The 133,482-nt window shown below is 36.2% G+C and overlaps 6 protein-coding genes across 27 annotated transcripts; 2 read left to right on the forward strand and 4 right to left on the reverse strand.

The window, feature by feature from the left end:
• Positions 1 to 16: 16 nt before the first annotated feature.
• LOC18441863 (transcription factor MYB20) lies at positions 17 to 1,434 on the forward strand. Its single transcript, XM_006852088.4, has 3 exons — positions 17 to 180; positions 503 to 632; positions 777 to 1,434. Exons 1-3 carry the CDS (start codon positions 48 to 50, stop codon positions 1,282 to 1,284), a joined length of 771 nt encoding a protein of 256 aa, XP_006852150.2. The 5' UTR covers positions 17 to 47; the 3' UTR covers positions 1,285 to 1,434.
• Positions 1,435 to 6,689: 5,255 nt separating this feature from the next.
• On the reverse strand, positions 6,690 to 16,221 carry LOC18441862 (multidrug resistance protein). Of its 2 annotated transcripts, none has more exons than XR_016057093.1 (6): positions 15,755 to 16,221; positions 15,279 to 15,416; positions 9,957 to 10,068; positions 9,794 to 9,841; positions 7,659 to 7,801; positions 6,690 to 6,985 (listed from the first exon to the last, which is right to left on the reverse strand). XR_016057093.1 is itself a non-coding variant. In XM_006852087.4 (6 exons), the coding sequence occupies exons 1-6, from the start codon at positions 16,049 to 16,051 to the stop codon at positions 6,973 to 6,975; spliced, it is 726 nt and encodes a 241-aa protein (XP_006852149.2). In that variant the 5' UTR covers positions 16,052 to 16,221; the 3' UTR covers positions 6,690 to 6,972. The 2 variants fall into 2 exon arrangements, 1 of the variants encoding a protein (XP_006852149.2); XM_006852087.4 differs by having other exon boundaries at positions 9,957 to 10,043.
• Positions 16,222 to 21,800: 5,579 nt separating this feature from the next.
• Positions 21,801 to 25,589, reverse strand: LOC18441861 (glycosyltransferase family 92 protein RCOM_0530710). Its single transcript, XM_020671915.2, has 2 exons — positions 25,324 to 25,589; positions 21,801 to 24,316 (listed from the first exon to the last, which is right to left on the reverse strand). Exons 1-2 carry the CDS (start codon positions 25,541 to 25,543, stop codon positions 22,449 to 22,451), a joined length of 2,088 nt encoding a protein of 695 aa, XP_020527574.2. The 5' UTR covers positions 25,544 to 25,589; the 3' UTR covers positions 21,801 to 22,448.
• A 4,238-nt stretch (positions 25,590 to 29,827) lies between these two features.
• CDC48C (cell division cycle 48C) lies at positions 29,828 to 43,803 on the reverse strand. Of its 3 annotated transcripts, none has more exons than XM_011627845.3 (11): positions 43,395 to 43,803; positions 38,543 to 39,596; positions 37,320 to 37,930; positions 35,642 to 35,794; positions 35,430 to 35,546; positions 35,159 to 35,263; positions 34,629 to 34,694; positions 32,271 to 32,335; positions 31,968 to 32,169; positions 30,503 to 30,646; positions 29,828 to 30,302 (listed from the first exon to the last, which is right to left on the reverse strand). In XM_011627845.3, the coding sequence occupies exons 2-11, from the start codon at positions 39,567 to 39,569 to the stop codon at positions 30,183 to 30,185; spliced, it is 2,610 nt and encodes an 869-aa protein (XP_011626147.2). In that variant the 5' UTR covers positions 39,570 to 39,596; positions 43,395 to 43,803; the 3' UTR covers positions 29,828 to 30,182. The 3 variants fall into 3 exon arrangements, with proteins under 3 accessions (XP_011626147.2, XP_020527658.2, XP_020527659.2); XM_020671999.2 differs by having other exon boundaries at positions 43,399 to 43,798; XM_020672000.2 differs by lacking the exon at positions 43,395 to 43,803 and adding an exon at positions 39,944 to 40,033.
• Positions 43,804 to 51,286: 7,483 nt separating this feature from the next.
• Positions 51,287 to 75,043, reverse strand: AUG6 (HAUS augmin-like complex subunit). Of its 2 annotated transcripts, XM_011627844.3 has the most exons (13): positions 74,293 to 75,043; positions 73,888 to 73,944; positions 73,666 to 73,760; positions 71,831 to 71,981; positions 68,384 to 68,509; positions 68,087 to 68,246; positions 60,790 to 60,850; positions 60,393 to 60,711; positions 56,808 to 56,933; positions 56,194 to 56,352; positions 55,304 to 55,550; positions 54,249 to 54,614; positions 51,287 to 51,554 (listed from the first exon to the last, which is right to left on the reverse strand). In XM_011627844.3, exons 1-13 carry the CDS (start codon positions 74,482 to 74,484, stop codon positions 51,514 to 51,516), a joined length of 2,100 nt encoding a protein of 699 aa, XP_011626146.1. In that variant the 5' UTR covers positions 74,485 to 75,043; the 3' UTR covers positions 51,287 to 51,513. The 2 variants fall into 2 exon arrangements, 1 of the variants encoding a protein (XP_011626146.1); XR_016057095.1 differs by lacking the exon at positions 55,304 to 55,550.
• An 8,371-nt stretch (positions 75,044 to 83,414) lies between these two features.
• Positions 83,415 to 118,529, forward strand: LOC18441855 (Zincin-like metalloproteases family protein). Of its 18 annotated transcripts, none has more exons than XM_011627916.3 (20): positions 83,415 to 83,717; positions 88,284 to 88,405; positions 93,560 to 93,723; positions 94,371 to 94,461; positions 95,631 to 95,810; positions 98,669 to 98,749; positions 101,616 to 101,696; positions 102,570 to 102,662; positions 103,419 to 103,499; positions 103,585 to 103,747; positions 103,942 to 104,062; positions 104,294 to 104,366; positions 108,103 to 108,210; positions 110,966 to 111,063; positions 111,149 to 111,194; positions 116,375 to 116,471; positions 116,592 to 116,665; positions 116,752 to 116,856; positions 116,964 to 117,044; positions 118,111 to 118,529. In XM_011627916.3, exons 1-20 carry the CDS (start codon positions 83,609 to 83,611, stop codon positions 118,219 to 118,221), a joined length of 2,079 nt encoding a protein of 692 aa, XP_011626218.1. In that variant the 5' UTR covers positions 83,415 to 83,608; the 3' UTR covers positions 118,222 to 118,529. The 18 variants fall into 18 exon arrangements, 9 of the variants coding, with proteins under 9 accessions (XP_011626218.1, XP_020527746.1, XP_020527747.1 ...); XR_016057100.1 differs by having other exon boundaries at positions 83,417 to 83,717; positions 98,669 to 98,771; positions 101,620 to 101,696; positions 103,942 to 104,105; XR_016057101.1 differs by having other exon boundaries at positions 83,417 to 83,717; positions 98,669 to 98,771; positions 101,620 to 101,696; positions 103,942 to 104,105; positions 116,762 to 116,856.
• Positions 118,530 to 133,482: the final 14,953 nt, after the last annotated feature.

Here is a 133,482-nt window from a genome sequence, read left to right on the forward strand (position 1 = left end):
GCATCTCTCTCTCTCTCTCTACAAAAAGTGAAGAAGGTGGTGGGGCAATGGGGAGGCAACCCTGCTGTGACAAAGTAGGATTGAAGAGGGGGCCATGGAATGCAGAGGAAGACAAGAAGCTCATGAACTTCATCCTTAACAATGGCCAAAACTGCTGGAGACTCGTTCCCAAGCTAGCCGGTAATCTATATCTCCTCTGTAAATCACCTTTTCTCTCTCTAAACGACCCATTTCTCTCACTAAATTCTTGTAAATGATTCTTCTCTCTATATCTCCCTCTTTCAAATCATTCACACAACTTCATTCCCGGACACCTCTCTCTCTCTCTCTCTCTCTTAACTGATGCTAATATTTGTAATAACTCAATCTCCAGCCAATATTTTCTCTCTCTAACTTATATCCATTTGTATACATTCCCCTGTGAATTCATACAAAAAATTTCACACCTCTCTCTCTCTCTACCTGATTCCCTGTTTCTCACTCCTCCTTGCCTCAACTGCAGGACTACTAAGATGTGGAAAGAGTTGCAGGCTGAGATGGACCAACTATCTACGCCCTGACCTAAAGAGAGGCGCGCTCTCCGAATTCGAAGAGAACAAAATCATCGAACTCCACTCACGGCTCGGAAACAGGTCAGCGGCTGCATGTTCTTCTCTGTTTCTTCTTCTTTTTCCCCTGTTTCAACTCTCTATCACAAATTCTAGAAAAATTTCACACTGCTGTTCATAGTTCATATCCAATTTCTGAAAAAACGAGGAAACTCCGGAAATTTCCAGGTGGTCGAGGATCGCTTCGCAATTACCAGGAAGAACCGATAATGAGATAAAGAACCATTGGAACACAAGAATAAAGAAGAAATTAAAGCTCCTCGGATTAGACCCTGATACCCATAAACCCAATGAGACTGGTTGTACGAAAATCGAAGAAGAAACACATAAAGAGGAGGAGAAAATTCAATCCAAGAGTGAAGCTTCTCTGTCTAAAGTTGATGATACAGCGAGCTTTTCGCCAAGCTATGGAGGTTTATGGGAAAGCTGGGGAGTTGAAGAATTAATGGACCCTGTTTTGATAGAACCAGAGGGTTTGGTGGTGAACCAGGAAGAAAGCCATGGCCAAAGCTTAGAGCAAGGTTCTAGTGCTTCTAATAGTTGCATAAGTTCAGCTACATTGGAGGAAGATATGAAGCGTTTTTGGGGTGAGGAATGCTTTTTAGGAGAGAGACTGGGATCCTTCTATGAGTTTGAAGAACAGCAACATTGTCTTGATAGATTTTTCTTCTCCTAACTCTCCCTCTCTCTCTCTCTAAAACTATTTTTCAGAGTGTTAAAAGTAAATTAACCTCAAAACTATGAGTGAACATCTTTGCTCAGACAAATTGTGTTCTATATTGTATTCTTTTTCTTTTCTTTTTTTCAATTAATTCTTATTTGGTTACTACGTATTGACTGTAATTCAATGTTTATCTTCATCATCATCAGACTCTTAACCCAACTATTTGGAAACAGATATCATCGTCATCCTCACAATCTTTTTCCAACCAATTGGGGTGGCTAAAATAGACATAAATCTGTCAAAACTCTGGCTGAAATAGACATAAATCTGTCAAAACTCTCGCGTTTTGCACAAAATCTACATCAAATCAATTGTCGTGGTGATCATCGTCCTAGTGGAAAATCACTTGCTCTGGTATTATAAAATCTAAAAAAGAAGCCCTCATACCAGCACATCAGGACATAAATGAAACAGATATGGCAAAAGTTTTATTAGCTGCCAACCTGACTCAACCCTCCCCTCCTTCTTCTTAATGGGCTTGGGACTGAAAATGACAGAATTATCCTCCTTCAACGTATGCCATTTATATCATTTTAAAGAACAATATGAACAAAGTTCATCAGAGAGACCACAAAGGAATTTACTCATTTTTCATCCAACAAGGTAACAAAGGCTAGACACTATTGAAAAGAGAAGTTAATCCATCAAAAATGAAGAGTTCAGCATAAATAGGTTACATTAGAAATGTAGGCCTCTTGGGTTCTCTCCACACATTGGGCACCTTCAGTTATTTTTAGGGAAAAGAATAGATGGACATTCAGACAATGAGTACTTTATACAGTATTAGGGTTTTGGGGATTTAGGTGTTTATTTTTGGTACTTTTCACAGTACTAGGGTTTCGGGGATTTAAGTGTTTATTTTGGGATTGTATATCATGAGACTATTTATCTTTGTTACGCGATGTCATAATTATTCTTAATCATTGGATATCAATTTGGATGACTTGAAATGTTTTATGAAGTTCAAAAAAGTTTTTTTGAACTTTGAGTTTAATATGTGAAACTCTTCTAACCATCTTATTTGAAATTTGATGGACAAGAGTAATAAGGAGCACCTCGTAAGGAAAAGTAAGTGGTTTCTTTATAACTTTCCTCTTATTTTGGCCTTTTTTAACATGGGAAAGTTTATATAGAGCCGAGGCTCTAAACAATCAAATTAGACCCCCACCTCAAACAAAAAAGTTATTTTGATGCCCAAATATTCTTAAATAGATCATCTCAACATCAAGATGCATAGGCATGAGAAAAAAATGGATTTCAAGTTTTAAAAATAGTGCATCTTATAACGCATTTTTTAACCGTCAATTTTCAAGATTTTCAAATTTTCATAAATCTATACTATTTTAGAGACTTTAAATTTTATAATTAGAAATGAAAATATATTTTAAGACTATCACAAAGGTTTTCAATATTGAAACCTCTTTTCTCAATACTATTTAAATGTGGGCTCTACTTTGATTGTTTAGAGCCTCGTCTCTATTGAAACTGCACCCTTTTAACATAGGGCCTATTTGAAAATTTAAAACTAATTTCTCGGAGAATCTTCCTTGGAAATGAGACTCTTGATTTCCAATCATTGGTGTTCAAATTAGGGGAGAAATCAACCTATGCCCCCAATTTTCACCTCGTCTCCTAAATCTAAATAGGCGGAAAATGTACGTGTGCAGACATTGATCGTCCATTTCTAGACATTAAATCTGATCGATCATGTAGCGAACCATTTCTCCTATTCCCCTCCCACAAATATAGGGGTTTATTTTCTCTCTTTCTCTTCTTTTTCTTCTTCTTCTTCTTCTTCTTCTTCTTCTTCTTCTTCTTCTTTTTTTTTTTTTTTTTTAACCATTTCTCCCATTCCCCTCCCTTGGGTTTATTTTCCCTTTCTTTTCTTTTTTTTTTTTTTTTTTTTTTTTTAACTTAGTGATAAGGAAAATGATGCATGCATCTTTCCATCTACAAAATAAAGAAAACAATTGTATGTTATAAAAATATTCATTTATGGTATAAAGAAGTTATAATCATTCATAGCTGTTAGATGTGAAATCCGACGACTTAAAATATCTTACATAATTTCAAAAAATTTATTCTAGACTTTATTCTCGATCTATATCACACCCACAACCCCTGATTTCATATCAATAGTCGATAAGGATTCCTTATACCAAAAATAAAATATATACATTTATAATAAGAAATGAGGCGTGCGCACCCATGGTCTTCATCCATTTGAGATGCAATGCAATGGGACATTGAGTGTGGGAAGGTGAGTTCCCCCTGGCATGCGTCTTGCTTGTCACAGTGAAGCATTGCATATGCCATTTTTGGCTTTTTCCTTTCTTTCTTTGTATATACCATTTTTGGCTTTTGTTTTTTTCTTTTAATAGAAGTTTGAGAAAAAAAAAATTTAAGATAATGCATTTATGCAAATGCCCCCCTCTCTCACTCAAAATATTTATTTTATTTTAGTTCTCTCTATCCCGCTTATTGTCTTAAGGAAAATGTTTTGATATGGCTGCAACTTTATCAAAATAAGTAAAACCTCACCATAAAACTTACAAAAATTTGCTGATTTAGTGTTGGAAAAACATTTAAATCAATCATTTCAGCCTTGACTAGTATTGTTGTGGAAAAAAAATGGGATTTCAAACGCAAAAAATAATTTATATTGTAACACATTATCTAGACCGTCCATTTGCCCTAAAAAATTAGTGTTCACAGATGGACAAGGTCCGTACTATTTTTTGAGCTTCAAATTTCATTATCAGTGCTGAAAATTAATGTTAGAGCCATCATAGAGATTTGCACTGCCCAAAATGCTTTTCAAATGAGGATTCGAAGTGAGGCTTTACTTTGTTTTCATAAATCCTATAAGACCCTCCCCCATTTATGTATATAGGACCCCAAAGGATCACTACTAAAGTTGGTACGGATCTCTAGAAAAGTTATCACAACGGTGTAAAAGTTGACTGTTTTATAGATCCGTGCCAAATTTAATAGTGATCCTTTGGGAACGTACATACATGGGTGAAAGAAAGTCCTATATATATATATATATATATATATATATATATATATATATATATATATATATATATATGAGAAATGATCTTATAGAACCCTCCCCCACACATGTATGCAGGACCCCAAAGGATCTCCATTAAATTTGACACGGATCTATAGAAAAGTCAAGTCTCACACCTATGTGATGATTTTTTTAGAGATCGGTGCCAACTTTAGTGGTGATCTTTTGAAGAAGGTCCTATAGGATCATTACTAACTATATATATATATATATATATATATATATATATATATATAAGTAATGATCCTATGAGATCCTCCTCCACCCATGTGTGTAAGACCCCAAAGGATCACCATTAAAATTGACACGGATCTCTAAAAAAATCATCACATTGACGTGAGATTTGATTTTTCTATAAATCCGTGCTAAATTTAACGGTGATCCTTTGGGGTCTTACACACATGAGTAAAGTAGGGTCCTCTAGGATCATTTCTCAATATATATAATTTTTTATGTTAAATTAAAAAGACTAGAACTCAAGACGTCATAATGTATCATCCAATCACCATATATGCCTAGCCGCCTAGAGGCATATCCTCTCTCTCTCTTAGCCGCCTAGAGGCTATTCCTCTGGCTCTCATAGCCGCCAAGAGGCTATTCCTCTCTCTCTCTCATTTGTCTTTGAGAATACAGTACAAGAAAAAAAATGAATAAGTAATGCACATACAAAAAGCAAGGACCGGCCACCATAAAAAAGAAGAGATGGTGTATATGTGTGTACCAATGAATATGCATTGCACACTCATGTAGGTGCTTCAAAAGGCTGAGAGAGAAAGGTGGGAACAGTGAGATGCATGTATGCACATTACCCACTTCAATAAATTACAAGAGAGAGTGAGAGAGTGGAGAACTATAATCATATTATATATATAGTAAATGATGTATCATAGTAATTTAAGAATCTCCTGCCTAGACTTTAGGTTGGGATAATATTGGTGACTTTGATATTGGATTCTTTAGAAGAAGCAAGAGAAACGAGGTTCAGAGTCTACGTTGAGATTGAAGACAAAAGATTTACAAACAAAGGAATGAATGTCCCTTGGGTGCAGTTCTCATGATTGAGAAAATTTTGATGCTCTCTGAAAATCTGCCGCATTATTCATCGAAGGCACCAAATCCGGTTATCAAGGCAATAGGAGTCGAACCTTATTTTATTTGTGAATGGCAATAATCATGTTAAAGAGAGAATCTGAGGCATTTTTCCCACTACTATTTTATTACACGCATGTAACTTATACCCCTTCTCTCTCCCCCCCCTCTCTCTCTCTCTCTCTCTCTCTCTCGCTGACTTTATGTACAGAAATACATATCATACCCCCTCTTTCTCTTACCTACAGACATACCATACCCCTCTCGCTCTAACTTACATACATACATACCATACTCCTCTAACTTTTTCCCTTATATAAATACCATACCCCTCTCTCTCTAACTTAAATAACTAATACCATACCTATCTCTCCCCCCCTCCTTACCACCCTCCTCTCTCCCTCAACTTCTATACAAACATAAATATCATACCCCTCTCTCTCTCTCTCTCTCTCTCTCTCTCTCTCTCTCTCTCTAACTTCTACAAATACATATCATACCCTTTTCTCTCTCTAACTTACATGCATATCATGCCCCCTCTCGCTCTCTCTCTTACATACATGCCCCTCTCCCTCCCCCTCCTTTACATACCACCCTTCTCTCTCCCTCTTAACTTCTACACAAACATACATACCATACCCTTCTCAGTCTCCTTCTCTCTAACTTAACATATATACATACATACATAACATACCCCTCTCTCTATATATATATATATCACCTCTCTCTCTATATATATCTATATATACACCTCCCTCTCTCTCTCTCTCTCTCTCTCTCTCCAATACAGCTAATCTTTCCAGCTCTGTCTCCCAATCTAGTATTATGATAATAATGAAAAATCAAACTAGCAAATATTTTAGTAGTAATGTGCCGCACATGATGGGGACCTTAGTAAATGAATCTTTCTGACGGTGGATTTGTTCTATTAATGTATGTTTGCTGGCCTTCAACCAACAACATTCTTTTGGCATGGGCTTTTAGGACAACCCAATCATATGTCCTCGCATAAGAGCATCACTATAATTCACAACTAATGAAAAAAAAAGAGGCAAATTTAGAGAGAGAGAGAGAGAGAGAGATCATTATTTTAGCAATGAGAAACATAAATAATACAAAAGGAAAGGTGATTTATGCCATATATTCTCAAAGCTTGATTGCCTTAATCAAATTCAAAAAGCTGAAATTATTGCGCTAAGAAAATCAAATGTAGATGACATTATGAACAAGAAATACAGGAAGGTTCCAAGAGCGCACCATTTTCATATTAAAAATCGACTTGCTGAAAAAGACCTACAGTATTACTCCATGAGGCTGATTAAATATACTAAGAAAGACCAAACCTGTGTTGTATCAGTTAAATACCCAACTTATAAATGAAGCCATCAAAGGAACGTTTCAAAACTTGCATGCTCGTTGACAATTGACATCAACAGGTGAGGCCAGCCCAGAAGGAAAGGAACCCATCAGCTTCAGCCCTTGACCCTACATAGATTTTCGCGTGAGAGACAAGGGATTTGCAAAGGATATAAAACTAAGGATTGAAAATTTCATTAAGTCAGCAGTAATTTTGTTGAGAAGTGAAAACCTAATCTGACCCCATTATTTTCTTTAGAACAAACTGTGCCATTACACCTTATAAAAAAAAAACAAACTGTGCCATTATGTTTCTAAGAGTTGTAATGCCTCTCACTCTCACTCTCACTCTCACTCAAGAGTTAACAGCAGCAAAATCCATGCTACCAATTTCTCACTGTACGTGGGCGCATGTGTGTGTGTGTGTCTGTGTCTGTGTGTGTGTGTGTGTGTGTGTGAGAGAGAGAGAGAGAGAGATTGGGGCAGGGGAAGGTCGCGTATAGGCTAAGAAAATATAAGTACATCTATGCAATTCCCAAAGAAGCTAGCTATCTATTTCTTTCCACCAAACATGGAATTTTTAGCAATTTCCCTAAAACCCATCTTTCTGTACTGTCACACTTCAACCATAAATGCTTTTCTCATTTTCTACATGTTTAGATGAATTTTCCTCATTGGAATTATTGTTGTATTAATAAGGGAAAAGATGATTTTCAGTTAATTTCTTAGAAAATGAGAAAAGCATTTCAGTATCCTAGGATACAAACATATTAACACAAAAAGAAGTGAAAGGAAACTCAACTCTGCTTTCTCATCGACCTCCTCAGTCAATCCCGGACCCAAGGAAGTAAGTTTCCCAAAGGATTCTTTGGCGCCACTGGTAGCATTGCCAAAGTAATCTTTCACTTTGTCGAGAACAGTTTTCAGTTCCTCTTGTGTCGGAAGCTGTACATATTCAAATTGCATCGAAGTTAATTTAATAGAAAGAACAAGATAAGGTTAATCTTGGAAAGATACGAAGAACATCAACCAACCCTCGACAAAAACTCACACAAGTTATTATTCACAGCCAACTACATAAGAATGCTGCAAAAGATACAACTTGAAAGATTAAACCAAAGGTCACAAAGGGAGATAAGAACACTGGAAAATTCTAGTCCACTCAAACTTCGTAAATCAATGACTATCAAAAGCAATTTTTACATAACCACTTCAGAAGAGAAACTCTAATATTAAAAAAGGGGGCTAGAACATCAGTGATCAGTAAATTCGCTTTCCTCTAAAACAATACAACTATCATCGTCATCATTATTAGAGTCTTTTCCCAACTATTTGGGTTTGGCTACATGAATCCTGGTATGTCATTCAGCTCTATGCCATACCTTTAGTGAGGCCATAAGTCCCCATGTTTTTTCTCACTACTTCCAACAATGTCTTTATGGACTAACCCCTTGCCCTTTTTGAGCCTTCTACTTGAACCAACTCGCACCTCATAAAAGGTGTTGTACAGAGTAGCCCCACCGAAGTCTACTTTCTCCTCAGAAAGAATACAACCATTAACAAAAAATACACCAAAGTCTTTGAATTAGACCCCAAGATTTAAAAATGGCCAAAATACACCAAGTCTAGACATTGAAACCATTACCAATAAGCTAAACTTAATTAGAAACCCAAGAGCATCCTAGAACTGCCAAACGTATTTAAGGGGCACCTGGGAAATCAATGACCATCGTGATGTCTCACATGGAAAAGTACATATGGAAGGTTAACGTGCCAAATTCTGCACCCTGAGAGAGAGAAAGAGAGAGAGAGAGAGTAGCCAAGCTTATATCTAAAGGTTTCAGATGCCAGTGAAATTCACTGTACTGCTATCTAATGGCACCACGTAACCAATCAGTGACCTAACTAAACATTCTAATGTCAAGTGAATTGATCTTAGTCCCCAACATTTGGGCTAAGATAATCCTTGATAACTTAGTCAAAACCCCTTACATTCCTAATGCTTTTAGAACTAGGTCACTGTAAATGGTTCTTGGAGTTAAGTAGGAATTACCTATGGATCATCAAGGGAGAATTTGCCTTGCTATCGCAGCATGTGGAATGGCAGTTTCACTAATCTAACCCTGAACCTCTTTTCTTCTTTTTTTGAATGTGAAACTACCCCCGAACTTCACTTGCACCAAAGTCTTGATTGAAGTTTTGTAATACATTCCCTGGGTGTTGTATAAATCCACAAAATTATGATTAACAGACAAATAAAAGTCTTCTAGAGCCAGTACAGCCCATACATAGCATGTAATCTAGAGCGAGTTGCATATCCTGGGGAGTGCAAGGCCAAAATTTAAACGTGAACAGTTGGAAACTCTTGTTTTTTTTTAAGCTGTTAACATTGTAATAAAAGGATAGAATTTACAAGAGCTGTTAACAGTTGGAAACCTTTCACTTTTTTTCCTCATTACTTAAATAGTAAGATGTTTTCTTGTCTAAATATTTAATTAACACGAAGCACATAATTTCTGGGCGACTTCAATGTTACAAATCTACATGACCAATATGCTTTATGGTCCTCTTTTCTTTTTTTACTTTTTGTCTTTTGCGTTTTTTTTTTTTTTTTTTTTTTTTTTTTTTGGGGTGGGGTGGGGGGTTGTTTTGGTTGGGTTGTTCTTTAGCAGTAGGAATCGATCTTGGGATTTGGCTTGTACTTTAGCAGTAGGAATTGATATTGGGATGTAGTGTCACAACTGTCAATAACTAACATATCAAGCCCAAGCTCAACTATGATCACTATTTAACACTACTCAATACAAAATAAAAAACAGAGAACTATTCATCAGATAATTAGTAGTACAAAATGCATGGAATATTTAGGATGAGGTGGAAAGAAACAATTATTTAAGCAATAGCTCGAGAAAAGATAAAAAGTGAATGAAGGATTACTTCAATAACATCTGAAGTAGCAAGTGCAGCTCTCAAGTTGCCATTTTCCTGCAACTCAGATTAAAAAATTAAAATAAAAGTTAGAAAAAGCTGAAGTACAAGACTTCAGAAGAATATAAGTGAGAAAAAACAAATAATGTCTGGAAGTTCAGAGAAGCTTTACAACGAGTTTGTAGCCATAACGAAACTCTGAAGCTGATCGCAACACACGATATCGCTTAAAAGCTGTCTTCTGTACCTCTTTCTCATCCTGTTCAAGTCAAGGCCACAAAAAACTTTGACCCACAAAGTCACAGATGGTTCCATGGCAAAACAAAATTCATCAACTCTTGCACGAGAAAATTGATTTTAGAATGCATTTCATCAAAATTACTCCATTGTAAAAGCACTATTGCATTATAATGATTTCCATTTTACATTCTTCTTCTTTCTTTTGTTCTTTCTTTATTAGGATGATTATAATTACACTTGATAGGAAGAATACATAGATTTTACACAATATACAAAATAAAAGACCAAATAAATTTGGCCCGGCATGAGCCTGGCCTGTTGGCAGCCTAGTCGCAATGTGGACAGCAGCCTATTATTATAATGCATAGGTGTAACCCATGTCATGAATTAATGCATGTAAGCAAAATAAGCTTAAATTCTGTGGATATCATAGCTCGGCACTCGACTTCTGAACTAGAGCAAGCAATCACAATTTGCTTTTTGTTCTTCCCAGTGACCGAATTACCACAAACAAACGTGCAATAACTGGTAGTAGATATGCAAGCAATAGGACACCCGGCCCAGTCAGTATTAGACTAGACTGCAGACTAGATGAGTACCCTCAGTCAATTAGAATGCCCCAACCACATGCTGACTTGAGATTTGCAAGACACAAGTAAGAGTATGCATATGTGAAGTTCAATGTGCATGCATAAATTGGCTCAACTAGGGAATTGTATATATGATCTCCGCCCTGGTGATCGTAAATTAGATGGGATGCCCTACAAGTGTTGATAAAGTCCAATGTCTTCCAAATGTACTCCAGAAGTGTGATCAAGTAAAAAATAGAGCCCAACTGGGTATCAATTTGCTTCACAACTATTTTTCAACCCCCAAAACACTTGAAAAATAGATTCATAATCAAGGATTTGAGAACAAAATCCCTTAAGAAAATTAGGGTCCCTAGCGAAATGTACTAACACTTGTAAGGAATGCTACAGTGATCACTACAATATCTCTATAGTGGCAGCAACAATGTTAATATTACGGTACCACAAATCTAGGATTTTGAACTGTTATAAAAATTCAAATTTTTAATTCACAACTGAAAGATTGATTCTTCACAAAGTATTAACAGATATTTTTGTACACTGGACTGATTTTGCTACAGATTCAGTCCGATTAGTGTTTCTTATTCAAGCCTAGCTCTGATACCATGTTAATAATATCAGAGAAACTTGGGCAGAATTCTCCTTGATTATAATTAGGGATTAATCCCGTGTATACAAATGGTTGGGTTGTAGAAAGTACATAAACACCCCTATACAATAATACGACAAAAGTACCATCAAACTGACTAACAAATAACATAGATTAAAATATAAGAGTAATATACATCTTAACAAAGGAAACAATCTTCCATCAGCACGAAGTAACAGACTTCAGATCAACGAATGGAAGTAGACGGAACAGAGGAAGCTACTGGTGGATCTGACATATGATTTCTAGGCTCCTAAGTCAATGACCTAAGTTGAAGATAAAGCAAGGAAGTCCTACGATTACCTAAATATTCAGGCACCTGTTGAGAAGTATAAATATTCAGTCACATGTTGAGAAGTATTAGGCATGGTGACTCCTGTCTACAATAAATGTAGGATCGCATTTAGCTTTTCTTGCATCAAACTCTGTGTTCCAGAAGTGGTAAGTTGAGCTGTACTCGAGTTCTCTTTGCCCATGGATGCAAGTGTGACGATAAGTCAAACAATAGGTTTTACAGAATGAGAATACCTGAGGTGCTTAAAGTGCAGCTTCTAGTAACCCAAAGGGCATGCACCCTGAGTAAGAAACACATCTAACTTCACAGAATATGAAAATCTTGTAAACACATGAGGAAAAAACTGCACACAAGCACATTTAGGCTTGAAGATGCCTTTCACTTTACTAACAGATCTACCACAAAACTTGTGAGATGCCACAGAACCTTAAAGAAGGTACGAGAATGCTTCTTGCACTCAAGACTCCTCCAAACCAAGTCCAAAACCCCCAACCACACTTCTAGATGTGTTTTGATTGAGACTCACACATAAAGAATCTATTGACTCAAAATAGTCCTTTCTTGACTCTCAAGGCACATGATCATTTGCCTTCTTAAGATTGGCTTGACATATCAACCTCAAATTACCTGTGACTATACATGTGTACATATGTCATTATGTCCTTGGCATACTTTATGTATGCAGTCATGTATAGTAAAGCACCTATAGGTCCCTGTGCATTTGTGCAATCATATTTATACCAATGAAACACACCAGGCCCAGTGATTTATCTTGGACTCACTTCACTCTCTGGGTTAGTGCTCCTCTCTATCTTCATTGTGCATGTAAACCCTAATCCAAATTTGCAGTTTGCGGTAGTAGCAAACAGTCTTCTTGTTGCTGTATGTATCATCTTTCTACTCCAAGTGTATAAGAGAAGAACCCAAACCCGCAAACTGGAATTTTGGTTTATGGTTTACTTGCGCAGCAGAAGATAGCGATGAGCAATAAGCCAGAGAACAATATGGGTTCAGCAAAAACCATTAGTCCTAGTTCGTTTCATTGATATAAATATGATTGCGCAAATACACAGGGACATGTAGGTGCTTGACTACAGTAATATGATTACAAACATAAAATACACCAATAACATAGTGACAAATTTGCATGTACATTATGCCCCCATCCGAGTATACTCGCTCACTCCCTCGGGAAAAAAAACTACTTGGGAGGATTTTTTCAATCTAAAATTTTGGGATCCACCAAAGAATCACCATGTGGTTATTTCAAAAAATAATTGAAATCAAATCTGAATTCTTCAAACACTTAGATTTCACCCTCCAAAAATTGGCCAGTCTCTGTTCAATCTTGAGATGTTATTTTTACAGAACATAGAGAATGAAATAAATAAATAAATTTATTTATTTAATTTTTAGGTTAGTTGCTAGGTTGAAGAGTTTATAGCCCCAAAATAAGGTTTCCCAAAAACACTCCTAGATTGGGTTGTACCCAAGGAGTAAATGGACAACATGCTCTTGAGGGGGCATAGAATCTTATGACATGACATATACAAACACGTACAGCTACACCCATCTCAAGGTTGATATGTCAAGCCAATCTTAGAAGGTCTATGAGCATTTGCTTTGAGAGTAACAAAAAGGACTAGTTACACATCCGGAATCATGCTCAGTCCTCATTCAAGACATAGCTTTGTTGACCCCATTATATGTAAGACTCAACATGATACCACCCTTTTCTATATTTGAAAACTCAACACGAACCCCAATCTTTACAATCTTTATTTAGCATGCAAACATTGGCCATGATAACATATTGCTTAAGGTCCCCCTTAGGCATGCAAGTCGGGTTGGATTGACCCGATGACCTGCTGGGTCAGCCCAACCTCAGTGTGGATCTGGACTAGATAAGTGGACCCTGTGGGTTGGGTCTTGACCCAGGTCCAGCCAGGGAAACATTCGGGTCGAGGAGGGTCGGGTCTGGGTTTGGGACTGGCCTGGACCCTGCTAGGTTGGGTCCTAATCGGTTGACTTGACCTGTTTGGACCCTAATTGGCCCCCTTTTCTCTAATGTTTCTTTGTTAGGTGCATGACTTGATCCCCTCAACCTATGTTGTAGCTTCTCTCTTTGTTTTGAAAATCCAATGCTGGTGTTCTCTACTTATTCAATTGTGTCTTATAAGCACAATTATGACAACTATCCCATGTGAGTTAACTGAAGTTTGAGGTTCCAACCCCCTCTTCCCCCTTATTAGTAGTTGGCATGCAAAGTATCGTGCTGTGTGTGTTGTTATAGTTTTGTATACAAAGTAATGCAGAACATTCTAGTAGAAAAAAATAATGCAGAACTTTGCATATGAGATATGATCAGGATTTGAATTTCAACTTAGGTTTTTTTCTTTTCTTTTCTTTTCTTTTTTTTTTTTTTTTTTGGCAACAAGTGGCACTAGGGGGACGTTCTTCCTTGATATCGAAATATTTGCAAGAACGTTACTAATGTTAAGGTGAAAATTGTTAAGTTAATTGAGCAACACAATGAAAAATGGTTGTGAGATTATAGATATAGCACCCTCAAGTGTGTTATTCTCTGCTAATACCAGAAAATATGCTATCTCACTGTTATAGAACAACAAAACAAAAAGAGCATTTTCAAGATAAATATGAAGAATGATGCTCTTCCGAATTGTATGTCAGGAGTGCAAGCTACAATCATGTCGTTTGTTGGATAATGTTGTTCTGTCATCAAGAATGTATGTTATCAAAAGCAATAGGTTATATCAAACAGTCACTTCAATCCTAACTTAAGAAATCAACAAATATTAGAGTTAAGGCTCCACGAGAAGAAATGGAAAAAAAACAAAAAGAAATTCCGAACTCAGTATGAACTTGTCGACAAGCAGTATTCTTGTTGAGGACTTCCTAAGTGAAAAACTATCTAAGACATTTTTCATTAAGACAAAATATATCATAGGTTTGAGATTTTAAGATCAGCTATTCCCATTCCCACGTTATTGATCGAGAGGAGCCATTGACTGTTCCCCTAACAAAAGAGAGGAGCAATGGACTATGTTATCCCTCTTCCAAAACAGTTGGTTCATTCTAAATCTAGTCCCTCTGGTGACGCAGTTAGAAATACTAACCTTGTTTTTGCTGAGCTTTTTTGTGTGTGTGTGTGTGTGTGTGTGTGTGTTGTTGGGGCGTTGGGGGGAGAAAACTATCTCGAAGAAAGCTTCAGACACAAGTAACCTAAATCAAATATTGTGTTTTTTACAAGTTCATAGTTCTTCTTTTCGCATATGCAAAAATCAAAACCAACACGAGATGGGCTCCTGCTCTTACTCAGCATGAAATTAAGTATAATCTAGAACTAGGAAAACTTGATACTAAACTTCAAGGTGCTTATGTAGCTGTATCTGAGATATGGAGTTTCCAAAGAAACATATTATGAGATCTAAATCAAATTCAAAAATCTTAACAATGGGTTTTTTCCTAATCCACCTGAGACTCAACAGTCAACACACAGCTAATAACTAGCATGAAATACACAACAATTCACTACAAAGCCCACTAAAAGAAGCACAAATTACACAAAGTGACTAACTTAGAGGGTTCAAAAGGATCAGATAGTAACATAACTAAAATAATAAACATAAAACGGAACCACAAAAGATTAGAACGAAAAAAAAAAAAAAATTTAGAGCGACAAACAAAAGGAGCTCTTACTCTGTAAATCACAGCAGCAAGGTTTCTAGCAAGAGTGTCTTTATATATATATTTGCCAAGGAAGTTATCTTTAGCAGCAACCATAATCTTTGCAGTGGTTCCTCCGGTAACAACACTCAATGGGTACCAGAGATAAACCTGAAAAAAAAACACATAAAACTAAATATATAAAGTAATAAATAAAAATTGGCAATTTCCCTGTAATTCAGTAAAAGATTATGCAGCATACAAATGAAAATGGACAAGAAAAAAATCTCAACACACAAAGAACTGCAAATTTAGCAACCCCACAAAATACACGCAAAACCCAAATAAAGAATTAGGAGAAAAAAAGCACATATTTGAGCACAAAAAAGATGAAAAGATTTCAAAAATAAGAAAATTGTTTCCTTTCTCTGCCATGATAGAAATAAGAGAACATGTAATCAAGTAAAGCTGGAACAGAGAGAGAAATGGGAAGAGAGAGAAATACAGACCTTTGCAGTTCTAATGAAGATGACGAACTTGGGGTTTCCATCGTCTTCAAGTTTGGGAAGAGGGGGAAGAGCGGGTCTCTGGAACTTCCTATCTTGCACTCCTCTCCTTCCTTTGGCGGTCACAACCATGAAACCGCTGTTTTCCTCTCTTCTACTCTTGTTGCTGAAACTGGTGCTACTGCAAGATGGATTTTGGCCTATGAGAGGAGTCCCTGAGAGGAAGCTGTGTTCTCGAGGTGATGCCCTCGAAGATGCATGGATTGGAAGTAGAGCGTTCATGGCCACTGCTCCGTCCATGTTAGAGAGAGAGAGAGCGAGCGGAACTGTTTTCGTTTAGTTTTATTCCCTTTTTCGTCATGCAATCTGCCCTCTGGAGTGGATAATGCCCGTGTTTTCACTGGAATAAAAATATGGTAGAGAGAGAGAGAGAGACAGAGGGAAATTTGCAAAGAAATCAAATTATTTTTGGAAAATGTTTTGATGGGCTGCGGCCAAATAAATAAAGCATCACCTTGGAACTCATGGTAAATTGTTGTTACGTGCCTGAAAACTTCATATCAATCATCTCGGCCTTACCCATACTGGTGCAAAAAAAATAATTAGGATTTGAAGTCTTAAACCTAGAGTACATTGTAAGGGTGTGTTTGTATACGGATGCATATTCAAATTTTATCATGCCATATAATTTTGATATTTTAATGATATTTTAAATATATTTTTTTATATTTTATTAGATTTTTTATTTTTTTAATATTTTTTTTTATCACATAGGACTTGTCTAATTTTTTACATTTTCTCATTTTTTTTTATAAAATTTTAAAAATACCCCAAACATGAATTCATCAATTTTCAATTTCATTTAGATGTACTTTATTTAATAATACCTTAAATATATTTTATTAATTTTTTTATTTTTTTTTAAATAAATGCACATAGGACTTACCTAATTGGGCCCAATTTACCTCTTAGTATCAAATAACCCCTTATAACCGTTACGATTCGATTTTTTCTACACTAGTTGTAACCTATTATTTAGAAAGTTCATTTCACTCTAAAGGTAAATAGTAACGAATCCACTGAATATTTTTTAGCTTCAAATTGCATACTTGGTATTGAAAATAGATTTTAAAGGCGTCGTATAAATTTCCGATGCTCAAAATGCTTTTCGGACTCAAGGGGAAACGCGTCCATTAATTATTATTATTTTTTATTATCCTCTTTTTTCTTTTTCTTTTTTTCTTTTTGTGCCATTACGGAGGTCACCATTCTTTTTTCAGGCGCGTATGACGTACCCCGGCCGGATCAAACCATGCTTCATCTCGGATTCTATGGTTCATGGGTAAGCTTCTAAGGTCTTTAAGAGTCCTATATATGGTTTACTGGAATCCGAAATCCTATATTAATCACCTCAAATTCACATCTTTGAGATATGAACATCTCAAAATAGGGATCAAATTCAAAAATATCAGAGTTGACATTTCAAAATTGGAGTTTTGAAATTTCATAATTTGAGACCCTAATGGCCATAGTTTTGAATCTTGGATGAATGGCTCTAAAGAACCCCAATTGAATGTCACATATATGCAGAACAATCAACATATGCAACAATCATAGAGTAAATTGACAGACCAGGATTGGTGTAACCAACCCCAATTAATTGAAAAAAAGCTTGGACAGTGACAATTATGATGCAACAATCATAGGCATTTGAATCGGTCAATAGGGCTTAATAGCAACCAAAACATGGGTGTGCCTCTAAATAAAGCAAAAAGCTTCGAAATAAACTTAGATTTGATCAAGAGTTGAAACCAATATTGAAGACAAATGGTTTGGGAGCCATTTTTACCAAAGGAATGCTTAACCTCAGTTAAAGAGTGGGATGTAGGGAAGAATGATTTTCAGAGCAATGAAATCCAAAATCAACTCAAAGTTGATCAAAATGATTAAAATACTTTTTGATTATACAAAGTAGATGTATTGGACACTTTAGAAGTTATTCTAAAGCACGATCTGCTTAACCATGGCCAAAGCACTCATGCCAGTTTATAAGCCATGTAATTTTGAAATTTTCACTATTAGATACAAAATCTACCATATATGGCACAGAGATAAGCTCAAATGCTCACTCACCTATTAGAAAAGAGAAAAATCTCATAGCCACTGATCTCCGCTCAAATGCTCACCCACCGATTGGAAAATAGAGAAAAAAGTCTCAAAACCACCTATCTCTATAGCTATCCAGAAACTTTACAGCAAAATTACTTTCTCTCTATCATTTAATAAATATTTTTTTCTTCACTCTTAGCCGAAGATGGTGCCGTTTTTCTTTCGCCACTACAATAGCCAGTCAATTTGGTTCCGATCAAAGAAGCAGCACTCCATTTGGCAAAAGAATTTTATTGGGTCATTCTCTTTTCTCTCAATTTTTGCTATAATTTTGTCCATATAGGATTTGTCCTTTGGTGCCTTCCACCGAGTCAAACAAGCCTTGGTGGGTCTACGCTACTTCATACGAGTAGTGTTGTTGCCTCTTCTAATTTTTTATTGCACAACCAGGGATGGCGTCACCAAAGACCTTCCCTTGAGCATTCTATCGGCTTCTTTTACGGAAACAACGACGATCGATTTAAATAAAGGGGTAAGGATTTCAAATCATAAAGAGGAAAAGCCTATAACAACCCGTCAAAATGTTATAATTGCGGAACGATGGGGCATTAAAAAAAAAAATATTTATGAAATGATAGAGAGAGAAAAATATAAAGGAATTTTGCTGTAAAGCTTTTAGACGGCTAGAAAGATGAGCAATGGTTCTGAGATTTTTTTCTGTATTTTTTAATAGGTGAGTGAGTCTTTTTTATAATAATTAGAGCTTATCTTCTTGCCAGTATGACAGGTTTGATATCCAATGGTCTAGATTTTTCTTCGCCAAATCAATAGCTGAGTCTTCTTTTTTTTTATCATTTTCTCTCCTAAATAAAAATGTTTTTGTTCAATGTGACCGTTAGAATATCATTTATGGGTGGTTAAGAGAAAGAAAGAAAATGAAATTTACTATAAAAGATAGTCAAAAGATTTGAATACAATGAGATCATTATAGCAAGTATATAATGTAATTAAATTGAATTAAATACATTTAGAAACAGAAGATAAGAGAGTGACCAAGAACACTATAGTAGTCATGGGGCTTTAGTGGTCATACTCCAACACTCCCACATGCCCAAAAGGACGAATGCACCAACGTTGTTAAGCTATAAAGTTTTGCCCATTTAAGGTTTTACCCAATGTGACATGCTTTGCAACAAGTTTTTGTTCACTAATAAGAATTAATCATTTGTAACATTCAAAATGTGCCTCTTGGGAAGAAAAGTTATATCTCTTTAAGTCCTATCATGGTCGCATGCTTGGATAACATTTCAGCAATCAATCACTTTATTAAATGGTCTGTTATCATATCATTGGAAGACAAATAACTTATTGCAATTTCTTTCTTTTCCGTTCTGTCTATCATATAGTAATAATCAACTTCTATGCGTCTGCCTTTAAAGCTCATTGCTCTATTTTTAATTAACAAAATTACAACTTGATTATCACAAAATATCTGAATTGGCTCGTCGTCTATTTCCAGCTTCAAATCTTTAATGTAGCGGCTTATCCAAACGGCAAAAGTAAAAGCTATATTACAAGAGATGTAGTCCGCTTCCATTGTGCACAGGGTAGCACATTCCTATTTTCTATTAAACCAAGAACTCCTCCAAAGATGAAAAGATCTCCAGAAGTGAATTTTCTATCATTAGGATCTGCTGCAAAGTCTTCATCGGAGAATCTTTGAATTTACAGATAACATAATTTATAATGGTTGGTTCCTTGGATATATCTTAGTATCATTTTAATTGCTTGCCAATGATTCATACCTGAGTTACTTTGAAATCTACTAACATATCATATTGTAAAACTAAGATCAAGTCTTGTACAAAGCATAACATACATAAGAGACCCAATGGCTTGTTTATATGGAATATGCTCCATTTTAGCTTTACCTGAATCATTATTTTGATATAATGATACTAAAGAGCACTTATATGAAATTTTAGGTACTTTTGACGACGTGCAATTAACCCATTTGATAATGGATCTAGCTCATAAACCACTTATAGCAATTCCCTCTTTGCAAGTTGAAATCTTCAGACAAAAAGGTTACAATTTCGAACAACATAACACGCATTATGGTAGGAAAAAAGATAGAATATTGAGCACAGAGATAATATTGTAAACCTAAAAGATATGCCTAAAATTGAGAATTTCTAGAGATTTATGGAGAAAAACAATCAAGGTATAAAAGCCAGTATAAGAACATTCTGTTCATTTTTCTTCAATAGTTGAAAATCAACCAAAAAAAAGAAAAAAAGTTGAAAATCAAAAAAGATAAGAAAGAGGTATAAAAGACCAAAGAAGATGAAAAATATATATAAGAGATGGAGTATTCAAATTTTTATTTATAGGTCACATATTTCAAAAAATAAAAATATGAAAGTTCCCAAATAACCTTAAAAGCTAGAAAAAAAAACCATTTAAGGATAATATTCTAAATAATATATTAGTGTTTTCCAATTCTTTTTGGTGGTTTGATGCCCCATGTGTTGGGGACCCAACTCCCCTCACCAATCAACTGAGTCCAAAAACACTTTTTCACACAAATATGCAGTTGTACCGGTCAGAATTTCCAGTGGCTTTTTTATTAGCTTGTTCTTTAAATTCTACCAATGGTTTAGAATACCATTAATTGGGAATTCAAATGTTTTCTCTCTCTCTCTCTCTCCAGCAGTGAGGAAGCTCATAAACAAAAGCAAATGAATCCATGGAGTCACCATCAGACCAACCAGGCATTGCTCAAGTCACAATGTACATACATGTTTCATAATTGGTGTTGTGACCTTCTAAAGCTGCTTAGGAAGGCAAGCTTGATGATGCTTTTCTTATGCTTTAAATTTACACTAACCATCTCTTCAAGCCAAGGCAAGTATAGGGTTCCTTCCTCTTGGTTGAGGTTTCAAGTCAAAGGGTTCAAGAAGGAGCCTTGAAGCTAGGTATAGATTCTCTATACTTGGGCACACAAGATGAGACAAAATCAGAGTTACTTTCTTGTACTTCAAACTTTTTGTTTTTTCCTTTTTGTAAGCTTGATGACCTTTATACTTACCTGCTGGATAATACATCAACCAAATCTATAGAGTTTAAAAGTAAAATAGAATTTAGAAGTAAAACTTTCCAACTTTTAAAAGTTGTCCTGCTCCCCATTCCCTAATAAATATAATATCTCTCTCTCCAACAACTGATCTCTCTCCTCTCTCAAACAACTAATCTCTCTCCTCTCTCAAACAACTAATCTTTCTCTCAACAAACAACTAATCTTTTTCTTAACAGTAAAATAGAGTTTAAAAGTAAAACTTTCAACTTTTAAAAGTGAGCCTACTCCCCAATTCCTAATAAATATAATCTCTCTCCAACAACTGATCTCTCTCTTCTCACAAACAACTAATCTTTCTCTCTCCAACAACTAATCTTTCTCTCAACAAACAACTAATCTCTCTCTTAACAAATGATTAATCACTCTCTCACAAACAAGTATCTCTCTCTCTGCATGATTTAATTTATCAGTTACATGCAAAACCCAAATTCAAATACAATTAGCTTGATGCTTGAAAAGGAAAGCATTCAAGAGCATAGCAAAACCTAACCCAAATTCAAACACAATTAGCTTGATGCTTGAAAAGGAAAGCATTCAAGAGCATAGCAAAACCTAATTGAACAGTAACAAGGATATCGCATGGAACAGTAATAACGTCGTATTGGGTAGGAGAGAGAGAGAGAGTGATGGGGGAGAGGTGTAACATGGAGCTGCTCAGAGAGAGAGATTATGTTACATGGAGTTCATAAGAGATTAAGCTGTATGGAACCTCTTATGGCAAGATATAAATATATATATAAAAAAAAGGGGTAAGTCAGGGGATTTGAGCCCCAACCCTTTGATGAGAATGGAATCGGTATCTTTAGTACCATAAGGATGAGGTTTTTATAAAGAATTTCTATAGATCATAACTTCACATGAGGGCTTCAAGCCCTGCTTTAACATCACTGGATAAATATTTCCTTTTAACATCTCCACAGTCTGTACAATTAATTCCTTAGAGAGAGAGATAAAGTGCGAGAAATTCTTAGAGAGAGAGAGAGGGAGAGCCACAATCTGCATAGATAGAGGGAGAGTGCCTGTTATTACAGTTAACACCAGGCTCTTCCAAAATTTGCTCCTCAATGGCCAACTTAAACTCTATATTTAAGAACTCTCTATATTTACAAGAGAAACTTAACCAAAAAATTTGATTATGAGAAAATCAGCCCGCCCCCAAATCTTCTCCAACACATATGGATGGCACACCACCAGCACCATTAGCATGAACACGAGATGATCATCACTGTCGGCTTCAAAAATTGATGGACCAGAGTAGGGGATCATACAGTCAAAATCTGTAACCCATCTCTTTCTAGTGAGAGTGATGAAGTATTAATTCAAACCTGCTCTAATACCAATTGGATACAAAAAAACCAATCCCAATTCTGATAAAACAATCACTTTTTAAACTCAACAATGGGTATCAGAGCCCCAATTAAACTCAAAATCACAATCTAAAACCCTAATTTATCTCTCTAAGAACTTTTCCTCATCCTCCTCCCAGGGCAACCTCCCTGTTCTTTGATCCCTCATCTCTCTCTTCACCCATTCTCTCAACCCTGTGTCCCTCACCTCACAAAACTTGTTTGCCCAACCCTTGGGCTCCTCCGGTGTCGTCCCCAGTCCTGGGGCCCGGTCCCTTGACCCCACCCCCTCTTTCTCCCCCCAATCCGGGACATACGTTGCCACCCTCCTGTAGAATTTCCTCTGAAAAACATCCCATGCTTGATACTTGTAATGGTTAACCACCCCCTCTCCTCTCCCCATGTCCTCAAACCTAAACGCTAACCCTAAATGGAAATGGTGCACTATATTTATCATACTCTGGTTAACTGCTCTTGGTCTGATTACCGATTTGTGTCGCTCGGGAGCTCCCAATCTACATGTGTAAGACACAGTGACGCCATGGGATGGAGCCTGGACATGGCCTGAAGGCCCGAAACTGTGGCATGGGATCCGCACCTCACCCACGTCGGGGGCCCGTGATACAAGAATAGACTGCATTGGTTTTGAGGCCTCTATGTCTGTGTTTATGTTTCGGTTTTTGGGCTTTGTGGTGTTCGGGTTTGTGGTCTTTGTGATATTAGGGTTCTTGAGGAAGAGGAACTCATCAACGTCTAAGAAGGCAAGCCATGAGCATAAGAATCGTGCTTTTAGGGCGCAGTGAGCAAATCCGGCCTCTTGGGTCTTGACCCAGGGCCAGGCTCGACGGCTCACATTATGGGCTCGGAGGGCTCGAACCACCGCATCAAGGTTGTCGTCACTGTTGTTATCGTATATGAAGAAGCGCTCAACCCCGATTCGAGTATGGTACATGACCCATTCTTTGATGAATTGGGCTTGGTTCCACATCATGGTGCACATACACACACTGTATTTGGGTTTTCTCTCTGTCAATCCTCTAACCATCTTCACTCTTTTGGCCCCCTTCTCTCCAAACTTCCTCCCCTTGTATCTGTAATCCACACCATTCTCCATCCATGAATCCTCCCTCTTCTCTGTAAAACTCTTCCCCAGCCTCTCTGTAGAACCCCACAATGAATTCAACCCATTCTCTCCACCATTTCCCGAAAAACTATCAATGCCACTAATGTGTTTTATGTTGGCAAAAGAGGGAAGAACGGTGGTAGAGTGAGTTGAAGAAACTCGAGACCTCAGAGATCGAATCTCGATTGAAACCTTAATTGATTCAAGTTTCTCTGGGTTTCTCAAAAGGCTTAAAGGTGTTTTGCATCGAATGATTTCTTGAGCAGCCGATAACACTTTGGTTCTAAGCAAGAGTTTGGGATTGCTAAAATCATAACCAAAAACACAGGTAAAACGAGAAGGATCAGAGAGCCTTTCAGGTCGAAGATTCAGGCCTTTCACAAAGACCAGAGTCGTATCCCCATCGAGGAGAGCTTCATACACAAGAGAATCCCAATTGTAGGCCTTAATAGGCCTCTCTCCCTCAAATATCCTGTCTGCTGCCCCTCCTCTCTCTACTTTCGAGATGGGTACCCTAGATAGAGAGCTATTGGAGCCTTCAGGTGGGAAAGGGCATCTGATGATATGAAAATTGAAGTCCTCTTCTTCGTCAACGGCCATTACAGGGAGCTTTAAAGGCACGGCTTCATCAGGAGAGGTGTAGATGCACTGTAATTCTGATTTATCAGGAGGATAGGGGGCCGAGAGCTTGTTGATTAAGACGAGAGATTGATCAGGTAAATGGACTATGGATTGGATCCTGATCTCTGACTTAGGCCCCAATTCTCTGAGGAAATTGTCTTTGAAGATGGCATTAAAGGTGGGCAGGGGCCTCTTTGCCACAAGAACTGGCCTGAATGATGGTGATCCTGAAGAAAAAAATCATAGGAAACCAATCTTAGAAAAACAAGAGAGAGCATGGAGATAATCTTATTTACATAGAGATTCAAAATACATGTGCAAATTCACAAGAGGAAACCAAAATTGTGAAATTTTACGTTGTACACAAGAGAGGGAGATTTTAAAAAACAAGTACAGGAAAACCAACTTGGGAATTTTCTAAATATGTCCATGAGAGAAACAGATATTCAAAAAATCCATGGAATATTCAAAAAATGTCCATGGAGAAATTTCAGAGAGAAAACCCAAGTTCAGAGGGTTATAGAATATGCCAGAGAGAGAGATTGACAAGCAGAGATTTAAATACATGTGCAAATTCACAAGAGGAAACCAAAATTGTGAAATTTTAGGATATATACTAGAGAGGGAGATTTTAAAAAACATGTACAGGAAAACCAACATGGGAATTTTCTAAATATGTCCATGAGAGAAACAGATATTCAAAAAACATGTAGAAATTTCAGACGGAAAACCCAAGTTCAGACGGTTATGGAATAAGCCAGAGAGAGAGAGATTGACAAGCAGAGATTTAGAGGGAGGGAGAGAGAGAGAGAGATTGACAAGTAGAGATTCATAGAAGGGAGAGAGATGGAGAGAGAGAGAGATTGACAAGTAGAGATTCATAGAGGGGAGAGAGATAGAGAGAGATATTGGCAGGCATATATTTATAGATAGAGAGAGAGATTGACAAGTAGAGATTCATAGGGGGGAGAGATGGAGAGAGAGAGATTGACAAGTAGAGATTCATAGAGGAGAGAGAGAGATTGACAAGTGAATATTCATGCAGGAAAACAAAAAGGACAGCTATTGTACAGGCCAATGTATATCTGTGTCAAGAGAGAGAGAGAGGGAGAGGGAGAGGGAGAGAGAAATCTGCAGTCATATTCAGGGAAGAGAAAATATACATTGAGATTCACAATTGAAACCAGTTGAGAGCTTTTTAAAATATGGTACCAGAGAGAGAGAGAGGGATTACCAATAAGGAGCCTGAAATGCGAAAAGAAGAATATGAAAACAAGGCAGAAGAAGAAGAGGAAGGTGAACTTGAAGAACTTGCTCCATGAGAGAGAGCATCGCCTCTGTCTATCCTTCATTCCTGAAGAAGAGAGAGAGGAAGAAAATGGAAAGGAAAACGCATATATCAAAGGTTTGTAATGCCTTTTAGTACCCAACTGATACAATCGATAGAACGGCATTTACATCTCTTGAGAGAGAGGAATGGCCTCTCTCTGTAATTCACCCCTGAACAAGAGAGAGAGAGAGTTTATGCGCTGTGTTGATAATAGAAAGGGCAATTTCAAAAGAGAAGAAGCCGGGACGTTTGGGGTTTGGTGAGATTTCATTTGATGCAACAGAGATTTTTTAGAGAGAGAAGGTGGCTGTTGGGTTTTTAGAGAGAGAAAATCTGTTGGGTTTTTAGAGAGAGAAAGACTGTTGGGTTTTGGCGACCGGTTATGTCGGTTTTCATGCGGTTAGGACTCTCCTCTCCCCCGTAAATGAGGCGATGAGATAGACAATTTTAATTATATTTTCATTAAAATCTTATTCGAGGAATTTAATCGCATAAATTCTTTCAAAACTTATTAAATAAGAGAAATATTTCTATGTGACCCCATATAAGTTATATGCGCCCCACTTCTTAACAGTTCAATCTGAATCAGACGCTAGGATTGTTCATACCACAATATCATATCAAACATTGTTTTATTTTTCTTTTTTTTTTACTAAACATTCTTTTTATGAAATTTTGGGATGCCCATCAAAAACTTTAAGGCGAACTTGGAAAAAATAAAAAATAAATAAATATTTATATAAAAATAAATGACCAAAATGCCCCTACAATTTTCCAAGAGTATTTTGGTAACTTTTCATCATCGAAAATATTGTTTTAATATTTTTTTCATGTACGCTCTTGTTAGATCTATGCATGCCCTAAATTTTGCTTCAAAATCATTTGCAGAATGCAAATAAAAAATAAAACACTATGAGCCTTCAAATCAATATCTGACGGTTAAATGCTAGCTTATTACATTGTGACTCAAGTCATCTCAACCATCTGCTATAATCTGATGGCTGAGACCAGAGGTTATATATTCCATATATGTAGGTGGGGTCACATAAAAAGCCCTCCCATTAAATAATTCAATGAAATTTCACTTTAGTCGCTTAACGCGTGTGCAGGGGTGGCAATGGACCAGGCTAGACCCAAGACCCGACGGGTATATCCGACCTTGGGTTCGGGTATGTGTCCAAATTTTGGACCCGAATACTATTGGGTCTATGTCTAGGTCCAACTGGAACCAAGTTGTACCTATAGTCATACGGTATATGATGGCAATCATGTGTCTTTAGGTCCGCTCTACGTGCTCATATTATCATAAATATTGACAACATTTACAGTATTATTGACCAAAAAAAAAAAAATTCATAGTCATGGTGTATATGATGATAAAAATAAATAAATAAAAACCTCACAGTCATAGAGTGGCAATGGATCTGACCAAACCTGATGGGTCTAGATCCGGCTCTCAGTCCAGCCGAACCAAACCCATACACAACCTGTTGCCACCCCTATTAGTGTGATTTCTATAAGGCTTCAACCTTACACAATCAAAATAAGGCATAGTTCCAAATCATAAAAACCCTTATAGTAACGTGAAAATCTATTTCATTATAATGGGATATTGGTCGCTTTTATTTGTACAACTTTTTAGAATGAAGAAAATAAGGGATCGTTTATAAAGTAACTATTTACCTTTCATACAATGAGGTCACAATCATTCTTGTCTCTTAGATTTTAAAATGAGCAGTTGTAAGTGTATCACTGAATAGACACAAAGTTTAAAAAAAAAAAAAATTCGGGTTTCATTCCTCACCCCAAGCCATCCAATTTGACAATTTCTCGGACTTCATAACTCACCCCTTGTATAAAAAGTAAATGGTATTTTTATAAACAATCCCATAAAACAATACACAAAAACATGCAAAAATTTACTATATAGTATTCAAATATGATGAGTTCATGTTCATTAGCTCTCTTAGGCTAAAGACTCACTTTAGGAGGATTCTCTTGATCATAATCTTCGATCCACTTGAAATCACCATATAAGTATTTTGCAAAAAAGAAAGAAAAATAAAAGAGAAATTATTCGGCGCTCTTAAATACTTTGATCTGATTGTGCAGGACGGTCTCTATTCAATCTTAGGACTTGATAATTTCCAAGCACTTTTAGATTGCATATTGTATTGTTGTTGTTTGAGAAAATTACATGTACCCCCTGCTTAAAATATCCTACACATAGCCCCGTTAAATTTTTGTACTCAAGTCCTTCGGCTTTTTCCTTTTCTTTTTTTTTTTTTTTTTTTTTTTTTGGCATCTACCTTCGAGTGGACAGGTCATGTGTGTTGCAAACCCATTACAGCATCAGGTAGGAGGTGCAAGTTAGTTCAAGTGGAATGCTCATAAAGGAAAAGGGGTAGGCCAAAAAAGACACGGTTGAAAGTAGTGAGAAAAGATATGGGACTTATGACCTCACTGAAGGTTTGGCCCTTAATGGAACAAAATGGCAAACCAAGATTCGTGTAGCCAACTCCAATTAGTAGGAAAAGGATTTGATAATGATGATGATATGTATGCCCATTTACAATTGTAAAATAAGATCACAAACATTCTCTTTAGTTGTTAGGTGTAATATGGCATCTTTGACTGTCACAACGTTGAGAAAATATTTTGGGATAATTGGCACTGTCTTAGCAAGTACCTCCTTGTACTACAAGTAAATAGTCTTATTATATATTTCCAATAAAGTAATAAGGTATATTTATGATGAATTGGTGAAAAGATTAGATTGATGCTATCAAGCCAATTGACTAAGTTGAATAAAGCCAGATTTAGATGCCATGGTCATTAACTGCGGGAATAAAATTTCTTTGGAGTTTGGATGCCGCCATTACAGGGTGGGTTCAAACTCAACTTTGATGGCAGCTCTTTTGGCAATTTAGATAGAGCTGGTATAGGTGGGGTAATAAGGGATTGGAATAGAGCAATTAATTTTACTTATGTTGGTCTAATTGGTGAGGCTACTACTAACCACCCAAAACTTCTCGTACTCTTTCATGGATTGAAACTTTTTATTAGTAGAAATATCAGAAATTGTTGCTTGATTGAAGGAGATTCTATGAATGTCATTCGGTGGTGTAATAAAGAACATAAGGTGCCATGGGAGCTTAAATCAATGTGGCTGCAGATCCTAGATATGCCGGAACCACACTGTTCCTTCCATCATGTTTTTAGGTAGGCTAATGCTTTGGCTGATTCTTTTGCTAAGAGTGGTACCTCTTTGACTTCACTTGTGATATCTGATGATGTAATTTCCCTTACGTAACGTCCACTTATCAATAATATTTGTTAACAATGGCGAAAAAAAAAAGATAAAATTTCCTTAAAGAGTTGTGCCTGAATAGGTTGCGTTCTTGCTTCGCATGTCTCTGTTCCAAGCAAAATGCCACTAATGGTAAGGTTTTGCTGATAGACTACAAAAAAAAATGTAGATACATTATAGCACCTCCACTTGAATCCGTGCTCCATCATCACCCTGATCGACAGAACCTGCACTTCTAATGGAAGCACAGCTTATCGGCTAGACCCTAGGGACTATGGTTTCTCTCCAGTTGGAGTACAGATGGTTGTTCAATAGCCCCACAATGTCCTCGTGTCAATCTTTTTGGCTTCTTGAAACTGAGTTCTTGGGGATTTTAGGCAGGTCCTACTAAAGACTTGAAGGAGCCCCTTTGCCTGAGCTCTATGACATGGGGAAGGACAAACTGCTGCTGAACCAATTGATTCAAGGGGAGCGGACCTTTTATCTTAGGAGGTAACTGACAGTTAATACATAAAGGGAAAAGTTTATATAAGGTAGATGCACAGTATGCTCCTGTCCTGGCATGGTATACACATCACAGGAAACATGATACACTCAGCTAATGCATAAAGGGCAAAGTTTATATAAGGTTGCAATCTTAAAATGTAAAATCACATATGCACCTCAAAAAAAATTTGGAAATATTGTTTTAATGTTGAAAAACGCTCTAATCAATCATCTCGGTATCGAGATGTATGTATATGAAAAAATAAAATATTTTGAGTTCCAGAAATAGTGCATCTTGCAACAAATTATCTAGACCGTCTATTTTCAAGATTTTCATATATTTATAGATCTACTTGATTTTCACCATTTTTAGAATTTAAAATTTTATAATTATATATGAAAATAGATTTTAAGATAATCGTAAGAATTTTTTACAACAAAATCATATGTTATGATAAAATTTTGAGGTGCGAGTTAATTGGATTGTTTAAGGTTGCATCCTTATAGAAACCGCACCCATACATAAAAGTTCACAATAATGAGTTAGAAAAACTAAATTACATGCGAGTATTCAATACTTAACCAAAAGGAGAGAGAGAGAATACGTGATAATTTAATCTATAAAAGCATGCCTCCTTTATGGAAGTTGCAACTGCAAACATTATTTTTCAAAGTATACAAAAATTCCATTACTCTTGGAATAAATAAATAACAAAACTTTTTGCATTACAGACAAATTATCAAAAACAAAAATGCATCAGATGCTCTCCATAGTAAGAGCCCATGACAAAACAATTGTTACATCCTCACTTAAATCTCAAAAATTAGACAACCCATGACGTTATTTAGGCTTTCCAAAAATTAAGCGAGCGGCCTCCACCCTGTTTTGGATGGGCTGACGTAGAGACTGCATGAGCTCTCTAGTGAAAATATATGACAAAATTCTTTTCTTCAACCAAGTGCGGACTCAGAGCTCGGGTTGAGTATCAATGGTGGAACCATGTTGTCCACCTATTGCTATCGAACCAGGTTTCTGATTCATTGCTTGCCCGAATATCCTAGCCAAGTTGTCGTAGTATCTTCTTTGCTGTTTTACAGAGTGTTTCTACGCATTAGCATTTATCTCTCTCTCTCTCTCTCTCTCTCTCTCTCTCTCTCTGTGACACACACACCAAGTAAAAGCAATGAATTACAAGTAACAGGAAGATCTCTCTCTCTGAAACACACACACCAACTAAAAGCCATGAATTACAATCAACAGGAAGAAGTATACTTGAGGCTGTTTACCTTCACAGATACAGATGGGACAACCTTTGACATGGCATTCTCGAAATGGGAGGCGTTGATGACCAGTGGCTTCTTCTCTCCAGTGGTCACTGCTTTTGGCAACTGCAATTTTTCTTCCAAGGCAGCCATGGCTGCTTCATTCACCTGCAGAGAGGAGAAAAGAGTAATCCAGTGTCATGAAATCTCATTTTCGAAACAATAGGAGGGCTTGAAGCATAACTCAAAGGTTAATATCAAGGTTTTAAAAATTGGTCATCCGGATCAGAACCAGCGGGTCCAGATTGGGAACCAATCAGGCCAATCCAGATCCTGCTAACTATAGGGAACCCACCGGTTAACCCATGAACCAGCCAGTTCTAGCCGCTTCTGTCATAGAACCAGTCCCACTTTGTTTTTAAATTTTCTTCAATTTTTAAAATTTTTTACTCCCTGGTTCACCAGGCCCGATCGCCGATCTAGACCGCTGATCCGGACCGGTTTTCCTGAGGGGCAATCCAAATCAACTGTGGTTTTAAACCTTGGCTTATATGGTGCCACTTCACATGTACTGATTTCACATTCGATGAATCTAGTCAAACACTTCTGGGAAAATCAACCATATATGGATATTAAAGACTTCTTTTTTTGGGTGAATGGATATTAAAGACTTAGATATACGCACAAAAGGGTGTTTAGGAAGCAGTAGCAGACAGGACACTACCACAACCGAAGCTAAGCCATCCAGTGGTTGGCATCGCTAACAAGATATAAATGAGTTTTTGTTGCCCTATAAGTCTAGAATGTTCAAGTTTTCATCATGCTTCAATCTCTTCCACTATTCCATTCCCCTATCATTCATTTATAACAAACTTACCAACCCCCTTGGCCTCCATGAGGATTCTAGTTAAAATAGATAATAAAAAGCAAAAACCAACAATCGCAAACTGAAACAATGTTGACAGTGACGATCTAAATGTAATGAGATGGGCTCAGAGGGAAGCTGCAACCCCTTGGCAATTGTTGACCATCTTTTAGATCTTTGGCTTACATGCGTCTACGCTTAAATTTTTTATTATGTAGTTATGGAAGCAAACACTGAAATGGATACTTTAGCAAATAGTTGTGCGAGTGGGGCTCTTGTACTCTTAGAGAGGGTTGTAGTTACCACTTTCACGTTTTAATAAAATGTTAATTATCAAAAAAGAAAACAATCACAATTTGAAATAGAAAGTGAACGAAACGAAATAAGGGAACTGTACTATAATCCAATGAGGTTTGGTATGAAGTACTCAAAAGAGGCATCCACCATACTTTCAGACAGTAGACATTACTATGGGGGGGAATCACCAGGATAAAAACCCTTTTAACAGTTAATTACCACCACCATCCATCAAAGGAAAAAACAATGTGCCCTTTGGAATACTGCATAACATACTTCACTAGATTATGTCATACTCTTGCATAATAGGAATCATACAAATCATACCAGTGAAGCAAGGTCGGCACCACTAAGATTATTGCAGGCCTCTCTTTGGCTGAGTGCGCCCAAATCAACATCAGTAGACAATGGCATCTTTCGAGAAACCGCTCTCAAAACCAATTCTCTCTCTTTGGCACTGGGCAATGGGACATAAAGAAGTTTGCCTAGCCTGCCTGGTCTTAGAACAGCTTTGTCCAACACTTCTGGTCTGTAAAGTGATAGCAAGAAATAAGGGAGAGAAAATCAAGTGGGAACCATAGGGACATATAAATCATGATAACAGTAAGGGCAAAATAGAAAACTAAGTACCGATTTGTCGCGCCAATGACATAAACACCTTTACGCTGATCAGCACCATCTAGCTCTATAAGAAGCTGCAATCCAGAAGAAAAGATTGAGCAAGCAAGAGCAAAGAAGTGAGAGAGAGAAAGGCAGGTAGACAGAGAGAGATGCTTAAAAACTTTGACCAAAACCCTATCTTTCTTTGTTGTCAATCGAGTGAGAGAGAGATGGAATATATATATATATATGAAAAAAATGGGATTAGCCCACTAGCTCATATGAGCCCAACGGCCCAGATTTTAGGTGTGTGTTCATCAAAAATAGGTGAATCTTCGAAAAATATCAAAAAAATATTTTACATGAAATAAATTGACCAAAATACCCCAAAAAGTTTCGGGAGGTATTTTGGTGATTTTACTTTTCATGGATAATTTTTTTTATATTTTTATTAGGTGCGCCTTGATGAGAAGATCACACACTTAAAATTTCAAGTCATTTGGATCTGTATAATATATATATATATAAGTCGTTGCGTTAGCGCATCCGTTTTCTTGCTATATATATAAATGGAAAACAATACGCAACGCCTATAGGCGAAAATGAACAGTGATTTCGCATGTGCTCATTACCGTCCAAAGTTCGTCGTGCGGTCACAGTTGCCCGATAGTATTTCAATATTCATTTTTTTTCTATAAATCGGAATGATCTGAAATTTGGAGCGTCTATTCATCAAAAATAGGAGAATCTAATAAAAATATAAATAAAATAATTTGTAAAATATAAATTGATCAAAATACCCCGAAAACTTTATGGGGATATTTTGGTCAATTTATATTTTGCGAATTATTTTTTTCATATCTTTATTAGGTGAGCCTCATTAAGATGTACACACTTTCAGATCATTTCAATTTGTAAAAAAAAATGAAAATTGAAACTAAACCAGACAACCGTGACCGTGCGATGAACTATGGATGATAATGAGCATAGGCGAAATCATTGTTCATTTTTTCCTATAAGCGTTGGGAAGAATTTTCGTGTATATATATATATATATATATATATGAAGATACTACAAAATGCCTATAGGCACAAATGAACAGTGATTCCACCTACCCTCATCACCGTCCAAAATTCATCGCAAGGTCACGATTGTCCGGTAGTGTTTCATTTTTTATTTTTTTTCAACAAATCAGAATGTTCTGAAATTTGAAACATATGTTCATCAAAAATAGGCGAATCTATGAAAAATGTCAAAAAAATATTTTACATGAAATAAATTGACCAAAATACCCCCAAAAAGTTTCAAGGGCATTTTGATCAATTGTTTTTTGGGACATTATTTTTTTATATTTTTATTAAGTGCTCCTCACTTAGATGTACACACGCTCCAGATTTCAGATCATTTCGATTTGTAAAAAAAAATGAAAAATAAAACACTACCGGACAATCGTGACCGCACGATGAACTTTGGACGGTCCATTTCCGCCTATAGGCATTGCGTAGTGTTTTCCATATATATATATATATATGGTTATTCTAGAATACACCACTAATGGTGAACTTAGAAGTTCCTACTCAAAAATGTTTTACCATATAAGGGAATAAAATGCCCTTATATGTCCAAAAATGACTTTTTAACTGTAACTAGTTCATGAATATTAAGAAGGGTAACTTTTGTCATTTCAAAATTCCTCAAAAAGCCAATTTTCCATTTAAAAGATTCCTTTCACTTTTGAATCCTCATTGAATTTGAGAAGTAATTTAAAATTATAAATATGCCCTTTTCAAAATTTTCAAACAAGCAATTCGTAAATGTAATATTTAGATAAGGCCATTTGGTGGTCAAAAATTTTGGAGTAAGAAATTAAGTTCATCAGAAGAGTGGTGAATTTAGAATAAACCATTTATGTGTATTTGCTTGATTTTTTTTTTGGGGGGGTGGGGGGCAGCGGTTGGGGATTTTTCACTGCGTTCAAGGGAGTAAGAACCCAAAATTTGGGGCAGTGCACAAAAACTAAAGAAATTAGCTCACTTGCGAACCAAATCATCCCAGCCCCCCACCCTCGCAAAACAACAGAGTGAGAGAGAGAGAGAGAGAGATGCTGTAACACGAAGGCTTCGATTGAACCAGCACCAATTACGAGAGTATAAGAGAAGAAGGACAAATAATCTGAATCTTGGATCAAACTCATACTTACAAATTAAGTGAGAGAGAGAGAGGAGGGAGGCAGGGGGAAGAGAGAGAGAGAGAGGAGGGAGGGAGGGAGGGAGGCAGGGGGAAGAGAGAGAGAGAAAGAGAGAGAGAGGGGGGGATGCATCAAAACCCAAGCTTAACAATCCAGAGAGAGAGAGATATAAGGTGAGCTTTAGGGCAAGGAAGAGTACTTGGTTTAGAAGCCGCTCCGCTGCCTGTCCTCCATCTGTTCCCCGCTTTGTAGCCAAAGCATCCACCTGGAACACAAAAGACCACCCCAAACAGCAAATTCAGGAGGCATCAAATAGAATGATCTTCATGGTATTTCAATAATATCACAAATAAACACATTTCACAAAGTCTTTGCAGCCAATCATTTAATATTTTAATTGTGTCAGTGGCATCAGGTCACATTTTAATTGTGTCAGGGGCATCAGGTCTCTGTAAAACCGACAAGAGGGATCTCTGTTTTAACTTTTTCTTGGTAAGAGAGATCTCTATTCCAAGCAGTTAAGCAGCAGTCAATGGAAATTTTGGAGAATGATTAAAGAGAAAGTATAGCATAAACCAATAATGTATGGTATGTGCTACACCAGAGGAGCATCCACACTCACGTGGATCATCTTGACGCACCAAAGATTTCCTCTTGCTTCCCTAAGACTTAGGGGCTAACATAATGAACAAAGGAAAGTAAAAATATAGGAAAGGATGAGCCATTCACCTCATCAAAAAAGAGTATGCATGGAGAGCATGCACGAGCTCGATTAAATAGGATCCGAACTGCCAATTCACTCTCACCTACGTATTTGCTTAATAGCTCAGGACCCTGTGCAAAGATGACAACATCACCCGAGAAAAACTTATCACAAATAAATCCAACCACAAGACATTACAACATTTCATTAATATAGTAGATGACATTGGCCAATTATAACCAAATAGAATTATTATATAGGCCAACAAATTAAAACAAAAAGAAAAAGCAAAAGAACCTTGATATGTATGAAATTTGCTCCTGCTTCATTTGCAACAGCCTTAGCAATCAGAGTTTTACCACATCCCGGTGGTCCATACAACAAAAAACCAGTCTCTAAATTCATTCCAAGCTCCTGAAGCAAAAGGCATAACTCAGAATGGCCTAATAAAAATGTAAGTATCACAAAGGGTCCTAATTGAGCATGTAACCTCTAGAACAGTAACACACCTCATAGTCCTCAGGATTCTTTATTCGATTGACAATATAACGATCAAATTCATTTCTTAAGGAACTCAGACCTCCAACATCTTCCCATCTAACATCAGGTATCGAAGAGAATCCTTCTCTTCTAGTTGAAGGTTGTACCTTCTTTGTTGCTTCCTGGACAAACAAATAACAAGAATTAACTTCTACATAAAAGCTACTAAAAACTTAATTGACCACCAATCATGTTAAATAGGAGATAGGAATGTCTGACCCCAAAAATATCAAAAACATCTGATACAAAACACAAACATGGAATGCATTACGAAAAAGTGTATCGGATCATGTAAACATGGAGGGAACATGAGGCCTCACACCATGTACCGATAAAAAATACCAGATCCCAGATTCCCTTTTCAATTGTCTTGCCTATGCTACAACTCAACAATAGCATAAATTTTGATTTCTCCAACACTATAAATTCACTCCCACCGCAACACTCTCACAGAAATCCATCACACCCTGGAAATGTTGGTGAAAATCAGACCAGATACAACTACTAAAAAAGGGAATAAGAAAAAGATCGACCTGAAGGATCCAACCATTTGCACTGTAAACTGGCCCAACAGGTCAAGTTTTTAAAAACAACAGGTCCACTTCAATAAAGACATTTTAATTTTGAAAAAAAAGCGCTAAAACCAGGTTAACCTGGTTTGACCAGGTTGAATTCGTCAGATCAGTGGGTGAACCAACTAGTACAACAGGCAAATCCGTCATTACACTTCTACGTTTTCTTATTAATTTTCATGTTAAATAAGCTTGGACCAGACGTTAAATAGATTGCACAGGAACAGCCCTTCCAATTTTACTTTTGGTTTCTTTTTTTTTTTTGGTAACATTAGCTGGATGTCTCATATTCCCTTCTCCTTCCCTGACCAAAAGATTGGTTCTTTACCTAAAATTCTTTCATCCCCCCAAATCCCTATTATCATCTTTCAGATGTTATATTATAGCTCATCTTAAAAGACTATAACCAAAAGCTACAAACTTTCTTCCTTTTATCTCACGTTTGCCAATGCCCAGTACCACTCCTACCACACTGGGGTATACCCCATCTCCCTTCTCTATTTATCCACTAACCCAAATCCCACTTCTACTGGATATGATGTCCACTTTAAATATGGTAAAAAGCATGCTAAAGAAATTCAACTAAAGTATAAAGTACAATCATAATGCTCTTAAACAGAGTCCAAATTAGTAAATAAAAATTTAGCATAAAAAATGTGCAGGTAAATGTATCCTTGAAGTTAATTAAAAGAAAGTAGAACAGTGCCACCAACGCTTTTTAATTTATTGTACGAGTATGTGGTCCTCCAAAGCCTCACAAATTTGTTCTCTACATATACACGCAATGTTGTTTAAGCAAAATTAAGTTTTTTAGATAACATCAGAAGACTAAAATCCATTAACATGGTACATACACAAACCTCCAAGTAAAATTACGACAAACAAAAAAGTTCAATATGGAGGAGAGTATCAACGATTGGCTAGTTATGAAGCATAAAAGATGGAGGGCATAAAAAAAAAGAGCTAGTAAACTATTATAGTTTCAGTATCATTGGTAACATGACCTTCAAGAAAACACTAGATATAGTTTTAAAGGAAACAAAATAAGCAAAACTGGAGTGGTCCCCAAGATTACCTCAAAATCGGCCATCGTTATACTGAGCTTTTCCATTTCCTCCGGAGAAAATGGAAATTGAGCTTCTTTATTTCCTCTATCATCCAAAACAGATCGGATCATGGGCATCTTATCAGGTAGAATTCTTGCCATCGCTAGGTTACCTGCTTCATTCTTTAGAGCCTCCAAATCAGCACCTACGTACCCAGGTGTCAATCTAGCTATTTTTTGGAAGTCAAATGAGCCCTCCAGCCTTAAATTTTGAGTAATTAAAGAGAGAATTTCCATTCGAGCATTCTCATCAGGGATCCCCAAAAAAATCTCCCTATCAAATCTACCGGGTCTCCTTAGGGCAGGGTCCACAGCATCAGGTCGATTTGTAGCTCCAATCACAAGAACATTGCCAACTTTGTCTTCTGATTCTTCCAAATCAGAATATTTCTCAACAAAACCAGTTACTTGGTGTGATTGATCCATGCAAGTCAGCAATTGAGTGACAATTCGCCTCTCCATCTCTCTCTGCAAATTCTCTCTTTTGGAACCAATAGCATCTATCTCATCAATAAATATGATTGAGGGAGCAGTTATGCGTGCCTTTGTGAATAGGTTACGGATATTCTCTTCAGAAGCACCTAAAACCATTTAAAATAAGTAATGAATACAAGCTACAATGTGAAGGGAAGTATACCACAATCCCCTCCCCTTTTTTCTCTCTTTCTCTCTAAAAAGGGAAAATATCATTCAAGGGTCAAAGCCCTTCACAAAATCATTAAAGAGGTCAAAGCATCCCAATTAACATAAAAGGGTTTACTTTTTCATTTTCATTTCACTCAAGTACCTCCTCAAAAAAAATCCTAAAAATTGCCCCAATGGCCCCAATTCAGGATTGGGAACTCTGAAAAGGCAGAGGCCTTTCAATAATGGGACCCGCCCAAAACAAGCAGGGGTACTCCCATCATTTAGTAGGGCCTCTTAGGTGGGTCAAACTACTGAAACCCCAGCTTTGTGCAGGGTCTCAACACTAAAAAGGGTAGTTCAAGCATGTTCAAGGATATATTTTTAATGAGGTACCTAAGTGAAATGAAATTAAAAAATAAAAATGTTAATCCAGATGTTTTCACGCCATTAATGATGCTTTAAGGGGTTTTGACCCCCTAAATGCCCATATACAAAACGAAGCATAATTGTCCAAGATCTTAAAAACTCCAAGAGCAAAGAAGCAAAACAAGAAGTGAACAAGGAACCTGAGACGCCAGAAACCACTTCAGTGGCAGAAATCTTGTATAGAGGAACCCCTGTTTCATTAGCAATAGCATGAGCTAGCTTGGTCTTACCACACCCAGGAGGGCCATGCAAAAGGATACCAGCCACTGGCCTCACACCCAACCATGTAAGCAACTGAGGATAGAATAAGGGAACAACCACCTCTGCCAACAATTTATCCAATACTTCTTTCATGCCACCAAGATCCTTAAAGGTGGGACCATCTCTCCTTGAACGAAGGCTACCATTGGTGGGCAATGCACCCCTTGATTGATTTACAGCACCTGCATAATTGTGTTTTTCTTCCATTTCTTTTAATGCACAATCTTCAATACCATCACTATTGACCTTACTCCCTCCACTCTCTATCAACTCCAACTCCAAATTTTTCACAACCGTTGCTTCATTTTCTGAATCCATTGATCCTGATGAAACGACCATTCTTTCCCTTTCTGAACCCATTGAACCCAACGAAACAACCACCGCTTCGCTTATCGAACCCATCGATGCCGATGAAACAAGCATTTTTTCTCTAGCAATAGCAGAGGCATTAGATGCGCCATAATTCGACCTCATCATAGACTTCATCAAATCAGAGGAGGGTTCCATATCATATCCCTCCTCAGAGCTCGAAACTTCGCCGTCTTCTTCATCACTATCCTCTTCTTCTTCATCTGAACCTCCAATTCCTTTCCATTTAGCCGCACTATGATGCAAATGCTTCTTTTCCAAGTGAAGCAAACGCTCTTCTTCACGATCCACCTTCTTGAGTCGCTTGGAAGGAGGCAATCGGTCAAGCCTCGTTTCAATGATTTGGAGAGCTTTTATGACAGACTCTGTAAAGGGCCCAAGCTTTTGGCGTTTAAATTTCGGGTTGGTGGAACGAAGGTGATGGACCATTGAATCGACATCACATGGATCATTATTTTTGTTATTGACATAAAGCTCCACATGTGGAAGTAGGTCTTGTACATAGGTCGGTGGATGGCCTCTCGACTTCTTCCCCATCTCTAACACACTATTACCAGTAGACCACTACATGGCATAACAATTGAGAAAGAAAGTTACAATCAACCAAGAGTTGAATAACAAAATTTAATTTTTAATTTCCTCCATATTTCTAAACCATTACCAGTATTAAGAAAATGCTAAAGATGATGTTAAAATTTTTTTTTTTTTTGAAACTGTAGACGATGTTAAAAATTAGTCTAAAAAAATCTAGAGACGATGGTAAAACTTAGGACAGTAAAATCTACTAAAAACTAAAGAGCAAGCTCTCTTTTCAGACCATTACTAGTTACAAAGAAAACACTAAAAAAGATGGTAAAGTTAGGATTTTACTAAACTACTAAGCTCGAAGAAGAATTACAGAGCAAATTTACTTTTCAATGGACTGCGCTGAATTTGGCTTGCCCACCCAATGCACTGAAAGTTGAAATGTATACCATAGATGAACCGATGTTTGAGCCCTTATTCATAAGAATCAAATTAGGGTCCCACCATCTATTAACACAAATGCCAAACACATCCCCACTACTAATCCACCAAAAGAAAACTCTAAATAAGATGATGAATTTAGTGTCTAGTCAGAATTACAGGGGGCAAACAAAAACTTGAATCAACTATTGTAAATTATGGTTGCCCCTCAATGGCTGGAAATTTGAACTCATACATAAAAATTACCCAAAATTTAAAACCTTCAAATACAAGAACAACTAGGGTCATATCACAGTTATGTCTAAATTTGGGTCCTAAAATCCATATAACACATTTTCACTTATTACATGCAGATTTCTTTTAGAGTGAAAATTCAACCACTGAAAGGTTGCACAACATTAACAACCAAATCAGTAAAAAGGTTTGTTTTTAATTTTTACTAGAACAAACAAAAAAGTTTTTTATAACAGTCAGGTAACAATTCTCCAGAACATATGAGCTGTAGAATGATTGGGGTTCTTTAAATTTGGGGAAAACCCCAGAATTTTCCACAAACACTCAAAAGAAACATAAACTCTTACATTTATAAAAATTACAGTTTCTTTTTAAGTGAAAAATTATAGTTCAGAAAATTACGTTTAAAAGATTATAGTTTTTAAAGCACATATAGAGAGATTTCATACAACCAGTTGTTGCAAGACCTTTTCCAGCAAAACAAACAATATCCCAACAAATTAATGGACAACTAACAAAACCTTCAAAAATTAAAAAGAACAAAAAAAATATAAATCCACAACTTTCAACCCCAATATTTTGGGCAAGCTTTAAGATTTAGCCTGTTCATGATTCTCGCTGTAGAAAGGCCTGGTAGAGAAAACTATTCAAGTCCATCTGATTATTGTTTCAGTAATCATAACTTTGTAGCTATAATTATTCCAGAATTCAAAAACAGATTCTTAATAATCTGAAACAGGTGATTGCCACTCCCACTATATGTGTGTAGATTAGCAACTTAATGCACATCGTGACAAATCTATTGGTCTAGGAACCACAACTAACGTTCCAAAATCTGAAAATCTAACTACTAGTTGCATGTGCTGAAGGTATTCAATTCACTGAATTTTGCATAATTTTTTCAATATGTTTGATGATATGATGATTCCATTTGAGTAACACTCCGAATCTTTAACCAATGCAGGCCCTTAAAAACCATTGAGCTACAAGGCATTATGATTCTGACAAAGTGCCACCTGTGCCCCCATCTCTTTCAAATGTTCAAGTTAACCCCACCATGAGTCGGGGGTCTCTTGCCAACCCAAGAGACCCCTGACTCTTTGATTGCAATAATAGCCAAGATTAGCACATATCCAAATTGATATGGATCCCAACCACTCATGACCTAGTTGTAGGACCCACCTTTTCCTCATTCCAAGTCATCGACATGGCTCATCAAGCATCTCAAAATACTTAAAAGTCACACATCCTCAACACTTCAGCTCTGGCACATACTCTCCAGGAAAACTCTAGGCACTATCATAGCCAGTTCTCTAAAACACAATCTAATCACCAAACCTATTTCCAAGTCTTGTGTAGACCATGATCACAAGCAAATACCCTAACCGAGCCACAAATAGAACCTCTTAAATCCAGCATGATTCCCAAATACAAGTAAAGAACCCCTTAACCCCAACAATGCACACAGAACCATCATCCAGATAAACACAGAAAAGGTTGAGGGCCATGACTTCAGTTCTAGAAACTGCCAAGCCATAGGACAACCCATAAAGGAAGTAGGAACAAGTTCTTGTGAGTTTTGTCATATCATTAAGGTAGTTCTTCAAGCAAAGACTGTGGTTCCAAGCAAAAAATTTGATTTAGATTCCTATATCTATTTCTGTTCATCAAACATCTGAGACGAATCAAGCCAATAGATAAAGACTTCAAAGAGATAAATGACCAAAATATGCCTGGATATCTACAACGACTAAACAATTAGGCCACATATGGAACCAAAAACAATGAAATATTGAGAAAGTGACCATATGTATCCATCTATTGCATTTGATCACAAAACAGATACATATACACAAAATAGTCACAAGAGTGCAAAGTTACAGCCTACTAAGTTAAGGTGCCTCAAGCTAACATTAGAATCCCAAGGCTCAAAACTGGTCTCCACAATTCCCATCCCCAAATTAGTCTAAGCATCAAATCAGTCTCACATCCATGAAACAGATAATTGATGAGAATCACATAATATAAATGGAAGCACATTCCATGGTTGTGTGGCTTTACACAGGCACCAGCAAGCACACACCCTCCCCCCCCCCCCCCCCCCCCCCCCCCCCCAAAAAAATAAATAAATATATAAAATAAAGAATAAAACAACTAGTTAAAATTTTGAAATCCCAGACACTTATCAATCTTCATAGCTGCATAGGAGAACTACACAACAGAGCAACCTCTAGTCCAGTTCTTCAATGAATGCCGTAAAACCCAATTTCATCACAAAACTTCTCAATAAGACCAACTGACATTTTATTTACTTAAATAAAAAAACCAATAGTCATCAAGAAGAAAAATCTACGAACACTCTAAAACAATTTACAGCAGCAAGTAGCCAAACAAAATAAGACACCACACCTTACAGAGTACTGCTGGCACAATTTAATCCATGATGCTGGTTACTGTTTTTTATTTTGCTTTTTGTGTTGGGTCTCGACTTCATCTTCGGTGCCAAATTTTGGATGGATCAAAACTATCATCATCGGTGAGTGAGAGAGAGAAATAGTTTCTACATAGCTAATCACATCAAATTTTCTCAGCTCTACTGACACGTTGAATAAAATCAAATTACAAGGCTTTGCTACCATAATTCAATCCATGCATCGTTTTGTTTTTCTGGGTTGGGTCCTTGTCTTCGTCTTAGGTGCCCAATTTTGAGAGAGCAGCTTGTATTCAAACCCCACTCTGTTGTTTTACCTTTGAGTATTACATGGGCAAAACATAAATAAAGCCCAATATCCACATTGCATGAAAAACTCCGGATCGACCATAACTAAACCCTACTTTCTCATGAAAATGAGCAAGTTACAATAACATCCAATATAAAATGAAGAAGATCATGAATCACCATGCCATTCAGTTAATATATCTCAATAGAAAACATGCCATTCAGTTAAACTAGAAGATCACAGTTTTCACAGAAGAATAATTTAAAACACGGCAAAATCTTAACAACTTAAATAACACTTGGAATTTAAAGAACACCTGGAATGCAAAAAAAAAAAAAAAAAAATATGTAGATAACACTGGGAATTTGCCCCAGTATAAATCGCCATGAAAAAACAAAGACGGACGCATATCAAACCAGATGTCGCAAGAGAAAGTTCAAACCTACGCAATTTCAGCCCTTTACGAATAGAAAAACCCAGCGGTTTCTACCCGCAAAAATCGAAGAGAATGTTCCCCTCTACTTTGATGGAGGAAACGCGTGTGTCCTCTCTATTCAAACACTGATAAACAAGGTCATGCAAACCAGTTTTGGGGTGTTAGGGCTACTGAAGAGATCAATAGAGAGAGAGAGGTGGGAGCGAAAAGGGAATCCTTTTGGAAAGGATAATTCACGTTCAGTCGAAATAAAAATTTTCCAGATTCATGACCTAGGGAAAATTATATGGAAAATTATACAAATACACAGGTACTTTTGCTTTTTGTGTAATTAGAACCACTCTTCTCCGTCATATTTCAAATCTTGTTATTAACTAAGCGTTAAAGTTCAAAGTATAGAAAGTTGTGATACACCTAGAGTTACCAAAACTCCGTTTAATAGGAGAATTTTGTTAAAAAAATCGGTGTTTTTATGGAAACATTTTTAAATGGCGACTTTTTTAAAAGATCGGGAAAAATTGAGTAGTTTTTATAAAAACGTTTTGGAAAAAATTTAGTAGTTTTCATAAAAACGTTTGAATGCCGTTTTTTTTAATAATATGTTTTAAATCAGCCCACAAAATCATATCTTTTTTTTTACCTATAATTTTTTTTACCTATAATTTTTTTAAAAGATTTTTTTATTTTCCTATTTTGTGTATTGCAGCTGCTACTTTTATACTTTTGAAAAATAATATATTATTTAAAAAAAAAAACTAAAATAGAAATTTTTATCCCACTGTGTTCTTCCAAGCCATAGCTGCATATTGAATTGTTTTCCCTTTTTTAAAAAAAAAACTTAAACAAATAGATGCAGATTTTAGTTGCTACTATAGCAAAATCATTGTGTACATGAAATACTATTTATAGCAAACCATTTTGTAAAGTAAATTATTGTGTGAAGAAAATCATATACATGCAGATTTTTGTGATTATTTGTGATAATTGTTTTATAAAAATATTGTATATGGCACAAATTAGAGCTCAAAACATAGTCTTGTGATTATTTGTGATAATTGTTTTTACGAAAATACTGTTTATGGCACAAATTAGAGCTCAAAACATAGTCTTTTACTGGTAAATGAGAAGCAGACAGTGTGACTACAGGACCAAGTAATCATTATTTTGTTTTTGATTATGTGATAACAAAGTTAAACAATATAGTGTAAACCGTAAACTTACAGGAGCAAGCAATTTTTCTTATAGGATTAGGTTTGAGCAAGCCGTTTTACTTATAGGATTAGTTCCTCAAACCTAATCCTTCTGGTCTGCTTGATGTTTCCTAAGAAAATGAAAAATCCTCTTCCTTTTCTCTCTCTAAAAATCAGTTAGGCCTCCTTTCTCTCAAACAACATCCCAAATCAGAAAAACTACCTTCAAACTATCCCAAATCGTATCCCATCTTTCTTTTCTCTCTCTAAAAAACAATTCATTACGGTTTGTGAAGCCGATGATCTCTTCCTTCTTCCTTCTCTCTGTAAACCTGAATGGCTATGAGGTCAACCCTATTTTCTCCTCCTCTTTTTCTCTCTCTCTAACCCGTAAACAGTAAGATGTGGGGTGTGGTTTCTGTAAGGTTGCAACCTTAGACAATCCAAATAAGATGTACCTCCAAATTTTATAATAATATGTAATTTTAGTGTAAAATATTCTTACAATTATCTCAAAATCTATTTTCATATCTAATTGTAAAATTTTAAACTCCAAAATTTATTTAAATAAAGTAGATCTATAAACATATGAAAATCTTGAAATTGGACAGTCGAGATATTGTGTTGCAAGGTGTACCGTTTATAGGAGTCAAAATATTTTTTTCTTTCATATTCATACATCAAGAAGTTGAGATGATCAATTAGATGGTTTTTCAACATTAAAACAACCTTTTTCAATAGATTTTTTAGGTGCATCTGTAATTCTACAATTTAAGGTTGCAGCCTTATATAAACTTTTTCCCTGAGGTGTAAAACCCAAATTTCTACAAACTTCCTTTCAATTAAAGAAATTTATAAAACTTTAACCATAGTTATGGAGTGACCATGGTCACCATACCATAGTCAAATCACTTTAATGAGAAAACAAAAAACGTGTATTTTTTTTTGTGCCTACTAAGTACATGTGATTTTTAAGTATTTAATGAATAAATTTATCTAATAGTTAAAGTATTTATTGAATAAATTTTGTAGTATATTTGTTTTTGGTATGTAATAAGTTGGTTTGATGTTTCTTAAAGTATTTAATGCGTAGATTTTATGTGATCCATTTTTTTTTGGTATATACTAGTCAATTATGTATTTAATATTGAATGATTGGATGAGAGTCACGAGACATCTAAAATAATTGACTTAAATATATTAGTCTAATAAAGTTTTTAGGAAAAAGTTTATATAGAGCGAAGGCTCTAAACAATCAAATTCGAGCTTACCTCAAAAATTTCACTAGAAGAGGTTGTTTTGATGCCCAAATATCCTCAAATTGATCATCTCGATATCAAGATGCATTGACACGAGAAAAAAATAGATTTCAAGTTTTAAAAATAGTGTATTTTGTAACGTATTTTTGGACCGTTAATTTCTAAGATTTTCAAATTTTCATAGATCTCTCGATTTACACTTCTTTTGAAGCTTTAAACTATATAAATAAAGATGAAAATATATTTTAAGGCTATCAAAAAGATTTCCGGTATTGAAATCATATTTCTAGATACTATTTGAACGTAGGCTCTAATTTGATTGTTTAGAGCCTAGGCTCTATACAAACCGCACACAAGTTTTAATGGATGAGTTAGTTATTGATGGCTTTGACATAATTTTTATTTTTTAAAATTTCAAATTTTCTAATGTTATAAATTTATCATATTTTTTTACTCCGATTTTTTATATTAGTTATATTTTTATATGAAGTTATTATCTCTCTAATAATAATATTGAACTTCTCTCTGCTCTTGCTTTCTAGTTTCTTATCAGGGTTCTTCTTATTGTCTCTGTTTTGTACATTTATAGGAATAAACTGTAAATCTAGAGAGGAATCAATATAATAAAATTCTGAAATTGTGTAAATTGGGTTTGGGATTTCTCATCGATTTCTTTAAAATTTTATATTTCGAGCAATTTTTTACCATTTTCGACTGCTCTATTGAGATCAAGAATATGCAAAAAAATAAAAATAAAAATTTTAAAACATTGAAATAATATTTTTTAGAAAAAAATTATAAACGAATGATTTTTATACTTTCCCAAAATTCAAAATTGAACTTTACAAAGTTCATTTTTGTCTGTTGGTATTTACAAAATTTATTTCTAAACAACAACACACTTCGAAAATCGAATTTAACAACCTTTATATCTCCCCTAAAAGAGAAGTTTTTCAAATTGTCTATTAGTACTTTTATGCATAGACTTGCCTTGATAGTTTAAAGTTTAAACTATTTAGGATTGAGTCATTTGTTATTTGTTATATGAGTGTATTTTTTTTTATCTCCCATGTGTGTAAACATGTTTTAGCAAAAAAATATATATAAATTTAAAAATATAACTACATTAGTTGTAAAGAAATACAATCCAACTGTCACGAAAAATGTAGTATAAAATCCAAAAAGAGGTAATGTTTAAACAATAAAAATTACACCATGTGGCCACAATAGTAGACTAATAAAAATAATGCTTGAATTAATAAACCTCTTCAATCTCCTCCAATAGCCTAATATATATTTTTTAAGGGCTTCTCCTGGCTTTTTTTCGGTTTTTGAAATTGGTTTCCAAATTTGATATTTATTTGAAGTTATGTGAAAATATATTTGGAAGGTTTTTATAGCACATTAAAAGAAAAGGTGGATCACAATTAAAACATGTAATTTCGAAGTCTTACATGCTAAAACCATGCGATTTCAAGCAAATTATTTCACTATTTTATAATACTGAAAGGCATGTGATTGCATGTCCAGAGTCAAAGGCATACAAAATACATGCTATTTAAGGTTGGTCAAAACTTTTTTAATGTAATGAGAAAAAAGACGAATTTAGAATTTATTGCAACGCATTCAAACAGACATGTCTGGCAAATAAAATTATCTTCTTATATTTTAATAAACATCCAAACAGTCTACCAAGATAATAAAATAAAACAATAATGTTTCTCAATTGAAGAGAAAAAAATTTGCATTTTTTTTCAATATGAATATTTTTTCTTTGACATCCAAATTGGGCCTTAGCGATATTTTTAGATGAGGTATTTTTGCTCCGTATTTTTTACCCGATTTTTTCATCGAACTTTTTAAAATAAAAACGATTTGTTTCCGATTTTATGGTGAGCTGATTTATTGATAGTCCCCGACTTGCTAACCATGATTCAACCCAACCCTAATAAACTAAGAGCTAGGACACAAAATGCAGCCAAAGGGATGGGCTTGAACTGGCCACCATGGATTGACACCTTAGCTGGGCCTAGGCCAATGCATTTTCGGGTCGGCTTAGGATGCCACCAGCCCTACTTGTGGACTCAATGATCGGTCAATTTCTAATTATGGTGGGGCAATATAAAGACCAAAATTATGAAGATCATACATCCGGGTTGGTCCAATTGGTCAGACAACCATCTTGTGGGTTGGTCCAATTAGTCAGACAACCATATGATGCGTTGGCTAGTCTAAAAGAAAAATTAGGTTTTAACGAAAACTCGTCAAGACCAATGTTTAAGTAGTTTCCGTTATTCAAACAAACCCGTTTAGAGCAACTGGCTAAAGAAAATTGGGGCATTTTTAATATACTAGAAATTTGTAAGCTATTATTTTGTTTTTCCTTTACTTTTTTTAGAATATGAGCAACCTATTTAATCGATAGTCATACCCGTTTTATACTGAGAAAGCCGCAGATTTCAAGCCCTTTGCTGGGTTTGGACCCCTCGCAAATTCGGTGGTTGGTCCAGTTATGATAACATTGTTAGGGACCTCAAGTTATTGGGTTTGTCTAAGCAAAACTCACTCTATGTAAATTTTAGGCCCTCAAGTTTTTGAGGATGTAATCTCTTTTACCTAGCAACCAACTTCCAAAAAAAAAATGGAATTTCAATCTTTCCATATGTGTTTAAAAAGTTAACATCCTAAGATTTAATAATGACCGGACACTCTTTTTGGACCATATCTCACCATTTTCAAAACTTAAAATAAAAAGTTTATCTAAGATGTCAACCTCATACTATAAAAGGAACACCACAAGAATCCACAAGAAAATGCCGTTTCGATGCTAGAAAATCCTTATTTTGATCATCTCGATATTGAAATGTATGTATATGAAAAGAAAAAGGATTTGTAGTCCTACAAATAGTGCATCATGTAACACATTATCTGAACCGTCTACTTTCAAGATTTTTAAATATTTGTATTTATGTTGGATCTGTATCTCTTTTTGAGGGGTGTGGTTTGCATAAAGTTGAACGCACCTCTAAAATTTTCATAATCATAATTTTGATATAAGAAACTCTTAGGATGACTTGAAAATCTACTTTCATCTCTAATTATAAAATTTTAAACTTTAAAAATGCCTCAAAGCAAGTAGATCTCTAAACACATGAAAACTTGAAAATAAACGGTCCAAATAATATGTTGCAAGATGCACTACTTTGTAGACTCAAAATCTTTTTTTCTTTTCATATTCATTCATCTCGATATCAAGATGATCAATTAGAGGGTTTTCCAACATCCAAACAACCTTTTATGATGGATTTTTGAAGCGCATCTTTGATTCTACATTTTAAGGTTATAACCTTATATAAACTTTTTTTTTTTTTTAGCTTCAAATTTCATAATTACAGATAGGAATAGGCTTTCATACCATCTTAGTAGTTTCCAGCATCAAAACCACATCTTCTGGCGGGGTTTGGAGGTTTGTCCTACTTTCATTGCTTAAGGTTGACAACTTATAAATCGTACTCAAACTTAAATCCAGTTATTATTTTCTTTAAATAGTCATGGGGTGATTCTTTGGTGGATCCAAAAGCTTTAGATCATAAAAACACTCATTAGTAAGTTCTTTAGTATGAGGGACCAACATACAATATGCCCCAAAGAAGCATGGTACATGAGAGAGCTTTTGGGTTGATCCAGGCGTACTTAAACAGAATGAGCGTGAGGAGCGGTCCTCCCCCTGCATCAGCGAGTAGATTAGAAATGGATGGGGTTTCTATTAGTCAACCGATCATATGTACATATGAGTCCCTTTATAAAATCTATTTTAAAAAATATATTTTTTATCCAATTTTTTAGGGATCCATGATCTAGGCCAAGGCTATCATGAATATTAAAATAAATAAATAAATAAATAAAATATTAAATATACTTTTTCTAGGAAACTTTTATCCATAAGTATTTTGGTCCAGTATGTTGTGCATACCCAAAAAAAAAGATGTATGTTCGTAAATTAGCAGACTCTCGCGCCCGAGTCACGTAATACTTTTCCATTAGAAAATGAGAGGGAAAAAACAAAGGAAAATAAGAAATGAGAGGGATGAAAGTTAAAGGAATGAGCATTTTTTACTTCTTTATTTTATTTGTATGTGCTTCATAAAATGCCGATCTAAATTGGAATTAGAAATTGGCTGGGCTGATTCCTACCAGGTATCGAGAATTGACTTGGATCAAAGTGACTCGTCTGGTTCTGTAAAAGAATATGACCCGCATGGGTACCGGGTTACTCCATTAGATAGAATCGCCCAATTTTGACCTATTTTATTTTTTATCTATTTTTATGTTTTACAGATTCAAATTTATCATTCGAATTTTCCTGAGACAGTTTCTCACAGCAAAGAATTAGTCAGCTCTCCCCAAATCAGCCACTGAGATAGGTCCAACACAATTCTAGCCACCTAATATTGGTAATATGGGCTTTAAAACACTAGTGTATATACTGGCATGGTGAGCTTGATAGGGTGGTTTGCATTTTAAGAGCATTTGAGTAGATTTAAAACATATTAACAAGCCTTCTAATTTACTCATGACATTAACCAAGGAAGTTAAAAAGTAATTGGCTCAAAGTGTCAATATATTTTTCTATGCAAAAAGTTACCATAGGGATTAGGCTTTGTGATAAAAAGTCTCACCTCATAATTTTTAGACATTGAAAATCCTTTAAATTGATCATCTTGAGACCTCGACAGGATCTAAAAATTATAGATAATGAGCTCTAAAAATAGTGTGTTGCATCACATTATCTAGACCACCCATTTTCAAGCTGTCATAATTTTGTCTGAACTACACTATTTTGGAAGCTTCAATTTCATAATCAGGAAGGAACATCATAAGGGTTTCATGAACCAAAGCTGCATTTTCTAGTGAGGTTTTAAAATGCATCTTTACCTTGGTAAAACTTAGGTCTTATGAGAATGGCCTGGGGCTCTGGCGAAAGTATTTTCAATCCCTATGATGAAGTCTCTGACTCCATTCTCATCAAAAGGTAGAGGCTCAAATCCCCACTTACTTATCACTTTTTGTAGAAAAAGAGCTTGAGCTTAATTGGCTAGCGCTTGAAGATTTACAACGCTACGTCCTAAACTCAATTCCTACCAAGGGTAGGGGCCTCTCCCCATTGACTCACCCAAAAACTTACCCAAAAAAAAACATAGGTCTTACCGTATTGGTAACCCTCCTTAGGTGAGCATATCGGCTTCCATGTTGGTTTCTCTCCATTGTAACAAATAGATCCTCATCCCTGGATGCAGTAGACACTTACGATGAAAGTTTCTCCAAGGTCATATAGATCACAGTAAACTTTCATGGACTGAACATGGAATGGGTTAGGGATCCCTGGGACAAGCATAAAAAACATTTTCCACAAATAAAAAGGTTAAAAACTATCGAAAGCCAGATTCCGTTGCCAAGAACATTAACCACACCATAAGGGAGATCAATTTCTGAGAAAGATTACATGCCCCACTAAATCAAGCAACTCTCACAAGTAAAACAGATAATTAAAACATTACATTTGTTTAAGAAATGCTACACATAAGCAACACTGATTTGGCGACGCATGAGCAACACTCGCTCGGCAACAGCCTGGAAGGGATATATAACAACAAAATGGAGGCCGATGGCCTGGACTCAGCACTCCATTAGCGCAGCATCAATGTCAGATAATGGAGCTGCAAAGACATGAAAAAAAGGGGTTGGTTTTACTTAACATTATTAAGATGGGCCAAAACAAAAGCTCATATACAAAGGAGAGTTTTTCGCTTCTTGCAAATCAATCAGTAAAGACTGCATTGTGTGAGACTATGTACCCAACTGATAGGCTTCATACAGAAAATCTTAACCATATGATCCCAAGGTGGCTGGTTATAGATCATAGTGACTAGCTACATTGGCAACCTGATGAAGGTATAACATTTGTAGTTGTGTTTTTTATGTTGTTAACTGAACATTTGTAGCTGTTCATGTTGAAAATGAACAATTCAAGGTTTTATTTTTAAGACGTTTTAGTTTTTAAGGGATTCTAAAGTTTTCATTTTGTTGTTTACTTCAGAAATACTATTCACAAATACTACTTACGAGTATTGTTCACAAAGATAAAACTGCCACTATAAAATTTAAGTTTAAGTTAGGATATATAAGCCATTTTAATCATTATAAATGTCTTTGAACATTGAATTATAATATATAAGAGGTGTGTGAGCCTTGAGAGGGTTAATTCCACATAATTTATAGAAATTGAAAGAGAGAAAAGTTTAAGCTTTTAGAACCCTAGCTTAGGGTATGGAGAACAAACCCTAGGTTTCTTTGAAATATGTTTGTTTTTTACTTGTTTCTTGCTGATTTTACTATTCCCTCAAATTCTCCTACATCAAATTGATATATGGGTGAGATTCTACACTGAAAGTACTGTAGCAGTATACAAAGTTACTGTTGTAGAATCAATTTTTTGATGTCCTAGATCAACAACAAAGTGGGGGAGTTACAGTGGTGGTCTAGGGTTTGTTGATTTTGGTCAAAGTTTTGCCAAAACAACCTAGATCTTGATCATTTTAGCAATTTTTATTGATTATTTGCCTAGGGTTTGTGATTTCTGCGAACCCATGGCAGCAAAAAGTGGCCGTAGAATGGGGACTTTTGTAGATTCTCTTTGCAGTCCCATGGATAATAGAATTGAGGAACTTGAAAGGCAAGTTCAGTAGCTGATGCAGCAATTCACAAGAGGCTAAAAAATGGGCAAGACGGTAATCTTTTAGCCCAAGAGGAGCCTTTTCACTTTTGTGATCCGCGTGGGGAGTCAAATGTTGATAGCGATAGAAAACCTAGATGTAGGGAACATTACTCTAGGGTTTTCGATTTGAAGCATGAGATTATTGATTTTGACACAGATTGCATCGAAAATAAGCAAGTTGTTGATTGGAATTCACCTCCAATCTTCGATATATAGTCAGCTGACAACAAGATCTCTTAGGAGATCCGATCTATGATAAGGATCAAGATGATGATAAAGTTATTTTGGAAGAGGGTGAAGAATATGGAGAGAAGGTAGCAGAAGGACTAATCCAATTCATGGCCTTTGAAACTCTCATTACTATTGAAGAGTTAAAGAATTCAAGAAATTTGAGGCATTGGAATCATAATAGTGTAATAAAAGCATGGTCGATTCTTAATATGAAATACATGTTAAGAAAACCTCTAAACACCAGAAAATTGGGTTTGTAGTTTCCTACATGATTTTTAATAGGAGTTAAAGGATAGTCATATTTGATAAATTTGCATTGATTCTTCAATATACATATCAAGATCTATTTCTTGAGGAATTATCTTTACCACGAATAATATTTGAGCCAACAAAGAAAAAGAAGGTTGAAGAAGGTGTTTTTTATGCTGACTTCGTCTTAACACACTTCAAAACTCGATGATGCATTTTCTCCAACAAAGGGAGAATGATGAAGGGCAAAATAGTATTTATTTTTAATTTCTATTCAATTTTAAAGGACGTATATTTTGATTGTATTTTTTAAATTTTTTGGTTTTTTAGGGATTCTAGGGTTTTTACTTTTCTTATTAACTTCACAAAAACTATTCACAACTACTATTCATGGGTATTGTTCACAGTGGTAAAACTGTCGTTACAAAATTTAATTTTAAGTTAGGATACATGGGCTACTTTAATCATTATATGGACATGTAACGTCTTTGAACATTGAATTATAATACATAAGAGGTGTGTGAGGCCTTGAGATGGTCAATTCCGCCTGATTTTTAGAAATTGAAAGACAAAAAGGTTAGGCTTTTGGAACCCTAGTTTAGGGTAAGGAGAAGAAACCCTAGATTTCTTTAAATTATGCTTGTGTTTGGCTCGTTTTTACTATTCCCTCAATTTTTCCTGCATCACGATACCAAATACCCCACACACAGTGTGGATATGTGATACACAGGATCATAATGGGTTCTTTCTTAAACACTATCTACGCTTATTACGCAATACATCATTTAATTCTACAAAGCTAGTGGCAGAAATCAATTTCTAGAATTTATTGGGCTAGGTGATTTTTGGGGATTTCCAAAGTATTAGCTTTTCAGAAAATTCAGAATGAAAAATTTACAATGATAGTAAAGACACAATTATGCATGTAATAAGTTGTTTTCTATGTTTTTAGTAACATTTCCTCAATACACAAATTTTGTGTGTGCGCGCATGTGCGTGTGTTTTTATGGAAAATTATGAGACCTCTGCAAATGGTGCTACTGCTTCTGCAGTTTACAAGAAATGTAAATATTTGTAATTTGTACAGCAAAAACAAAAGATCAAGATACCACTTCTCAAAAAAAACAAAAAAGACCAAATGCTAAACATCACATACCTAGTAAGTCCTCGAAAGCATCTGGCAAGAAGGATGTATCAGTCAGCAGAGGAGGCGAGAAGGGAACATCATTATCCTCCAGAAAAGTTGGGTTTTTCCTAAAATCCATCTCAAGGTCAAGAGAATTCTTCTTAAGAAAGGAAGTATCCTCTGGAGACTCAAACAATTTTTGTTTGCTTCTGTTTCTCACTGCTATATGCTCTAGACCTCCATGAGAAAATCCATTCCCTGTTAGAGGCACAAAATAGTGCTCTGTGCTATCATCTTTGCTAGTACCTTGCAAAGTTTCCATTTTTTCGGGTAGCTTGGGGAGAGCAGCTTCACGAACTGATCTCCTTATGGACACAATATATGAATCATCATTCTCTGCAAGAGCAGCAGATAAAATAGTAATTTGCAACTGTTTCTAATTCCAATAACACAAAGCAAATCTTTTTCCCTCAAGGTTGTATGTCATAACTTCTTATGAGAAACTAGAAAGCCATGTCAGACCATAAAGTGGACCCCAGTGATTTTTGTTTCTTATATTAAGCAGAACCCAATTGATTGATGTTTATAACAAGTAAAATCCAAGTGACTTTATTTAAAGGAAGCAAAAACCAAGTTATTTTTATCAAAAAGACTGCATTCTCTTCAAGAGCAGCAGTTAAAATAGTAATTTGCAAATGTTTCTAATTCCAATAACACAAAGCAAATCCTATTCCCTCAAGGTTGTATGTCTTAACTTGATATGTGAAACTAGAAAGCCATGTCAGACCATGAAGTGGACCCCAGTGATTTTTGTTTCTTATATTAAGTAGAACCCAATTGATTGATGTTTATAACAAGTAAAATCCAAGTGACTTTATTTACAATGAGCAAAAACCAAGTTATTTTCATAAAAAAGAGCAAACCAAGTGAGTTGCTCTATGACAAGCAGAAGCCGTGTGATTCTTTACATGCGTATGAAATAAGAAGAACCAAAGTGATGCATGGTTGACAACAACAACCTGACAGACAGAAAAACAGAAAATGGTTCTGATCTCGCAAATTTCTCATAAATTCTAGGTGCAAACCTTGGATGGAATTGTCAGCAAAGTTATCTGGCAAAGTCTGGTCAATTGTACTACACTCTGGTAGAGCTTCTAGCTTGTTTATTTGAGGAGCCATGGCATTCCGCTTCTGTGTTATTCCACTTTTTCCAAACGAATTAGGAGTTGAACTGAAAAGATGGGGGAGTTTCAAAGCAGGACTGGGAGGAACCAGCTCAAGCTGAGTAGAAAACTTCGAGTTCGTTTCAAAATCTTCATCAATGCTTTCCTCCTGTGAAGAAGTTCTACAAGATGAATAAAATGGAAATACCACTTAACTTGAAACTACAGCTCCTTCTACAATACACTTACTTGAAAATCAGCTCAAGTCACATAATTGGAATGAGAGGGTGGATGCACCAGGGTACCAACCGCATTTGTTTTGTCCTATATCTTACTTTTACTTAAAAATTAGATAATTAAAAAATAAAACTTAAGAATTCTCTTGATCCATATGAGAGAAAACCTCCTCTATCTACTTCACAAAAAAAAAACTTCCTCTATCAGGGTTCTACTTTGTAATGGAGATTTCTACTTTTGTAAAGAGAAAAAAAAAAACAGAAGAAATCTTCAGCTATTATTAAATTTAAACATAATGTAGGGACTTTATTACTCGCTGATAGATTGGCACATATACATCATAGATTTCACTGAGGTAAACCTAATCTGTTTTCACCCCCCCCCCCCCATCCTCTTCTCTGTAATGCGCACGTGTGTGCACACAAACACACAAACTCTGAGTATAAACTAATTTCTATGTTAACTAATGCCCACCAATACTCTGTGTGTGTGTCTCAAAATATCTGACTCAAGTTACAGACTCACAAACACATAAGAGAGTCAAGTTGCATAAAGAGACTGCATAGAGCCCTCACCACAGCCCTTCCATTGCTTTGGGAAGAGACAAAAGGCATGGATCTGCTCCCGTACATGGTGGCAGGGGCAGTGGACGAAATACTGTTTACTTCTTCCCTCAGCTCTGATACTGATTCCTTCATTGCTGGGATAACCTCCTTCAGTTGATTAATAAGGACCTACAAGCTCAAGTGAAATGGACACCATTACCGATCCAAATTGTTGTAAGCCTACATTAACATCTGTATATATACACAGAAAAGGGCAAGATACCCCTGATTAACCAATCAGGGGTACATTCAAAGGCAATTAATATTTTCTTTCAAATGGCGTTTTTAAAAGAAAAATAATTTGTATTTCAAATGCATCTTCAATATATGCTTCTCATTGCTTTTCCAAAAAAAAAGTAATGAAAAGGAAAGGAAAAGGTAGGCATGCACTAATTTGAGCAAGCAATAAACACAGATAAGCTATTTTAATGAAAAAAAAATTGCTTTGAAAATTTTATGATCTGTACAAAATGTGGGCAAGCTCAGGTTGACGAATATGTGTAGCATGAACTTGGAATACAGTAATATTACACGTAATAAAACTCAAGAATATTGAAGTAATATGCATACTTTAGTATGTCTACCTGTATACTTGCCAAGTGCTGGCGATGTTCAGCAAGAGTTATTTCCAAAGATTCAGCATGACCATTATTGCTGCCATCGGCTGAACACCTCAAGAGCTCTGGTCCTTCTCCATCATTAGCCTTGGCCTGTGTTTCCACAATAACTCACAAGGAGTTATTTCCAGATTCATAATTAAACATCATTCCAGTAACAATTTGAAATTGGAAAAAAGAAAAAGTTTACTTGTGTAACATTTCCACACCACAGTTACTTGGATGGGCAGTCTAAAACAGAGAAGATTACTTACCATTACCATTTGGAGAAAAGCCAGAATGCATAAAGAAAAGCAGTAGAACTTTTTCCTTATTTGAAAGCAACTAAAATTAGCCTTCCCAAGAATTAATTATCATTCCCTTTTTTTTCCCCATCATCAGTCTCTGATTCCATCTGTTAAAAAATATGTGCCAGTAAAGCTTCCGAACCCAGACCCAAAGAATCAGGGTTGGGCTTGGTTAGATGATAATGAGTGCAATATTATGTCCCACTATTGATTCCTACAGCTGATCTGCCCATGAAAATACCTCACGCTCAACCCCTTCTGACATACACTTCACACCACATGATCGAATTGCAATAAAATAAAAAATGTGGTACATAGGCTTTTCAATTTTCCTTTAAATGCAAACTCTGTTTGTAAACGTGAATTTGGGGATTTTAAAATGTTCAAAAGTCAATACTCTCTCTTTAAATAACAACCATAACAATGGAACGCTCCAAAGCATCCCACTTGACAAAACCTTCATACACAGAAAAGAACCCCCAACTCTAGACAAATCCCAATAGCAAAACCAAAATCTCCCACAGTTACAAACTAGATTCAAATTTTGTAATAGTCCTCTACAACCCCCCAACACCCCAACCCCGCCCCCTCTCTTTTTTTTCCTTCATATACATCAACTGCACTATGTCCTCTACATTGCATCATAAATGGCCTCTTGAAGAAGCTACACACACTCTTTGTTAAATTATGATGGTTTGGGCCAACCAATCTTTACTTTGGTTTGCATTTGAGTTATTCCACAAACTGCATTACTATTGGTTCCTCCCACACACCTATAAAAACCCACAATTGAGTCCCACATATAACTGTCAAGGAAAAATTTATCGATTCCACTAGGGCCACAAGTGGACCCAAGCTAATCAGATATAGCTCTTTTTAACCAACCTCTCCTCCTCGATTGACCATCACATGTACGCATACTAGCAAATCAAGGTTATCAAATGTGGATGCGTACTCAATGCTCTAGGGGTCTGAAGTGCTGTGCACCTCAATGCGGCAGTGATGCAAGCGCATTACTTTCAATGCAGTCAGTAAAATAAATAAAAAAAGTATAAAAATACAAAGAGTAAAATGAATATGTGATAGTAGGCATTCTAATTTAGTATTTGACTATAACATAGACAATATATGGACCAATCAATGAAATGTTGATTAATACGTAATTACTACTTGAAAACGGTTCTTCAGTTCAGAAACGAAATGTTCCAAATGTGTAACATAGACAATATATTTGAGTCGCTGATAAAGAGTAACATAGACATTATGTCTCTATTCTATAATACAATTAACAGTAAAATAAATTGATCCAACCCATGCATTAAAATTAAAGAACACACAAAAGAATATGTATTGCAAAGCAAAGCACCAGAAAAAAGTAAATTAGCATCTAGCACTAAGTATGTCGTAGCATATAGCCAAATAAACACTAAAGAGTTTAAAGAACTTCACAAGCACATAGCGTCCAAAGGCCAAAAGTTCATCATCATCATCAAAGCCTCATCCCAATTATTTGGGGTCGGCAAAAGGTCATGACATGAAAAATCAAAATGATACTATATCGAAACAATTGATTTCAGTTTCAAAATCAAGTCCAAATCAGGAAAAATAATTGATTTTTGAGTTTATAATCGTTGCTTCTTGACATCCTCAACAAATCTTTGCCCAAAGTCTTAAGAAAATACCATAAAATCAACTCGAAGTTTAACCAAATAATCCACCAAGTTTGTCAAATACTTCAAACACGAAAAATAAATTCAATTTTTGCTTTTTAGTTTAATCCCTTAGAACCAATTCAAATATTGGTTCTAAAAGGGGCTTTGGGGGGTTATAAACCCCCTCAGGATTATAGTTTCGCCCTACTCATGGGCATTATTTCCACCCATGAGCAGACTGAATATGTAGGCGATGTGTCGACTATGTGAGGGCATCTATCTAGCCTGCATAGGGCCGCACCCTTTGATGAGGCCATGTATGAGTTACATGCCCGCATCTGATTACTATGTGGAAAATACACAATAAATGGGAACATTGGCAAGATATATCCAAAAATCTAGTAACTAGGAAACTAATGAATACATCCTAAAGTACTTGACTGATAAGAAAATGTCGCAAACTAGGGAGAGAAACTGAGTCACGGCATCCCACATATAGATCTTCAAATGTGTAATGCCACTAGGTACTTTGGTTTTTTTGATAATTAATGCCACTTAGTGCAATAACATGAATATTAAATGAACATAAACGTTAACTATCCATATAATTTTCCTTTAAAAAAAAAAACTACTTCCATAAAACCCAAATGCCTCGTAATTCCTATCTTTCATAAAGTCAACCCAGACATAGATCCTAAACATGCAATATGTCTGCCAATGCCTTGAAGATTCAAAAATAGAAAATCCCCCATCACCTGATAATAAAGTCATCATCAAAGCCTTTTCCCAACTAATTGGGGTTGGCTACGCCTGATAATAAAGTAATATAATCAAAACACCACCGATAGAAACATTTAGTTCAGACTTTGGAGCATAAAATCAGTTCATGGTATCACAAAAATACACAAAAGTTTCTTCAAAATTTTGATTCCTGATGTTTCAAGGAGTCAGCTGCACAAAATCAATATAAATATCCCAAGTTGACTGCCCATAATTGTGTGGGACCTACCCAAGTTGATCACCCATAATTGTGCTGGAGTACCTACAATCCATCAACCCAGAATTTAAATTTATGAAGCAAAGGCCACCAAGAATTCCAAAGCAGTCCTGAATTTCTAAGTCCTTAGCCAAAATATATCACTCTCTCGCTGCAAAGTTCCAATTCTACAAGCTCCTGCATAAAAGAATCATTCCAACCGCTAATTTTTGGTTTCTCGATTTCACAATTTATTCTAGCACAGGAATTGCACACTAGAAGAAGTAATAAAGCTAACCATGACTGAATTCGCACACTACAAAATGTTATAGAACGCTTCGGGGCTTTACAATTCAATAGTACTATATTATTTACTAGAAGCAATTCTGCACAAACGAGCTCAATTTTGAAATTGAGAAGGGCATTTAGAGAAAGCAGTGATAATAATGTGTGCCAGGGAGTTGCGAATGGGGTTGGGGCCTGGGTGATTAGGAGGGCAGGAGCCTAAACATAACGTCCCACCCTCCATCCCCACTGTCAACTTGCCAAAAATAAATAAATAATATGTGTCCCGCAACCATTGGGCAAGACAAAAGCATAGTATGAAAGATTATAATAGCTAAAGAGTTTAAACTACCAGATGAAGCGACTGTTTATGAATTCGTTGTAAAGCATGTGTCCAACGCCTGAGAATCTCTGCCACATCAACAGTAGGATGAACTCTCCCACTTCTATCATCAACCCTAGGAAAGGTTTCATCATTCACTTGGAGAGTTGGCTCCAAGTTTTGTCTCGGTTTATCCCTATTTGAATTTGATGATGACTCATCTAGCTGCTCTGTACTACTTGAATGACCCAGACTGAGATCACCAAGTTGAGCAGATAGAGCATCAGCATGAGGCACATGGGAACTTTGATCCATAGCCACAAGTAATGATGTCCCAGAAATTCGGTACCTGAGTAAATAAGAACCAACATAAAATTTAGCACCTTAATATTTTCCTACGAAACTTAGAATGAAAATGGAGATTTACCTATGCTCGCGGTGTGCTATCAAGTCCTCAATGGGGCCAGAAGCAAGAACTTCATGTTGACCTGTTAAGTGAAATGCAATAAGAGACAATCCTTAAAACAAAGGCCTAGGGACTCTACCTCAAGCAGACAGAAAACAGTACAATTATGGGGTAGTCTCTGAAGAAAAACAACAAGCTTTAATGAGTTCCATACCAAATAAACTACTACCCTTCCACAAATTTCAAAGGAGCTATGTTCCAGTATCACACAAGAATACGAAAGAGAATAGGATTTTAACAGTAACATACTTAACTTGGCAGATGCCACAAAAAGGTATTTCAAAAAGAAAAAACTATCATAACCCCCGTATCTAAATATCCTACCCTGAAAAGGAGGGAATGCAGGTGAGCAGCTCTTCCCTCTCTGCATTTAGTGGGAATCAAGGAGTGGCCCCCACCTGCATGCCGCCTCTCTTTCTCTCTCTAAGCCCACTCTTCCTTCTAGGAGAGGTACAAAGGACCAGAGCAGCACATCAGTGTTATGATTAAAAGATAATTTTGGTTTTAGTAGCATAACTGAAGAAATGGATTTCTTGCAAGGAGAATTGCATTTTATTATATGAATCCAGGGATGAGCCTAGTTGCGTCTCCAAAAAAGTCAAAGTATCCTTTATTGTCATCAGTGCCTTAAATATTGCCAATTCCAAATCCGACAAGAGCGAGTTATCCGGAGGCCATTGGCCAATATGGGCCAGGGTTGACGGCCCCACCCTTTATGAGCTTAGGGAACCATTACTAAAACAGGAGGCACAACTCTCAAAGGAATACCTGAAGACCGATAGGGATGTGTAGTACAATATGAGGTCTCAATCATGCCAGATTCATGGAGTGATAAGAGGAGCAAGAGCGTAATTAATTTGATAATGACTTGTCCCTTAAGGATAATGTTTCTCAGGTCCATTAATGCTTCTAGTTATGTTCATGATCCACAGTATATCTTTTCTTTGGGTGACAAGGGTATTGCAGAGGTCGGGGAGGAGCATTCCACACAGGCTATACCAGACATGGTTGTAACGCTATAACAGACATGGTTGCAGCCAGTATGTCTATTGCTAATTTGTTACGTCAAAATTGACCTCCTATTTTTTGGACATCATTTGTGGTACACCACATAGACTTGATGCTTGCAGCTATTAGTGAAATGCTGAGAGTAAAGAGGAAACTTGGTAAAGCTTAAACCATGATTGTGTTCAATTATAACACACCCTTACCCTTAGCATGATGTGAAAGTTCACTGATAAGAGAGATAATGAGGCCCGGGGTCACAATATTTGCCACTTTCCTGACTCTACAAAGCATATGATTAAGAGAAACCAATTACGATCTATGTTTTCTTCATATGGTTAATCTAGATGCAAGTGATCCAAGTACTATGAATGGAAGAGGGAAGGTGACATTGTTTTGTCTAAGCATTTCTGGAGTGGACTTATTCTTACCCTTGGTCAAAGTACTGCATTTGGTTGAGGTGAAGCACACTATGGGCTTTATATATGATGCTGCAGAAGAAGCCGAGAATGAGATAGCTGAGGCCCTGGGGAATGATGATAGCATGTAGGCTTAATATGAAAGATTGTAGACAAAAGAGGGATAAGCAGCTCTATCATCTCTTGAATGCAGTTGGTTATTATTTGAACACAAAACTCTTTTATGCAGACTTAGATATTGAGAGGAAGGATACAATTATAAATTAGGTTTTAAAGAATTTACCTGAGAGGTTCATTCCTGAAAAAGTGAAAAGGATATCGAGGATAAGATATATCCTGAGGAGTTGACCTTATACAAGTGTCAAGTGTGCAAGGTTTTAAAAAATTCTAGGCAGTGCCTAGGCGCCCGTGGGGATACTAGGCGACCCAGCTCCTAGGCAGGCACCTAGGAGGCCGCCCAATACCTTATGCGCCCCGAAGTGTCAAGTATACACAAATGCATATATATGCTGTCAATATGGAGACACATGCGGACATATGTGCCATATATGTATATTTATGCATTTGTATATATTGTAACTAACTCTTTTATGAAAATCTATGCCCATGAATTGAAACACATTCAAACTATTGAAAAATGATTCACTTGGACCCCAAAAGCCTTCTATTAACCCCACTTAGAACCTAAAAATGATTCCAATAAGACATGATAAGGATTCGGTTGATTCTACAAACTTTTCAAAATTTCTTAATTTGAAAAATAATTACCGAAAAAATCAATTGATTTCAGAAGTTTCTAGGGTAGAGGAAGACTTTTTTTCACTTTGGAGGTGGGTTGGGCTAGAATTCCCCAAGGTCCCTTTCTTCATGGGTCAAAATGACCCAAAATGACCACCAAAAAGAGACCCTTTCTGCCATTTTTATGGCGGTTCTCCGGCCTTCTACACAGAAAGGCCTACCCAAGCCTATGTCAGGCAGCCTATGGCCTCTCAGGTGCCTGGGAAGCTTCCTAGGCCCTAGGCGGCTGATTTTTGAAACATTGCAAGTGTGCATTAAGATCGTTTGGGAAGGAAATGGTTGTAAGACAACGAACTACATCTGATCCAGGTAATGCATCTAATTTCTTTCAAAGTTCATAGTTTCATGTGCCACATGGTGTACTTGGGCGTGTCAGACCCCTTTCCTTAGTGTCATATGTGTTAAGTGGGGCATTTGCTTTCCCTTGGCAACATTTGTTCCAAGTCATAAGTGGACTTATACTAATTTTACAGAGTTAGCTATCTCACCTGAGAAGCCAATTCTTTAGACTGACAAACCTATATGAGGAAAGTAAATTTCCCTCAATCTTGACCAAGTAACAGGCAAGGCTGATTTGGAATTAGTGTAAGCTTCACACACATATGGGAAAGTGACTAAATACCATTGGTGCAATACCTTAAGCAAGATGGTGTAGGCAGATGACGTTGGCCAACTCAAGTAGAGGCTTGGTTAGCTAGACCACAAGTAGCTTGGCCTGGCAAAACATAAGTATAACGATGTGCAAGAGTGAGTTGATGGGAAGATATGTAGACCATAATAGTCATGCATGCATTCGAATTTGACTTGTGTAACTTCCCCAGGCATGGGCTTGTGTAATGGTCATAGGCATGTGAGAGTGAATTATTGCACTTGTAGAGGACTGAAAGTGCAATGAGTCATTCTAACGGCCCATGCAAGTTTGAAATGGCAAGCAAGGTCATTTCTAACCAGTGGAGTGAGCGACCAAGACTTGTAGCCCCCCCTCAAAATGAGCCATGTGGGCATGCATTGAAGGTATGGGTTGCGGGCTAGTGTAACTCTCACACCAGAGTGGTGGGTGTGAATGTGGTGCACGCCTTAATAGTTATTGTAATAATGGGTGAGTGTGGGGACAATATAAGTCCCTTGCATGGACCTTGAGAGAGATCCATAGCTATATACCAATACAAGTGTATAATGAAATAAGATCAGGACCATCAAGCCACAGGCCTTTGTCTATTACTTCTGTGCGTGACCCACACAAGCAGCACAAGTCCACTCAGGATTTGGAACAAATGCTGTTAAGGGGAATCGAAAGCACCACTTAACCCACGCACACAACGCTAAGGAAGGGGGTCTAACAAGCCTCCCCCATTTCAACACCAATGTCCTCGTCAAACACTTGTCCTACACATGGTTTCCATAACCATAATTTTCGCCCTGGACAAAGCCTCTTGCTCAGTCCTTCTCGCACTTGATCAGGTCTGATGCTGCCTCCCAGTCTATTCACGCCCTTGGCCAAGTCCACTACTAAGACCAAGTCTCTATTTATGCACACACTGCAGGTCCTCAAGATGCCACCATGTATTCATGTGGGTTCGTGGTCAAGTTTGTCGCTGCCACCACGACCAACAACGCATACGACCTCTTGATGCCCTCAACAAGAAGGGCTCACATCATCCTTACCATAGGTCAAGTGATACGTGCGATGCTCATGTCAATTAACAAATTGCCTCTTCTTTGCCCCAATTGAGCTAGGTGGATGCCCCCACGCCTCGCATCATTATTAGTCGAAGATGCCACATCTGTTGTGGAGCAAGAGGACTCTGACCATTGCCACCCCTTCTCCACTGACGGTCTCCTCATGATGACCCACCTAAATCTCATTTGACTCATTTAGGTCAGTCACCTAGGTAACTGCATTGAAGGGCTGTTTTTTCAGACAGTCCCTTGCCTGGTAGTCACCGTTGCAAATGAAACAGTCTAAGAAGGCCTTTCGAGGTGTCTCTCTATCTTAGGTCGGCCCAGTCTCAAATCTAGTCCAATTGAGGTGCATCATTATGTTGCCATTGGACCTCAAATGCCCATCCTTGTGGGTTGACTCCATTGCACCTTGAAGATCATAGTCAGTCAAGCCCTCAGCTGTCACCATAGTAGTGGGCAATTCTTGAACACCAAGCCACGACAACTTGGTATGTGCCCAACCATGCAGCCCAAACACAAAGTCAAACAACATGTCCTCCTCAGACATGGTTTCTGTATCCAGCATGAGGGATGTGAACCTCTTCATGTAATCCCTTATTGAAAGCTTTCGCAAAGCCTCACAAGCCACCTAGGTTGCATTGCCTGCCAGGAATTGATCTTTCATACCTTGTTCCAATGCCTCCCACATGCTCACCTTGGGCATTTAAGGGTCCTTGGCCACCAGAGTTTTGCATCTTCAATAAGGTACATAGTGCAAATGCCAATATGATCCTCCTCATGGGAGTGGGAATTCTCAAAGTACTACCTATCACATAAGAGTTCTCCAACACTTTGGAGTCCCTCTGGTCTTCAAACACCCTTGGCTCCAGCATCCTCACACTTTGAGAATCCAACCCGCCTGTGGTGCTGCTCAGGCCCTTTTGACAGCTGCACATTTTCTTGACAGCTCAAGAGGTTGCCCTTAAAGGATCCATGAAGGCTTTAACGTCGTCCAATAGCCCTTCCTTACAAACATCATAGGCAACACATCAGTCCTCCACTTTGGCCTCCAAAGCACTGATCCAAGACTCCAAGGTGGTGAGTATCTGGCCCAACGCACCATTCTACACCCCTTGGTTCATGATACACTCGATCTGCTCCTCTAGGTGGTTGACATGGTCCCGGATTTCAGCAGCACCGCCAATCATGGTTCCTAATTCTAACGTCAGTGCCAACCTAAATCCTAGTTAATATGTGTAGCGCCAAGCCTAAATCGTACACTACCTAAGGCTAGGTAGCCCAGACTAGCCTTCCACAAGCCACACAAGAGAGTCAAGCACATTCACAAGGGTACACAAAGATACGCAATAGAGAAAGGTTCATCACCTACTCTTATTTCACTACACACTTGCAAAAGAATAGATTCATGAATCTACCTTCCAAGGGTTTAGGCATGGGTTTATATAGCCCCACACGCTTACCCACTATTATAATGGCCATTAAAGCTTGCACCACATTCACTACCTATCACTGTGTTGTAATAGTTACATTAACCCACTCCCCACAACTTCAATGCAAGTCCATATGGCTCATTAAAGGAGGGGGACAAGCCCGAGTCAACCCACTCCGTAGGTCATAAATGACCATGCATGCCAATTCAAACTTGCATGATCCATTACAATGACTCATTACACTCCAAGTTTAGTACAAGTGTATACACCCACTCTCACATGGCATATGGCCATTACAAAAGCACATGCTTAGGGCAGTTACACAGTTCAAACTCAAATCCACGCATGACCATAACTGTCTATACACCTGCCCATCCAAGTGCATGATCAGCTTGCCTCTTGCACATCAGCACATGGTTCATACCCATGTCCCGTCAGGCCAAGCTACCCATAGTCCAGCCAACTAAGCCTCTATTTGCATTAGCCTTAGTCATCCGTCAACATCATCTTACTTAAGGTCTCACACCAAGAAACTTTAGCTACTAGCTCACATATGTGTGTGCCTAACACCAATGCCGTACCAGCCTCCGCCTCTCGCTCAGTCAATATTGAGGGGACTTAACCTCCTCTTATAGTCTTATAGGTTTGTCGGTATAAAGAAATGGCTTGCCAAGTGAGATAGCTAACTCTGCCAAAATAGCCCAAGTCTACTCAAGAATTGGGATAAATGTCACAAAGGGGAATAGAACAGCCCCCTTTGGCCCCATGGATGATGTTAAGGGAATGGGTCTAAGAAAGATTCCGATTAGTTACAAACTTATAATTTTAAACTTTAAACAGTGCAATTGCAAGCCACTGCGACATTAGTGTAGTGCTCCCAATTTACAAAAGATGGTCATTTGAATATTGAAATTGACATATAATTCATCTAGTTGTGAGCACAATTACAGTTCATTTGAGATGGAAAGTTGACAATTTGCAAAGATTAAAACATTTAATAGTACTAGTAACCAGTATATAAGTTAAACTATGATTACAACTTGTAGCTATAGTGCTATACTACTTTGAACATAAGTTTAATCAAAGCCGTAGCACATTTATTATATAGTTCAATCACTTTAATCGCATGTTTCCAGTATTCTATAACTTGAAAGCTCTAATTCTTTAAATTTAGCTCATTTTCCCACGAGTGCATGCAAAGAAACAAAGTAGGCTTGAGCAAAAAGAAACTTAAAAGATTTAGTCTTCGTCCAATATAATTAGAAGCTAAAGAAGTGCTTTAATGATCATGACAAGAGGGATCTCATTGTTGTGAAAGGCAAAGATGCTAGTGAGTGGTTGGTTTATCCCAGAGCAAAAGATGCCTTTCTCAATGAGGGACTGACCAAGGATATGGTTGAGGAGGCTTTGGGTCAGATTGTCTACTATCTCAGTACACAGCGCAGGAGGAGGAGGAAGATAGAGGAAAAGGAAGAGGATGCCGATTCAGAAGAGAATCAGAGGGGCATTATGTTGAGGATTCTGAGCCATCAACATTAGAGTCATCACCCTCCTCAACATTGCTTAGATTCTATAAAAAACACTCGAGATCAAGATTTGGATCCGAATGCACACATTGCAGCAATCCTAAGTTGAAAATTAACTTTTCATCATCTAAACTTTTATGATTCCTTATTTTTTGTTTTCCAGATTTTTTTAGCTTTCTTCTTCAACTTGGGCAGGACTCAGCAAGTCAACACAAGAATAGTGTTACGACGCACTACATGCACTCGCCAAGTCTCGAGCAATTCCTCTTTTAAAACACTGCTTTCCATCATGAAAAAGCACTACATATAGGACAGACATGGTTCATTTGTAGAGCCTGAGTCAAGACTTTGGGGAATAAGACAGAGCCAAGTGAAGAACAAATTGTTGCAACCATACCTTTACGAGAAAGTAAAGACTCCCATAATCGAGTAGCCTTAGAAACCAAATGTGGCTTCTGATCCATTGAACCCGAAACATGAAAATCCCATAACTCTTCCTCCAACTTAGCCTTATTCCTCATATCCTGAAGCTTTTCCAATTCTTGCTGCAAGTAAGCCTATATGAGAGAGAGAGAGAGAGAGGAGAGAGAGGCAATAATTAGAAGAGACAAAAAGAAGAAAACTGTAAAAAATAGCAAAGATTAATAAAATTGCTGTAAACAAATGGGCACCATCCACATATAAGACCCTATACCTCTTCAGCACAAAGACCACGAAACTCAGCTGTCATATCATGAGCCAGGCTTGACCAAGTTGCTTGTCTGTGCACAGCTGTAGTTGCATTCTTAAGAAACCGTCGTCGTTCAAGTGCTATTCTAGCCTGTTAAAAAGAGTACTCAAGTGACATACTTATAACTAAGAACTGGCATCTGTAAGCATATAAAAATTGTCGTTCGAAACAGTTACATCCAGGCAGGTCAAATAATTAATTACAAATAGTTACCTAGATCAATAAGATAAAGCAAACTGCCACTGGCCTATAACTTATCAGAGGAAAGAACAGAACACTATAATCCAATGGAATACAAAAATAATTATCCCCCTGGGTCATCAACATTTGATAAAATCGACAACATGAACTTTAGACCTAGGTTTTTATCAGTCTCATGTAATAAAATGATGAAATGTGGTGGACAGAGGGGGGACCAACAGTGATGTCATGCCCCAGTCTCTCTCCATCACAATCCATCGCTACATTGGCTGGTGATGACCATTGGATTGTAATATACTTTCACATCTACCATTATGTTAACTAAAATAAATAAGCAAAAGTTTACCCAAGTAATCTCCCAAGCTTCAACATAGTAAAGAGTTGCAATTCACTTCCAGAATACTATGATAATAGCAATAATGGATTTATAGAAGTGGATATCATGCAGATTCATCAGTTAACACAACGGCATAGTTAATAACAAATTCTGCTGCAAGCCCCGATCTTTCTTCTTCTTCTTTTCTCTTTTTCTTCTTTTTTTTTGGGGGGGGGTGGAAGGGGGGGGGGGGGTGTGGGGTAAGGACCCCATTCATTGATTCATTTTCACACCCATGTATTTCATGAAGTAACTAAAATATCATTTGTGGTTGATGCAATGAACAACTATTTTGCAAATCCGGAAAAGGCTTTTGCTTAATAAGCCACAATAAAAGATACAATGATGTTTCAGGGACTTTCACCCTTTACCTTTTTTACTCTTTTTTTATTTATATAACTAGATGAAGAAGTAGGCCAAACCGACCCAACTTATTAAAGTGACAGAGAGCTTCATTGATGAATATCTTGCAGAAGACTTCATTATAAGAAATCCGCCAATATGAAATGCTGCTGCAAGGCAAGTAGTCCATTCCAAGAACACGTCTAATATTATCAGAGACCTCTTTTCCACCAATTCCTAGGGGTGTAAATAGATGAGTCTGGGTCAGGTCCGGATAGGCCCCCGATCCAACTGTAAAGTGAGCGGACCTGGACCGGACCGGCTCTGAAAACCAGAAGACTGATTGGGTGGTTAATGGTCAATAGGTGTCAGTTTCAAACCTTCAAAAATTCCTGGAAATTCACATATACATGGTAATGGGTGTAGGAACATGGCCTGTGGTAATGGGAGTAGGGTAGGGGCTTGTGGTCCAAAATCCTTTACGCTTCCACACACACATACACACACACACACACATAGATAGAGAGAAAAAGAGAGAGACTAAAATCACATCTATATTATTTCCCATCAACACTGTTCAAATAAAATTGTTTGAACATTGGTTATCGACTCCACTGCACTAGAAGAGGTGGGTGCATGGGTGTGGCTGTGACTGTGGCTGTGGCTCTGTGTGTGTGTGTGTGAGAAAGAGAGAGAGCAAAATCCACACAAGAGATTACCCAAGAAATTCCTAATGAGAAATCACCCAAAATATCCCAAAAAAACGTTTAGAGAGAGAGAAAGAACAAACCAACATCATAAATCACCAAGAATCCTAAACAAAGCCAAAACCTCCATGTTTGATTCCCCAATCTTCCTCCAGAGTTATGTCTAGTGTCTGCTTCTTGACTAGGATTTCCGCATCTTTTGATATCAGCCATCCATTTGTCCTTCATATCAATCTCATCCTGCACAGGATTGCATCTCTCTTTGATCTCAGCCATCCATCCGTACTTCCTATCGACCTTGCAGAGCTCACCAAACCCTAACTCCAGTGCAAAGATGTGATTACTAAAGCTCTGCAAACAACATATGCTCTAAAACCTTCTCATAGAGACATCAAGGAAGGGTTTTCTGGATCTGAAGCAAATCCTTAACGCTCTCAAACCCATCACCAGAATGGGATAAAACAGAATAGTGAGGAATTCAGGAGAGAGAAAAGATGAAGGGAATGGGTTGAAGAGGTCCAGGGATCAAAGAATAAGGGATGTCAGGCCATCGCCATAGATGCAAAGAAGAAGTGGAGCAGAAGGCGATGAAGAGAGAGAGATTTAGGGTTTTTGAGATGAGTTCTCTGAGGTTAGTCTTTTTCAGAGAGAGGGGGTGTCTCGATTTGATGGTTTTTACCTTATAAAATTTCATATGTTATGAATATATATATATATATATAGAAAATGTTTCAATAACTGGGTCAGGTCGTGTTGTTTGCACGTAGACTCGAGCCCAACCCAAACCCAAGAATTAGTCAGGTCTACGCCTCTGGACCCAGACGCAACCTGTCTGGTTCAGAAGTTAGACCAACACCAGGACACGGGCCGAGCTGACGAACCGATTTACCAGGCCTAGCAATTTCCTATGTGTTTATGACTATATGCAAAACTTGTGAGGCACCAAATGATTAATGAACTTACAGCATTGCACGGATAACAACCCAATACTCAAAGATCTTATTGTTAGAATTATCAATGTAGGTAAATATATTCAAGAAAAACATGGGATCTCTTATAGTTAGCCATGTAAAACCAGAAACATCCAAGAAAAACAGTAGGTCACAGTTTTGGTCCATTAATGTTCCATGACATCCAAGTAGCTTTTCCTACATGCCAGTGACCCTTATGCCTTCCTACTCTTCAAGGATTGCACAAGCATAAAACTTTCCACAAATCTTAGGCCTTTCTGTTTGTCAAGGAGTGAACTAACATAAAGCTTGTCACAATAATTTTCCCAAGTTTTTCCAAAGGGAATTCATACTATAATGCACTATAACAACGGACAGTGGAAAACCCATAGCCACCAGATCATCATCATACATTGAGATAATGGATGTTAATCGAAAGATATTGGCACCAACTAAAATAGGACAAGGTCGCAATGGTGGGTCCCGTTCTCTCTCCATCATCATCCATCTTTTTGATTCACAGTGACGACCCAATGGACCATTTTTTTCCCCCTAGCCCATCAGATTATACCATAGTTCCCCTTATCCAATTACTCTGCACCAATTCATCATGCCAATCTATGCTAAAACAAAGGACACATGAGAGAAACTACATAAATCACTTGCATTTTGCATTCTCATACTTTGCAAAACCAGAATCACCTACACCGTACTGAAACAAAAAAGGGAAAAAAAAACTGTTGCATTTAATAGATAGATTACTGAGAAAAAGCTAGTCAAGCAAACAAGATTACACGATGAAGAAAACCGAAAGCAAATGAACTCTAAAGCTTACCTTTGTGACAGGAAGAAGAGTAGCTGCATGCATATAGGGAACATCTGTCAGAGAAGCTGGAAGTGGATTTGAAACCACATCAGCTTGAAATGTCCGCCTGTGAACCTCTCTCAAAGCATGAAAAGAGAGTTGCCACAAAAGCTCAACAAATCTACATGTGACAACAAATGCAATTAAAATCATATCAACATCCTACAAACCCATCATAATGAACAGCATTAGAAAGGAATGCATACAATGACCTAAAATCATCATCCAAAACATGTAAACCCGACTTGAACAATACAAACAATTTAAGATTTAGAAGAAAAAACGACCTAGAAGAATGATTGATCATAAGGTTCAATAATGATAACAGTTTGGCCACATCCATATGATAATCAATTAAATAATTGTGAATTTCATATAAACCGGTCTCTGGCACACCCCACAATGGAGGAAAGCAAATCCTGCGTTGCAGAGTTCATTAGAAAAAAAAAGGATCTAGATACATGCCAAAATACTAAGGTTTGTACACTTGTTAGTTCTTCCGGCACAAGACTATGACACCAGGCTCAATATCTCAATGATCATTGCTTCCCAAACTTCCATATGATACATCTACTGTCAGGAAAAGGAGAAAATTGGTACTCAAAGCTAAGCAAGCCTCCCTAAGCCCCTTAAAAAGAACCACAAAATTGGACCTCACTCTTATCTCATGTACACCGATATCAACCAACCAACACTCATTTCTAGTATTCTGTTCCTTTGTTTCTCTGCAAAAGATTGTCTTAGGGATCTCCCAAACCCTATCCTCTGCTTCATCGGCACCCTTTTCCTCCGACAGTGACTGCTGCTATTCCCCCTTCCCAAAGAGAGACTCTTTTTAGGCTTTTTCCCCTCACAATCCTCCCTCCAGTCCTATATTTCCTTGTCTTCCTTCACTAGGTCAATATGCCATGTAATTACTGCATCCAAACAGAAAACATGCATGCCCAAGTCCCCCTCCTTGACCACTTCAACAATTCCTAGTACCTACTTGACCAATTTCCGCCTCTTCAACCCCCATGGTTCCTGCCATTTCTTTTCTGTCTCTTTATTTCCTTTTATGGGGAGGTTGGGCTATAACAAGTGACCTCAAACTGTACATGTTTTGCCTTCCACAATTAGTTTGGGAGACATCATAAACCTTGAAAAATCAATTGTTTTACTTCAAAAAATAATCAAGAGTCATCAATACCATAGCAGAAGCTTAGTTAAGCGTGAGTTGTCTGTATGAAGCTTGCAAGTGACTTCTGAATCACAACCAATTAGAATCTACCACAGGCAGCAAACTACATAACCCCAACAAGGGGCCCTATCAGAGAGCAAAATTAAATAGTGTACTTCTCTAGTTTAGATATATCAAGCATGTGTAAGCTCTTATACTGTGTGATAGTCAAATATGGAAAGTTTTGACAAATTCTTCCAACGTGATAGAAGTACAATGAAATTTTAAGGTAGTTAAACATAATTAACTTGATATGGTCCAGTATTCATGGAGCAATCCACATGTTTAACCGACCATTATTCTGAATGAGCCATAGTTCAAGCTTAGGCCATATGCCAATTTCAAACAACACCCTCATCTGATAGACTAAACCGCGAGTACTGCACACTGTTTTAAGAAATCAAATAATAACATATCAATTTAATCACAGCTAGTCCTGTGTTTTTTTTTTTGTCGGGGTGTGTTTCCATAACTTATTAAAATGGTTTTATGAAAAGCAAAAGTTGTCTTGAGACTCTCAAATGACAGTTCAACGAGTAGAATATACAATCTCTCCCACTTTCTCTCGTATATGCTTCATTTATACCTTGGTCCACAACAAGTTGCGAGAGACGAGACCCGTGAATTACTCCTTGGCAATGCACCTTGAGATTCCAGCTCATGTATGATCCCTTGCACAATCTAGAAGCAGAGAGAGAGAGAGAGAGAGTTGATACATTTTTAGACCTTAAATAGTGAACAATAGAAAAAAAAAACTAGATAACAAATTACAACAAACAGGAAATATAAATGAGAGATGAACAGTCACCTTTCTAAAGTCCCGAGACTGCCCAGAATCGAAAATTGGCCAGACCTTATCGAAATCCTGGTGAAAATTTAAAAAAAATAAATAACAAAATAACTTCTCTGCAATAATTATCATTCAAAAACTGAATAAAAGCATAGACAGATAAAACCCAACATGCGAATTAAGAGTGAAAAGAGAGGGATATGGGGGCAGTAAAATTGATTGACATTTTGCAAATGGATAGAGAGAGAGATGTAAAGGGAGAGAATTTACTAAAATTGAATGGCATTTGTGAATTGGGTTGAGAGATGAAAATTAGTAAACTTAGGCAAATTGGTGGGGTGGGGGGGGGGGGAGAGAGATAGAGAGTGAAAGACTGAATTGATTGACATTTGCAAAATGGGTAGAGAGAGAAAATTGACAGACCTTTGCAGACTGGGAGGGCCCCCGAAGAGCTGAGAGGATGAAATGGAGGAGGATCTCTCCCATTCGAGGATTTGAGTGCTTGAAAAGGCCAACCTTCTTCTCTGGTAAGATGGAAGGGTCCAACCCCAAGAGCAAGCAGTTGGTGTACATTGCAGTTTCAAGTTCCCCCTCTCTCTCCTTCTCTCTCTCCATGCCTCCCCCTTCAAAGACTCCAATTGAACGAAAAGAGATGACCCAATTCGCAGATCACACTTTCTCTCTCTAAAATCCTCTCATAGCGGCCTCTCACCACATGGCTGGAGCAAGAAGAATAGGAACACCCCAATTTGCAGATCGAGCTCAGCCTCTCTCTCTCTCTAAAAGCTATTCAGTCTCGACTCTCTCTCATTCTCTCTCTAAAAGCTATACAATCTCGACTCTCTGTCTCTCTCCTGCCTCGGCCATTACTCATCTTTCAGGAGTGCAAATCAAATGACGAGGGCGCACAAATGCAACCATCTCTCTCTTTCAATCTTTCTCTCTCTCTAACCAAATGCAAGCGCACAAACGCCGTCGGTCGGGTTTGTATCTCTCTCTCTCTAGAAAAAATGGGTTATGATGAGAGCGCCCACGTCGTCACGTCTTTTTGAATTTTAAGCTCGGGTTTTAGAGAGAGAGAGAGAGAGTGAGATCCAAATGACGGCTCGCCGGCCGGCCGGCCGGCCGGACGGCCGATTCCCAAAAGCTCGAATAACTGAAAGTAGGTAGGACTGTTTTTTCCCTTTAAATTAACCGAATTATAGATGTTTTTATGAAATATGACTTTTTGTTAGTAAACGTGTGAAATTAGTTGAGCTCATTGAGGTTGAAGTAATAAGAATTGAGCAATAATAAATGGAAAATTAATTAAAGCACTTGCAAGAAAATAATATTTAATATTTTATCCGTATCTTTATTGAATGGAAAACGTTTAGAAAGTGTGAGGCTCTAAGCAATTAAATTAGGGCGCACCTCAAAATTTTCATTGGAAAGTATTATTTTGATGCTCAAATATCCTCCAATTGATCATCTTGATCTCAAGATACTTGGATATGATAAAAAAATAGATTTCAAGCTTTAGAAATAGTGCATCTTATAATGTATTTTTTGACCGTCTATTTTCAAGTTTTCATATATTTGTTTGACCTGCAATATTTTTTAAGCTTTAAATTTTATAATTAAATATAAAAATATATTTTAAGGCTATCACAAAGATTTTCAATATTGAAGCCACATTTCTATTTGAAGGTGTATATTACTTTTACTTTGATTGTTTAGAACCTTGGCTCTATGCAAATTTCACTCATAAAATAATATATAATCTTGAATTAGGATGGTTATAAAAAGGTACATTGTTAAATAATTTACCTCTTGTGGATATTTTGATTAATTTTTTGGGAAGTGGCATTTCTGCACCTTCCTTTTGTAGAAAGGATAAGTGGGGACTTGTGCACACTCCTTTTGCTATTTATAAAACCCCATTCGAACCAGCACGATGTGAAAGACATTTTAAATTGCTACAAAAGCATTTTAATGTTTGTTTTTCAAAGTTTTGCAAATGCATTTAATTGATATGCATAGATATGAAATTAACAATCTAAAATTAAAATTTAAAATACGTAACTTGCAGTATTTAAATTATATCCTTTTTAATTTTATGATGAGTGCATATACTGTGTTCCCAAGCAGAGTGTACATATGCTCCTTCAGTTAGAAAATCCATTTGGGATAATTTTAAAACAAATTTGGGAACAATCGGATAATCATTCGATAGTTATTTTAAAAAAAAAAACAATATTTAAATTTATGTGTTTTTCAATCTTTGGATTTCACATTCTCATTCGATAGTTATTTAAAACATATATATATATATATATATATATATATATTTAATTTTTTAGTTTTTCAATATTTGGATTTCACATTCCAAATATGGGACGGCCTCTATTCAATATCGAGATAGTTTTTTTTGGAACGCACGTGACTTTGAAGAGGTATGCTAGCTCAAGCACCAAACTATATCCTTCAAAAGCAGTGTGGTAATTTGTAATTAAACTAGACAATAAATAATTTAAGGGCAAGCTTTTTATGCTTCCCCTACAGCATAAAATTTATATACTTCCCTTTATCCAACCATCCATTCTGAATGGAGGGCTAAGATTGCTCCAATCACAATGTCACGTCTCTACACTATTTTATTTTTATTTGTTTTCTATGAACTATTTTGACACCAAATTTGGACGTCCAATCCTATATGAAACTCGCACTAGCGAAAAATACTAAAAAAATATTTCAATAAAATAAAATGATCAAAATACCCTTGAAAGTTTCAAAAGATATTTTGGTCATTATATTTTATCGAAATTTTATTTTTAATATTTCTTACACGTGCGCCCCAATGAGAATATGGCACATACCAAATTTCATGTCATACAATTTACATAAAAAAAAAAAACTAAAAACAAAATACTTTGAGACGTCGGATTTAAGATCAAACGGCGAGTGGCTCTCTTGATCAAAATTGGACGGTTGGATGGTAGGGGAAGTATACATCTTCTATGATGTAGGGGAAGTATAGAAACCTTTCCTATAATTTAATATGGATGGTGGATATTTATTTGCAAAGCGAGCACTTGCCATTCTCAATGTAAATGTTGAACCTTGGACTAAGTTGAACATAGACCCATTTTAGCTTCCAATTTTTTTGCTTTCATATAAAGAAATGATGTTTTGGTCCCACAGGGATAGACGATAAGACGAGAAAGAGCATACTTAGATGGCTGGCCATGTGTGGTACAGGTCCAATAGTAGAAGGCTGTAAAAAGGTAACGGGGACAAAAAGACAGTTAAAAGTAGTGAGAAAATATATGAAAATTTATGACCTCGTTGAGGATATGACTTTTAATATAGTAGAATAACGGATCAAGATTCGTATAGCCGACCCCAATTAATTAGAAAAAAGCTTTAACGATGGTAATGTTTTAGTCTCAAAAGTATTTGATAAACAAGCTCAAGGCTGAGGTGATAAGTTGTGAAGAGTTGCATTCCTTTAGAATCCCAGTTTAATATTAAAAAAGAGAGCGGGGGAAGGGGAAGGGGAAGGGGAAGGGGAAGGGGAAGGGGGGGGGGGGGGGGAAGAATTCCAAAAGCATTTGGTAAATGTCTTACCTCTAAGTGCTTTCCAGTTATTTGGATTTCAACATCAAAATACCTTATTACCAATGTACCCACCAAATTTGCCTAAAGACACAAATGTTCATAAATCCCTCCGTTGAGGGTGACTGGTCGGATTGGGCTTAAAATGCAAATCTTAGGCACCAAGGTCCACTAAGTAACGATGGCTACCCAACACCTTACAAATCCTTTTGAAAACTGAGATCACTGGTCAAGATCAATGAAAGACCTGTAACAACTAAAACAGTCCGGAAGTTTGATTAACAAACAACAATATTGCATGTTAGATAGCGTTGGAAACGGCAGGCCAGGGGGTCGGGTCCAGGCAAAGTCCTGGTTAGTAGGGGTGGCAATGGGTCGGATTCGGCCTAGCTGGATCCGGACCCAGACTCATACCCGAATGTATTCAGGTCTATGTTTGGACCCAGACCCAACCCGTCGGGTCTAAAAGTTAGACCCATACCCATAACCATCGGGTCCCGGGTCTATTTTGTCGAGTCCCCGGTCTAGTCGAGTCCATTGCCACCCTCACTATTAACTTCCTTTTTTGTAGCCGACAATGGTGAACAACAGAGAGCTAATTTTGGAGGGGTAGACGATTAGAGAGAGAGAGACAGATAGACAAACAGACATTCCAGATCCACAAAGAGAGCTATGTCTCCAAGAAACTGAGAGAGGGAGAATTACAGAGACGGAGGATCCGATGGGGTTTGGCTGTTTGGGAAACTAGGGGAAGACGAAAAGTATTGAAATGATGTTAAAGTTGGGGCTTTGGCCTTTGGGAAATTAAAAAATTAGGTCTGGGTACCTGTTGGGTCGGGTATAGCAAGACCCGTACCAAGACCCGGGACTATCCGGGTATCCTTTATTGGACCCGGACTCTACTCGTGGGTCCAAAACTTGGACCCATACCTAGACCCATGTCGATATATCCAACGGATATAGGTCGGGTACGGGTCCATTGCCATCCCTACTGGTTAGACCTAAACCCGATGTGCTCCAAGTCCAATGGACACAAAATCCAATTGGTCTAGTCAAGTCATGTTAGATCGATAGATTTGTCTAGATTGGTCATGTATTGTTCGATTCAAAATCACATACACACATACATGTGAACTCCAAAAGACAACGGTGTGTCACAATAATCAAAGAAAAATTTATTTTGGACTTTGTACCTAAACAATGACACATCTTCAACCAATCAATTTTAAATCTAACAATGAATTATGATTGTGACCTCCTTATATTAAAAGTAAATGGTCTCATTGTACTCTCTCTCTCTCTCTCTCTCTCATATATATATATATATATACCCGTCAAGATTAGATGCGGCATGATGAGAATAACACACACCTAAAATTTCAAGTGATTTGAATTTGTAAAAAAATAATTAAAATTCAAACACTATTAGACATCTGTGTTCGTCAGATCGGCTCAGATTCAATTTGGACCGTTAGGCTTATACTATTCCATGAGCTAGTGGGCTCACCTAAGCTTTTTCCATATATATATATATATGGCAATGATTTCATCCGATCGTTGTCTAGTAATATGATGCAACAACCTTAAAAAAACAACTTACGCCCATTTGTTTGATTCAAATTTTGAAATATATATTATTCTCATTCTAATGAACAATCACAAAAAAAATAAAAAAATTGAAAACACAACTTAAAAAGTATTTTTTAGCAAAAATTAACATAGGCTGTTCATTTTGGTGAGATGCTTAGATCTAGACCTAAAAAGGACTTTTTCATTTCCATTTTGTTTGGATGGCTTTATTATCATTAGATGAACAATGTTAAAAAATAAAAAAATGATTTTGAGTTTATAAAGGCTAAGATATTGAAATTTACAAAATGAATTGTCTAGATTCATTTTTGGAGGGGACTCATTTTGAACATATATACGGTTCAAATTGAGCTTTTTTTTTTTGGTGATTGATTATTGAGATGAAGAGAGTGTGTGTGCAAATTTTGAGGTCATACAAATACCACAAACATAGTTTTTTAGAAGTGCCGTTGCAATATACTATACTACAACCGTTGCATTGGATCTTTGCCTTTATATATATATATATATATATATATATATATATATATATATATATATATATATATATATATATATATATATATATATATATATATATATAAAGAGAGAGAGATGGCACGATAAACTGGATGTCAACTTTAGTTTGCTCTCTACAACCCTACTTTCCAATCTTGATCATGTGACATAGAAGGCCTGCCACAATATTTATTTTATTTGTCTTTTATATACTATTTTCATAGGAAAGGTGTGCCCATTTTTTATTATGACAAAACCTAATAAATGCAAATTGTACGATAAAAAAAATAAAATAACCAAAATAATATTTGTGATAAATGTGCATCGATAGTATAACTTAAACAACAAATCAAAATATAAAATTTACAATGGGGTTTGAATGATGCATTTATTAAATATGTGATTTTTTACCATCCTCACTGAAGGTATGACCCTTGATAGAGCAGAGTGACATATCAATATTTATATAGCCGACTTCAAATAGTTGGTAAAAGGCTACGACGGTAACGATAATCATTCATAACGAGTTGATTGATCATTGAACGAATCTATGTTTATAATTGTCACTATTAAAAGTCATAGGACACTTGCTTTTCAAAATATCATGGTGATTTTGTGAAATATATATTTTAACTAGAAAGCAATGACTTGTCAATAGAACAAAACGTCACAACACCCAAAAATAAAATAAAATATTAAGCTTTTGTTTTTATTCCAAGTGCCACCAATTTGGATCTTTAAGGTCCAAAATCGATATTAAAAGTATGAAGTGATGCAATTCTGAAAAATAAATGAATAAAAAGATTATGGCGAAAATGGTGACTTAGAATATTGAAAGTGTTGAATTAGGTTTTTTTTTTTTTTTTTTTGAGGGTTGGGGGAGAGTGAGAGAGGGGGGAGAAAAGGGATACATAAATAAAAAATAAAGCTAGGAGGTATTTTTGGTATAACAAAAAAATGGGGATATATGTGTAAATTTCTCTAATATGAACCTGTATATTTGGGAGAGTAGTAAGTATAGAAGATGTCAACCATATATTATAAACTTAAGGCACACCTTAAAAAATCATTATAAAAGGTTGTTCCTATGCTAGAAAACCTTTCAATTGATCATATCGACTTTCGAGGTGTATGGATGGATAATAAAAAAAAAAACTGTTTAATGCGGGCTGGACTTCATTTCTACACAGGCGATCAAGAAAGTGTAAAGCATCCATCTTAAAGATGGATGTAACTAGGTGTTTCATCTAGAAATAATAGAAACTAACAGTCCAAGTGCTTTCTTACTAGAATTATTATTTATAGTTTCAATTTTTTTTTTTTTCATATTCATGATCTCCATATCAGAGATTACTTGCCTCTAAGAATTAAGTCTCAAAATCCATCTCAAAAATGGATTTATTAAGATACCCACATTTCAAGCCTTACAAATAGAGCATGGTGAAAAACATTAAATATTTTAAAGTGTTTATATATCTGCATGATCAAGACCATTTTGTAGTGCATTAAATTTCATAATTATAAATAAAGCAGATTTTCAACCATTGTAGAAAAACCTGGACGTAGGTCACGTCGATACCCTGGGCGTTGAACTAGAATCTTGTGATTTTTGTGCAGCATGCACCTCTGGAACCTGATAGATTAAAAGAAAAGCATTATATTTCATGGTTAGCATAATTTAATGTTGGCTCAATCATAATAAGGACTCAATTAATATTTAGTAATTATGCAAATAGTACGGCAACATACTGAATACTAACAATATAATGTTAATCAACGTCGTAATTGGCACAATTTTGTTTCCAATGTTAATCAATGTAGTAACTGGCAAAATCTTGCTCTTTTTTCCTTTCAAGCACCTCGAATTTGTTCCGAGGTGTGTGGTGTATTGAAGCTTTAGTTCTCCACTAAGCGTTTTAGATAATTTTTGCAATTTTTTCTTCTTTTATACATTGGGAATTTCATCATGATGTCTATGAGAGGTGAACTATTTAACATTTCAGATATAATTTTTAGTTTAATTTTAAAATATTCATCAAGAAATATATGATTATGAGTTAGAATAGTTGCAAAAAGATCAAAAAATATATGATTATGAGTTAGAATAGTTGCAAAAAGATAAAATGCTGAATAATTCATCTTCACCAGATCTCAAGTGAACTCTTAAAGGGAAAAAGAGTTCTTATATCCAATTCAGTTGTTGATATAATTTCCAAGGTAAATATGAAACTTCATTGACTGCTTTATTTGAAGCTAATTCAGTTAGTTGCCTCTTAACACTTGTTAAGATGAAAGTGGACCACCTATTTAAATAACATTAGTAGTCTGCATCTCACAAATAGCAAGTACACACCATGTATCCAACTACTACTTTGTTTACTTGACCAACTAAAAACTGACAGGTCTATGAGTCTCACCTAATTTTCACAGATGCATAATGTGGATTTGCTAGGAGTGTAAATGAAAAGGCCAATGCATAAATTTAAGGCCATTGATGATGATCCAGGTTGAAAATTAAAATATCGAGAAGGGTACAAAAGTTTTCCATATTGACTAGTGAATTTCCAATGAATTTGCTATTTGCCAGTGGTTTAACCTCTTTTTTTAGGTTCAAATTTATGTTTTTTTTGAGTTATGGCATGCTCATATTTGCAATAGTTCTTGAAAAATGAGAAAATAGTTTTCTCAGGAGAATGCAATGGATGGTTGCCCTGTTTTAGGAAAGAAAAAAATATTATTGGGTCATGGTGGTAGCACCTCTACGCCTTAGTTCCCATGATGTGTTTTTCATTCTTACTAACATCAACACCTTCAAAAATCTAACTTTCAAATTATTTGAAAAAATGAGTGAGGGTATGTCTGTCCCACTGAATTACCCAAAAAACCAAAAGATAAAATTATCACCCGATTGAAGCCTTAAAGGGATTTGTTAAACTCCAAAATTTGCAGACTATCTCATCATACTGCAAACACCTACCCTTTTTTGTTTTTTCTTAGAAAATGATACAATTTTTTTTTATGGGCCAAATCTCACCACCTGGACGACTTATACTCCTCTAGTTCATAAAAACTTTGTTGTTTTTTTTTTTGAGATTTTATTTTCACGATATTCTTTGTGGAGCCAATATGCATTTGGTTGGAAGAAACACCATTAAGGCACTGAAGATCAGACCAAATATTTCCCTCAACTGCTTCATTTGGTGGATTATCTTCCAATTTTGACTTGCCACCACTTTTTGTGCGTGTTAGGTGGTTAAAGTCGTTATCGTATAACATTATTTATTACCTCTAGTAAATTTTGATGGGCTTTCCCTTGAAAGGACACATGACATGTTATTGTGGCTACGGGAGCACGCTGTATATTTATTCCCTCGAGTACAAGACTTTCACAAATTTGAAATTTTGGGATCCACTTTATATCATCAAATAAGTATTTTCAGAAAACAAAATAGATTGTCACCTCCCAATTGCTTTGACCTGGCTATCCAAAATAGATTTTATACTTTTGAGTATTTTAAAACTAAAAAATCAGTGTGAATCAATTGGATCAGTGATCCCGCCAGTTGAATTGGTGAAAGATTGGTTTCAAAAAAATAAAAAAAAATAAAAAATGGTGGGATTTAGGGTGATGCACAAGACCATCCGCTAAATCCAACCGGAGCACCTAAAACATGATTTTTACCGACATGAGCGTACACACGCAGTTCAGAAAGTGTAAATAATCCAATCTAAGAACAATAGACACTAATGATCAAAATGTTTTTTTACTAAAATTATTATTTTTAATTTTTCAAAATTTATTTATTTTGCCATATTTATGATCTTTAGATTACATGTCCTTAAAACTCAAGTCTTAAAATCTATCTCAAACATAGTTTTATCAACAGGCCCGCATTTGCGGGCTTGGCCGCATAGAAACCGGTATCGTCGCTTTATTTTTCCCGCTCGTTTTTGTTGTGTCTGTAACTCCTCACCATAAATACGCCCAGCTGACTTCACTTGAAAGCCCACTTTTCTTTTGCCCTAGTTTTCAGCTCGAGCTAAGCTCGTGACCATGGCAAAAAAGGCAGAGAGGAATAAGATAATTGCCATTACTGGAGCCTCTACCATTTTGGCAGTGGCTCTTGGTTTCTTGGTTGCCCTAAAGGGTCACAAGAGGAAACGTAAGTTTTGCTTGACACTTGGATGCATATATGTCAGGAATTGCTCTCAAATTTGTTTGCTTTGTTCACCAGTGGCTCTGTATAATCTGTAGAGGTACCTTTCATTTTATTTGATGATATTGCTTCGCTTGTTGAGTACATTTACTGTTGAAGGAGCAGAAATCAGGGCCGCAAACTCATTTTTACTGCATAATTCAAAGCAACCGAATGATATGTCATATTTGTCTTTGAAAATGTTGGATATATTTGCAGATTAATGGCCTGATTTTTAGGAAGATTGCATGGTCGTGTGAGATCAACAGTTTTTGTTGATAGATTATTTTGATCATCTATTGTTTGAGTTGTGGACACCATCCTGAGACGTGACATGCGAAATTAGGGGTCCAAACACATTATAGCTTCATACATTTGATGAAGGTGAATCCTTTTTTGTTGTCTGGCGATGAAAATGCTGAATGTATTTTTCTACCAATTGCCTGAGTATTGAATCCGAAGAAAAATCTTAGTTAATAGGGTTGCAAATGGATTTCAAATAGAGCATGGATCAAATGGGACGAACCTCCTTGATTATTCCAACCCTTGAATATCATGCTCTGGTGCGAATCAATGGATAAAGCTGGATAAAATACATAACCTAGAAACTCCCCAATGGACCCTCATCAATGCTACTGTTTTACAATGATCTCTTCTCAGAGGGGGCAGCCATTTCACTTTGCACGCGATAAAAAAAAAAATGTTCCACTGCTCATGTCTAATTGTTTTGCAAATTTATTGAAATGACTCTAATGTCTGCTCAGCAGTCTGCACATAATTTTTTAGTCCAAAACCATAGTTGGATATCATTTCTAGCTTTCTAACCTTTCCCGCATAACAATGATATGCATGTCGGGAATGATGTCATAGGCTTGACTTTGACACAGATGTGCATGTTGACACATCAGACATTCCATTGGATACTTTTGCGCCGTGTACCCAGATGTGCCTTGAAATTCTTGATTTAGAAACATGACACAACTTGTCTTGATAAGACGCGTGCCCAAAACTTACGGACACGTGTCCAACTCAGCATTTTGGATACATGTCTAAGACTAGACATGAGTGTATGTAATTTTTAGTCTATTTTATTATTATTTAATTAATAAGTAATTCCACATGCAAATCCATGTGTATGTACTTTCATATTTAATTAATTAGTCTATTTTCCATTTTTTTGTGTTCTCTGTCTTATATTTCATCTTTTTAATGGCTCGGACATGGCTCGGGCGAGTGTGAGCTTATTCATCCATCACTCAGCTTGGGCAGGTGCCAACTTTGCTGCCCAAGCCATGTTTTGAAACACTGCCTTGGACTAAAAACTGACACCATTAATGCTACACTATATAGTGTACTCAGAAACTATATCTACTACTATTTTGTAAATCTAGAAACTGAAAGTTAAAGTTTGGCAATGTTTAGGAATGCGCTAGGCAGCTGCTGGGGGGCAGGTGCCTTGGTTTCAAGGTGCCTGATAAAGATACAGACACACGTTTGTGTGCGCACGCGCATGTGCATGTGCGCGTGAGTGCGTGCGTGTTGTCGACGAAGGAATGAACAATGAAACTGTGCTAAAAACACACTCATATACAGACATTTAATGTAGAATCAAAAGATTAAAATGAATCTTGAACATTGCAAATTTGAAAAAAAAAAAGATTCTGAAACTTGAAACTAAGTTAATGTTGAATCGCATCTCACAAGTTTAAATCAGTAAATATGAGATGCAACAAATTAATAACCAAAAGGAGTAAAAGAAAATAGCACGGCCAAGTTCCATAACTCAGTGGCATATGGCTGAATATTGTGGTTCATGGCTCCACGTCCAAGACCACATACTCGAAATACTTAACTACAGCAGCAGTTAAGAACATCTCAACATTCCATAATATAGAGAAAATGATATAAATGAAATAATAAACAAAATGACATTAAGTGCATTGTCATGTTTAGTCTTTATCTTCTTTGTAATTGGCATTAACCTCAACACCTCCATTTGATTCCAAGATATTATCATTAGAGTCATCACCCTCCTTAATATAATATAATGGCCCTCTGTAGCGTCTTCTGAATTAGCCTCATTTTCCTTCCCCTCCTCCTCCTTGTCTGTGTACCAGGCATAGTAGTCGACCTAGTGGTCCTTCTAGGGTCAGAAGGTCGTCTCGAAACCCTCTCAACCGTTTCCTAGGTCAAAACTGAAGACTTCTTCTACAATTCTATTCTAGGATCAACCAACCACATACTGGCATCATATAAGTTTTTCATAACAATGGGATCCCTCTTGTCATGGATAAATTACTAAGGTTCTTTTGCTCAAGCCTATTTCCTTTTCTTTGTATACTCTTGTGAGAAAATGCATGAGCTAGACTAGAACTAGAGTAATCGTGGGATAGAGTTATATAATTAGGTAAACTCATAATTAAATCATGTGTTGCATGAACTTGTAAAGCTATAATTTAGAAGTTATAATCATAGTTTATGAATTTTCCATTTATAAGTTATAATTATAATTTATTGATTATTTATGTATGTATTTGTTATGTTATTTTCTTTTTTTCCTTTTTGGGAATCATTGAGTATTGTATAATGTAAATTAAAATTTAGTGATTCTTCATAATATGAATTATTATAATCTTTGCAATTATTGACTCTTACCATCTCAAATGTACTCCAAATGCGCTCACAACTAGATGAGCTGCATGTCAAGTTTAATACGTGGATGGCCATCTTTTGCTAGTTGGGGCCCTACTCTCATTTTGGCTCCACCATTGGCTTGCAATTACGTTGTTTAATTTAAAATTATAATTTATAAGTTTGCAAGTTGTAACTAATAAAATTGGAGCATAAACTATACAACATAAGAAACTATGCAAGTTGAAAGAAGGATTTAATCCTTTGTCTTATTGCTGTCCCAAATGATCATAATGCACACTTGTATAAGATCAACTCTTCATTGTATATCTTATCCTCGATATCCTTATCTGGAATGAGACTCATGACATTTGTTGAACTATCCATAATTTACCATTCATCTCATCATCCAATTCTGCATGAGAGAATTTTAGGTTCAAATGATAGCCAGTTGCATGCAAGGCCAATAAAGTTTCTTATACCGCTTTTCCTCTACCATCGCCCATACTGGGCTGTACATGCTCTCATCATTTCCCAATGCCTTGCTCTTTCTATTACGTCGTATATAAGGCCCACAAGTGGGCTTCACCTTACTACCTCCTATGTGCAAAACTTGGATCAAGGTTAAGAATACCTTGTATGCATACATTGCTCCCATTCCAAAAAGACTTTTACAAAAATTATCGTTTAGACATATATCCTTTTCCCTTAAGTGTTATTGGACAACTTGCTTCTAGATCAATCCTTTGAGGGGAGCATAGACTTCAATTGCTTTCTCTTATCCATTATGCTACGTTGAGTTTGGAAGGAGATGGAAAATCTTGTGAGTTGTGACCCTTGGCAATGTGTCCCTCTTCTCCTGAACTTCGTCATAATGCTAAGGGTAAGGTTGTGACTGTCACTACAGCCCTATTCCGCTTTGCGATGCTTGGTTCCCTTGCTGCCTTGTTCTTTTTTCTGGCATATCCTTTCTAATATTTGCAGAACATTCTTAATTTGGGCAAGATGCTCCCTATTACCTTTAAGGTGTTTTTGAATCTATTATTTCACAACCCCCCACCAAAAAAAAAAAAAAAGCTAATTTGTATCTTGATCATAATAATTGCAATGTACATTATTTCAACCATTTTTTTTTGAGAAAAACCATATTTCCTCTCTGGATCTCCAATCCTACGAGGACCTGAATAAGACATTGGAAGAATGACAGATTTCAAATATAGAACAATTTGACTAACCTTTGCTGCCGGGTCTTCCATCGTCAGTGTTTTGGGTAAAAATCGAGCTTTAAATCACTCGAAGTTCCTCTTGTAATCTCTCTTGACAGTTGAAAACAATCCTATCCAAAAAAACTGGATTTGAGGAGATCTCTCAAATTTCTTGGATTTTTCAATCACAAAACAGTTCCGAAAATCTAATTTTTTTTTTCTCCTCAAAAATTCCTGTAAGAAAGCTTTTGAGGGAGGTATGAAATTCCCACGCCAGCCCCCCTTGGGGGTGAAGGTGGGAAAGGCATGTTTCCCCATTGCCCAGGGGCAATTTCTAACCTAGGTCCATGGGTTGGCGAGGTGGGGGCCACCTTAGCTAATGTGCAAGGTGCCCACCTTGTTCTAGGGGAGGCACCTATGCCCTTGCCCCCCCCCCCCTTCCAACGAAGCGCTGGCTGGGTGCCGAGGTGGACCGCCGTTTGATGCACTGGAATTTTAGCTTCATCCAAAATCTGGTCACTTCTCATGCGGCCCCTTGTTTGGAGGATAGATGCTTTCTATTTTAGATATCTACGAATGACTTTGGGATTTTTGTAGATAGATGCTCTTCATCATTGAAACCAATGAAGTCATATGATTTACAATTTCACATTTATGTGCTTACATGCGTCTTTTGTGCCTCATTATGGTATTGCAGGTCTCCACGGGTTTATTCTTCAAGTCAACCTTTCTGCTTCTGAAATTCTCAAGTTAGCTGATCGCATAATTGCCAAGTCAAAACTTGTTCATGACTCAGTGGCTTCGGTGCCTCTTGACAAAGTACTTGCCAAAATCTATTAAGTGCTATATCTTAAAGTGTTGTGAGTGCTTTGGTTGTCTTCTTTTGAATATCCCAAATTATGTATTCCCTAGTCAAAATTTATTTGCTTCTAAAAGATAATTGATTTGCTTTTATAAAAATTGAGTCTACCTCTTATTTTATGAGGATGTGGTGCCTCATCGGTGCATGATGGGCTTTTGCACTCAACGAAGGTCCTTAGGAAGAGCTTGGCAGGGGCTTAAGAGATTTGGGTATATTGATGTGTTTTTCCTTTTTTTTTAACTATGTAGTTTAAAGCTTAGACTACAGGATGCAGGCCATGTAGACTGATAGGTGATATTCTTTTGTTGTTGTGAGACTGCTTAGGGGCTCTTTCAGGCTGACATGGTCATTTTAATTAGAGTGGTATCATGCGAAATGGGATCCTTCGAGTTTTAGTTGTGGTAGTCACAATCTCATTGTCGGTAGGTGAAAGTCACCTTTTTTTTTTTTTTTGACTATATAGTCTAAAGCTTAAACTACGGGATACGGGCCATATAGATTGATAGGTGATATGCTTTTGCTGTCTTGAGACTTCTTAGGGTCTCTTTCAAGCCGACATGGGTCATGTTAATTAGAGTGGTAATTGGAGGCATAACTATAGGGTCATGCGGAATGGGATCTTTAGGATTTTAATTGTTGTAGTCGGAATCTCATCGTTGGTAGGTGAAAGTCAATTTTGGGGAATGAAAAAGAGCTTGCTCTTTAATGCAATGGTATTCATGAATGTTGTCTTAGAGGTATAATTGGAGATGGTCAGAGACTTCTCTAGTTTGAGGCCTGGAACCTCAGGTTCTTGCCCCAATGGGGAGTGGAAACTTGACTTGCAAAGGTATTCTGTGGATCTCATGGGCAGCTGGTTTTGACAAAGGCAAAAGTGGTGCTTAATGGGATTCAATTCTTTTGGAGCGGAATGTTTCTGCTGTGTGGGAAACCCTTCACCTCGTTCTTATATTGAATGTTACGAAGGATGTGACAGTTAACTGTCCATGGTATATTTCATTTTTGCAGTAGCTTAGTTGTGGTTTGGTGTTTGTTTCCTGAGTAAAAGCGCATAATTTTCTTATAATACACTCCATGATTCTGGTAAATCAAGTTTATGTGTGTGTGTGTGTGTGTGTGTATATATATATATATATATATATATATATATATATGTATATTTATCTACATCGTCATTTGAGCCTTATCCCAACTAGTTGGGGTGGGCTACGTGAATCATGTTATGCCATTCCCCTCTATCAAGAGCTGTGCCCTCAGTTAGACCATAAGTTTTTTCTTTTTTTCTTTTTTGGGTAGGTTAGTGGGGATGGGGTCCCCACATGTGTAGAAATAAAACTCAAGATGACATGTTGTGGCGACCCCCCACCTGTGTAGGAATGAAACTCAAGATGACATGTTGTGGTGACCCACCACCCTGACTACCTAGCCTTAAGCCCATTCCTAGTCAGACCATAAGTCACTATATTTCTTCTCATTATTTCTATCCCTGTCTTTTTGGGCCTTCTTTTTATCCTTTTAGAGCTTTCCACTTGAACCAAATTATCCCTCCGAAGCAGAACTGTTCTAGGTTGGCGTTGTACATTAGTCAGACCACTTGAGTCTACTTTCCCTTATTTTATTGCCTATTGGTGCTACCCTTAGGTTCCTTCAGATGTATTAATTTCGAGTTCTATCCTTTCTTGTCTTGCTACTCATCTATCTCAGCATCTTTATCTTAACCACAGTCATTACATGGATATGTTGTTTCTTGACCGCACAACATTCTGTCCCAAAATGTATGACTGGTCTTATTCTATAGAACTTTTCCTTCAGTTTTATTGGTATACGACGATCCCATAGGACTCTAGAAGTGTTGGGTGAGTGTGGCTATTAAAGGCCTTATGAGTGCTTGTAAAATGAAATATATATAGTGGAACATGAACTCAGTGGGAGTGTGGTCCCTTGTGGATCATACCAAGCAAACAGTATTTGCTGATAGTAGACTGTGCTTGACGTGTTAGGTCAGTCTGGTTGGAGAAAACCCATATTACCTGGGCTTTGAGAATTGTACCGATGAGGGTTATATGGATTATCCCTTGATGAGGTCGGGGTATGCCTGTATGAGTGAGTCGAGGGACTGTGTAGCCCTTGTGTGTGATGGAGGGCTTCAAAATGTGGCCAAAGCCTCTTCATTTGTACCATCACACGACATGTATATCGATAGCTGTTTTCGAGAAAGCGTACCACTTTTCAGGGTGAAGCGTATGCATGTGCGAGAGATACCCCCTGTGCACCATCGAGCTATGGATTGTATCAGGTCAGGATGACCTTGGGTTTCGTCTCCAGGGGGACCTGAAATCCATATATTAGGACTGTGACCCCTTGCTCATTGGCTAGACTTGGGTGACCTACTAATGACCCCTTGCTTATTGGCTAGACTTTGGTGACCTACTAATGACCCCTAGCATGGACTGTGGGTCATGGGCAACGTTGGGTCAGTTTGAGAAAGCATGTGTGGTTCGTCGTTCGCGGTTGGACATGGAGTGCCCTAGTGGATATTTATTCCTGGACCATATGGATCCTTTTCCCATCAAAGTTTTTAATTTTGTTTATTTTAATAATATATGATTTTTTAGAGTTGTTATTTGAATTTTTTTGAATCTCTGGATATTTTATTTATCAAATTTAGATTTATAAAAACAAAGATATTGATTTTATAATGATTTAAATATTAAAATAATCATTTTGTGCATTTCCAAAAATATAAAAAAACATAATTGAATGGGAGGCCCAATAGGTCTTTTGGGCCCACCATTGCAACTTGGGTGGACCCCCTGTATGTGCCCAAATAGGTGGCACGCTCCACCTAGAGAAACCTACTATGTTGTAGAGATCAAGCTCTAAAGCTTGAGAGATAAGTTTGTGTTGTTTTAAGTAAGCTTGAGCTTTGAGGAAATTTTGAATAATATTTTGGTATGTATGAGAAAGCTTATGCATAAAATAAGAAAGGATAATATTATGATATATTAATTTTTTATTTTGAATTAATTGATGGGAAATGGTTTAGGAAGTGGGGGATAATGGTCTAGCACCTTTCATAGGATGTTGATGATCCATCTATGGAATGAAGAGCTCATATCTTTCACCCTACAAGTCACCCAAGGTCAATGGTGCATATTTAATCGCACATGAGTGGCAAGCCGAAGAAAACCTTAAGAAACCCTAATCTTGTTCAAGCACTATAAAAATGGATTGATCCCTACTCAAATTTCTACACCTTATCTCATACACATAGTTTTCATCTCTCTCTCCCTTAACCCACCAAAGGGGGCACGCCCCACTTAGAATATATCTCTCTCTCTCTTGAAAGTCCTAAAAGGGGGGCACGCCCCACTCTCTCTCATCTTATGATTCTCTCTCATGGTGTCTCTCATGATCTCTCATCTCTCTTTGGGGTTTAGACTATGAGGTTGTGGTAGAAAAGAGAAGCATCTCTCAAACTAGGTTGCCAAGGGGATTCACAGTGTTTGTGATCAAAAGGGTTCATGTTCCATTGGGGTGGCTTGTCCAAACTTGCTTTCCCGGTTGAGATTGAAGGTTTACCATTAGATCCCGTGCCATCGAAAGGTGGTAACTCGGTGTGGGGTGTTAGAAGCCCGGTTGAGGTAATCTCTGACACCCTCTTTTGTTTCATCCATATTTATTTATTATATTTGTTATTCTCAAACATAGGATATGTCTTTTCTTTGTTAATGAAAAGTGTGATTTTGAATGACTTCAAGTTCTTGAGATCCTATTGTATTATTTTCTTTTACTTTATTTGAAGTTGTTATATCGTAAAATGACTTCTTGTGAGTGATCTAGACCATGAAGAAAAGAAAAGAATTGAAAAAAAAAAAAAAAAAATATTATATACTCAGGCTAGATCACACGTGTCCTTCTTTCAAGAAGTACATATCCACTTCGTCCACCTCAATCTCTCCATTCTCATGTATTATCGATCCAAGATATGGAAAAGAAATTTTCTTAGGTATTTCTTAGCTTCAATCTTAATTACTTCCTCGTTTCTACTCCTATTGTTACTAAACTTATATTTCATATATTTTGTCTTAGTCTAGTTGCTATTAAAACCTTTAGATTCTGGAGCATCCCTCGAAAGTAACTTTACATTGATGCCGTCTCTAGTCTCATTAATCAGGGCTATGTCATCTATAAACAACATACACCACAGTGCCTCATCCTGTAGATACCTAGTTAGCTCGTCCATAGCCAAAGCAAGATATTGGCTCGACGTTGATCCCTGATAAAGGCATTTTGTCACTGAAAACTCACTTGTCCAGTAATTGTTCCCACACTAGTTAACGCTCCCTTGTACATATCCACACCATGTCAATATATCTTCTAGAGCCTATTTTTTTTCCCAACACCCACCAAGTTAACTCTCCAAGCACCTTAACATATGTTTTCTCTAAATCAATAAAGACCATATGGAGATCTTTTCTCTTCTTTTTAAACTTCTTAGTCAATTGCCTAAGTCGGAAAATACCTTCACCTCACCGGCATAAACCGAACTGATTTTCTAATATATAAGTGTATGTGTGTGTGTATATATAAACTGTGATCTTTCTTTTGTGGCAAAATTTGATTTACTTTATAGTTTTACCACACTAGATTGTTTTTCTAATTCATAGTTTTTATAGTTACTTTGTGGTTTGTTTTATAATGGCTGGGTTATAAGCTACATTAATTTTCGACATGGTAAAAAGGAAACTACTGCATACATGAATCACTGAGAAATTGAGCAGTATGCCTATTTGCTGTGTGCTATTTGTCAAATGAAAACGATTGGTTGTTTGTTTGATTGTTAGTAGTAAGTTACTGAGATGCTGGATTATATTCATGATTTTCATGATATTACTGGAGTTTTGTGTGTTAACATTTGTTTTAAATTATGTGGTCCCTTGAAATAATGCTTGCTTTGTTTAGTTTATGGTAAATATTACGTAAGTTTCATGTAAGTAGTAGTTCTCTCTTTTACAACATGATCTTTTGAAACTATGACACCTAAGTTGCAAATGTAATCTGTTTGGCATTTCAGAGCAGTTCTTTCTTATCGTTAGCGCCCTGTGCAGGTAAGTTATGCGAATGTGATCTCGCCATTAGCTGAACTTGAAGCAGAACAATTTCCTCTGGTGCAATCCTGTACCTTCCAGAAAATGGTATCTGCTTCAGATGATTTACGCCAAGCTAGTTCTGAAGCAGAGAGAAGAATTGATGTGCATCTTCTGATGTGCAGGTCGAGACTGTTATCTCTTCTTCATATTATCTGCTATACTCATTTTTAGCTCAATCTGGAGACTTTCCTTCATTAAAATATTTTTTAAACCTCTGTTTCTCTTTATATGGTTATGTTCATGTAATTGCTTATTACTTCATTACCATGCATGGAGGCTGCAAACTTCTCTTTTTTTTTCAGTGAATATTAAAGGAATGGCGGAAAAATCACTTTCTGACATGTATACTTGGGCTACTTTTCCGCAATTTTTTCTTTTTTAATTAATTACTTGGAGGCCATTTGGCATCTGAATTTAAGTTCTCATATTTGGAGTAGTCATCATTAAGGGTCTGCATTGGTCATGGGCTGATGAAGTTTTTGTTCTATTTCTGTTGGTACTAGTTAAAGGCGTCTGTTCACATTATTTTATCATCGTAGTCTCTTAAGGATGTTTCTCTCTGTGAATTATATCACAAATGTGAGCCATGGTTGTACACGACATGGTTGACTGTGTTTGGTATACTTTTCCGTGGCATATGTGGTCCTTCAATTATATAGTCATGTTTGATGGATTTGGTTTGTCTCACGACTTTCTTCTTCTTTTTTTTTTTTTTTTTCAGATGAGTGATTTTGATCTAAAATACCTTTTTTCATTGCAAGGTTATCAGCCAGCGAGAGGATGTATACCGTGTTATTAAGGCTTTAGCTGCTAAAGGTGAATGGATGAGCCCTGAAGCAAAGCGATATGTTCAATGCATGGTAAGAATATAACTAAGTGTTAGCTGTTTTATGGCACTTGATTGGTAATGCGGGACTAACTCTTCCTTGTTTGCAATTTTTGTCTTTTTACTACAAATGTAAGACTTTTATGTATTTTCCATATATGTGGAGAGCTTATAATAATGTTATGTTGTTTGAACTAAGTTACATACTGTTTTATTGTTGAAATTATGTTTAGAAATTGGTTCTGCGTGAGCTAATGGTGCATTTGGGAAGGGGTCAAAATCTTTTTTTTTTTTTCTCACCCCACAAAATCCATGACATTGTGTTGATGGTCAACACTCCACCATTTGGTAATTTCCTTTTTCCCCCTTTTCGATTGGTTCGGTCATGCAATGCACGATGCCACTTTATTCTTATTGTATGGAGTGCAACTGCAATTAGACGCTGTTGCTGACCCATTACCTTCCATAACCTTTCCTGCTCCAGTGCTTAAACGTACCTCATTTTGCGTAATTAATTTTGTAGATGTGTCCTCACATTCTTTGGACGGTGTACCAGCTCAGTTAGTTCTTGCGTAGATTGTTTCCTTTGACTGGCATAGTATGGGAGAGTTCTTGCTTAGCAGGAGATGCAAAAGACGTCACCTGTGCCGTATTTTCGCAAAGACATCCTTAAATATCCTCATTGAGACCTATAGCTTACAGAAACCATTGTAATTGCAATGCATGTCCTTGCTGCTTACATTCCCATAATTGGGACATTGTTCCTCCAGTACAAGTTTTATTTGGGTTTTCAATGCTGTTACAAATGCATCTTTATCCTTTATGATCATGGTAAATTTTGATCCTTTAGAGTATACCCTAGTTTGTTGAGAAGCCTAAAAACTGCATCAAATTCCACTTTGAAATTCTCTACCTTACGCCACTTGTTTATACCCATCTCAATGTTGGGCAGTTGTTCAGCCCAGTTTTTTCAAACTCAGACAAGGCCGTGGAACTGGGCAGGGACAAGGTCTGAGTCAGCTTGTCAGATTAGGCTGACTTTTAGGCAAAAAAAAAAAAGACAAGGAAAAATAAATTTGGTAACTGGTGAGACTCTTAATGAAATGTTAACATAGTTTTTGTTGTATTGGATGTTGCTTTCCTTGCTTTGAAGGGATCAACTGGCTAGGATTTGATGCAATTGTTTATCATTCTTTTATACAGATTAAGGACTTCGAGCGGAATGGTGTGAACCTTAGTTTGGGCAAGAAGGAAGAACTTGAGCGCCTGAGAACAATAATAGATGAATTAAGTGCACGGTACATAGAAAATCTAAATAGTGATAACACTTCCCTTTTTTTCAAAGAGTCCGAGCTGGTTGGGGTGCCATTGGAGTTTATTAAGGTCAGTGTTTTCCTTGTTTTTATTCTCTGTAGTGTCGTTCCGTTTTATGCATCTTTATTGATGCAGAGTATGGACTGCTTCATTGAATAAATCATCATCATCATCCAAGCTATATTTTAATTAATTGGGGTTGGCTACATGAATCCTGTTCCTCCATTCTTCTTTAATAGGTTCAGGATTCATGATAAGATGTGGTAAAATTTTATGCTGGCTGCCTACCTAATGCTACGCACTTCCTAGACCCAGGTTTGAGATGGGTTAAGGGAAAGTTTAAGGTCCTCATCCGTCTTAGACCAGCTTCATTGAATTCATATTGGAAAGAAAATTCCAATATGAATTGTAATTCCAATACACATGCATCTAATGAATAATGTCATGTATCCAATGTCGGTCTTAGTAAGAATGCTGACAATTGTCTAGTTATTCTTCTCACATGATTCTTTTCATGATATGAAACTCAAGTGTATCATTCAGCTTCATTTCGGTCAACTTTTGGAACTCCACTGGAAGTAGTGATTGGAAGAGCATTTCTATTAGCTTCTTTTGTGTGATGTTTCATTTTGCGACTTACTTACTAAGATGGCCCTTGTGTTTAAGAGAAAATAAACCTTTATAGATGGGAGTGGAATGCCAGCACACTCTTTGTGTTTTTTTTTCTTCAAATAAATATAAATCTTATTTCTTTTTCAAGAAATTGAAATTTCAATTGAATGGAAGGTTTGGGGGTATTTGTCCTTTATGGCTATTGTTTCTAGATTTGTGTGTTTTTTAATTCAGAAGCCAACTTGTCATCTGGACCCTTAGATCAATCTTTTAAGCTTTCTTTTTTTTGTTTTGTTTTTGTTTTTTTGGGTAATTCAGTGGGGAAGATAGGCCCCTACCCGTTTTCTCAAAGAGATTAGGAAGTAGCTGTTTCGAAAGTATTAGTGGGATGGTGTTAGTGGTGGAACTAGAAACCACAACGTGGCGATCAAGGTGTGGGGTCCTGCCACCACGACCCAAGCCCCTTAGATCAATCTTTTAAGTTTTTTGATGTAGTCTTTTAAGTTTTTTGATGTAGTCAAGGTTCAGTAGATGTTGTCACGGTTGTAGCACTTGCTCCCTTAAAGTTACTGACCATTATAACAAGAAACAAAAAATTGAGAATGGGAAAATAGCAGGATGGAAATAACAGAAAAAAACTAGAATGATTTCTATAGATATTTTAGTTTAGTTTTTTTTAATATTACTATGTTATTTTTTATTGGTATCATTTTTTTAAATATTAGTGAAACATCCATGACTTATTTTTCCCTCTCATTCAAGGAAATTGAAAAAATGACAGGCATCATGTAAATGCCTAATTGATGCTTTTTAATTCTCATCTGTCACTGTTATATATTGCAACAGGTTGCCGGACTTACCATTATGACAACCATTATAGTGGTTGTAACACGTCAATTTGTAACCATGATCTTGGTTGCAGGAACCTTGCACACTTGCATGGCATTCCGACTCCTACAGTAGACACTCGTTTCGCAATTCCTAGGCAATTCCATATGGAATACCATCTATTTGTGCATTTCCTTTTTAGCTCTCGTAGATTTTATTTATGCGTTCTCTGTTCCCTGTAAGTTTATATTTTTAAATATTTGGGATTTATTGGGTGCTAAATTGATTATATTAATCTATTTAAGTAGTCAAATCTAAGGAATGCAACTTATCCTCTTTCAACAACCAGTTATGAGGTTTCCCTAGATTTTCAAATGACTATTCTACTATTTGTTTTTGGTAAATTTATCAATATACACCTAACATTTGAACTATTTAACAGTTCACTCTAGGTGTATCTTAATAACTTTCAAAACCCATTTTGTTGTGTCATTTGATGGGTAATTTGAAATTTGACCAAAAAATTGATGCGTAATTTGAAATTAGATGAAGAAGTAGCGGTAAGATGTTAAATAGTTCAAATCATAGGTGTAGTTTGATAAATTTCCTTTTATTTTTTAATTTTTGAGTTACTTTATATTTCCTTTCCAAATTGAAGTACCCTTTCAAAAAAGATTTGGGAGTGCTGCTTACTTTTTTTAATTATTTCTTGAAGCTGAGTTACCTTATATGCCCTTCACAAGTACAAAAAATGGTGATTATGTTTAAGGATGCTTGTCATCATGTTGGATCTTTCAGCCGATCTTGGGGTCCTGGGTTCTTCTTGTCTTGTTTTGGATGACTAATACCTTGGCGAATGATACTCATCAATTGATACAATTGGAAATTGTTAATATGCTTCAATTGATAGACTTGAATTACCTAATCGTAACGTTAAGGCATCTTTGTCTGTAATGTTGTTCACATATTTGATGACATTAAATAACTTTTGGAATAAGTCCATTTTCTCTTTTATCTTTATACTGAAACTTTTTGGATTATAATGTGACTTTCAAGGTGTTGCATTGTTTCTCCAATAAGTTGGTAAAAGTTTTAAAATGTTATCTCATGCCTCTCACTGAAGGACTTATTGGAGCAAAGGAGTTTGTTTTTATATCATTTGTATTGGGGTGACTGACATATTTTTTACTGAGAGCCCCGTCTAGTGGGGACTCTCGGATTTCAACCAATATGTACTCCAACTCTTTATAGCAGTACAAATGTTAACTTTTATCAAAAAAGAAAAGAAAAGATGGTGTCATTTTATTTTGTGGTTTTATTTCATTTCCCCCGTCATAGCTTTCTGCATGATGTTGGGACTTGAGATTGTTTCATTGACTAATTCCCTGTGTGATCTATTGTAGCATGTGATAGTCCTGTTCATGTAGCTCATTGGAAAAGAATATCTAGTTGATATTCAGTTGTGGAACTTATCTCATTGTTTGTAGGGCCTAAGCAAAGCAGATGATGGGAGACTAAAGGTCACTCTTAAAAGTCATCATACATTACCGGTTTTGGAATATTGTAAAGTATGGATCTCTAGATACTTTGGTTAGCATTTGCATATGTCTTATTCTATTTCTTTTTTGTGGTTTTCGTATACTTGTTATTGAACAATGTATTGTAGCTCTTTTTTGGTAATTATTGATTTAGTCACGATTCTTTAATAAAACGTAAATCATGTTTTATATCTCTGCATAAACATATTTACAAATGAAAAATATTCCATGTGAACTTGGACCTCATGAAGTTTTCCAAGAGTGAAAGATTTGATCCAAAATACTTGTCTTTCTTTGACATAGATGATGACGGCCAGTTTATACTCGCACCGTAACAAGGAACCGGCTGGTTGGACTTGTTTGGACCAAATGAACTGGCAGATGCGACCAGTTTGGACCAGTTATTCTTTTTTTTTTTTTTGTAAATATTTTCTAGACCACTCTGACAAGTGAACTGGCTAGTCTGTCTAGTTTGGACTGGGTTGGTGCCCTCATGGGTTTGATGACCAATCCGGTTTGTAGTTACAGGGATCTTCCACCTCAGGTGGGGATCTTGCTTCAGAATCACACTTTAGCATTTTGATCAACGAATCTTCATAGAATTCGGCTCTTTAAATTTAGGAATCTCGCTTCTACCTTTTAGGAATCTTGAACCAAGTTATTTGGAATCCGAATTCCATGCATCAAAACGTAGGGTTCATGGGTGCACCAAACCATGATTGATCAATATGGAATCTTGCTTCTGCTTTTTGGAAATATCGATCTTAGTTATTTGGAATCCAAGCATGAATTGCCTAGTGGACTATACTAACACTTTTAACAAGTTCGGGTTCAACGTAAACAATAAACTTTATTATTTCTTAGTGGTAGAATGATTGCAAAAATATTATGAAATGCTTGGAATTTTTTTAAACATTATTTTAAACAAGGTAAACTTCATTATTCCCTAGTGGTAAAATAATTGCAAAAAATTATGGAATACTTGGAATTTTGTAAGCATCATCTGCAATATTTGTTCTTTAAATTTTGTTATTAATTGTAACTTCTCTGTTCAATGAGGATAGGTGTTTAGAAACTCTACTTAACATCATTTTCTAAGGTCCATAATCCAAAATAAATGTCTCATTTCTTAAAAATCCATTAATGACAAAATCAAATAAATTTTCTTTCCTTATCCAATTTAGAAACTCCAATAAGCCTCATCTAGTTAGGGGCACTTGATGACAGTGATTCAAATACTTGCGGGGAGCCATGAGTGAGGACACTCATTACATGGATTCCAATACCAGGGGAACCCTTGTTTAGGGCAATCGAGGACTTCAATTCTTATACTAGGGGAATCCTGGCTGAGCATACTCAATACAACAAGTCTAAACTAAGGGATTCTTGGTTAAGGATACTCGAGAACCTCGAACCTTTTGCCTTGTGAAACTCATTCCTTGATAATTACTTGCGTAATTCCAACTGTTTGGGAGCCCAATTCCCAAAAGGTGGGAGTCTCAATTCTTGAGTGTGCATTGTAAGGACGACGCTTGCTAGCATAGGAAGATTCTAGCCTCTCATTATTTGAAGCTTCAGATTCCTAAAATGCTCTTGCTTCCAACAACTCTAGTCTGGTCTTAAAAACGTTCTTTTAACCCATTAAAGCCATTGCCGAATTGTCACCATCATCGTCAGAGCCTTTTCCCAACTAATTGGGGTCAGCTACACGAATCATGGTCTGCCATTCTGCTCTATTAAGGGCCACACACTCAGTGAGGCCATAGGTCCCCATATCTTTTCTCTCTACTTCCAACCATGTCATTTTGGGCCTACCCATTTGAACTAACTCGTACTTCCGAACATGTTCTGTACTGGGTCTATGCCACACATGGCCAGCCCTCTTAAGTCTACTCTCTCTCATCTTATCGCCTATTGGTGTCACACCTAAAATTTTCTGAATGTATTCATTTCGAATTATATACCTTCTTGTCTTGCCACTCATCCGTCTCAACATCCTCATCTCTGCTACACTCATTCTATGGGTACGCTGTTTTTTTACTGCCCAACATTTCGCCCCATAGAGCAAAGCTGGTCCCACTACCAAATTGTATTATGAAATATCATAGATAACTAATCCTTGAACCTGGGATAACATCAACCCCACCGATGCTTCGACAGATAAAGACATCGCTTGAATCATGATGGATTAAGGAATCTGTGTGTGTAGGGGTGTATATGTGTGCGCGTGGGTGTGTGGATATAGATATATAAAGATTTGGTCTGCCTATGGGTGGACCACTAGAAACCATAACTAGGGGACCCTTTGGAACCCAAATATTGGGGGTAAGCCTACTCATCCTAGCACCCACGAACACGGACTGTCGATTTCTTGGACAATAACTCTAATTCAGCTTTTTCTTAAAATGTTCATATGGTGGCGGTGTGGCAATCCACAAGATTTAGGTCAAACAAATTACCCTAGGCCACGGTCTACCATCATTTTAGACCACTCAGAATGTTTGACCACTATTCACTATATTTTCTGTCATCGAAAAAAACCATTTCTTTGGGGTTTCTACCAAAAAGTTTTTATGATCTTGTTCATGGGACGCAAGAGAGTGTGGGAACAGACTTTGTGCACAAGCTATTGTATCAGAGGCCTAAAAAATTATGTAGGGCAGTCTCTGTAACTGTGAGCCCCTGGGAGGACCAAATCTTTTTCAAAATGTATATTTCTTTGTGTGGGTATGCACATGCGTGCTCATGTGCATGCATCTGTGTATGCGTTGGGGGGCTTGGGTTGGCATGCTCAGATGAGATTTTGGGATATTATTTAGTTAGATGACTTATTCTTTCTATATTAGATGATAGTCTTATTATAGTCTATAGTTTTGAATTTTCTGCTTTGGTGAAGGTAGGAGCTACAAGAAGAACGGTGGCAATTGCTCGTGGGAAGAAATGCGGGGAGGAGAATATGCAAATTCTAGAAAAACTTGTAAGTTTCTCATTGGTGCTGTTTTGTTTGATAAATGACAAGAATATAGTTGCTCCTCCATACAACATTCCTGCATCTTTTTGAGAGAACTGAGAAATTGTTTCTCTCATACTGGTTATAGCTGTAATCTGATAGATAACCACGTAGGCATAAGGAAACTGACACTCAGCTTCCTTTGTAACTTTCTGCCACATTCGTGTAAAAAATTTACATTGTCTTTATTGCAAACTAGGCAGAAACTATAGATTCATTATATGAAGAGCTACTCTCATGAAATGAGAGTTGAGTCCTGGAAGGCCAGAACACCTAAATCAAAGTTCAATTTCCATTGCTAACCTAATGACCACTTAACCCCAGAAGAGAAAAAAAACGCACGTTGACTCTTAACCCTTGCATATGTTGATTGAAGTTAGATTTACATGATAATAGTAATCCAATATACAGTATTGGGACACTAGGTTGTACCTTGCTCTTGTATAATTGGAAGCATAGGAAACAAAAGCAAATATTAAATGACATTCGAGCTTTTTCAATGAAGTTCTAGTAACAGGAAGATAAACATTTACTGCTCCCCTGCTATACAAAGGGAGAAAGGCACAGCACCTTTTCTTTGCATGAATTCATTAAATAGATTGGGAAGTGGTGTGACAGCTAGGACTGTTAATGTGTATTGATGGCTAATACATGCGAAGTCCAGTGTCCTCCAGCAATTCCTTGCACTTAACTCATTTTGCATTAGTAGTACTACTTCAGTAATTGGGCCCTTGTTTTCTTTGTATTGAATACTTAGTTATCTGTTTCTATATCTGTTATTGTTGATTGAGTTAGATATAAATGTCGGGTGACAATTTATCACTTCTCCTTTTCTTTCAGGTTCAAACGCGAAATAAAATAGCTCGTTTACTTGGATATTCCAACTATGCTGAATATGCCCTTGAAACTAGAATGGCAAGGACATCAACAAAGGTTTCTTCTATTCATTTCTTATTATATTGAACAGTTAATATTTATGCCTTTTCTCTATTGTCTTCTACACATTTTTTTTGTGTAAATGAAATAAGGAGTACTGCAACCATGTTGAGGCATGAGGCTCATGGAGTGAGAGGCTTGTTTATGGGAGTGATAGGGCATCATGTCTTGTGTTGGAATTTACTCCTTGTTGCCCCGTAAGCGACAGACTTGTGAGTGGAATACCAATCATAATGGGAACTTGGCTTGTGTCAGTAAACAGAAGGGATAATTGGCTTGTGTCAGTCAAAGTTGAATGTCGGTTGTTGGGGGCTGTGCTTATTGAGAGGCTTTCACTTCATGAGGTGCTCTGTTATTGTAGAAAGAATTGTACAAACCGATTAACTTGAAAGGCGAACCTCTACTCCTTTAGAGTCAATTCAACTCCACAATGTCCCTGGACTCTTCTTTATGGTACCATACCAATGTCAGAAACACTCCAGACCTATACCAACTATAAGTTTTTGTTAAGGGGAAGAAAAGAGATAAGGCAAGCTTCATATAAGAATCCAGAATCTAGTTTATGCATATCAGTTATTAGTACTGCTATAATAAAGTTTAGTTAGCTTGTAGTTCCATCTTGAGATTTATCTTTCTCTCTGGTTATACAATTGGTTACCTAGTTTTTGACATTATTTGTTGTTCTTGCCTCGTGAAATCCTAATTTTCTTATGGTTATTATTGTGAATGGGAAGTTGTGTTTTCTCTTTCCAGGTCTATGAATTCCTGGAGAATATCTCTGTGAATCTGACTGAGATGGCGAATAAAGAACTTACAATGCTTAATTCACTAAAGGTTTGTGAATCTTTTCATGAAGTGATATTATGATTGAGTAATATTCTGACTGGAAGTTTAATTTCGGACTTTCTGGGGCCTTCAGAAGAAAGAAGAAGGGGAATCTCCTTTTGGACTTGAAGATATGTTGTACTACACGAGGAAAGCAGAAGAGAAAGAATTCGAAATTGACTATGGAGATGTTCAGCAATACTTTCCTGTCAACTTGGTTATATCAGGGATATTCAAAATATTCCAAGATCTGTTTGGTGAATATGATTTTACAAGTTGATTAGTGGTAGAAGCTTTTTTATTACTTTATGAATGAGAATGTTGTTATGAGACCCAAATTTAGCTTAATCCCGGCAGTGGTTTCCTTTTAATAGATTTTATTATTTAATAATCTATCTATTCTGTCCATAATATTTGTGTTTTGTAACTGGGCATTTTGTTGCATTTGCAGGTCTAAGATTCGAGGAAGTTCAAGAGGCGGAGGTTTGGCACGATGATGTTCGCTTGCTTTCTGTGTTAGATATGAGTTCCAACAAGCATATGGGTTATTTCTACCTTGACTTGTACTCCAGGTCTCCGGTGTTCAACATTAAATGTTTCAATTTTATACTCCAGGTATCGGGTTTGGGCTTGAGTAGTTAGCAGTTGACATTAGAAATGCTACATCTCAAGTTCAATTCCTCCTACTGAGCTACCACCAAAAAAGAAACTGTAGTAGTTGCCCCATCTATATCTTTTCTTTTGGAGATTTGGTTATTTGACCTACAATTCATTATCCTGAATGTAACTTTGTAATATATCAGGGAAGGAAAATATGGTCGCACTTGTGTTTTGTCTCTTCAAAATGGATGCCTATCCCTGAATGGCACACGTCAGGTTAGTGTCGATTTCCTTTCTAGCCTTCATTTTGCTTGGAAATATGTTACAAAATCTATTTCTAGTGTGGGAAATTCCAAAATTATTGTGATTTGTATCTCTTGTTAGTATTCGATTTCAAAAGTTGAGGTGAAAGGTGCAAACTTGCACATACATTAAACTTTTGTTTTTTTTTGTGCTTTCGTATTTTGTACTTTTGCATCTTGACTCTACTGTAGGCATTTACTAGTGATTTTGGTATAGCTAAGGCCTAAGGGCGATTCTAGCCATAATTTCATTGTCATTCATATTTAAAATTTGCCCATTCCCACTACCTCTGCAAGCTATGGGTTCTATTGTGTTAAAGACATTTGGAATAAAATGAATGGTGTTGATGTGACTAGCAATTAGTGAATAAGTGTGTCAAATGATGAAGTTTGGTTTACTGGCATATTGCTGGAAAGGGGTTTGACTTTTGGTAATGATAGGAACTGTTTGGTGTTGTCAAATCTCTAGTGTGCATGACTCATTGACAAACCAGAAGGCTTAATGCAAAACAATGATGAAGGTGGACTTAGAAAAAGCAAATTTGCTACTAAGAGGCTTGTCAACCTAGATGGCTATATTCACAAGGGATCTTAATAGGAGTGAATCAAATGTGTAGGTGAGTCTGGGAAAGGGAATCTCCAAATGGAAAGCCTCCTATGTCGATTGTGGACGGCAGGATTGTTGGTAGTGTGGGGAGTCTTTGGTGGGTACGGTCCTTTGACATCCCATCCTTCCATGTGATAGGAAGTGTCATTTTCTTGTAAGATGTAATATTTTATGGTGACCCTGTATGAATTTTCATGATTAGCGTCTTCTTTGCCACGAGTTTCAGACAATTCCCAAAAGAGTGACTACTTTGACTGGTTGCTCTGACCAGTTATGTTGCAAATTCCAAGTTATTGGTATCTTAACTGGTTGAACATGTCACTTGTTAAGGCTTAACATTCCCTCCCAAAAAAAAAAGAAAAATTGACATCGAGCATCAATATGGATCATGATCTCTCCTTGTGATACTTTTATAAACGGAAAAAGTTTGTATAGGGTTGCAACCTTATACTATAGAAGTAAGGTTACCTCAAAAATCCAGTAGAAAAACGTGTTCCAAAGTTGGAAAACCTTCGGATTGATCATCTCAACCTCAAGATATATGGATGTATAGAAGAAAAAGAATTTCAAGTCCTAAACTGTTACATTTTGTAACAAGTTATCTAGACTGTTTATTTTCAAGATTTTCAAGTATTTATAGATTTGTGCGTTCTACATTATTTTTGGAATTTTATATTTTCTAATTAGGGTTGAACATGGATTTTCAACCCCTCGTAAAGTTTCCAACAGTGGAACTACATCTTCGAGAAAATTTAGAGGTGCACCTTACTTGCACAGTATAAGGTGGGCACCTTATACAAACCTCACCCTTTGCAAAATGATGCCTTTTACTTTTGTGTAGCAAAGATTGTTAAAGCATGTATGCTTTGTGTGTTATATATATATATATATCTATATTTATTTATTTATTTATTTCTTTCTTTCTTTATTTATATTGAGGTTAGTTCAAACGATTTTGGGGGTTGTACTATATGTTGCTTTTCATGGGTAGTTTTGTTCCTAAATCTCATGTGACTTTTGCTCATGCTAACAACAATGAACCTGCCATTTTCAAATACACATGGAATCAAATCAAAGAGAAACCTGCTTTTCGAGTCCTATGTCATTTCTGCGTGCTACTCTTATGAGGCATAGCTCAAATATCCGGACTTGAACTCTACCTCGGTTTTCTATGGAAAATGTTTTGATAGGGCTGCAGCCCTATCAAAATAAGTAAAGCCTCGCCTCAAAAGTCACCAAAAATTGCTGTTCTTGCATCATAAAATTTCAAATCAATCATCTCGCCCTTGACCATTATGGTTGGAAAAAAACAAAGGATTTGAAGCCCTAAAAATAGTGTATATGGTAACACATTATCTAGACCGTCTATTTGGCTTTAAAAATAAGTGTTCATGGATCCGCAAGATCTTTACCATTTTTTTTGAGCTTCGAATTTCATAATCGGTGTTAGAAATTAGTTTTAGAGCCAACAAGAAGATTTCCGATGCCCATGCCCAAAGTGCTTTTTGGACGAAGATTTGAGATGAGACTTTGCTTTGTTTCATAAAGCTTGGGCTTTATAGAAACTACATTCATTATTTATTGGGTTGGGTAGAGGATTTTTAATTATTTTTATAAGATATAAAATAATTCAAAAATTGAAATTTTGAAGAAAATAAAAAGTAACAAAGTCATTATTTATATTGCACAGTAAAACCTGATACCGAAATTCTCATAAACTCAAGTTGGAATATGCATACCCCTTCACACTTAATATCCGTTTATGATTTTCATTTGTAATGTTTTGAATGACCTCTAAAAAGGTTTTTAGCTTTGCGGTTTGAGGGTTTTGAGATTGATACACCAGACCAAGGGATTTTATTTCCTCTTTTAAGGAAATGTTTCTAACTTCGTGCGATTATGCATTTATGAAGTAAAATATTCTTCACAATCAAATGAAATTTTATTCCTTGCAATTTTTTTAATCATCAACATCCAACAAAGATTGTTTTACTAAAATAAAATTACAAAGAAAATCAAAAAAATAAAACAAAGGTCAAGATTTCATGGCAACCTCTAAGCGCTCAAACATTAAATTTTGTCAACATAAGGTGTACCAGTTGCCAGGTCTCCCATAAGGTTGTGTCTAAAAGTCACATTCTTGGTTTTACAAATATTGAAGTTCTCACAAATATCCAAATTATTTCTGAACATAAGAGAGATTCGTTTGACCTGGCTGCGTTAGATAGTGTCTTGTGTCCACAGTACTGGGTCGGTCGCATTGACAGGCTCAAGGCCAAACTTAAGCAAGCTGGGGTTTACTTGAGAGCTGACCGGGTAATTGACTGAACAGTTGCCTGACTGAGTCTTAGGTTGGCCTGCCAAGTTTTTGTACTATGCCTGGAAGCATTTCATTTCAGAAATATCTAAGATCTAGAGAAATAAAAAAAAAGAAACAAGAATATCATCAGCATTCATGTCTTTCTCTATTTTTTGGTTTTCTTTTGTTTGTTTGTGTTTCTATGATTCATGTTTTTGCTCTCTCTCTCTTTGTCATAAGCAAACTTGACTTATACGTCATTGTTTTTTGGATGTCCTGGTCTTCAAAGCTATTTTGTTCACGTTATTTGTCCACTATGTTCTCAATTTTGGGTCATTTTTAGGTTGCTTTTTCTTGGAAGACGGTGCTTCAATGGGTTCACCTTGATATTATTCGAGGTTCAATGACATCAACTGCAGATTCTTGAGTTCATTACTTTTTAGTGATGATGCACGGCCATAGTGGAGCAGAGAGAACTAAGAAATATACTTCTTATCCCTTGTGCCCTTATTTTTGTACTTGCATTAGACCAAATTAAGTTTCTGTGTTTTGCATTATAGTTCTACGATATGTTGCCGTGATCTAACAACGAATCAATTTTTTTGTGTACATTCTCAGTTGTTTTATGCTTCTGTCATTTTACTGGAGAATTATTTTCCCATTTCCTTCAATCTGGGCAAACATAATGTTTCATAGCTTGTGTTTGTGGCAGTACTTGTAGCTGTGTAGAACACTATGTAATCACTTTTGCATATAAGTATTCTGATGATACTTTTCTACTCCAAATTTTTTCTCCATTTGCAGATACCAATTGCCTTAATTATTGCTCAATTTCCCAAGCAAGTTGGTAATAAAAAAGCACTTTTGAGATTCTCTCAAGTGGTGAATTTTTTTCACGAGTTCAGTCATGTGGTATGTATGTCTCTTTCTAAGATGCTTTGAAGGTGTGGAATTCTCATTCATTCCATGTTTGTAATTTATTATGATTTTCCATCACTTTGTTCTTTTGTAGTATGGTGGACACTTTCCCATGTTCCCATTGTTTTCTAGCATTGATATTGTTGTCTAGCTCCTAGATAATAGTATCTCCAGAATGTGTCTTCCTAAATGCTTTGTTGACTTCTCAATTCAGCAGTTTTCCTCCTCCTACCTCCTCGCTGATGTCTAGTTTTCTTACCCCAGAACCTTCTCTTCTCTCTCTCTATCACATTTCCCTCTCCTTATTCTCACTCGAACTTCCCCCAAATTGCCTCTTTTTTTTTTTTTTTGTTTCCTTTAAGTGGCCTCTCATTTTTGCATATACTAAAGGCATGCATGAACTGTTTTTAACTGTAAGAGCACCCGGCCCGTGTGATGCCCGAGTACACCATGCCCTAATTTGTTTTTTTATATTTTGATATTGATATATATGTCCAATCGCTTGTTTTCCTTGGACACAAATAAGTGAACTTCTCCATGAACATGCTGTAACTATAAACTCAATCACAAAGTTTGTGATCCTTGGAAGCCAAATAATCCATCATCAGAATTTGTTGCAGCAGAATTTTTTATAGCTATATATCTCATACATTTGGGAAAACCACTGCTGCGACAATCCTAGGACTTTGTCATACCTCTGAAGTTGTGGTTATAAGCTAACAACTGTGGCAACACTGCATATGAATGGCACAATTTCACATCACCCAAATGTCCGGATGCCCCTCTTGGAAATTCTGCTGATTTTATTTTTTTGATAGCTTCTTGGTAAAAGATGCACGTCAGTTATTTCTTTCACCGTTATGAGTCGGTAACCATAATTTTCTCACTGCAGCTTGACCTTAAGTTGGTGATCCATTGAGATAGGTCGACTCTTACTTTACCATCTCAACTTATCTCATTCATGCATAGGCATAGAGATGTGCACGAATTTTTATGCCAAATATTCCCTTGGCAGTGCTGTAGGCCTGTGACTTTTTGTGTATCATAGTAGTAATGATGTAGTTGTTGAGTTTACGGGGCATGCCATGGAATAAATGATTGAACTTGTGAACTTTGCTTCTCAAACTTATGGGTTTATCATTCCTGTCCTTTGGCTGCTGCATTAACATGATGCTTGCTAATCATTCCAGCCATGGGCAGACAATTCAACGGTGTTGCATCGCCATTCTATCAGGTTAAACCTAATAAATCTTGTCCTGCATAACCCCTACAAAAGTTATTGACTTAACCCATGAAAAATTGGTGTGTATAGCATAATATTGTGGGAGTAGATTGTACACTTATTCCCACTGCCAAGCTGAGAATGTTATCATATGCCTTACCAACAACTCTGATCCTTTCAAAACTGTCACATTGGTCACTTTGACCTGTTCATCTCCCTCTATGGGGTCTTGTCTCCACTCTAACACAAACTTCTATAACATTTCATTTGTGTCCAATGTGAATATTGAATCCAGCTTGTGTTGAATAATCAAGGAATTTCATGACTGCATACTTTTGTGTATGACTGACATCTGCTATAGTATCCTAGTTATATATACTTGAATCCTGTAAATTGACTGCCTAATGTGTTGAAGAATCAAGAGTGTTTCCCATGGATGACATCCCTAGCTTCCCTATCAATTCTTCAAGTGATCAAGGATTAATATCATGCTTAATAGAGTCTATGGGGAAAAACCAATTATTTTCCTAGTGAAGCAGCTGCAGTCTGTGATACTAGATGCAACAGTTGAGCCGTATAAAAGAAGAAAATGTTTGAGTTGAATCAGCTTTGGTGGACACAGTTATATCCAATATATTTGAGCATTGAAACTAGATTTTACCTTTTATTTTTCAAAGTGTAGTTTATATTCTTGGGGAATGATATTGTGTAGTTTATATTCTGGGGAATGATAGCGTGGTCCCTCCAGAGCTCCAAAAACTTGAGGTGCTGGGGAGACCTCAAAATTTCCAAACCCTCAAAATCTGTTGCTTCCAAATTTGATTTGACATGGAGCTCTTGAAAATTTCCTAGTCCCCAATATCAACTTTCCATTGAATTGGGTGTAACTTTAGGGTGAGGGTGGATTTGGAGCAGTTTTGGAGCTCCAAGTTGTTTTTCTTTTTATTTTTTCCTGTTGTTTTTCACAAAGCTGTTTTTCAATTCTAAAATAGAATAATTTGGAACTTTTTTTTGGTCTCCCTCCACCTCAAAATCAGATTCCCCCCACCTCAAAATCAGATTTTGAGGTGGGGGGAACGCTATCATTCCCTTATATTATGATCCTCTTGTAGGATGACAGAAACAGTCTCCTCGCGTCCCATTTTCTGCCTATTTTGGCCAGAACTTATGGATATCTATGGCAAACTAGTTGGGTTATTGATCGAAACAGCTTTGCCATAACTCAGATAGTCAATGAGGTAAAAAGCTTGATGGAAAATGATATTGCCATACTTTAATTTTGGGGACTACCTGGTCAGTTTAATTTTTATTGTTAACCATTTCCAGTGACCAAATGAATGGATGGTGGAAATGGGATAGGGCATATTTTTGTCCTAATAGGTGGACCAGAATTTTTCTCCTCATCATTTATGTGAGAACATATTCTTAGTAGACATGTTTGTATCTTGTTTAAATAACCTGAAGGCCTTATAGACCTTGGCAAATTATGATGAGTAACATGTTGATGTTTCATGACTGGAATTCCAGGTACATCATATTTGCAACCGTGCATCATTTGCAAAATTTTCTGGGCTCCGGGTTGAAGCAGATTTTATAGAAGTTCCTGGATTGTTACTGGAGAAATGGTTAGTCGTCTCATTTACAAGTACGATGTAAAAGGAAATTCATTTTGATGTTGTTTCTTACAGGAAAAAAAATACTTTTTTTTAGGTGTTACGAGAGCATTTGTTTGAAAATGATATCCGGTTATCACCAGGTAAAATTGTCTCCCCTATCTTCTTTCTCTTGATGTTTTTCGGAGGATGGCTTAGAGAATTTTTTGTTTTTGGTCTCTTCATCACAGCTGGAAATGTAATTGGGAGAACATTTTTATTTTATCTTTGTTGTTGCAAATTTTGTTCACAACATGACTAAGCTTTTAACAGTTGCAACTTGCAACCATTGTTTGAAAAAGCAACTTGGGAGTGGAAATTGGCCTGGAGGCAAGTCCAAGGCAACTCGCTCTAGTTTGACTTAAAGCCTAAAAAGTTTTTGAAGTTTTGGGAAAAAAATGAAAACTAAGAAATTATAGAAAAATCCCAAAAAATAAAAATATATAGAACATGTAAAATAATATGAACTTAAAATTGAATTAATAAAAAATTAATGAATTTTATTAATTAAAGTTAAAAAAGGTTGAATTTATTCAATATTTCAAAGCCGGTCCTCCACTTTGTGCATTGTGCTTATGAATGCCTTCAATCTTTGTGACAGTTTCCTAAAACACTCCAAATTGAAATTCCCATACCAGATTTGGGACTCGAGTTCGGTTCTAGTTGATCTAACTTCTTGAAAATACCAGGTGAATAGTAAATCCAAGATTAATATCTCATAAGTGTGAGATTTTTTTCCCTTTTTGTGTGAGAGACAAGTCTATGATTGGAAGAACTCAAAAAGTAGGCATAAGTAATAAAGTTCATCCAAGATCAACCAACTATTGCAAAAGAGATTACAACTTTTGGAATGTAGTAACGCTTACAAGTAAGAGTATGGAGTTAGTGGATACAAATGAGACGATGATGAGTAAACATAGCTTGTCTATAGGAAACTAAATAGAAAGATGAAAAAGCTAAAAAAATGATCAAAATGTAGAAGAAAATAAAAATGCTAAGAAAAACGCTAAAAAATAGTAACGCTAAACTTATGGCATATGAAAAAATGCATTAAGAGTGAGGATCAAAGGGTTTTGGTGAAGGATGAAAAAGTCAACAAAAGTTGGAGAATTTGTTTTAAAAAATTATTAAATGACGAACACAATGGAAACATAGCAGTAGAAGGAACGTTGACATTAATGAGGGCAAGGGTCATATATATATTTGTAAAATTAAGATATTAGAAGTGAAAGAAGCTTCGAAAAATATGAAGATAGGAAAGGCTTTAAGACCAGATGGTGTCTCGATAGAGGTTTGGAAGTGCACAGGGAAAATTGGGAATGATTGGCTGATCAAGCTGTTCAACAAGGTGTTGAGAAAAAAGATAGACCAGACAAATAGAGGAAAAGTATTGTCTACTTATTTACAAGAACAAATGAGACATATAAAATTATGTGAACTATAGGGATCTAACTTATGAGCTACACTATGAAGCTCTGGGAGAGTGATTGAGCAATGACTAAGGCTTGAAATGAGTGTATCATGAAATCAATTCAGTTTTATACGAGGAAGGTCAACAACGGAGGCTTTTTTCCCACTTAGGCAATTGATTAAGAAGTTTACGGCAAAAGGAAAAGACCTCCATATAGTCTTTACTGATCTATAGTAAGCTTATGATAGAGTACCTCAAGATTTGATTTGGTAGGTATTAGAAAAGAAATGAGTCTCTAGACACTACATTGACTTGGTGAGAGATGTGTACGATGGAGTGCTAATTAGTGTATGAACAACTAGTGGAGAGACGAGTGAGTTTTCAGTGACAATAGGTCTACATTAGGGGTCAACATTTAGCCCATACCTCTTTGTCTTATTTATGGATGACTTAACTAGGCAGCTACAAGATGAGGTATCGTGGTGCGTGTTGTTCGCTGCTGAAATGGTTTTGATCGAAGAGGCCCAAAACGACATCAACACAAAGTTAGTATTTTGGAGAGATGCTCTAGAATCTAAAGGTTTTAAAATTAAGCGAAATATGACAGGGTGTATGGAATGCAAGTTTAGTAATAATAAGAGTAGAGACAAGGAAGTAGTTAAGATTGATGGTCAAGAAATACCAAAAATCGAGGAAAATGAAGAGATTAGGGAAGATGTCGCACATAGAATTAGAGTTGGGTGGGTGAAGTGAAGATGTGTAACTGGAATTTTATGTGATCGCCGCATACCAATGAAGTTGAAGGAAAGTTCTGTAGGACAGTTGTGAGACTTGCTTTGCTCTATGGGCTAGAATGTTGAGTGGTCAAAAAATAAAATATCCATAGAATGAGTATAGTGGAGATGAGGATGTTGAGATGGATGAGTGGCAAGACAAAAAGGGATAGAATTCAAAATGAATACATTTGAAAAAATTTAAGTATGGCACCAATAGGCGATAAGATAAGAGAGAATAGACTTAGGTGGGCTAGCCATGTGTGGCGCAAACCGTATACAATACTTGTTAGGAGGTACGTTTGGAAGGTTCATAAAGGGCAAGGGGTAGGCCCACAAGGACACGGTTGGAAGTAGTGAGAAAAGATATGAGAACTCATAGACCAGGATTCCTATAGCCGATCCTAATTAGTTGGGAAAAGACTTTGACGATGATGATATTAAGGTTGTGGTTTGCGTAAGGTTTCAACCTTAAACATTCAAATTAAGGTGCACCTCCGAACTTTGTCATGAGATGCAATTTTGGTGTAAAAAATTATTATGATGATGAGAGAATCTATGATTTTCTCTTATTATAAAATTTTAAGCTCTAAAAATAGTTCAAATGAAGCAGATCTATAAGTACATGAAAATCTTGAAAATGGGCAGTCCAGAGCAGTGTTTTAAAAAACGTCGAGTCGAACCAGACTCGCCCAGTTCGACTCGGAAATCGTGAAAAGGGGACCGGATCGCCTAAAAAATCGAAAATTGTCAGGTTCTAGAGAGAACCGGACGATTCTGTACAGTGAATCGCCGATTAACTGTACGGAATCGGCGAGTCCGAACAGTGAATCGGCGAGTCCGTAGGGATTTTTTTTTTTTTTTTTTTTTTTTTTGTAATCCATGATAGATTTTTTTGTAATACTTGATCGATTGTTTTGTAATCCATGATCGAATTGTTTTTGTTTTTTTGTAATCCATGATTGAATTTTTTGGTTTTTTGTAACCCATAATAGAATTTTTTGTAATCCATGATCGAAATGTTTGTTTTCTTTTCTTGTAATCCATGATCGATTTTTTTGTTTTTTTTTGTTTTTTTTGTAACCCATGATAGAATTTTTTGTAATCCATGATCGAATGTTTTGTAATACATGATCGAAATGTTTGTTTTTTTTTTGTAATCCATGATTGAAATGTTTGTTTTTTTTTTTGTAATCCATAATTGAATTTTTTGTTTTTTGTTTTTTTTGTAACCCATGATGGAGTTTTTTGTAATCCATGATTGAATTTTTTGTAATCCATGATCGAACTGTTTTTTTCTTTTTTTGTAATCCACGATTGAATTTTTTGTTTTTTTTTGTTTGTTTTTTTTTGTAATCCATGATCGAATTTTATGTAATCCATGATCGAATTTTATGTAATCCATGATTGAATTTTTTGAAAATTTGTGATTTTTTTTTTTTAATCCATGATCGAATTTTTTTTTGTAATCCATGATAGAATTTTTTGAAAATTTGTGATTTTTTTTTTAATCCATGATCGATTTTTTTGAAAATTTGTTATTTTTTTTTTTTAAATCCATATTATTCAAAGAGAAAATGAGAGAGATGATGATTCTGAGGCCACCCTATCCCAGCCATATTATTCACATATCGAGTCCCAACAGCAACAGTGTAGGGATGAGCACGAAATACTGTAAATTAAATGCTGAATGGCGGTTCATGCAGGGAAAGAACATATCAATATTCGCATATTCATTCAAAAACATGAAAATTCTTAATGGAGTACCCTCATTTTTTATTGAATTCCTGAAAAACAATATTTATAATGAATTTTAATAATTTTTTCGAATTTTTTTTAAGCTTTATTCTGACCGATTCACCCGATTCCCGATCCGGATCGCCGATTCGTCGATCCGGATCGGTTTTTTGGAAGCCCAATCCCGGTCACCGATCCGTTTTTTAAACCATTGGTCCAAAGTGTTGCAAGATGTATTTTTAGGACTTGAAATATCTTTTTTTCTATGTATCTATACATCTAGATGTTGAGATGATCAATTAGATACTTTTCCAATACCAAAGCAACATTTTTCGATGGACTTTAGACAGTGCACCTTAATTGTACATTTTAAGGTGTCAACCTTATATAAACTTTTTCCTTTATATAATCATTGTACCATCAAATGTAAATTTGCACTAACTATTTTTGCACCATATAGAAATATTATATATATGATCTTAATCACATGAGTTTGTATTATATATATGATCTTAATCACATGAGTTGATTTCACTCCTTTTTGCGGTTACTATACGAAGGTATCAAATAGCCGACCCCAAATAGTTTGGGAAGAAGCTCTAATGTTGATGATGATACGAAGGTATCAAATTTCTCCCATGACGTCAGCATTTGGTGGAAGTCTATGAAAAATTCAATACGAGAAAAATGTCAATTGAGGACCACGGTTCTATATTTAGGTTAACAGCTCATTTTGTTTTATTAGTACTTGAATTTGGTGAGGTTTTTGTGAAAGCACCTGAGTTCCTTGATTTAAGGTGTGTCTTATAGCGACAAATTTTAAAGAAACAAGAGCCTTCACTTCCCCTCGGGCTAATTTTTTTTTTTTTTTTGGGTGAGGATGGAGACCACTTGTCAAACAAACCAAAGAGAAACTGCAACTAAAAGTGTGATCTTTTAGTGAATTGTTGGTGTCAGTGCATAAGGCTTCTTAAGGTTTTGCAGGCTTCATGGAACTATATCCCTCATCCTAACCTCTTCGTCCTTGGGTTTCCTATGTTCTAAGTTGCATTATTAAAAGATAACTGATTTGAAACCATGTTTCTTATTGGCCAAGCAATTGTTCATGCATTCATTTGCACTAACAATTCATTCATTTGCAGTAGCAATGTAATCTTATTGTTAATTCTATGTGGGGCCATTTGTATTTTTAAGTTAACATGAAGTTGTGCTGTTCAATACTACAAGCAGCACCCATTAAATTTATTATTGCACAGTGTTGTATATTTCACGATGTTCATTTATAAAATGATTTTAACCTTTTGAGTATGAGAAGACCAATGGCCAGCCATTTTATTTATTGAGTTGGACTGCAAATTTTCAGGATATCACGAAGCCACTTGTGGATGAGATGTGTAGAGCCCTAAAAAGAAAAAGGCATTCATTCTTTGGACTTAAAGTGAAGCAAGAAATTCTTCTTTGTTAGTAATTTATTGGTTTGGCTTTTCATATGCATGAATTGTGGCTCTGACAAATTGTATCTCAATGATGAGGAACTTAATACATTGGGTATGAGAAGTGCACTTTTTACTTGCTTGCAGGCCTTTTTGATCAGATTATACACTCCAATGAGAATGTTGACATGACAGAGCTTCTCAAGCATCTCCATCCGAAGGTAAACATTGTTTTGGGTCTCGATGAAACTTGTGCAATTTTACTCTGTTGTACGAATTTGGAATTTAAAATTATCTGAATTTATAGGTGTTGCTAGGAATCCCCTTGTTAGGAGAAATGAACCCAGCCTCATGTTTTCCACGTCTTGTTGTTGGTTATGATGCGACTTGCTACAGTCACCTATGGAGTGAGGTATCATCGTACTATTGTCATGTCCTCTTGTACAATATAAAGTCACATGCTCTCTTGTTACCTAATGCAAAGCATGATTAGCTAATATTTTCTTATGCCTCTTGTAGGTCATTGCTTCCGACATATTTTCTTCGAAGTTTGAAGATGATCTTTTAAATCAATATGAGGGCCTGCAGTTCAGAAACAAGGTAAACCATGCGCTCAAGCTTTCATATCTGTTGAGTCTTCGTCCTACTGTTTTCTGTCTACATATTCTTTTAGCCTGTTGGTCTCATTTCATCTACAGTTTCTGTTTTCATTTCATCTGTAGATTATGTGTTTTAATGCTTGCATTGCAATGAAATCACAAATTGCCTTTCTATCCTCAGTTATGTTCGTATATATATTTATTTTGGTCATGTTGAAGTCTTTCACCTTTGTTGCTTTATGGTGCCCAAAGAGCATCGGATCTTGAAGATATTATGCATCTCTGTGTACATGAAAGTACTACTTAGTATTGTGAGAACATCTTCACTCTCTTGAAGTTTATGTCATTGGTACTTCATAAGGATTACTGCAGAGTACTCGGGGGTTTGGTCATTTTTTTTTCTTTGGAGTGCGAATACAACTCCAAATGTTTCTCTTGGGATCAAAGGCTGTTGGTAGCTGGTGCTTCATTCTAGAATGGATTGTAGAGTTGGAGACAATGGTCATTCATAAAGCGCATACATCTAGATCTCCAGCCTGGAATGCATAATGATCCTCTCATTTCCTACACTCTATTTTCCCATTTTGAGTATTACTTGAGTATTATTCGTACACTTTATGAGTTCATGGGGCCTGGCCTATGCTATGACAGTTGAAATCACAAAACTCCATCTTGCTTTTATGTTGAGGATTGATGTCTTGTATTCTGAAGAAATAGATAGGTATGTTGCCGAACCACGTATATCTTTGTGTTGTGGTTGGTTGTCTTTTTTTTTTGTGTTTGTTTCTTCTTTCTTGTTTTTGTGGATTGCTTTTTGTTTCCACATTTTAGTAGTTACTCGATGTTCTCCTTGTAGGGTGGAGACACCTTTGACTATATTTTCCAGGCTAAAATATAAATGTAGTTACTCAATGTTCTTCTCCTTGTATGGTGGGGACCCCTGGACTATATAAAAAACTTTTGTGTTATTGTGATGACAATCCGTATCTGTATTCCTTCCCCCCCGAAAAAGGGAAAAAATCTCACCTCAAAAAAAAAAATCCCAACCTCTCGCTTTCTTTTTGCAGATATTGGCTCTAGGAGGTGCCAAGGATGCCAAGGAAATTTTGTTGGGCTACCTGGGTAGAGAACCTTCCGTCCAAGCATATATTGATAGTAGACGAAAAAATAGTTTGTGATTCAAGGTCCAAAAAATGCCTGCTGAGTTAATTATTTTACAGCAATACAGTGAAAACAGGCAAGCAAACACCGTAAGTCAGCATCTAGCTTTTCCAACCATGAGAATGCAAATATGTTATATAATGATCCCCTTTTGTGTTGTTATTTATTTATGTAATCTCAATTTTATACCATGTATAGGTTGGAGTGCATAAGCTGAATCCAACTAGTGTTTTATAAATCAGTCCACTCTTTAATTTATGGATCGTGCCCCCTTGTGCATTTGTTCACTATTCAATTGTGGACTTCGGGTGCTTTCTTTTGACCATAATTGGGGCTTCTAATTTGTTGAAGTGTGGATATTTCTTTTGACTTCAATTGCTAAATTGTTGCAGCTGAGAGCGAGAGGGTGTGTGAGAGTATGATAATTTACACAATAAATATATAATCATGAATATTTTGAGTGTCATATAGGATTGAAAATCGACCGATCCAACTCAGAAGGGCCTTAGATTGCTTGAACCTAGGCAGGCATCTGATTTTGGACGGTCCTGAATTGGAGCATTGTCCAAATTCATTACAGTGAAACTGATTCACCAATGGGACTTGGGGGCGGCAGTGGGTGGGTCAGGCTGGGTCGATTCCCTGTCAACCCCGACCTAGACCCTACCCAGGCACTTGATAAAATGGACCAGGACCTTGGTTAGGTCTAAGTGATTTGTTTATCCTAATTGGGTGGGGTTGGCAGATTGACCCTACCCAATTGCCATCCTTAACGGGACTCTGGCAAATTTGTAGTCTCGGGTGATTCTCTTTTATATTTCAATCTGACTTCTAATTTTTAAACATTGGCTTCGCTAACCGACAGAAATGACCAACTTAGATTTATTTATTCGTGTTCCCATTTTGAACTTTTGTAGCCTCCATATCCTTGTTGCATGTCCCTATTTATATTTTCTAAAATAAACAGCTTCAATTCCTTCAAATTATTTATTTAAAGTTGGGATCTAGGTTGGCACATTGATGTTAGTAATTCACCCAATTTCTAAGAGAAAATTATGTTTGTACCCCATTAATTAGGGATTGAATACAATGAGGTAATTTATGTTTGGTATAAGGATGTCGCAATTACTTATAACTATCTGATATGAAATCTGATAGTTTAGGCTTGTCATAAAGTTCGAAATATTTTTTTTTCTAACTTTGAGCTTGGTTAATATAATAAATGTAGTCATTCAATTTCACATTCAATGGTCAATATTAATTGACTACTTTGTATGAAAGATAAATAGTCTCATTGTATACTTTCCCATTAATTAACTGTTATTAATTTATTATAAGTAGGGATTCATGAAAGCCATAGGGATAAACCAAAACTTTTCTTATAACTATTAACCTAACACAACCCTCCTTTCTTATCCTTGGGGACCTGCAATGACAGATTTTATATAGTTATGTCTAAAATATATAATTAATCCTATATTTATCTTGATTTTGGATTTACAAAATTCAAAGTTATAATTAATCTTATGGTCAATTATTTTATAATTAAAGACAGTTAATTATATATGAATTTTGGATCAATCATATGCTTTTGGATATACAAAAAAGGGTTGGTATTTTGTCCAAATATTGTGGATGCTTAAAAGGTGGTTCAAGTTGAACTAGCCTCGTCAAAAGGCTAAAATTGAATTTTATTTTTTATTAAAAAATATATTAATATGAAATTTGGGCTATGGCTTCTATTTTTTATTAGTAGAAATGAATAAAAATAGTAAAAATATTTGAAATGATAAATATTTATCAAAATAAATTTAAGTTTATTTTAGTCTTTTTTATTTAAAAATATTTGAAATGAGAAATATTTATCAAAATAAATTTAAGTGTATTTTAGTCTTTTTTATTTAAAATTATTTAAAAATATTTTTAATTATGTTTAGGTATTTATATTTATAAAAATATATTTGCACCGCAAAATTCAAATGAATATCTTATTTAAATAAAAAAAAATGTGAGCCTAATTTTTGGCCATAGGATTTGGTTGTCAACATCTGTTATCAGGTGAGTCTTCATATGAAAGGACAAGCTGATATGCCCTTGTGAAATCTCAACCATTAAAAATGTTCTTGTGTACCCTTCTACCCACACATCATGATGTGTACGGGATAGTTTCTTAATAAAAATATGAAAAAAAATTTAAGAATATTTTTTTAAAAAAAATTCAATTAGTGTGTTTTTAATATTTTTATGAATATGTTGTGTTTTTTGCCCATATTTTAAAAATATCACATATTTAAACGGTTAAAAAAAGGGTGTGGTTTATGTAACGTTGCAACTTTAAACAATCCAATTAAGGCACTTTTCCAAATTTTATCATAACATATAATTTTGGTGTAAAAAGTTGTTAGGATTATCTAAAAATCTAATTTCATATCTAATTATAAAATTTTAAACTCCAAAAATGGTTAAAATTAAGTAGATTTATAAACACACGAAAATCTTGAAGATGGACGGTCTAGATAATGTGGTGCAAGATGCATTATTTTTAGGACTTAAAGTCTTTTTTCCTTTTTTTTCCATATTTGTACATCTCAATCGAGATGATCAATTAGAGGGTTTTTTAACATTAAAACAACTTTTTTCGATAGATTTTTTAGGTGCGTTTTTAATTTTACATTTTAAGGTTGCAACCTTATATAAACTTTTTTCTAAAAAAAATTGATATATTTTTAAAAAATTGTGTTATAAACGGCCCCTTGATAACCATGGTTCAAAGTAGCCTCCTTGATATTATCCACCAAAGGATTGATTAGTCGTTACAATGATTAAAATCTTCACTGATTTGTAGATGCAGGCATTGTTTTCAAGTTGGAAGCTAAAAATCAATTAAAAAGTTGGATGTTTAAAATAGTATTTTATATGTTATTTTATTATAGATGTTTATAATATTATTTCATGGGTACGGTTTGTATAGAGCCTGGGCTCTAAACAATCAAATTAGAGCCTACCTATAAATAGTATCGAGAAACATGGTTTCGATATTAAAAATATTTTTGATAACCTTAAAATATATATATATATATTTTATAAATTTTAAAACTTAAAAAATAGTATAGATCGGGAGATCTATAAAAACTTAAAAATCTTGAAAATTGACTACAAAAAAATGCGATACAAAATACACTATTTTCAAAAGTTGAAATTTATGTTTTCTCATGTCCATGTATCTTGATGCCGAGATGATCAGTTTGAGGGTATTTGGGCATCAAAACAACCTCGTCTAGTGAAATTTTTTAGGTAAGCTCGAATTTAATTGTTTAGAGCCTCAGCACCAATGATTTAAAAATTGTAGAGTCGAATCGGACTCGCTCGGTTCGACTCCGAAATCGGCACAGGCCGTGCCGGTTTCAGCACAAAATCAAGAACCGCCCGGTTCCAAAGCAGAACTGTCGGTTCCCTCCCGGTTCTAGCCTTCACACGTGTGTACGCATCACGCGTGCCACACACACCACTCACACACGTGTGTACGTGTGACACGAGCCATATACACTCCCACATGTGCCACACGTGGGACACACACCACTCCCACATGTGCGACACACCACTCCCACATGTAGCACACGTGGGATACACACCACTCCCACATGTGCCACACATGGGATACACACCACTCCCACATGTGCCATATGTGGGATACACACCACACACACCACTTCCACATGTGTCACACGTGGGATATACACCACTCCCACATGTGTCGCACGTGGGATACACACCACTCCCACATGTGTCATACGTGCGACACGCACATGGACGTACGTGTCACCACTCTCACATGTGCCACTCCCACATGTTGATTACGTGCGACAAGCACATGCACGTATACGTCACCACTCCTACATGTGCCACATGTGGGATACATACCACTCCCACCCATGTGCCATACATGGGATACACACCACGGCCACATGTGCCATACGTACGACATGCACATGCACGTACGCGTCACACATGCGACACACACCACTTCCACATGTGCCATGCACTACATGTGCCACATACCACTCCCACCCATGTGCCATACATGGGATACACACCACTCCCACATGTGCCATACGGGCGACATGCACATGCACGTACGCGTCACACATGGATACACCACTCCCACATGTGCCACACATGTGGCACACACCACTCCCACATGTGCCATAAGTGCGACACGCACATGCACGTACGCGTCACTACTCCCACATGTGCCACACGCGGGATACACACCACTCCCACCCATTATCCCATACATGGGATACACACCACTCCCACATGTGTCATACGTGCGACATGCACATGCACGTACGTGTCACACATGCGACACACACCACTCCCACATGTGCCACGCGCGGGACACACACCACTCCCACGTGCCACGCGTGTGACACGCACATGCACGTGTGCATGTGCACTGATGCCCTAGTGTTTTCGCACTGGCATTAATCTTCCAATTACATAGTTATTTATATAGCATATTTGAATACTTATTCTTCGATGTGGGATAATTCTCAAACATCATTAAATGAAAACATAATGTAAATATATGTTATTAATAGGCAATTTTAAACACATATAATAAATTAAAGTGTTTTTTCCAAAATTTGTACGCATTTTATTAATTTTTACATTGATAACCAAATCTTTTATTTTATTTATTAATTTTTACATTATAAATCATGTAATGTATTATTTTTCTTACAATTGTCAATAATACATTTTAAATTAGATAATATTATAAAATATTTTTAATTTGTTATTATTTATCTAATAAAATAATTATAAAATATAAACTAATAATTATAATTTCAGTATATAATATTATAATTAGTTAGGTTGTAGTAATTTTAGATTATAGTTAGTTATGTTATAATAATTTGGGTTTTTTTAGCGGATTAAGGTTTTTCGCCAAAATAAGATTTTAATGGTCATTCTTTCATTGATTTAGTCTATTCTCTATTATAGTCCATGTATAGTTATATATTTTATCCATGATAATGCTATGATTTTTTTTTTATGTGATGTAAATTTAATACTTAAGTTTATACAGGGAAAGAGCATCTCAATATTCACAAATTGATGAAAAAACTGAAAGTTAATAATGTAGTACCATCATTTCTTATAGGGTTCCCAAAAAACAACATTTATAATGAATTTTAATAATTTTTTTAGATTTTTTTGAAGCTTTAATCCGATCGATTCAGCCGACTCTCTATCCATATCGCTGATTCACCGATCCGGATCGATTTTTGAGATGCCTGATGCAGATCACCGATCCGCTTTTTATATCATTGCTCGGCACTATACAAACTTTTCCCTTATTTTATTACGAATGTTGAAAATATTTTGAATCGAGGGATGGATAGTTTCTCCGTGCATCATATCATAAGAGTTTTACCGATATTACCCCTCACCCACCGTTGCCTTTTCTGGGAAAAGGAATGGTCGAAAAATAGGGAGAAAAGTAAGATATTAACCAAAGGGTGCAGGTTGCATACGGATGCATCCGTAGGTGTAGGGGTAAGGTGCATCTTCAAATTTTATCTTGGTATATAATTTTGATGTAAAATGTTTTTAAGATTATCTTAAAATCTATTTTTATATTTAATTATAAAATTTTAAAATTTAAAAATAGTTAAAATCAAAGATCTATAAACATATTAAAATCTTGAAAAATGGACGGTGTAGATAATATGTTGTAAAATGCACTATTTTTTAAACTTAAATTCTGTTTATTTTTCATAGTCATACATCTCAATGTCGAGATAATCAAGCAAAAGGTTTTTCAATATTAAAACTATCTTTTCTAATGGATTTTTTAGGGGCATCGTAGTTCTACATTATAAGGTAGCATCTTTATATAAACTTTTTCTTTAACATAATAGTGGAGGTAGAGAGAGACATAGTGGAGGCAGAGAGAGAGACAGAGAGAGGTATGAAAGGATGTGGAGGTAGAGAGAGACATAGTGGAGGCAGAGAGAGACAGAGAGAGGTATGAAAGGATGTCCGGAGAGAGAGAGAGCTCATTTAATTGGAGGAGTGAATGCATGGAGAGAGAGACCATCAATCTTAGGGGTGGCAAACGGGTTGGGTCATCCAATCGGGTCTAGGTTTAGGTGTTGAATCTTGCGGGTCAGCTCTGGGTTCAAATGACTTGAACCTTACCTAGGTTAGGTTTGGTCCAAGTCTGGTTTGGACCCTATCCAGTCAAGTCAAGGTTAGCCCGACCCAAACTGACCTATGACCTAGCATATACAAGTATAAAATCTATAACTCTATAAATTAATAGCAATGATCCTATAAGACCCTTCCACACCTATATGTGTAGGACTCCAAAGGATCACTATTAAATTTGGTATAGATATCTAGAAAAGTAAGTCCCTAATAACTTTTTTAGAGATCTGTGCCAAATTTAATGGTGATCTTTTAAGGTCCTACACACATGGGTGTGGGAGGGTCTCATAAGATCATTATTCATAAATTAAATAATATTAACATTATAGTAGATAAATTTTTATTTTTTATTTTTAGACTTGGACCCAACCCGACTGGGTGGATCCAATCCTGGTTCAAATGAGTTGGACCCAACCCCGGTCAAAGTTGGGCCTAGGTCCAAGTTAGACCTAGTCGGGACGAGTTTGGGTCAAGATCGACCTAAACCCAACGTGGGCCGTTGCCACCCCTAATTGATCCCCTGCAGTCCATGAAAGTGGGTCATGCAAAAAAAAATACAAGCCTAGTTTGGGTGGCCTTTTCTTTAAAACGCCTCATACTTGCCTATCATGGGTGATATGCGGGCATGCCAAGCCACATGTGCAAGTTAGGAAATAGAATTTTGTTTATTATAAAAATACCGCTAATAAATCATGTTTGATTGTACAAGTTAAGGGATAGAATTTTGTGTATTAGAACAATGCTGCTAATAAGTCATGTTTGATTGACATAATAGGAAAAGAATATGCTTTAACATTCACAAACACTCACAAAAAAAATTGGACATTGTTCCACTTGATTATGACCATTAAAGAAAAAATTATTTTCAGGACTCCACGAAGGCTAATAACAATAGAGCTCATACATTTTACTCCTGTGGGAGCAATACTATACACTTACTCCCTTGGAAGAAGAATTACCTTGAAAGATCTTTTTAGTCCCAAAATTTGAAATCTACCAAAAATCACTAGATGATTATGTTCAAAATAAAACATTTGAAAAGTTTCTTAACTCTTAGATCTCACGCACACTTCAAAAATTAGATGGTTTCTACACAACCTTTAGGCATTATTTTTTTAAGCCTACACGGAATGCAATTAATTTTTTGTTTATTGAATTCGGCATATGGGTTGAGAAGGTTATGTCCCCAAAATTTGGTTATGCTAAAAACACTTCTAGATTGGCTTTTCCCCGAGGGAGTAAATCGACAATATGCTCTCTTGGGAGCAAAAGCGGATAATGCTTTGATAGGACTACCATGAGGTCCAAAGGAAACCTAAGAACCAAAAATCAATATGCAGGTGCGAGGAAAATTTGGAATGATGCAACCCAATACAGTAAACTGAATCTCCCAAATGCAGAGATAAGGATTAGATGGTGCTTTTATTTCAATAAAAATCATGAATCTTCTTCAACCATTATATTCTTAAACTGGGGTTTCTTATAATTGTCTCAGTGCACTTTAGCAAGGGGTTTGAAGTAACAAGAAAACTGTGTTGGCTGGAAAGTTGGAATTTACCAATAATTAAAAAATAAATAAAAATAAATAGAAAGAGCTAGATTCATTTATTTGGACTTTCTTGAGATGAATTTCGACTGTTCAAAATCTCGATCTCACTCATCCAAACTGATATGTCTACCACTTAGCCAAAGCGGGAGCACTGATGCAGTAAATGTTCAGCAACCTCAATTCTTAGCGTAATTCTTCCACTCTTGTCTATTCTTATGGATCTTTCCTTTTCGATTTGGACCTTCGAGTAGTAAGGAGGCTTAGAAAACGTCAAAAACTCTTAAATTAAGTTTCTCTGACTTCCGTTTTTTGACAAAAGTTTATATATAGAAGCAAAGTGCACCTAAAAAATCCAGTTTTCCAAAGTTGGAAAAACAATTTAATTGATATTCTCGACATGGAGGTGTTTTGATATATAAAGGAAAAAAATTCAAGTTCTCAAAATAATACATTTTGTAATAAGTTACCTATTTTTAAAATCTTAAATAATTTATAGATTTGCTTGATTTGTACTATATATTTCTTAGGATCTGACATTTGAACTACATCTAGCGTAATTTAGAGGTGCGCTTTACTTGTATAGTATAAGGGTGCGCTTTATTAACATCACCCTCATTCTATTAAATGCCCTTTTAATAAGGTGGGTACCTTATAGACATCACCCTCTTTCAAATGTTTTACTTAGGACATGGTAGGAATGGAATGTGGCCGTCAATGTACAGCAACCACCGCCTTGACCACCTCAGCCTAGAGCCCATTCCTTAGATAATTTGGGTTGGACTATTTCAATAGCATTTAATGCCTTCATGACCCGGAATTATTGTTATTTTCAAAACTAAAACACATGCATAGTCTTCTTAAAATATGGTGACAAGTATGGGGTCACTATAGTTTAAAATGTTCTATGACTAGGTTTACAAAGACCAAAACAGAGACATACCATGAATTCTAAAGATAAATGGACTCTGGATTGGACTAAATTCAATCAAAGGACATACTTCAAACTTAAAAATATAAAGTAGGAAAGTTTGTTAGGTTAGGAGTTAGTTTTTTGTTTTTGTTTATATATTAGTGGGGTAGTGTCAGTGGAAAACCATAACGTGGTGATTAAGGTGTAGGGGTGCTACCACCGTAATTTCAACTCAGTGGTTGCGTATTCAAAATCTATATTATATGATTAGGAAATACAGGAAACTTATTCTCTCTCTCTCACACATAAACACACACACAAATAAGTTGGGGTTTGGTAATTCTCGTTGGAGAGTTTTTTTTATTTTATTTTATGTTTTATTTAGTTGAAGTGCTACAGTGGGATGACATAATATGATTTGTTTAGCTGGTCTCAAATAGTTTGGATAAGACTCGGATGATGATGACAAACTATTTATTGGTTGGGATTTTGTGACCGAGTAGAGTTAGCACAAGCCCCCACTTAAAATCCATTATTTGTTGGATTGAAGATCTAAAAGCCCTTCTAAATTCCCCCAAATATTTTTTTTGTCCTAGAAAGATGGATTTGGAGATTTCAAAATGATGCAAGTGACCGTTCCAGTGTCCACTAAAATTAGATGGTTGGATGACATTCAAGATGTACACTTTAGGGCTCTAAATCTATTTTTTTATGATTCACTTGAAATACAAAGAAATGAGGAAGTCCTACCGATTACTTTCTTGTGAAAAAGGTTATTGGAATTAGTGATTCTTTCTCTTTTGAGTGGCCTCACTCTCTCTACTGTTTCATAAATTTTACTCGTTCTGCATGATACTTGAGTTGATCTCTCTTTGAGATCGGCACAAATTTGAGCGTAAACAGTATTGTAGCTCTCTCTCTCTAGTTGGTTGTTGTACAGCTCTCTCTCTCTAACTAGTATTATTGTTTTGGGTCCATAAGGTGGCATTAGGACCTCTCTCTCTTATGTGCTAAGTTTTCTATAAAGCCACTATAGAATCGTTGTCAAATTTCTAATAGCTTTTGCTTTTATGCATTCTCATCCCTTAGTGATGGCCTTTCGAGCTCTCAAAGGATTTTTTTTAAAAAAAAAGAAAAAAAAAAAAAAGTTGAAAGAGAAAGACACAAAAGCATGGAATGGAAAAAGAAAGAAGCTAAAAAAAACACGCTTTTCCTCGTCTCTCTAAAACAAGAGAGAATGCTACTCTCTCTCTCTCTCTAAAAAACACGCTTTTGCTCCTTTCTCTCTCTAAAACAAGAGAGAATGCTACTCTCTCTCTCTCTCTCTGAAAACAAGAGAGCAAAGAGAGTGCTTTGTTTGATGTGTCGATCCATACAAGCCCGAAACAGTCCTAGAGTTTGCATCGTGTGGCCGATAATCCACAAACATGATCGCTGGATAGAACCTGGACCGTCCATCTGGGTAACTTTATTCTAGATATATGTGGGTCCCACCATAAGTCCTAAATGCACTTGCTCCCTTTCCAAAATTCTTTTACTTCCCGTAAAAGGCACGAGTCGGGAGAAATGACCAATATACCCCTCACTCGATGCAAGATGAACAGTCAAGATCTACCTATAGGGAAGGGCAGCTCCCGATCCTGACCGTTGGTTACTGCCCATATTATGATGCTGAGGATTGGACCTACTTGTAATACATATTTAGCTTTTCGGTCATTAAAGTTGTCGAAGAAAAATCTTATAATTAATTGGAATAATGAAACAAAAATAATAGAGGGCAATGATTTCAAAAATAGATGGGCGACCCGGATCGGACGCTCAAAAAACATGTTCAAATAAGTGAATTGGCAATCTATATCATCATCGTATTGTGCTGAAACAACAGTGAACCGGCGAAAAAACGTGTAAAAAACAATGAACTAGCAAAAAACTGGTTCGAATCACCATTTTGCACATATAATCACAGTTTTATTGTACAAAATTGTCGATTTCCTTCTAGACTCGATCGTTTTCTTTGATATACATAAAACCAGAACGAGGTGATCGATTTCGCCTGTCGAACTAAGCGATTCCGTGCCAACCTGATGTTTTCTAATCACTGATAAAGAGAGAGAACTAGACTGGAAGAGAGAGAGAGAGAGGGGAATACTGGAGCAGACATGGTTATTTTAATTTTAAAACGAGAATTTGGTGTCAAATTCTTTTGTGTTAAATTGTTAATAATAGATTGAAACCACATGTTCTTACTTAGGAAGCCTTCAATATCTGGTCTATTTTAAAATGTCAAAGATGCTTCTTTTATCTCCATTAGAAAGAGATGCAATTTTTTAAAAAGAATTTGGCTTGGCCTTTATTTTCCTGTTGAAGACTACAATACTTGGTTTCAAACATGATTGATTCTAACCCTCAATTACTACCAAATAAAGAAACATATATTTTCTAGAGAAAGAAATAACTTCTTGTTTGAGTGAGGGAGAGGGTTTTGGTGAGAATTGGGCGCCTTTTGTATTTCAAAACATGCATAAGAGAACATGAATAAGAAATAATAAGTAAGAGAGAGATAGAATTAAGAGAACATGAATAAGAATTAAGAGAGAGATATGGTATTGGATTTGAAGAGTGTCTCGACCTGTTTTGCCTTTCTCTTTGTGGGGTCTCCTCTTTCCTTTTCCCCTTTTTCTTCTAAAATCTTCTCTCTATACTAGACCCCTTTTCTCTCTCTCTACCCACTGCCATGTTCTCCCTCATCTTTGTCTTTCCAATATTATTGCTCTCTCCCTTCCCTTTCCCCATCTCTATTTATGCTATTTTTCTTTCTCTCTTTTATTTTTTTAGCTATCCATTTTCCGTTGAGAAAGGTTTCTATACTTCCTCTACAGTATAGAAGATCTATGCTTCCTCTACCATCTAGCTGTCCAATTTTGATCAAGAGAACCGCTCACCGCTTGATCTTAGACTTGAGGTATTAAAGTATTTTATTTTTAGTTTTTTTTTTATACAAATTGTATGAATATAAAATTTGGTACGTGTCATCTTCTCATTGGAGCGCACCTATAAAAAATATTAAAAATAATTTTTCGATAAAATATAATGACCAAAATACCTCTTGAAAATTTAAGGGTATCTTGATCATTTTATTTTATTGGAAATATTTTTTTTTATATTTTTCGATAGTATGAGTTTAATAGAGGATTGGACGTCCAAAATTTTGTGTCAAGATAGTTTATAGAAAAAAATTAAAAATAAAATAGTGTAGAGACGTGACATTGTGATTAGGGCAATCTTAGCCCTCCATTCAGAATGGACGGTTGGATAAGGAGAAGCATAGAAAGCTTGCCCTTTTTCTAGTTATAGTTTGGATGAGGTTTTTATGAAAACAAAATAGAGCCTCAACTCAAATCTTCGTCTGGAAAGCACTTTCGGTAATGAAATTAAAACTTAAAAAATAGTATAGATCTTATGGATCTATAGATACTTGTTCTTATGGTAAAATGGACAATTTATACAATTTGTTATAATATACACTATTTTTAGAGCTTGAAATCATTTTTTTTTCACAACTATAATGTTCAATAAAGGTTTTTTTTTTTGAATTGCAATTTTCGAGGAGTTAAGATGTGGGGCTTTACTTCTTGAGATTATATACAATGACACCATTTACTTTTGATATAATGTAATCACAATTACTTACAACCATCCGATGTGAAATTTGATGGCTTGAGTGTGTCATAAAATTGGAGAAAAATTCTTTTGAAGTTTGAGCTTGATCAATGGAATAGATGCAGCCACCCAATTTCACATCCATCGGTAAAGATTAATTGTAGCCACTTTATACCAAAAGTAAATGGTCTCGTTATATACTTTTCCTTACTTCTTTTGATAGGGCTACAACATTGAACTTTCGTTATAGTAGACAAAAAAAATAAAAAAAAACACTGATTATCTCCCATCCCCTTTCTCATCCATCTCCATCAGCCTCTTTGGGTCATTTTCCCCTTCTCTCAATTATCTTTTGCCCCAAATAGGTTAATGCTTAAAATGGGACTCTCTTCAATGTTTGGGGTTTAGTATTTTCTCAAGCCAAGTCTCTGGGTTTTGTTTGTAAGGCTTCAACGACCCTTATATCGGGTTACTTGGTTTAACGCTGATATGGGGGCCTTGTCCGGCCCGGCCCGGCCCGTCCGTGGGAGTTGTGAGCGCTATCGTGGTTTTTTCATATTGTCCTTTTAAGTACTTGAAAATCTTTATGTGTCAAATACTATTACTTTAGGGAATTGTCATAGTTTAGCTTCCACCATCTCGTCTTTCCTTATTCCTTATTATTTCACTATTGCACTTTCACTTCACTATCCCTCCCTTCTCATCTTTCTTTTCACTCCTCTTTTGACTAATCTTTTAGATCGTAGGTAGACCCTAGCTTTTGGTTGCTGGTCATGTGTTGTTGATGTAAGCAGAAAAAATCACGCACCCATCTCAGTCCCTTTCAATTTATCTCTTCCTATCCTTAATTTTTTATAAAAAAAAATCTTCAATTTTTATGTGCATCATTCTCCTCAGATTGGGAGAAGCCTCGAAGCCTCAAGCTTATAGAACTTAAATATTTTAAAGTCCTTCTCGAAAGTTGGTGTAGTACTTCCACCATGTGCCTCGACACTTTTTCTTTAATTTCTTCTTCATGTCGATTCATCGAATGCTTCGTGCTTATCTTGAAGTATAACATAGTGATATCGAGCTCAATTTTTATTTCTCCTTCAGATTCACTTAGTTGGATTTCAAATATTGCATTACACATATATTCTTTTTCATAATTGATTTTCAAAATTTCTTGCACATTGGAGTTATCGGCCTCGTCTTTTGTATTGAGATCTACTTCTTCATATTCTTATTTTTCTTGTTCCACTTGCAATCTATAAAATAGATTTTGTAGACATTATTCTACTACTTTGCTAATATGCTCTACTATGTCTTCTTTGATACCAACTGATATAGGGAGAAAAATAATAATTATAATTAAAATTAAACAAAGGGTGAGAGATTATACCTTCTCACAAGATGTAGGGAGAAAAATAAAAAAAAAAAAGCAAAAAAACAAGTGTGAGATATTACACCCTCTTTCAGGGTCTGAGAAAGAATCCATCCCAAAAATGATCTTTCCACAAGACCAAATTTTAATCAATTTCGATCTTTGCTTTACAATAAAGAGCCATCCCCTTTTAAATAGAATTTTGAAGAAAAAAACCCATCCAAGATAATTCTCTATCTCTTTCTCTTCTACATACTTTTTCTTATTTTCTCTCTTTCTAACTTCCACATTAGCCTTTTTAAGAGTAAACGATAACTACTACTTATTATTTTCTAAACAAAAAGATATTTACTTTATCTATATATCATTTTCTAAACTAAAAAGATAAACATTCCCAAAACAAATCACGCAGGCTCTTAACTTATCTCTTGCAATCCTTAATTAAAAATTAAAAATAAATAAACTACAATTTTTATTGGCATCAGTTGTCAACCTCCTGTATGTCTCCATGCTTTTCTTTTTTTTGTTCATTTGGGTGTCATTTCATTGTAGGTTCCCTTGCTCGGGAGTTGATCGCAAAAAGGGAATGGTTTATGGAGTGATTATTTGAGAAGTTTGGCTTGGGCAACAAATAATGTGTAGTGGATGTATTTGGAAATGTTTTGTATGGTTTAGTTATAATCTTAGACAGTTGGTGGTACATGATCTTTTGAGGTTGAGGTTTATATTGTGTTTAGAAGTTAAGGCCAATGATATACAGAAATAGAGAGTACTACTTGTATTCTTATGTTTCTTCATCTCTTTGTTTACTACTATTTTTTTTTTTTTTTTGTATGAGTCTTGCTTATTTATCTAATGATATTAATAGTTAACATTAAAAAAAATAGGAAAAAAATAATATTGATTTTTAATATGAAAAAAATATCTCTTACAAAAGAGGGAGAGGGAGGCTAACGCACGGAAACATAAGGGGGGCGGGGGGCCACAGGAAAGTATTACTCAAAAGTGCTGCTTGGCCGTAGACTCACCAATGTCTCGAGCCTAGCCCAGCCTCCCAGGCCAAGCCTGAGCAGTGATGGAATGTAACTCTTCTTCAGTCAGGCTTGAGTAGAATAGCAAGTATTAGTGATGTCTTTCTCGTCATTAATATACTTGTTCGTGGGAATTGTGGCTTCTTGAGAGAATCGATTATTGCATCTTCGATGCGGCAAAGTCTAAGGCCTCCAATCGGCTGATTTTATATGAAAATAGCAATGACGACTTTAGAATCGAAAATAGCTCAAATATTAGGCGACTCTTTTGGTATTGATTTTGAAACAACTTATGCAATTCTGAAATAAGCTCGATGATTTCTTACAACTCGTAGAGATCATTGGCAAACCTACAAAGGTTGAATTCCACTGTTCATAGTAAATGTGATACCCACCAAAATGAAATTTTATTTTGGCAAAATGGGAAATGGCATACTTTCCCTTTATAAAAGGCAACCAAAATTATTCACTCATCCGAGTTATCTACATCAATGGCCTAGGCAAAATAATAATCACAAAAAACTTATTTCCATCCCCATTTCTTTTTCT

The sequence above is a fragment of the Amborella trichopoda genome, chromosome 6, assembly GCF_054954075.1.
Source record: "Amborella trichopoda isolate Santa Cruz 75 chromosome 6, AtrichopodaSantaCruz75HAP2 v2.0, whole genome shotgun sequence".
NCBI lineage: Eukaryota > Viridiplantae > Streptophyta > Magnoliopsida > Amborellales > Amborellaceae > Amborella > Amborella trichopoda.

What these genes read in the sequence shown, in the direction of transcription:
- LOC18441855 (XM_020672087.2), top strand. Translation starts at nt 83,609, where the DNA reads ATGGCAAAAAAGGCAGAGAGGAATAAGATAATTGCCATTACTGGAGCC. An exon ending in CAATGCTTAATTCACTAAAG is followed by an intron (nt 103,500 to 103,584) that starts GTTTGTGAATCT and finishes TGGGGCCTTCAG; the next exon opens with AAGAAAGAAGAAGGGGAATC. An exon ending in CCCTGAATGGCACACGTCAG is followed by an intron (nt 104,367 to 108,102) that starts GTTAGTGTCGAT and finishes CTCCATTTGCAG; the next exon opens with ATACCAATTGCCTTAATTAT.
- LOC18441863 (XM_006852088.4), top strand. Translation starts at nt 48, where the DNA reads ATGGGGAGGCAACCCTGCTGTGACAAAGTAGGATTGAAGAGGGGGCCA. An exon ending in ACTCGTTCCCAAGCTAGCCG is followed by an intron (nt 181 to 502) that starts GTAATCTATATC and finishes CCTCAACTGCAG; the next exon opens with GACTACTAAGATGTGGAAAG. An exon ending in CACTCACGGCTCGGAAACAG is followed by an intron (nt 633 to 776) that starts GTCAGCGGCTGC and finishes GGAAATTTCCAG; the next exon opens with GTGGTCGAGGATCGCTTCGC.
- AUG6 (XM_011627844.3), bottom strand. Translation starts at nt 74,484, where the DNA reads ATGGAGAGAGAGAAGGAGAGAGAGGGGGAACTTGAAACTGCAATGTAC. An exon ending in GTCTTTACTTTCTCGTAAAG is followed by an intron (nt 60,851 to 68,086) that starts GTATGGTTGCAA and finishes TTCACTTAACAG; the next exon opens with GTCAACATGAAGTTCTTGCT. An exon ending in ATAGCACACCGCGAGCATAG is followed by an intron (nt 60,712 to 60,789) that starts GTAAATCTCCAT and finishes TTATTTACTCAG; the next exon opens with GTACCGAATTTCTGGGACAT.
- LOC18441861 (XM_020671915.2), bottom strand. Translation starts at nt 25,543, where the DNA reads ATGCCGTTCTATCGATTGTATCAGTTGGGTACTAAAAGGCATTACAAA. An exon ending in GCATTTCAGGCTCCTTATTG is followed by an intron (nt 24,317 to 25,323) that starts GTAATCCCTCTC and finishes TTTTTTCTTCAG; the next exon opens with GATCACCATCATTCAGGCCA.
- LOC18441862 (XM_006852087.4), bottom strand. Translation starts at nt 16,051, where the DNA reads ATGGACGGAGCAGTGGCCATGAACGCTCTACTTCCAATCCATGCATCT. An exon ending in TCTTCATTAGAACTGCAAAG is followed by an intron (nt 15,417 to 15,754) that starts GTCTGTATTTCT and finishes TTTTTTTTTCAG; the next exon opens with GTTTATCTCTGGTACCCATT. An exon ending in GTTATGGCTACAAACTCGTT is followed by an intron (nt 9,842 to 9,956) that starts GTAAAGCTTCTC and finishes TCTGAGTTGCAG; the next exon opens with GAAAATGGCAACTTGAGAGC.
- CDC48C (XM_011627845.3), bottom strand. Translation starts at nt 39,569, where the DNA reads ATGGGGAAGAAGTCGAGAGGCCATCCACCGACCTATGTACAAGACCTA. An exon ending in AGTGGTTTCTGGCGTCTCAG is followed by an intron (nt 37,931 to 38,542) that starts GTTCCTTGTTCA and finishes AAATGGTTTTAG; the next exon opens with GTGCTTCTGAAGAGAATATC. An exon ending in CAAATTTCATACATATCAAG is followed by an intron (nt 35,264 to 35,429) that starts GTTCTTTTGCTT and finishes ATCTTTGCACAG; the next exon opens with GGTCCTGAGCTATTAAGCAA.